Source organism: Cyanistes caeruleus, chromosome 25 (genome assembly GCF_971803275.1).
Source record: "Cyanistes caeruleus chromosome 25, bCyaCae1.hap1.1, whole genome shotgun sequence".
Lineage (NCBI taxonomy): Eukaryota > Metazoa > Chordata > Aves > Passeriformes > Paridae > Cyanistes > Cyanistes caeruleus.
The window spans coordinates 2,687,595-2,809,490 of record NC_141725.1 but is presented as its reverse complement, the minus strand read 5'-3'; the positions used below and the strand labels follow the sequence as shown (position 1 = coordinate 2,809,490).

The following is a 121,896-nucleotide window of genomic DNA, read 5'->3' as shown; positions in this document are numbered from 1 at the left end:
AATAGTTCATGTCAGTAATCAAAGCCTCAAGGCTTAACACATCGCAGAGCAGGACCCAGGAAAACGCTCCCGGCCCTCCCTGCCCTCTGCTCCGACAGCCGAGGATGGAGGAGCCGAGTCCCGATCCCACCTCCAACACCATTCCAAGTCAGCAACTCGGGAAGCCCTCGGGCTGCCCAGCACCTGCCTGTGCCAGCAGCACCACCACCAAGGACACAGAAAACTAACAGAGTCCTGTCCATCTTCCTTGGAAAAACCATTATGGCTACAAGTCAATTTGGGATTCTTTTTTTTTTTTTTCTTCCTTTTTTTAACAACGCAAGCTACTACACATCCTCGAGGACCTGAAGCAATGCCCACAGCAGCACTGCCCCCTCCTTCCTAGAGTACAATAATCCATCCATGCTCTCAAGAGTGACACAAGAACAAACACTTTATCCACAAAAACCTGTACACGGCATGTTCAGAACAGCGTTCAGCCAGCCTAGAGGGAATCTACACAGGGAACTCCACGGGGACACAAGATGAGGCCCAAACGTGACCATTCTTTGTTTGCAGAGTCACCCCTCCTGTGCTCCCCGACGCTACCACATACCCCAAAAAACATCAACTCTGTAGAACAACTAAGTACTTGCAAAAACCTTTTAGTAACAAATCAGCATGTGCACACAATGGAGAGGAACTATTGCTGGGGAACAATCCTACCTCGGGTTTTCAAGGGGGGATTATAAACAGTCTAAAAAAATCCATGTGTAAAATACTTCTTATAAAAACCAAACAAAAGCCCTATCACTGCTCAGCAGACTTCACCAACAAAGTCACTTCCAGGACAGGACGATGCCATGGGCTCGGTGCTTCCAGCCAGGCTCAGGAAGAGCCTCCCAGGCGTGTTCAGGGACTGGCTGGGAGCTGTGAGCGCGGGGTGCTGGCAGGAGCAGGGCCAGGAGGGGCAGCTCAGGAGCTGGGACACTGCTGGGACTGGAGCTGGGGGAGGACAGACCTGGGCAGAGAGGGCACCAAAGCCTTGGGAGAGCTGGGACTCAGCCCAGCCAGCCCCGGGGATGGGACAGTGTCACCAAGCCCAGCCCAGGGTGCCCAGAGCTGCCTCCCCCTGGCACAGCCCCACAGAGACAGAGGAGCTCGCAGTACCTGCCCAGGCTCCACTGTGGGTGTCCTGCTGCCACCTCCTCCCCTGGGCCCTACCCTCCACCTTCTCTGGCCTTTCCACCCAGCCCTGGCATCGTCCAGCAAGAAAGAAAACAGCTGAGATCACTGGCGTGACAGGGCTTGCTCCTGGCATGAGCTTGAACTTCCATATATATATATATATATACACACACACATATATATATATATATATACACACACACACACACGACACATGAAAGGTGGTACAAGGACAAAATTAATGGGAATCGGGTCAACATGACCCAACTCAAACAAGCTTATCATCATATTGCCACTTCAGTTGATTAGTTGCAACATTTCCATGATAAAGAAAGGGGGAACCCAAAACAAGGGACAGCAAACCTGGAGCGGTGCAACCCTCCCTGAGCAGAGGGGCTCCCCAGCACCGCTGCTCCCACACTGCCTGTGCCCCATGGCCATTTGGGAAAAGCTTCCCACAGCCCTTGGAAAAACCAGCAATTCCTGGGACAATACTGAATTTGGGGACCAGGAGCGTAACACAGCTTTGAGGAAGGCGCTGGGATTTCCCCACGCCCACCTGGACAACACTTGGAGGTCAATACTAGTTTAACTAGAAATCTGGGGAAGGGGCTGCATTAGTGTTTCTGTTCCCTGCCTTTTCCTGCACAGGCAGAGGGGCGGGAGAGGGAGGAGGGAACAAACCCAACTCCGTGTTTTACATCAGCGTCTCCCAGGCATGTCTAAAGATTTAAGTTCTCCCTTGTTTTGGTTTTCCCAAAGTACAGCCACTACTATAGGGGCCACTGTAAGGAGATTCCTCTTTGAGAACACAGAACAAAACCAATCACATGTTTTGGCAAAGTTATCAAACACTGACAAATGGAAAGACGACGGGTGAGCCCCTTCTGGAGCATGGGATGCCTGGAGGTTGCTGTCCAGCTTCCTTACACTACAAATTGTCCACAAGAGGCATTGAACAAACGAGTCAAATCTTATTAAGCGCCTTCCCCTGCCAGAGCCATAAAAAAACAACAGAAAAACACACCCTTAAGATCGTAAGACCCAACTAGGCCCTTCTTATACATACAGTACATACATATATATAATATATATATATAAAATATACAGCTTACAGTTTTGGAGTCCTATTACAGTTAAAGCAGACTGAAAGGAGTGGGACTTTGTTTAGGAGCTCAGATCAACAAACAAGACACCTCCAAACCCCAGCAGGAGACAGCAGGTTCCAGAGGCCTCCTCACCGGGCAGAGTGTCCCTGCAGGGAGCTGAGGGCCCTGTCCCCACCGGGAGCCAGGTCACGGAACCGGTGGGTGATCCCAGCTGGAATGCAGCTGGAATCCGACCCCTCTCCTCTGCAGCAGACCAGCAGGACCCCGGGGAGCCTCCCGTGTCCCCAGTGGCCCGGCCAGCTCTGTCAAAGCCGATGTCACCCACACGGCGCGGGGCAGAGCAGGAGGGCTCTGCTTCCAGAGCTCTCCACAGGCTGGTCCCGAGCTCCAGGGGAAGGGAACAGCATCCACGCTTCTTCAGAGCTCAGAGATGCCCGGAAAATGTGCTCTTGATACACAGTTGCTCGAAGGGAAACCGAAAAGGTCGCGCTGTGCAGCCTAAGTGCAGCACGCCCGCCCTGCTCGGGGCCTGGCCCACGCAGCCGGGGCAGGACAGACTCAGCAAGGCGGGCGCTGGTTTGAAGCCTACAAGAAAAGTGCAGCTGGCTGAGCATTCCTAGAGCATGGCTGTTCTCTAAGGCAGTGCTTCTTCGGGTGAGGCAGGAGGATAAGAAGGCCTAGTTCCGTGGGGTGGTTTCCTGGTACCAATGGAGGGGATCTCTGGTTGAAGAGCAGAGCCAGCTTCCCAGGCCCAGCGTCATGTGGCCACGGCCTCCAGGTAGCTCTGCAGCTTGCGGACGGTCGTCTCATCCAGGGAGAAGAGGTCAAAGTCAAAGGTTGTGTTGGTGACATTGAAATGCCCGGTTTCCTCAATGAGATTCACAATCTGGAGATGGGGATGGATGTAAGTACAGCATAGAGGGCAGGGGGTACCCAGAGCCCATCCAGGCTTTCCCACACCTTGGAGGGGCTCGCAAGAGAAGGGGAATCCTCTCCCCAAAAAACCAAACTAGCTCCTCCTGCCTGCCTAGCTCTGTCTGGACAGCGATGTGGGCATGTTTCCTTTTAACTATAGAACATCCAGAGCTGGAAGGGACCCCCAGGGATGATCAGTGCAGCCCCTGGCCCTGCCCAGACCCCCCAACAAGCCCACCCTGAGCATCCCTGAGAGCGCTGTCCAAACGCTCCTGGAGCTCTGGCAGCCTTGGGGCCGGGCCCATTCCCTGGGGAGCCTGGGCAGTGCCAGCAGCCTCGGGGGAAGAACCTTGCCCTGAGATCCATCCCAAGCCCTGGCACAGCTCCAGCCCTTCCTGGGCTCCTGTCCCTGTCCCAGAGCAGAGCTCAGCCCCTGCCCCTCCACCTTCCCCCCAAGGAGGAAGCTGTCAGTCAGACCAAGCTGTCAGTCAGACCAAGCTGTCAGTCAGACCAAGCTGTCAGTCAGACCAAGCTGTCAGTCAGACCAAGCTGTCAGTCAGACCAGGAGATCCCAACTTTGGGATTGCTATGAGGATGGCAGAGGGAAGATGCCCACACCACACTCTGTACCACTTCCAACAAAAACATTACATGCACAGCTGATTCTACTTTTTTCTCCATATTTCTGCTTTCAAAGCAAAGCAGAGGCTCCGTGGAAGGGCCTGGCTGAGCCCCTGGACACACAGATCCCCAGGGACAGGCTCTGTACCTGCTGGAGCACGTTGCGCTCCCGTAGTGCCATGAGCCGCCTGTGGAGCTCCACCAGCTCATCCGTGTAGGCCTGGAACACAAACAGGGACACGTGGAGAGCCCGAAGGTATTGCCAAAGGACTTCCCCAGTGAGCATCAGAAGAACTTGAGGCCCTTCCAGACATCTTCCCTGCTTTTTTACTGCCTCCTGCCCCTTCTCAAGTACTGAGGACTTCCCTTAAATACAAGTGCTCTAAAGGCCATTTTTTTTTAATTTCATGACACCCACACCTGTAACCAGCTCCAAGGACTGGGCAGAACCTTTAAGGCCATCAGTGGGGTGAAGTTCACCTTGCTGACCCTCAGTGTGAGCTCCTCATCAATGGGTTCTCCCAGTTAACTCCAAATTACTTGAAAACATCACATGCACCAGTGAACAAAATCCCTGAGCAATAATCTGCATTTAGGCAAGGAAAAGTTCTTGGAGTGCACTGTATTCCCAGGTAGTTTTACCTATTCCACAACAGGAAATGAAGGATTGTTCACAGGCTCAATACGTTCATTCTCATATATATATGAGATATATATTCATATATATTCTTATATAATTCATATATTCTTAGGTAAGAGGGATTTGTTTTATTCTTAATACTAGGCTTTTTCTTAATTTTAGGTTTTTTTAGGCAGCCAACAACAGGTCTGTATCAGCAAAACTGATTCACAGAATCAGTGAATCACAGAATGGACACTGCTCTGCCCTCCTTGGAGGCAGGGAAGGAGGGAATTTCATTGAACAAAGGTTCCAGCTAAACCTGCAAAGCAGAGCATCAAATAATCTTTAATTTATAAGATCAAAGCCAGATGAAACTGCCTTTGAGTGAAGTGCCCCAGCACTGCAGCAGTGACCAGGCCATTGGTTCAGACAAAGGGCAAACAAATACAACAATTTCAACATTTTGCCTGTGAACACCACCTGGGGCTCCAGCTATTTAATGTATGCAATTTCTGCAGTGCCACTCTCCAGAGTCTGTCCTTTCAACATCTGGTTTTTGTTAAACTCAAGCTTCCACCCTGCTGAGACAGAACAATGAACAGGCTGGGCTGATTCAGGTGGTTTTGTGCACAGTGAGGCCCAACCACTCTGTGACGCTCTGCTCCTCAATCACAGAATCCTGGAATGGTTTGGCCTGGAAGGAGCTCAAAGCCCATCCAGTGCCACCCCTGCCATGGCAGGGACATCTTCCACTGTCCCAGGTTGCTCCAAGCCCCGTCCAGCCTGGCCTTGGACACTGCCAGGGATCCAGGGGCCTCCCCACCCTCCCAGAGAACAATTCCTTCCCAATATCCCATCTATCCCTGCTCTCTGGCAGTGGAAGCCATTCCCTGTGTCCTGGCACTCCAGGACATCATGAAAGATCCCTCTCCAGGACACACCTTGTCATACGTTCCCTTCTTCAGGATCTTCTCTGGCTTGTTACAAGACTCTGGGCTTTTCCTTCCAGATGCCTGAGAGGAAAAGAAACCAACAACAGGACCAAAATTAGCTCAGGAAACACAGGAGCATCACAGCAGAGCGCTGCAAAGGGAGGAATCACCTGTCTGCTGAGGACAGGAATGGGGAAAATTTGGTGGAAGTGAGAATTTCCAAGGCAGGCACCAGGGGAGGTGGGAAGCAGAGCTGTGGGAAGCTGGGATTTCATACCTTGTTGTTTGCTGGGGGCAGCTTCTGCCCAGGAGGCGGCTCCCGGCTGGGCGGGCACGAGTCGGCGCTGTTGTCACTGTCACTGTCACTGAGGCTCAGTCTGAAAAACCACCAGCACAGAATGAGCATCACCAGCAGCAGAAAACTCATCAGCTGCCAGCTGAGCCACCCAGAGCTGAGTGAAATTCTCTTCTTTATCACAGACTACTGCACTGGCTGGGAGAATGGGCTGCTGGAGATTCCAAGAATCCCTTTTTCCCTAGCTGATGTCACCTTGCATTCCCAGAGCAGGGAATTTTAGGTGACACATTACAGGGAGCAGTTCAGCTCTGGCATACACAAGTCCCCTAGAACAACTAAGCACCACTTCATTTCACAAACAGCAGCTGCTTCAGGAATTCCTCCCAGTATGACAAAGTACCTGCATGAGAGGCTCACTGACACCTCCACAGGCAAAAAATGCATTTAGTGTTGCTGCTGGTGTAACCTCTAACATTTCCTATTTATTCTCATTCTCCTTTGGCCCTACAGATATGGCAGGTGTCCTACCTCTGGTGAACTAAGCTGGTTGTCCCCTAAAGGTCTACAAAAATACCCATCAAAGTCTCTCTGTTATTGCTTCACTGATGATGACAAGTGCAATAATGGATATTTGTTAGTTTTGGTAACCACCAGCAGCATTTCCAATGTGCAGCTGCTCTCTGGGCCAAGCATTCAGGTTCAAGTATTCACTGTGACTCCAGGTTTGGGCTGTACAGCATTTCCTGAGGGAAGAAGGATGAAGTTCAACTCTTTCCAGGGAGCAGGAAACAGCTGTCACTGAGTCCAGAGGAGTGAAGCAGGGTGGGCAGAGTGACTCCTGAGCCCTGTCAGTCCCAGACAGCCAGAGCAGCACACTCTGCCTGTCCCAGGCATCCCTAATCTCTGCAGACTGTCCCATTCCAACAGCTCTGCAGAGATCTGAGGGTCACAATTAGGTGACTGTTTGAAGGGGCTCAGTCACCAACACCTGCCAGCTCAGCTCAGCTCTCCCACAGTGCCCTCCCTTCTTTGTGTTCTTCAGCCAACCCTGTTGTCACCAGCTCTGTGTCCCCATCCTGTGCTGAGTGACCCAACACATCTGCCCTCCCTCCCCTCCCACACAGAGCCCTGGCCCTTTGATTGCTCCCTCCAAATGGAGAGCACCCCAAAATCCCAAGTGCAGAGGCCAAAGAGCCACCCAAACACCCACACCAGTTCTGTTCTGGATTTGTTACCACCTGGAATCCCGGCTGACGGGGTTTGCTTTGACTGCTGCCTCCTCTCCTGAGGAGCTGTCGTCATCATCTGACTCCTCCGACTGCAGATCCTCCACCATGGAGCGCAGGGGCCCTGGGGCAGATGGGAGAAGGGAATTCAGCACCAGGACACAACCAGCACATCTCCACCCAACCCCAGCACCTGAGACACATCCTGACTCCCAGGGAGATGTGACTGGGAAAGGACAGCCTGTCCCAGGCTCAGAGCTAAAGCAGAGCTGAAACTCTGCTTTACAAACTTTACAACTCCCTCCCCCGCTCCCAAATCCTCCCCCTCCCTTCCCAAATGAGAACAAAAGGACACATTTTTCATGTGTGTGGGGCTGATTTAAATGTCACTGGAGACAGGAGCAGCACAGCATTTGCTGCATTTGGAACATTTACTGTTGTCAGTTTCCCTCTCTGTGTTATCTGTGGAGGGATCTGAGAAAGGAGCTGTTACACTCCAGCAAAGTGATGAATGGCACATTTATAATTTTTAATAAAACATATATGAGGTTGGAGGAGAACTGTTCTGGTGATTCTACAGATCAGGCAGCAGCAACACATTTATAAACTGAGGCAGAAACCAAAGCCAAAAGGAAAAGAACCAAATCCAGAGGGATTCCCTACTCATAAATTAGCTGCCAAGAGAAGAAAAATACTTGTTCATGACTTTATAACATTATTGCCTTTTCTTGCTGAGGCATCACAGCTCCAACACATGGCTGCATGCAAGAAACTGTATTATTATAGTGCTAGAAAAGCAAATTTAATTCTCCTGAGCCTTTTAAGGTTACACAAGGAAGGTTTTAACAAACTATTTCTTGCAACGCACCTTGACTGTGGTTCTGAGATGGCTCGAAATCAGAGTCAGAGCTGGAGTCGGAGCTGGAGCTGGAGTTGGAAGGGCTGGACTGGACAGACTTAACCCCCCATAAAAGGGAAACAAAAGAAAAAGAATCTTAATCTTTCTAATCCAGAAAACCAGAGCACAAAGTTTCTGTGAGGCAGGAGCATCTGAGCACTCTACAGCATCACCCATCATTGAATACAGTTCTTAGGGCTACGGGAAAAAACAAAATGTGAGGTGAATAAAACCAGATTTTATGGAAGTCTGGGAGGATATAGCTCAGCACTCCTAGGAGCAACATCAAGGACTCCCATCAAACCCCTTCACACCACAAGGTTCAAACCCCTCAAATGATGATACAGAGCATCTGAAAAACATTGAAATGACAGCACTTACTTTGAAGTGTGACAGATTAGCAGTGCAGAACCCACAACTACCCAAACCCTATTAAAAAGTGTATTTATTGTACCCACCAAGGTTCCCTTGAACCTCAGACTATGGAATCAGAGGCATGGAGTGGTTTGGGTTGGAAAGGACCATAAAGATTATTTAATCCAAACCAGTGTCCCAGACTGCTCCAAGCCCTGTCCAACCTGGCCTTGGACACTTCCAGGGATCCAAGGGCAGCCACAGCTGCTCTGGGAATTCCATCCCTCCCCACCTTGCCAGGGAACAATTCCTTCCCAATATCCCATCTTTCCCTGCCCTCTGGCAGTGGAAAGCCATTCCCTGTGTCCTGTCTCTCCATCCCTTAGAAACAGTTTATCTTTCCTGCAGGCTCCTTCAGGCACTGCAAGGCCACAGTGAGGTCACCCCAACTCTTCTCCAATGAGCAATCCCAGTTCTCTACTCCTTTCCTCACAGACATGGGGATGGCTATCCCAACTAGCTCACATGACTCCAAAATTAATTCTAAATTATTATTATATCCTAAACCCAGTTGTTTCTGCACCAGTTTGAGTGATCCACTGTACTGGCTCCACTTCACTGTGAAAACATAACAGAGACCAACTCAGCCCTTGTGACCCCAACTCCTGGGTCAGCACTTGGGAGAAATAGCAGGAGTATCCTGTGAGTGAGAGTGTAAGAGTGTAAGAGTGAGTGAGGAGTAAATGAACTACTGGTAACAGCAGCATTCAGGAAGGAAATTTGGGTGAGATTGGGAAGTTTTAATAGTAAATGCGATACTGATTGCAATCACCTGCAATAGCCTTGGGAACCGCCAGAGGGCAGAAGAGGCCACAGCAACCCCCTCTGTCCCCAAACAGCTCCTAAAATCCCCTTACAATGGGGTTTCCTCTGGTACTCAGGAGGATTCTAGTTTAAAGATTCTCAAAGTACTGTAATATCTTGCCTTTTTAAAAGTAATTGCCTGGGAATCAACATTTCAGTTTCACTGTTTCGTTCCAAGGAATCCACTTAGTACTACTGCTGCCAAATCCTGATGCTGGAAGAATTACACATACCCCATTGATGAATAATTCGACACAGGAAGGGTTAATACTATAAAAACCTTGAGACAGGCACAGAGAGGCACACTGGCAGCTTCAGCAACTGATAAGTGAAAGTGGTAGCAGAATTTTTCCTCCAAGATTGCCCTTCTTCGGAATTCCTCACAGAATCCCTCCTGCCTGTGCCTCATCCCCAACCTTGTCCCCAGCCCAGAGCACCGAGTGCCATGTCCAGGCCTTCCTCAGACACCTTCAGGGATGGGCACTCCAAACCTCCCTGGGCATCCCCTTTTGATTCCTGACCAACCTTTCCATGCAGCAATTCTTCCTGGTGTCCAACCTGAAGCTCCCCTGAGGCCATTCCCTCTCCTCCTGTCCCTGTTCCCTGGCAGCAGAGCCTGACCCCCCCGGCTGTCCCCTCCTGGCAGGGACTTGTGCAGAGCCACAAGGGCCCCCTGAGCCTCCTTTGCTCCAGGCTGAGCCCTTTTTCCAGCTTCCTCAGCCCCTCCTGGGACTCCAGACCCTTCCCTGGTCTGTTCCCTGCTCTGGATGTGCTCCAGCCCAAGGTCCTTCTTGTCCTGAGGGGTCCAGAACTGGACACAGCACTTGAGGTGTGGCCTCAGCAGTGCCCAGCACAGAGGGACAATCCCTGCCCTGGTCCTGCTGGCCACACCATCACCCAGGTATTGGCAAGAGTTTCATTATTTCACTGTAAGAAGGGGGAAAATGTGTCAAAAATGGTATTACAACCCTTGGGAAGGGTTCAGGAGCAAAGGAGAATAATTTAACAATTCCAGTATCAGGTCTATTGGCACACTGCAGCAGCCCTGGATGTTTAGGGAAATTCCAACATAGAAGTGGAGAGCAGAGAGAACAGATTGTCCAGAACAGCTGTGGCTGCCCCTGGATCCCTGGAAATGTCCAAGGCCAGGCTGGATGGGGCTTGGAGCAGCCTGGGATGGTGGGAGGTGTCCCTACCATGGCAGGGGTGGAACTGAATGATATTTAAGGTCCCTTCCCACCCAAACCATTGTTGGATTTTATGAATATTTTCAAGGTGATGGAGCACAGCTCCTGTATCTGACCCACAGCTCCAATGCTACATCCCTCATTCCTGGTCATCTGCAGGTGTTCCCTTAAGATGACTTAAGAGGAGCTAAGCAGCAGTTGTTGGGGATAACCCATCTCTCCTTTTGCCATTAACACCACCAGCTCTTTGAGCCAGAGGAGGATGCAGATGGACACGCTCCGTGTGCTCACTGACTGTCACTGGGATGAGACCAAAGCAACACTGACAATGGCAAAAAGCAACTCTGCCTCCCATCGCTGCCTCTCCCTTTTGTCAGCACCGAGGCAGCCAAGCATGAGGCCAGTTCAGGGAACTGGACTTGATGGGGGAAGGAAAGAAAAAAAAAGCCAAGTAATTTCCAGCAGGAGCTGAAATAGCAGGAGAAACTCCTTCATCCCTCTGCAGAATCCCCCTCTGAGCTCCCAGGCCAGGAGCACTAATGGGAACAGGGCTGCTCCTCCCCACAGCAGCCTGCAAAGATGTCAGCTGGGAGCCACCGTGGAGCTGCAGCCCCAGAGCTGTTGCACAATCCCCTGGCTGCAGCAGCAGAGCTGATTTAAGAGTTTCTGGGCCCTGGTCCACCTCCAGCTGCTCCCTCACTTTAGTGATGTGGCTCCCACACGGCTCCACACGGAGCTGTGCCAGGAGAAACCTGGAGCAGCAACCAGCAGTGCTGGGAGCAGGGAGATTCACCCCAGGGTGTACAAGGACTCCAGAGCCTGGGTGCTGCTGTGCCCTGGGGCTCAGGTTCCACAGGAACCTCAGCTGCTGTGAGGGGCAACTGCCACCGCTCCCTGTCTGTCACTGAGTGTCCCCAGATCCGCTGTCCAGCGCCCAACAGGAGCTGGGGGCAGTGAGGACCCTGGGCAGGACAGGCTGCAGCAGATGCTGAGCCCCACTGGCACAGGCTGTGGCTCCAGCACCATCAGCTCACACTGCTGGGACCGAGAGGGGCTGGGGACACCCCGGGATCAGCACAGTCACAGTCCCAGGGAGAGCTGTGTGCCTGGAACCGAAATGTGGGGCTTGCTGAGCTCTGCTGCACTTTGGGTAGAAGGCTAAAAGGGGAGAGGAACTGCCTCTTCTTAATGCCCAGTGTGCACATTTAATCCATCTGGGAAACAGTCATAAAATCCCAGCATGGTTTGGGTAGGAAGGGACCCTAAAGCTCATCTCGTGCCACCTCCTGCCATGGGCAGGGACACCTGCCACTACCCCAGGCTGCTCCAAGCCCCGTCCAGCCTGGTCTCAGACACTTCCAGGGATGTGACTTTTCTGCACAATGGAATTAACACGTGCCCAATAAACTCTTCTACTGGGAATCCTGCAGAAAGAAAAGAAACCCTTCCCAACAAACACATCAATATTTGTTGTATCACAGCGCTGATTAATTCATAATACAAACTGTCCCTAGAAAATTCATCTTAATAAAATAAAGGTCAGCAGGAACCACTTCCAGAATTCCCATGACATTATCCTGTGAACCCTATTACAAGATATATGGTTTCTCTATAACAAATACACAAGTGAAAAGTAGGAAGAGTTTGGATTTGTCTGTCCCTTCCTGCATTTTATTTTGCCTTCTTTTAGAAAACACTTTTTAGAAAACAGAGGATGAGGAATGTTCTCAGTTGTAAAACGGAAAAAATATTTAGACAGCTTTTAAAAATAGTAGTACAAGAACATAATTTGTTTTATGTTTCACAACACAACTTACTTAGATTTAGAGGCATGTGGTTGTATTTTGAGCTTCAGCCAATGGCACATTTCTTAGAGGCCATGGCAGGAAGAGGGGCTTTATTTACATTTTAAAATTTAATACTGGGTTTTTTCGTTACCAAAACTGAGATGATTTCCTTCTTTTCTGAAATAAGATCACCCTCTAAAACACTGCTATCATGAGCAGGCAGAAAGTGTCTCTGTATCTCTGGTAGTTCTGTAGATGTCACTGCAAGGGATGAATGAGGGAGCATAACCTTAAACTCTGACTTCTAGGTAACTGCCTGCAGATAAATCTCAATAAAAGCTTGTAGCTAGAACAGGAGCTAAACCACACAGGAGGAACATTTAATATTGACTGGAGTTTCAAATAATTTTATTGGAGATGCAACCCAGCCTAAACATTTACCAATCTGCTGCTCTATCTTCTCTGAGAGATTATTTTTAACATTTTTTTCAGGCAGGGATTTAACATCATCCTTCCAAATTCTGGTAAAGAATAAATCCCTACTCACCTCTGACTTGAAAGAAGTTTCATCCTCTGAGTTTGACTCCTCCATTTCCACGGGCTTTTTGATTTCCTTGGCCTCACTCTCAGATTTTACCTTTTCCACTTTGGCATTCATCTTCTCCTTGGTTTGTTTCTTCTCTGGATATGAGGAAGACGAGGTTCTGGGAGATGTCCCCAGGATATTCTTTACCCCTTTGGAGCTACTCTTTTTTTGTTTTTTGGCACTAGGCTTTGGTGACTCCACGTTGGAGGGCCTCTTGCTGGAAGACTTCAGCTCCGGCTGTGGCCCCCCCTTTGGAGATGTGTTCTCCAGTTTGGTCTCCTTCACGGCCAGTTTTGGTTCCTTGAAAGCAGCTTTTGGAGGTGCCTTCTCCTCCTTAGGCAGTTTGTTCTCAGTTGGTTTTCTGGAGGAGTCCTTCAAAGGCTTGTTCTGTTCTCTCTCAAGGTCTTTGGAGGAGTTTTTGCTCTCAGAGTCTTTCCTGGGCCTCTCCCTGTGCTCCTTGGTTACTTTATGTGGCTTGGATGCTTTGCTACTTTCCTTGTTTGCATCCTAAAATTCAGCAACAGAAACAAGTAAGCTGGGTATGAAACTGCAGCTCTGCACAGAATGATAAAACACATCCTCATAAATCACATGGCAGCGATTGTTCCGTGCAGAAATCCACCCCCACATGCCCAGGTAAACATCCACACCTCCCTCAAGCTGCTGCACACAAGCTAACAGTGCTCACTTCAACATTTAGGAAAGGATAAAACATGTCCTGCACCTTTTCAGGGCCTGTCAAAGGTCTAGAAGCATCTACAGATGTTTAATTCAGGTTTAACCTGAATGCAAACACAGATGCACCTCTCAGGGCACCCTGGAGGAAGGGAAGCAGGAGAATGCTGTCTCTTTAGCAACTGGCAATTTTCACCAGAGCTCATCTCAGAGCCATTTATTTCTCTGCTGTGTTTTCCAGTGCTTAATTCCTGACCAAAATTAAATCAGCCACTAACAGGTAAGTCATCTTCACTCTGTTTCATAACATCAGAAGGCATAACTGAAGTGCCAAAGTGTTTAGAGCCCTGAAAAACATGGCTATCAGAATTGAATTACACTGCAAAATGAATTGCTGTTAATACCTGTGACTGTTCAGGCTGATAAAGTGCATGTAATCTGCTCCAAAACACATTGCTTGGGGATTGTTTCTCCCATGTAGGATTATACAAAAATAGCTTCAGTACATAAGGGAAAAAAAGAAAAGACTTGGGGTTCTTTGGAAGTCTCAGGACCTGGCTACTGCTGGATGCAAACATCCAGTCTGGAAAGCACCCGTTGCATCAAGGGAAGCGTACTTGGTGTTCTCTCCAGCAGTGCCCTGAGGAGAGGAAGGGCTGACTTTCCACTCAGCCTTCCTGCCAAGAGGTGCAGGGACTCAGCATGCAGCTGGGCATGGCACACAGTGAGAGAGCCACAGAATCCATCCTCAGCATGGAGGACACAACCAGAACAATCAGAGAGGATTTCATCTGCCTTTAAGGAAGATACGATTCACCGAAAATTCCCAGTCTTGCACATTTAATTTTCTTTTCAAAACTTCCCTGGAGAGAAGTCTATCAGATCGTAAAAAAGCCTCCTAAAGGCTGGGAAGTTCCAGACCATTAACTACTGAACTGCAGAGTACAAGGAGGTTCAGAATTAGCAGCAGCCAGGAACAGCTGCTGAACAAGCTCTCAGCAGCCTGGCCTGAAAGACTCCCTCACCTCGGGCTGACCCAAACGTGTGCTGCACTGACCTTTGACCCATGGGAGGGTTTGGTCTTCTTGGGATCAGAGAAGGCAGAGAGAGGTATCGTGGGCAGCATCGGATAATCGGGACTTGGCCTTGAAACAGTCTCTGCTCCTTCTGGCATCACCATTACCTGGGAATAAAGAGGAGGGAAATTATGTCTGCACAAAGTCTCACGGACTATTAACTATTAACACATGATTATGTTAAGCCACTTGCTCAATTAACACACTATTATTCATCTTTTCAATGTTTTTTTCCTCGCCTGCTTTAAGGCCATAAAAAGATATCGTCTATGGAATGCTCAGTTTCAAGGCAACTCCTCAAATACAGAGTATTAAACCCACAAAAACTGAAAGGCAGCAATGCAATATCGAGTGTCTTTCCCAAAGGGAATGCCAATATTGTGAGCACAGGCAGGCAATAAAGCTCTGGACAAGAACTGTGTGTTCTGCTGCAAATGCTCTTCCCCTGAAAAAGGGTAGGGAGATAAATCTGGAAGGAATGAGCAAGACTTCCTTGGTTTAAGAGAAGCTGAATTCACTCTTTCAGGGAAAAAAAGAAAAAAAACAGGACTTGGGTTTTTCCCTTCACAAAATCTTAACACCAAGCACTGAGGTCCATGGAACAATTCCCTTCTTACCTTCCCTGCATTGCCAGGATAATTCTGTGGAAAACTGTCACCAGAGAAAGGGGATCAAAGTGATTAACAGCTGAAACACCTCAGTCCACAAGGACTAAAATACCATACTGTGAAAATCCTAGAGAGCAGACATATTCCAGCCATCCTAGGGCAGAAATGAGCACCTTCCTCTCTCTGCCCAGTACAGGAAAGTACTGTCACACCGAGGAACAGGAATCATGGAGTGATTTGGATTGGAAGGGGCATTAAAGCTCATCTTATTTCACACCCTCCCATGGACAGGGAACACCTCCCATTATCCCAGGTTGCTCCAAGCCCTGTCCAACCTGGCCTTGACATCCTGTGGCTCATTAAAAATTTCTTGCACTTTATGGCTTGGAGTGATTTGCCCAGATCCTGCCGTTATTTGAGGATTATCCTTTAGTTTATCACTATTCATTACCTTCCCAGATGGAAGGGCTCAGCTACTGAAGCAACCCATACTTCACTGGGTCTTCTCGAGAATATCACACACCTGTTTTCACTCTAGATTGTCCAAATTTCATTAATTTTTTTTATTATCTAAGCCACAAGTAGCTGATGCCAGGTTTAGAGGTCATTTATTGACCATAAAGCACTAACTATTAAGCCAAAAAAAAAAAAAAAGAAATGGTTTGAAAGCCTCTCTCTTTCCTTGAGCTTTTCTGTACTGACCCAGCTCCTGGCACCAGGAAGGTCACAGGTAACTGCAGCTGCCTGACTGACTGCAACATCCAGAGCAGATCTCACCTTCCAGAGGAGTTTTCTGCTTTGATATTAATGCTCACATTTAAACTGACAAATGAAGAGTCACCATCACACACCAACAATGAATTTGTTCTGCTGCAAATGCTACAGCCCTATAACCACGAGTCAAAACTGGCTGGGTCATCTTTTAACTGTAGGAATGTAGGAAACTGCTTGAAGCCTGCTGGGCTTAAAGAAACCTCAGAGCAAAAAGATCCCACTCCTTTCAGGATCCCAAGCTGGGCACTTACCCCTCCAGCCCTGATGAGTTTGCGCCTGAATTCCTTGGTGGGGTTGTTGAAAGTCAGTTTCTCACAACGAAGGTGGTTCACAGGTGGGTTCCCCTCCAGATTTAGGAATAGGTCATATGTGAAACAAACCTTTTTGGGCTCCTCCTAAAAACAAGAAAGGCTTTGGGAAACTGGAAGAAGCTTGGCAAGCACACTAAGTCTGGGGATCCAAACAGTCACTCCTGAAAATCCCAAATAAACCACCAAGTGTTGCATTCATGGAGTTTTTCACCATGAGATCAGAGAGCTGGAAATTAAACTATTTGTGCTTGAGGTTAACATTGTTCATGGGGAACTCAGGCATGAGGCTTCTCACTGCAAAAGAAATGCATGGACACAGATTTTGACTGAAATTTGTCTGTTTAAAGCTGTTCAAGTCTCCCCAGAAAAGCAGATTCACAAGCTTTATGCACTACAGTTTTCAGCAAAATTCAGATCCTATCTCCTTTGGGAAGCAACTCTAAGTATCAATATTAAGAAAAGCATAATCCTTTTTGAGAGGAGGAACAACTTCTGAACTCCCAGGATCTCTGCGGGCACCGAGAAAAGATTAAACGCAATGGGAAAAGGATGGCTTGGTTTGTAAAACCCTTTTCAATATGCATATTGCAGGGGCTGAATGGGAAGATATCCCAGGCTTTTGAACTTTCCAAGGGCACTTTCACCCAAGCAATCCGGAGTTTGTATGCGTGCTGGGGGGATCATCTGCGCCTCACTGCCTCTGTTCCACCTGCTGCGTTTGTAGCACAGAATGGAAGAAATCCCCCTCTTTTTTACCTCCCCCAAAACTGCAAATACTCTCCTTGTGTATTCAAATATCGACAGGACACTGCTTGGTGTTTCTTGCAGTTTGCATTTCCAGGCTGGAAATTCAAGAGAGACTCTGCTGGGAAGCCTGGTGAGGCCAGCAGTGCCCTGTGCATTTCCATGAATGCATCCCACGTGCCTCATTCCCTGAGCAGCACCGAGCAGCTGCACAGCAGTCTTTTCCAGAATTCCCATCCAGCAGCTCGATTTCCTGGTGCAGTGGCATTGTTGGATGGGAACAGGCGCTGCAGGCTCCCAGCCCCAGCCATTACATTTGCTGAAAATAGGTTGAAACGGCTTCAGACCACCCCAGCTCCTGCTGTTTGCTCCAGAGGCCTTTCCTTGGATAAACTACACCTCTAACAATACAAAGGGTGGTAGCTACACCTGGTTTACATCAAAATCAGTACCCTGAGCTCACCCAGGAGTCGAGGTCTTGGATCCTCACCCTCAAACAGGGGCAGGCATCAAGAGACACAGAGAAGTCTCAGATTAATGTGCTGCCAATGGCAAGTCTTCAAGACCCTCTTTTGGGGAAGTCCTGAAGAACCCACACGCTACTGGAAGGAGTTAACTAAAACAGATAGATGGGAGGAAAAAGAAAAATCCTTGCAAAATACACTGCCCTGTCATTTGCCTGTTTTCCATGCCCGTTCTCATTAACGGAATCATTAGCGAGCTCTGCGTGTGCGCTCACTGCAGTTCAAACAGCAGCTGCACAGGGTCCCTCAAAGCCTAATAAACTGAAATGAAGGATGAATAGAAATCCAAATGTGGCCTAATAATGGCTTCTAAAATGCTTTCCCTGGTTTACAACAGAGTAAATAATCTTGGCTCTATCAGCAAGCGCAGCCTTTGGTCAGGACATGTTTTGCCATCCCATTACCAGCTCTGCTTTGTCATTTGCCCATTTGCTTTCCGAGCAGGAGAGAGGCAGCAGATCCCTTTTCCTCTCACCTTGAGTATCCCATTTTTTGGTGCTCTTTTCACAAGCACCAAAGTATTTATCGTGTGTCTGTTGAATTTTTCTAGAATTAAGGCAGGTTTTTAATGGGATATTCCTCCAGCTCAGAGATCACAACTGCCCTGGGAATGAGCCCCAGCAGAGTGCCCTGATCATTAAAATCTCCTTTGTATCCCCCAGGCCATAAGGAGCCCCCCACCCCCCCTCAGTGAATAGTTGAGATTACAGCACTCCTAAAAGAACCACCACAAAAGTCTCAAAGCAAAAAGCTGCAAATAAACATTCTTTCCTTTACTGCCCTCACTACCCAGCTAATGATTACAGCTCAGGCCACTCCAAAGCTTAATCCATCCGGTCCTCCCTAAAAGGTTCTTCCCCCCCAGACAACCATCAAGGGGAAGAAAGGGGGGAGAAACCCGAGGAAAATCTCTCTCAATTGACCCAGACCTACCCATCCTCTAACTTTAAATGGAAAGCCAGGCTGAGTCCACAGTGCCACACTTCAAAGCCTTTCTCAATAACATGTTGGGATCCACACATCCTGCTGCTGGGAGCTGCAACCCACAGTAGGTTCTTTGTCACCCTACAAACTTTGGTCCAGACAATCCTACAAATCCTTCATGTACTCCTGCTTCAGCAGCAACTACACACACAAGCTAAGCTTTGCTCTTAGATAATTCCACCTTCTGATATTCCTTGAAGTCAATCAGAAAAACTGACAAGGGAAGACATTTTGCTGCTCCCAAGACTATAAGCTTTTCTAAACGGCCCTACATGCAAGAAAAGTTTTAAAAAGGGTGCATCATGTCCATTTCTAACTGATAGATATGAATTGTTCAGATTCAAATTCAGTGGTGCATTTGGACATGAAATGGTTAAGCTGGTGCAGGGATGTCTCAGCAAGGCACTTCAGAACCTCACTTTGCATCTGCCCCTTAAATCCCAGGATGCCAGAGAAGTAAACTACAAGTGAACACCACAAAGCCAGGGGTTTTATTTGCAGCTGCTGTAAACTTCCCTTCATCCAGTGAATCCCCCTATTCCACCTCCAATCTCCTGAGCTGGGTACATTAGGTTTTATTTTTACTGCTTCCTGTCTGCACTGCCTGCCACTGAGCTGTTACGAGCTCTGAAGCTGCTTTATTTTTCCTTTGAGTTCTGAAGTAATGGGTTAAAGTTCTTTTGGCACTTTTCATAAGAGGAGGAATTTTTTAAAGTCTTTTGTTAAAATTTCCTTGTCTTGTTTTTAAGGCAGGGTGTGCCCTTTGCCACTTAACACAAATCAAAAGAATTTCACTGGTAGCGTGCGCATAAAGCTCATAAATCACTTTTAGAAAGCCATAAAACAAAATTATCTACAAAAATCTAGCACACCAAGGAAGCAGGCTCATGGTTATTCAATAACTATAACATCTAACACCACTTCCCTTTTGCCATAGATCCAGCCTGACAGAGGCATTTATCCAGAACAGTCTGGAGAAATGAAACCCCTTCCCAGGCTGGTACAACCCGTCTGACTGGTCCTGGAGCAGCTTCCAGACAGGGCACTGGAAATTGGAATAGCCCAATATTCAGATTTTGAAATAATCAGCTCTATGTTCCACTCAGGAATCCACCCTTATCTTTTGGGAGATTCTCCAGGGTTAAGCATTTAGGAGTTTCCTCCTTCAGATGTTTATTACTTTGTTTGAAAATTAGATTTTCCTAATGTATTTTTATTATATATACAAAAATATATATATACATATATATATATAAATATAAAAAGAGTAAAATGAATATATTCATATAATGTAGATTAGTGTAAATACATCTCTTTATCTACTCACTACTCCAAGACAAGCACTTAATAATCTACCAGCTCTTACAAATACATGATATGAAGCTGGCATGGCTGATAAAGCTTCTGTCTTTGCAAACACAGCCTTGCCACAAATGCCATGCAAATATACATATATAAGTATTTTCATCACCTGGAGGTGCCTATGGATGTGCCACACTGAATGGCCACTCAAACACACACAGCCCAGGGGTTCTGGCCCTCCTCAGATTAAAAAAAAATGGATAAATTGATAATCCATCCTAATTTCTGACAGAAAAGTGTAAAAGCAAAGATTCCCTGGTCAGCAGTAGCAGGACAAAAAAGGAATTGCTGCAGGTTTGGGAAGGAACATTGCACAGAACAGACCTAAAATGTTTCCCTCGAAGGGCAGACAAAGGGACAAGTTTCACTCCTTCCTCAGCTTTCAGCAACCCTGAGTAAACTCCAACAGGTTAAAGCTCTCCTCAAACCTCTGCACATCCTGCCCCAAATGGCAATTTCAGTAAAATCAAATGTCTCATGCAAACACAGGCTCTTAACCCTCCTGAGGAATATTTCCCTGGCCAACACTTGCCCCAGCTTTCCCCAGGCCAATCCCTTCCTGATGGCACAGTCCTGACACCAGTTGTAGCTGATCCTGTTTCACCTCCCCTGCCATATGTGCAGCCCACCTACAATGTCTCCACTGAGTTCCTACTCTGATACACAAATAATTTTCCCCTTTTCCAATACTTCTCTATTTGTTTTTTATATCACCTCTACAAAGGTTGCAGAAGGGGTAAAATATGCATATTTTTCTTTTGAACCTCACTGGAAAAATCAAATGAATTTCTTTGCTTTCTTTGCTTATCTCCTTCTCACTAATAGGAAAAGCCCAAGTTCCATGTATCCATTATGTAAATCCTGGAAGGCTTTTATCTCTAGCACTAAAATTAGGAGGTAGCATCTTTAAAGAGACTTTAATACAACATCTTATCCATGTTGCATTAATATCATCTGCCTTATATCAGAATAACATGAAAATCTACTAGACCTTTAGCTTTGTGGGGAGGATTGATCTAATTTGATTAGGATGCAAAAAATGTCACAGGGAATGAATACCAAAGCCAGACCTGTATTACAGCCTCCAGATTACAACATGTACCACTAGAAGAGATTTATTTGGAGACAACAATGAAAAAAAGCCTCCAGACTGTTGAAATTGAGGGGGAGAGGGAAGGGGAAGAGCAGGAGAAAAACAGCAACGCATTTGTTGTACGCGGTTTGTATCGATTCAAGCACCAGAAGCCACTCACAGCAGCCCTCGTTACAGGAACACAAAGGATTTCAAAACAAAAATAGCACACTAACATTTCCAGTCCAAATGATCTGCTGTCATTAGCCAACTCGACTTTCAAAAGCTTTATCAATCAACCTGCTGAGCCCCTGCCATTTGTTTTTCAGGATCAGTTACAGCAGTAAAGGCTCTGCCAGTGTTAAAGGAGACCACGAGTCCTGTGGCTGCTCAGAGCCTCCAACTGCCCAGGCTCACTGCAATATTCACAATTTATATTCTGCAATTCAAATACCAGCCCTGAGAAAGCACCTGCTCATGGAGGAGCTGGATTGCAGCACAGGAAGGACAAACACAGGCCAGCAATGTTCACAGAGGATAAGAACAGGCTCTTACACCTTTTTCACACTCTGCTGACACTTCCCCATCTGACAAAAGGGCACCGAGAGCACTGAGTCTGCTGCTCCTAACACACAACAATGATAACAAAAAGGGAGTCCTCCAAAACAAAGAGTCAATGGGCAATTTTATGCCAAGTTGTTTAAAAAAAACCTTGATGAAGTTCATTAAAACAGCTCTTAGTAAAGCTGTTCTTTCCCAGAGCACAGGTTGGTATTTCTTTAGCAAAAGCAAAAAGCACACAGCTCTGACAGCCAGGATTTGTCATCCCAGTAACAAATCAGAACAGGGAAAGGAAATGGCTAAGAAAGAAGGCTTAAACTGTGGAAAGAAAACCCATTTCAGCCAACCATGGCAAAGATCAATCTCCAAAGACTGGGCTCACTCCCTCTTTAAATCCTTTCTTTTCTCACCTTCACAAAGCTAAACATGCACCGATAAACAAATCCCAAAGCCTCTGCAAGTCTGGTTTCAGATGAGGACACACATCAACAAAAATGTGTCAGAGTGTGAGGAACATATGCCACAAAACCACCCAGACCCTGCTCTGCTGCCCAGTCACCTTCAAAGAGCCTTTTCACCCCCATCCCAGGACCAATCCATAACATCTACTTGAAGACAATTACTCAAGGAAGAGTCCTAAATGCTGTAATCAATTCACAATATCTGCTGCACACACACCAGCTGATCCCCACCAGTGTCAACAGGTTTACACAGATCAGAGTGAGAACAAGATCTTAAAGTAATGAAGACTTTATTTGGTGTTTTAACACCATCTTCTTTAATTCAGGAGAACACAGCCTGTATCCTAAATCTTTGCCATTCCCCTCCTCCTCTTTCCCTATCTTTGTAATTTTTACTATCCCAGACTTTGCATTTCTGTCTTTGTAGATGTATTTACCTCTTACATTTCCTTCAACTGCACTTACTGAAAATGATCAAAGCTCTTAAAATTCCCAGATGGCATCATCACTGGGCAGCAGTGGACAGAGGAGCCCAACTCTTCACACAGAATCCTGCAATATCCTGAGTTGGAAATGATCCCTCAGGGATGATCAGTGCAGCCCCTGGCCCTGCCCAGACCCCCCAACAAGCCCACCCTGAGCATCCCTGAGAGCGCTGTCCAAACGCTCCTGGAGCTCTGGCAGCCTTGGGGCCGGGCCCATTCCCTGGGGAGCCTGGGCAGTGCCAGCAGCCTCGGGGGGAAGAACCTTGCCCTGAGATCCATCCCAAGCCCTGGCACAGCTCCAGCCCTTCCTGGGCTCCTGTCCCCGCTCACCCCCCCAGCAGCAGCTTCTGAGCTCCCTGCAATCCTAAATTCATGGCTGAATCTGAACACACATCTTTGTTCCAATGATATGCTGGAAGATGGAACCTTTTCCACCTTTTCTCTCAACCACCCCTTGCCCCAATTAAATAATGAGAGGTGCTGCCTGAAACTCCTTAATTAGCAATTTGTTAATCAGCTGAAAAACGGAAAAGAACTTCTCCAGAAAATATGCAGCTAAAAAACAGGGCAAAAATGAGTGTTTTGAAGATCTGTACCTTTGAAAACAAGTCTGCAACTCAACCTGTTCTCCTATTTATTTGTCATGTTTCTGAAGACCAAAACGTCAGAAACAAAGAGCCTTCTCCTAAATTAACAGCTCCTTCCATTGTTTCCAGGGAGAACAGAGCCCACCTATTTCCCTTATTTATAAAAGCCACCTCTCTGCTCAGTGCTGGGGAACAACTCTGCAGTCACGTGTGTGGAGGAACAATGAGGAGTGATGACCCCGGTGGGTGTGAAAGCAAGTTCTAGTCAGAAAAGCTGCCAGCTCCATATTCCATGAGGAACATGGGAATATGAGGGACAGAGGGAAAACATAGGAATGCAGATGGCAGTCACAGGAAACGTGAGCACCTACAAAAAGACACAGAAATGAAGGAGACCTGAGCATTTGTGAAAGAAATCATTGGAGAACTGCAGGGAAAAGGGAAGAGTGGGGAGCAGCTAGATGAAAAAAGGAAGGGAAAATAAAATGAAAATGTAGAACTAAAACACAGTTCACCCCTCCCAGGCATTAGAGGTTTCACTTTTAAGGAATCAGCCTGGAGAAGTTCACATTTTTTGGTCAAGAGTGTAAAGGATTTTGAACCTGACTTAAGCCAATATTTAGTGCAGATGGAGAATTTTCTAATTCCCATCTAAAACCTCAGGAAAGCCACCAGAAGTAGAACTACTTTCAAGCTTTTGAGGTGTTTTTGTTGCACTCAAGTCGTAGTTTTCAGTGTTTGCCAAAAAGCTGCTTGTATCAACAACGTTCACCCCTCAGTCCCTGCCTGCCATGCTTCTTCCCAGCCTTTTGGCTTACCCTACCCACTCAAAAAACAACTTGTGGGCAAAACATTCCCAGGCTTAGGAGGGCACTCTGTCTTCTGTGGCTCAGCCCCATTATCTGGCTTATTCCTCCAACCCATAAAGTGGGGTGAGAGCAATGCGGTAGGCCAAGAACCCAACCCAAAATGCTGATTATTCACAAAGTGACACTGCCAGGAGAGCATCCTGGGCTGGAGCAGCGACAGAAGAGAATAGCAGACAGATGTTTGTGGGAGGGACAGGGAAAGGAGGAAGAGAAGCTAAATAGAATGAGCCTGTTACATGTGGTCTGCTGTCAACACACCTGGGGTAAGGACTGCTGCTCGGAGAGCTGAGGGGGTGGGAGAGCACAGATTACAGGGATGTGGCCCAACATTTTTGCTTTAGTTTATCTCAGTTCCCTCTTAGGGATCATAAGCAAAACATTCATTTTTATTTTATTATTTAAGCAGTAATCAAACCCAGAAACATCCATTATTCATGTTTAACAAAACAATTTAACTGAAACTGAGGTAATATGAACACAAGTGCCCAATTCCCTGTTTTCATAACCTACAGCATGTGACCTCTGTGGTAGACTTAAAGCAAGCAGTAAATCCAAATTTTAACCTTCATATACCTGCTGGCAATGCATCTTAAGCCTTAAAATATTTAGTGTTTTCTTTCTAGAAGAGCACTGAGTTAGAACAAGGATATCTTTAACACAGCTCTAAATACTTCTGCTGTAAATACAAATGTTTGTTTTGGGCCTCTGCAGATTTCATACCTATACAGTTAAATTTAATAAGCTGCCAAATTCAAAAGCAGATTTTTTAATATATTGACAATCAACACAGTGTTTACAAATATTTATAGTATCCATGCTTTATGTTTATTTACTTTCACATGTACATAAAATAGTTTAAATATAATAATATTGCTTTAATATCCTAAATGCTAAAGAAGCTACAAGTGTACAATCTCTGCTCAGGATCTCCATGACCATCCACTGTCCTGGTATCACCTTTCTATGCAATTCCATTTCTGCCAAAAGCTTTCTTTTGAAGTCTGGCAGGAGCTTCCAACTCCCAGTTAAATTCTATTTATTAGACTAATAAAAAACACACACATAAAACAGTCACATAATTTAGAGTCTTTCTGTCAGGCAGTTTCAGGCTCTGGCACAGCTCAAAACAATTAGAAGACCAGAAATCAGATTCTACCTTGTTTTTGAAGTGCACTTCAATGGGCATAATGAAGCCAGCGTAGCCAGACTCCTCCACCTTGTAGGGGGGCTCCTTGCACACTGAAAGAGAACAAATAAATGTGAACTTGGAATTCAGCACAACTTTATCCGAGCCAAAAAGGAGAACTGGGCCTCTGACAACTCAGGGCATAGTTAAAACACTGACCTTTGTGGAAAAACCCACACAGAATAAGATGGTGGCCACAGGCTTAGTTAAGAATACAAAATCTGCTCTTAGCTCCTCCCATGGAACGGAAACATAAAACACTGCAGGGCCAGAGCCTCAGTGAGATCCTTCCCCTCCTGTGCACTGAGATACAATTACATTTCTGGGCAGTCCCACAACAATTCACACTGCCAGTTCCAAGTGCCTGGCAAGGAAAGGCCAAGACCCAAAAGGTTAAACAGCACAGAAAGGTAAACTTTAATTTGATGCCCATATTTCTGAATCAAAACACTACCACGCACAAGCAGGTGATTATTTTTTCCTTGAAACACTCCCCTGCACTCCTCAATGCTCATAGTTGGGTAACGGCCATGCTCCAGGCTGCTGCTTCCCCCACAGCTGAACAAACCTGAAGGGCAGGTGAGCACTGCTATTTATTTCACACACAAGGAAACACGAGGAGGAAGGTGAACCAGTTTTCTGCTAAGGTCAGAGCTGCTTACTGCAGAAACAGCAATTAGAAAAGTTAATTGCTTCTCAGAAATTAATCTGCATGTCCCTGCCTCAGTTCCCCCTGTCCCGCTATCTGGTATGAGCTCATGCTCCTGAATCTTTCCTATTATCCATTCCAGGATATCCAATTTGAAGGATTCCAGGATCATTTCTTTGGCCATGATGTAGCAGCACACAGCAGCTGCCAGGAGAAACATGAGACCCACACAGATATTCTCCCTCTCAGGAACCGGATGCACTTGCATATAATTTATGCACTACAATATATGTAAATAAAGTCAATTAGGTAATTAGAGGAATTCAGTGCAAATCTTTTGAGTTTCTCTTAAGAATTCCAAGTAATTAATATGATTAGGAAACAGTACATCAAACCTAAAAGCACACAAATTATTTTCCTTTAATGTAGCTGTATTATCCCCACCCAGCTCTAAGCACTTCTACCATCATTAAGATGCTGGAAAGCAGCACTCCAAATGCAACTGAGAAAAAAGGGCATCACTAAAAATAACAAAAACCTCTAGACTTGCTTTAACTTGAATTTCATATAAGAACCCTGTCATTTAGAGGGAAAAATCCCAAACCAAAGAGCAGTGCCAATATGGCAGCAGGAATCTTAAGCCTATCTGCCAAGCAGCCTTTGTTCCTCTGCCACTCTATTCTGACAAATTCCAAGGGCTCCAAGAGCAATCTGCCAGCAGCACAAGCCCACCTTCAGCACCAGGATCTGCTCCAAGAGGGCACCATCTGAAGAAACCCTTCAAATAAACTCAGGAATAGGAGAGGCATTTGCCACAGCATTTGCCACAGTACAACCCAGACACACCCTGGCCAAAAGCATGCTGGCATTAGGAGCAAGATCAAGGAAGCTTGGAAAACCCAGGGACTGGGAAAAAATACCCCGGTAAAGGCAGATGATACAGCTACTGACTGAGCAAAGGCCTTGGTTTTATACTGCCAGAGGGCAGAGATAGATGGGATATTGGGAAGGAACTGCTCCCTGGGAGGGTGGGCAGGCCCTGGCACAGGGTGCCCAGAGCAGCTGTGGCTGCCCCTGGATCCCTGCAAGTGTCCAGGGCCAGGCTGGATGGGGCTTGGAGCAGCCTGGGACAGTGGGTGGGGTCCCTGCCCATGGTAGAGGGTGGAACAGGATGGGCTTTAAGGGCCCTTCCAATCCAAACCATTCCAGGATTCTATGTACTATCCCAACACAGTTATTTGTAATAAATTAATTACACCAGAAGACAAGAACTGTAACCTACAGATTGCTTTCAGCTCAGTCCTGCACCTGCTTATCATACATCAGTTTTAGCAGATCAGTTTGAAGGAGGTATTACCAACATAGACCAGAGTCACGCCCTTGTTAATGCTGAGCTCCTCTCAGTTCCTTTCCACTGTGGACTCCCACAAATACCCAATGTCACAGGGTGTCCTAAGGCATCCTGAGTGTCCTGCTCCCAAAGCAGCATTCCCAAGAATGCACATTACAACAATTCTCACGGGCAGCTTGTATTTCCTAAAGCACTAATGCTGCAGCTTCAGTTACACAGTCCTACACAGATGTAACTGCACTGCCCCTGAGAAGGGCAATTCCTGCTCCTCCACCTCAACCTCATGAGCTCCTGCTACCCCATGCCAAGAATAAGGTTAATTTTGCTACAGAGTCAGAAAACAAAATCAGAAAATAACATTGCAACACAACCACAATGACTGCACTGGGCTTGCAGGGGGAATGTACAGCAAAGACACTTATCACCCCATGGCAGCTTTCATTTCTGCTGGGTTAAGGCTACATGAACAGGCACCTGAGACTAGAAATTGCAAGGATCTGCAAATCTCCATACCCATTACACATATGAGCCCAAGATTAGAGCATCTCTCATGTGCTTCTAGCTTTTGCTGGCAAATTCTAACAAATCAAACCCATCTTTCCCACTGTGTAACATGAATTATTTTCTGCTGTCACATGTGTCTTGAGAACCTGCACACACTAATGCTTAAATAAGAGGAGAAAGCAGCTCACCTCCTGCCCTTTCAGCAGAAGGAAGGTCCCATTCTCCCTGACCTTCCTCAAACACAGTGGGGAAAGGTTAAAGCTGGAGTGCACGCAATGGATGTTTCGCTCCTCTTTAAGGAGATATTTCACAGAAAAGTGACAGTTCAACCCAACCTTGACTTGCAAAATGCTCTTTCATAGAGATAAACCACATCCAACCCCTCTGACCTCGCTTGGGTTTTGGGAAGCTCTCGTGCAGCCGGAAGACGACGCGCTCCACGAAGTGCTGGATGTCGCACTGCTCCGGGCCCCGCACGAACACCATCCAGTCATGGGTGAACCCTTCCGTGGTCGGCTTCTTGCGCAGCTGGGCCCGGTGCCCCAGCTCCAGCTTCACCTGCACCGTGCACTGCGTGGGGACAGAGGCAGGACCGTGAACAGAGAGACACAAAACCGTGCTGGAAGGTGCTGGATCCACCCGGGAACACAACAGCCCCCATGTGGGGATCAGCCTCAGACTGCAAACCGCTGTTATCAACGGCAAAGCTGACACAAAAATAGCTCCCAGCACCATTTCATACCTATTTTCTTCCTAATATTAACATTGCAAAGAGAGCAGCTCTACCAGAGGGATCGGTTTCTCTGCCTCACTTATCAGTTAAATTGTCAGCAAAGTCCTAATTGAGGAATCTTTATTTCTAGAAAGTGTCAGAGACAGAACTTGATGTTCACAGCTTACAGAATTCACAGCACTGACAGAAAACTCATCTTGAAACAGGAAAAAATCAGATCATGAATTGGTGGTTTACGATATTCTCTAGAATATATCACTCATCAGAAGAAAATTATGTTTCCTGTATGGTTCTAAATATATTTTATTATCTTGCTTTCAAAGACCAAGTTAACATATCTGCCTGTATAATGTCCAACACTAAACTGACCTAATTCTGATCTGCACTCCTGAATCCTACTCTGATCTCTGAGTAACAGGGAAGGTGTATCCCACATCTGGCTCAAAGCACAAAAATCCCATTAAATGCCTTAAAAACCGAATGAAATTAATGGTGAAAATCCACATAGTATTGCAGGACTTCACAGCCAGAAGAAAGGAAATGAATTAAACAGATGTAACAGAAAAAAGGCAAATGGGAGTCAAACACAAGATAAATCAAGGAAATCTTAGAGCCACATTTGTAGACAGGGAATAACACTCAAGGTACCCAACTTTTGTGTACATTTGTTACACAAACCAGAGCAGCAGCAGTGATTCCAAACTAAACCTACCAAAATCCAGCTCCAGCACCAGAAGCCTCAGAGAAAAAGGGGCTGGTTTTAGTCCCTACCCCATTCTTCACTTCAGGCTTGAAAAAAAGTGTCTTGCTCCTCCTAGCAAGTTCCAATTACCATTGGGAGAGGCAGCATTATTTGTCATTACCTATATTACATGTTGACCTGGAGCCAAACCAAGGGCATGTTAGACAATGAGCAGGGAAAGAGAAAGCTTCCCGAGCTCCAGACAAATGTTTAGGGAAAGTATCACCCTTATTTTCCCCCTGAAAAACTGCAGCAAGGAATGTGATCACAATTAATGCTCTAAAAAAATTTTGCATCTCCAACCCAAGATTTTTTTCCAGAGTATGGTGAATACTTGCTGAAAATGCACAAGTGTCTCCATCTCAGCCTTCTTGTCTTTGTAAAAAGCTCTCACAGGAGGTCTGCAGAGCACCAGGCATCAAAGCCTGACCTCCCAAATTGCAGTCCAGTTCCAATTTCAACCATAAGCCTTAACACAGTTTTTCAGGCAGTTTAAATCTTTACAGCAAAATACCTTCAGCCACCCAACACATCAATCCGAAGGCTCGGGGACAAACTCATCTCATTAATTCCTTCACCATTATTGCTACAGCACTTCTTTGGGATACCTTCCTCTGCAAGTTCTCTTGGCAGGCCATTTTTTCCTGTTCTTAAGGCTTATCTACAGCAGCTCCACCTCGCTCCTGCGCTAAGAACCAAGGCCCAGGGCCGGCTGTTCTTTCATGTCGCATTAAGGGCTGAGAAGAAAGGCAAGGTGTGCTTCTCTCCGAGCACAGCAATCCCTCCAACGCTGCAAAAGCATTATGTGGAGCCAGCCTGCCGAAATCCTGAGCTCACACTGGAGTGTGCCTGCAGGCCTGCTTTATCTGGGATGCTTCCCACAGTGTTCACATCCCCTGAGCCAGGCTGTGCCGCAGCCTCACGTTATCGATTCCATAATTACCCTTTAAATCCTGCTACTGTTGCCAGTTACTACCCCTCTCCTGAGAAGTGCAAATGACTGTCAGGCTACAAAATCTGCCTTTCCGAGTTGAAACGGCTGAGAAATTGGAGCTGAGAACCAGATGGGGCTGTGTGGAAGAGACAGAAATTAAACATAAAAGAGAACTGTTTAACTGAGAGTGAAAGTTGTACTTGCTGCACTCCTCACACCCTGCTCCAATTAACAATCGCTGTGAATTAAGCCAAAAGTTGAAACACATTTGAAAATAAGATCTCCCAACATAACCAGCATCCAAAGTTGCTCCACCGAAAATGGAGGGTTTTTTCCTTTTTTTCCAAGCGTGTCTCTCAACAAAGGGAAATCAGGATCCTATTCAAACAATTTGTAATAATACAAAGGAGCCTGCTTTCAACTTCTCAATAAACATTCTGAAGGCTGCTCTGGTTTTTGTTTGATGTGCTAATTGCCTGAAAGCCATCAGCAGCTCCCATTCCCGCTCCTCCGGGTGATTATCCGGGATAGCGGGGCTCGTTCCCGAACCTCAGCCCGGGAGGTACCTGTTACCCGCTCCACGCACACAAAAGGTTCCCCATCCACATCACCTCAGGTAAACTTCCCGCACGCATCCTGGAACCCCCCCGGGCCGGCAGGGACTCTCCCGGTGGCATTAACCCTTCCCAGCGCGGCTCGGGGGGGGTCGCCCCGCCGGCACCTCCCTCCCCGGCAATAATCCCAGGCAGGAATTTGCGGGAAATGCTGCTCACACCCCCCGCCGCGGGCGAGGCTGCAGCGGCCGCCCACGGAGGGGAGAGGGCTGAAACCCCCCCAGAAGGGTGTGGGGAGGTGCCCCCTCTCAATGGGATTGGGGAGGGGGTGTGATTCCCAAATGCGGGGTGGGAAGGAGGAGTCCCCATTAAATGAGGGGTGTGATGTGCTCCCCAAAATGGGATTGGGGAGATGATGTAGCCCCCCCCTCAATGGGGTGTGTGGAGGAGGTGTGTCCCCCAAATGGGGGGTGGGGAGGAGATGCCCCCACAAATAGGATTGGGGAGATGTGTTCACGCAAAAGGTGCAGGAAGGAGGAGGTGTGCCTCTCAAATGGGATTAAGGAGATGTGTCCCCCAAAAGGGGAGTGAGGAAAAGGCGTGCACCCCCTCCAAATGGGGGGGTGGGAAGGAGGTGTAACTCCCCAAATTGGATTGAGGGAATCTGCCACCCCCAAAAGGGTGTGAGAAGGAGATGTGCTCCCTAAATGGGGGTTGTAGGGAGGAGGTGTGTCCCCACAAAGAGGTGTGAGGAGGACGTGTGCCGCCCAAAAGGGACAGGAGAGGAGATGTGCCTCCGCAACAGGGTGTGGGAAGGAGGAGGTGTGCCCCCCAAATGGGACTGACGAGGAGATGTGATCCCCAAAGGCGAGATATGCCCCCCCCAAGTGGGATGGGGAGGAGGTGTGCCCATTAAAGGGTGTAGAGAGAACATGTATCCCCCCCCCCAAATGAAGGGTATGGAGGAGGTGTGCCCCTCCCCAAAGAGCGTGTGACGAGGATATATACCCCCGCAAAGGGGGGCGATGCCCCCCAGCCCCCCCTTCCCGACAGGGGCGCCCCCCCATTCAGGGCCCCTTTCCCGGGGCTCCCTCCCCTACATGCCCCCCTCTCTGAGGGGGGGCGGCACCGCCCCACCCCTCCGGCAGCGCGGCGCGGCCGCTCCCCTCACCTGATTGTCCATGGCTGGGCACAGCAGCGCCGCGGGCCCCGCTCGTTCGCTCCCGCCGCCGCGGCGGTTTCGCTGCCCGGTCGGCGGGGCGGGGGGGAGAGAATCTCTTCCCCTGCTCTGTCCACGAGCGAAGCCGCTCTGTCCGTCCCCCCCACCCCCCTCCCCACCGCCTCGGCCGCCGCCTGCTCGGTCGCGGCCCCTCACGGCCCCGCCGCCCGCCTCATTGTGTGTCACTCACAGGCAGCGCCAGCCCCGCGCCCGCCCCGCGGAACCGGAAACCGCCTCAGCGCCACAGCGGCCCCCGCGCGCCGCCAATGCCCGCGCGCCGCACGCCGAGAGGCGGGGCCCCGCCCTCCTCACCGTGATGGACAGGCGTATTCACTAATGAGCGGCGGGCGGGCTTTAAAGTGGGCGGGGCTGTGGGCGGGACCAGCGCTGTGGGTCAGACGGGGGGCGGGAGCGGGGTCTGGCCGCCCCCCCCAGCCCCGTGTGGGGCGATGCGGCGGCCGCTCCGCTCCGGCTGCTGTCCCGGTGCTGTCCCCACTTTTGTCCTCGGTTCTGTCCTCCGTGCTGTTCCTCTTAGTGCACCACCAACACCGGGAGCAGGGGTGTGGGCCTCGCCGTACGCTCCCGGCCGCGCCATCCCGCCCCTTCTGCTCCCATCCCGCCCTCGTTCCACGTTTCCCCGACGGTGTGTTAATTCCCGACACAAATGAGGTGGGAACAAGGGCAAACGAGGGAAGCCGCAGGTCCCGATGCGGTGGGGTCGGTTGCCCGGGATGGCCGGGCAGGGCTCGCCTTGTTCTCCGCAGCCTCACTCTTTCCTGCGCCTTTTTTCTCTCTGTCCGTCTCTCCCTCACGTTCCTCCGTCTCATTTTCCTCCTCCTTGTCTTTCATTTTCCCTCAGTGCTCCCCTTTTCATTCTGCCTATCTCTCATTTCCACTCAGTTTCTCTCATTTGCTCTTGTTCTCCCCCTTTTTCCCTTACTCCTTTATTCTCCCTTGTTCTCCCTCATTTTTCCTTTGCTCTCTCGTTTCAATTGCCCACACTCTCATTTTCTTTCAATTTCTTTCCTTTTTCTCTCAGTCTCCCTAATTTCTTCCATCAATCTCCCATATTTTCTCTGAGTTTCCATTTTCCCCTTGGTGTCTCTCTTTTTATTTCTGTTTTTCTTCTTTCGCTCTTTCACTCTTTTCCCCTCGGTCTCCCTCATTTCACCCTCAGTATCCCAAGTTTTCTGTCATTTTCTCCCTCAATCTCATTTTCTTTCAGCTTCTCTCCGCCCACTCTCTCTCATTTTCCCCCTCAGTTTTTCTCGTTTCCCCCCTCATTTTCTTTCCTTTTCCCCCTCAATCTCCCACATTTCCTCTCAAATTTCCATTTTCCCCTTGTCTCACGCATTTATCTCCCAAGTCTCCCTCATTTCCCTCTGTTTATCTACTTTTCCCTTTGGTCTTCCTCTCTTTTTTCTCCTCTCAGTTTCCCTCATATTATGTTTTTCTCCTTTTCCCCTCAGTCTCCCACATTTCCCCCCTCAGTCTCCCACATTTCCCCCCTCAGTTTTCCTCATTTTTCCCCTCAGTCTTCCTCATTTCTCCCCTCAGTCTCACACATTTCCTCTCACTTTCCATTTTCCTCTCATTCCCCTCATTTTTTCCCTCAGTGCCCTTAATTTTGCCCCTCAGTTTCCTATTTTCCCCTCGCTCTCCCTCATTTTCCCCTCATTCTTCCCCTTAGTCTCCCACATTTCCTCTCGGCTCCCATTTCCCCTTCACTTCCCTCATTTCTCCCCTTTGTCCCTCATTCCCCTGCAGTTCCCTTCCCCTTCCCGCCTTCCTTCCCCCTCTCCTCCCTCTTTCCCCCTCCCGGGGAGAGTTTTACCCTTTTATTTTTTAGAGTTTTTAAGTGACAAGTTATAGCTCCCAATTTTGCCAGCCCTATAGGAACGCGGGACTGATCTTTACAAGTGCAATTGGTGACTGTTTCCGACCAAACTCGCTCAGAATTTTTCTCCGTGCAACTTTCTTGTTTGAAATAGTTTGTTGATCTCTGGGAGGCAGCAGAAAAACCCCGTGTTAGCCAATAACTCTGTGTGTTGCTGACTGATCGCCACAGGCGAGGATTAATCGGTTCCCAAATCGTTCTAAAGAGCCACTTTACCTCATCAACCTGATAGAGGACATTAGCGAAGCAAAATGCTTAATCGCTTCAGTTAACAACAACAACAACAAAAAAGAGCCTGATTCGGGTTCCTTTAAATGCTCCGGTTTTAATTTTCCATGTTTCTGTCTGATGCAGTCCCAAGAGACATCTCCTTGGACAGTCCCTTTTCTTCTCCATTGAGAAAGGGCCTCTTTCTCTGGGAGTTCTCATTGATATCTTTAATTGTGAACATTATTCCCATGCACGTGACTCTTGGGTCTAAATCTTTTTATTTTCTACCTCCCCATCTTGGCTATTCACTCACAGCCTCATCACAGTCCTTGGTGGTTACGTGCTCCCAGGGCAGAATATTTCCTGGGAATGTCTTCGTGTTTCCCAAGTTTTGTCTTGCTCTGCTGAATTTCCACCTTGTGCAAGAGACGTTGTTCAGACACACCAGACCCTGAGCTTTCTCTTGAAAAATTGCTTGTTACTTCCTCTGAAACATTGTTAGAATTTGCTTTTTGTTTTAATTTCCCTCAATGGCAATTTTTTCATTCCTTCATTTTTGCCCAGCCTGGTGTTAATGGTTGTTTTTGTGCTCTCCCAGTGCAGGACACAGCTGCCATCCCACTTCTGCTTGGGTCGCTCCTCCAGCTTTCAGGGGCAGGATCTGAGCAAGAATTTGGACACTTCCAAGATGGGAAACCCAGAGCCAGGTGCCTCAGCTTCCACATGCACTCTGGCAGCCCAATTTTTGGGCATTAAACCACATTTTTACTGAACAATTTGGGGTGTCCCATTTAGGGTAAGCACCACCTGGTGCTCCAAGCACTCTCTGCCGGGACAACAAGTTTGGAGCTGGACTTTGCTGATCCCTGTGGATCCCTTCCAACTCAGGATATTCGATGAAGTGGCGTGAATGGATTATTTTAAAATGTGCTGGGGTGGCTCTTTACATTCAACTGTGAAAACACTCAAGGAGAGAAATTCCTAGAACCAGCCTTTGCTCCGCTAGCAGTTCCCAGCCTGAACCGTTTCCAGCGCAACCGCTGATCAAACCTACCCCGATTTTCTTTTCAAGTTCCCCTCAAAAAGGGGAAAAAAAAAAAATAAAAAATCACAGCCAAGGGTAGAAAATTTGCCAGGCTCTTTAGGAGCGTGTTGGGAGTTTGGGGTGCTGGGGATGCCGGAGCCAGCAGCCGTCCAGGCTTCTCCAAACTCCTAATTTTGCAGGGAGATCTCAAGCTAACGAGCTGTCAGCCGAGTGCCTTCGCACCCGAGGCAGCCGTGGGCTGAGCTCCTGGTTCTTTATACCTATTCCAGCAACTTCTGGGCTTTGCAATAAGCGTCTGCAAATCCAATTAGCGTCTTTCTTTGTGGCACTGGATGCTGGCAGAGATCCGCTGTGCTGCTGCCATCTACAGTAGGGCCAGTGCCAATGGATAAGAAACAGCCCTTATTTGCATATTCAAATATGCAAATGAGACACGACAGCTCTCCTTCATTTTTGTTTGGGTTTTTTTTTATTTTTTATTTTTCTTTCCAGAGTCTTGCCTCAAAGATCCTTGTCTTGGACTGAAAGGTGTGTGTTTAATCTGGCTTGGCCCATGGTAGGGGACCATGCCAAGGGCTGGTTCTGTCCCGTGAGAGTTGGGGATGATGGAAAATAAAGTGGAAAAAAGACTTTGCACTGTGCTTATCCCTGCCTTGGCCAGGGATGGGAAAGATTTCGGGGGTGTTTTCCCAGGTTTCAACCCTGGGAAAGGACAACACGTTCTTTCTCTCTCCTGCCTGTGCACACCATGGATACTTGACAAGCCGAACGTGGCTGTTCCTGGGGAGTGTGAGCAGAGGAGGCAGCAGCAGAGATCAGATGAGTCCCGGTGCTCCAGCGGGGAAAGTCCTGACAGAGCAGCCCAGGTGACCCCGCAGTCACCAGACTGGCAGAGCCCACCCCAGCTCTTGGGATGATCTGAGGAACAGGCAACTGCAGACAAACTGCCCCTCAAGGCACCTCTTCCCTCCCCTGTCTCCCTTTCTCTGCAGGAACACAGCACTGACCCCCTCAAGCACACACCCTCCCAAGCAGCCCCTCCAGACCATCCTCACACAGCCCAGAATGCCTGAATTTTCAGCATTTTTCAGAAGTTCTTTCCTCTAGGTTTATCATCCCTCACTGCGAGGTGGGCTGTACCTCAGCTGTATACTGACTGCAGGTCCCTGTCATGGTTTTGTATGTCTGTGCTTGTGGCTTGCCCTTCCTGCCTCTGGAGAAACAAGTTTGTTTCACTGTTTTTCATCATTCATTATTATTTTCTCATTACTAATTTAGTTGTAGCCTTCCCTGCTTCCACTCTTGCACTGAAGACCACGACTTCTGTGGTCAGTCTGGGCCCTCTGTGGCTTGGACACCAGCCAGGGAACAAGCAAGGCTGATTCCAGCACAGAAAGAATCAGGCAGTGCAGAAAAATTATCGTCTTTTAATAGCTCTAAAGTGTTTAAAGATTTGGATAAAAACCTCACATTTGAGCAGGATTCCTCTGAGAAAATTCACTCTGCCGCTTTGTGTCCACATGCTTGAGTGGAAAGTTCTGATGTCAGTGATTTCACTGCCTTCTCTTCCATCTGCAAAAGGATTACAGTGGTCTTCACCCACTTCTGCAGAGCAGATCCCATGAGCCAAGTGCTCTGTGCTCCCAGGATGAGCAAATCTGCAGCTAAACCCCAGGATTTGTGATATTTAAGTAAGAAGGGGCAGAGATCTTTCTCCTGGTGTTGGCCATGGCTTTGCCAACCACAGCATCACGTCCTCGTGTGCAGCCTCTGAAAATGTCCTGAATCATGAGGCTGGGTTTCTCTGGGGGAGCCTGGGTGCTGCCCTGCTCTGTGCCTGGCACAGGCTCACCTCAGGGTGACAGGGAGAAGTTGGGAGTGAGGTGAGTGAGGGCTGCAGCCACGCCGGCTCCTGGTTTGTTAATCAACACTGGGATCCCTGCAGGGAATCCTGTGCTTGTTTCAATCAGCTGAGAACCCCAGCAGTGTTTATTCTTCTAAAAAATTATTTTCTTTTGCCTGTTGTCTGCCTTCCCCTTCTGCAGTTCACACTCCACACTGCAGCGTTCACAGAACATATTTAACACTGATGTAGTGTAGCAAAAGCCCAGATTGTTAATAACCAAAAACTCTGATTGCCAAAAAGATACTCCTAGCAACTACTAGCTGCATCTGGGAAAAATTACAGACAGCTTGGAAATTCTTTGGTTCCTTATTAATGAAGGACTTTGTAAAAAAACCCAACCCACACTGTAATACAGTTTAGCTTAACTAAGTTCTTTTGTGCCCGAGGAAAATCTAAATTATAGCATGCTATAGCTACTGAAAAACGCAGAAGGATTTAAATGTACAATAACCCTCTGAACCATAAGGAAGAGGGAAAATTTTCTTAGTAAGCGGGAACACAATGAGAATTTATTTTATTCTTTCTGGGTATTTAGTGCTGGTGAAAAGAGCCAGATGAATAGACCCAAGCACGTCACGTCCCTTGCAGATGCAACATGGGCAGCACAAACGTCTTCGAACTGCCCCGCCAACGTGACCCAGTTCTGAATGAGCAGCACCAGCTTGCTGGGGGAGAAAGGAGCCTGTCACTATTCAGCCCCTGACCCCTCTGCTCCAGGCTGTTAATGAAGGGGCCTCATTAACACCAAAGGTGAGCTTGGCATTATAATGGGCTGCTGAAGTGACACCCATCACTCCTCCATGCTGGCTATTGAGGTGATGGCACCTTCCCCTTGTGCTCTGCACACAGAGGTCAGCTCTGGCCAAGTGTTGGAACAGCCTGGTGCTGCCAGAGCTGGCCAGACCTGCCACAGGGAGAATTTCACCAGCTGGATTTGTCCCAGGCTAAATACAAACTGCTGGCACAAGGACAGCTGGAGAAGATGGGCCAAGGCACCTCATGTGGCCACTGGAGCAAACACAATCGTGGGACAATAGGAGGGAGGGAAATCCACTGCTGAAATCCGTGTGTGCTCTGCACAGGGCTGCTTTTGGCTGCTGCCAAAGTCTGAAAAGTGCCCATCTGCATGCTGAGAGGCCACCTTGTGACTGGGGGCTGTCACCCTCAGCAGGACAACCTTTAGGTCACTGAAAGATACCAGATGAGGGAAAAAATCGCCTGAAAAATAGAGCATGACAGAAAGAGATCAGTAGGGAAGTCTGACCAGCACCCAAGAACCTATTCTGAGCTGTGTTCTGGGTTGAAGAGCTCAAATAGTGAGTAGGAATTGCTATCCCACATTGCCTGGAGCAGCTGTGGCTGTCCCATCCCTGGAAGTGTCCAAATCCAGGTTGGATGGGGCTTGGATAGTGGAAGGTGTCCCTGCCCATGGCAGGAGTGGGTCTGGATGGGCTTTAAAATCCCCTCCAAACCAAACCATTTCATGATTCTACAGAGGCAGAACCTCTCCCAAGGCCCTCCCAGTGCTTGGAGTTTCCTGGGGCTCTAAGGTGGCAGTGCAGTGGCTGCATACTCATGTTTGCCCTGGTTCTGAGCATCCTGAGCTTTTCTCATGTTGTGTGGAGCCTTTTCCTCTTGGGACTGGTGTTTCTGCTGTTTCCAACCCCAGTAATTCATCCTGGTGGTTCTGAGAGCCACTGGCATTTTCCAAGGGCAGTGCACCCCCAGCCTGGTGGTGTGTGATGCTCTCTGCACTCAGAGCACACTGTGAGACAAAACCAGAGCTCCTGGAGGTGTTTCTCAGAGCCTGTAGTGTTCCAAGCCTCAGCCTGGAGAAAAGGAGGCTCAGGGAGGACTTCTGGTTCTCCACAACTCCCTGACAGGAGGGTGCACACATGTAGGGGTTGGGCTCTGCTCCCAGGGAAAAAGGGACAGGTCAAAAAACAGCCTCAAGTTGGTCCAGGGGAGGTTTAGGTTGGATATTGAGAAAATTTCCTCACAGGAAGGGTTGCAAAGCATTGGAATGGGGTGCCCAAGGCAGTGGTGGAATCACCACTGCTGGAAGTGTTCAAAAAACTTTTGGATGTGTTCCCTAGGGACATGGTTTAAGTGGTGGTTGGACTCAATGATCTGAACCATAGTGATTAATTCTGATTGTATGAAATTATTAAGAATTTCTGGCCTTTTTTGGTGGATTCTGAGTCAGCTGCTCCCATGGCAGATTCCATTAAAGTGTTTTTAAAAAAGAGCTTTCCCCTGTCTGCACAGCAACTGCAGGGAGATTTGCCAGATATGCAAATATATTCAAATGAGCTCTGCTCTACCTGGCTCAGGTACATCCCAGCTCAGATAGTGCCCCACGCTGCAGCGAGGGCAATGCCAAGGTGCAGTGACTCAGGGCATTTGGCTGGCCCTGCCATGCTGAAATTCAGCCCACTGAAACTTCAGCTTTATCAGTGCCATCGTTACCTGTGAGACAGGAGCGCCCCTGATTGCAGCAAAGCCGTTTTTTAGCAGCGTGGCACATCTCAAACACCCCGGAGCTGGATTTTGTTGCATAAAAGCACAGCCAGTGCAGTTTCAAGGGAGTCAGGCTGGGATATAAAGTGACAAACACATGTGACAAACACTGTTTCGACTAACACAGGGAGCATTCAGAGCTGTCACTGTGGAGGCAGAGCTGTAACAAATTCCTTCCCTTTGTTACTCAGCCATCAAATCAGCCAGGTAATACCCTCCCATGAGTGAAGCCACTGCACTCATAAAGTTATAAACCATCAATATTTGAGCTGGGTGAAGGATACAATCAATTTGGACACATTTTACTCAGTTTTGGAAGTGTGCTCTGCAAACTCCGCAGGTGCTTGGTTTGGGTGCCTGGGCATTTTTATTGGCCAGGAGATCTATTTTAAATACGTGTGAAATGTGTCACCAAACATCTGACATATGTGGGAAACATATTCCTGCACCGTCTGGGCAGTGTGTGAGGTCACTGGGGAACAGCTTGAAAACAGCAATCATTTGCATATGGATATAGAGTTATTTATTTGGTGACACCGTCCCAGGGGAGCAGGGGCATGGCCCAGGTCTCTGTAGGTCACAGGCGATGTCAGGGGTGTTGAACTTGTGAGGAGGAAAATTGTGAGGGCAAATATAAATGGCTGAAGTGTTTGTGCCTGGAAATTTTTATTTGATCCTTGTAAAAAAAGTTTTGTGGAGGCTAAGAGGCATAAAGAGGAAAATAATGTTATTTTGGACCCTTTGCTCTATGATATTTTAATCACTAAGAGTCACAGAATGTCCCAAATTGGAAGAGACCCACAAGGACCATGAGTCCAACTCCTGGTCCTGCACACACACCCCAAAAATCCCACCCTGTGCACCCCTGAGAGCATTTGGCTTGGAAGGGACCTTAAAGATCATCCCATTCCAAATCTTAATTGGAATTAATCTATATCTGTGTCTCCTGTAAGGATGGTAAATGTTATTTAATGTTACATGGGTAAATTATGAAGCCTGATAAGATGATTCATGATGAACAACACATGCAACTTGTTGCCATTTTTGCTCTGTTTCACAGATTTGGGGTTGATTTCACTTGTCAGTGCTCTGGTGGATGTTAATACTTGGCAATATTAGGATAGCAAACAGCAAAATCTCACATATATTAATTCCTGCATTTTCACACGACAGATCTTCATTGATTAATTTTTAAATTGGTCCCAGGAAGCACTTAGTGAGATACTGCAATTTGCACTTTATTGGCATTACATGGCACTATTCCTTGCTCCAGCTCAGCAAAATATATTCTTAAGTGTAAGTAAGTGCCATCGATATCAATGGAATTATTCATATTCTAAAAATTAAACATATGCTTAAACATTTCAGGGAGCTGAGACAGCTGGTCTCTTGTTGAAGGCCTATCTAAATAAATGCAGCATCTACAGCAGATTGTGAGATTTATAACCCCATGCACAATTTAATGACGGATATTTCAGCATTTCAGGTAAATCTTTGCCTTTTGTTAAATATTTGTGTCAAAGAAGCGAGGTGTGACATTTCAGTACAGTCCAGTTTTGTGTTTGAACACATCTGTGAAGAACCTCTGCAGAACTGAGCTCATGAATAGGGACAGAAGCGACTGAATGTTCATAGAAAGTGAACAAAAAAAAAAGAAAAAAAAGAAGTGGAGACCGATCCTAATTGAAACCACGTTTTGAGCTCTAATGGGAAGGCACAGAAAAATTAATCCTTCCATTTTAGGTATTTTGATAGCAGCCATTAGTGCAGAGTTGAAGTTATTCAAACCACTTTGCCAGACAGAAGGGAGCTGCTTGTTTTTCTTCTGCCAGCAGCAGTGAGAATGTCTTCCCAAGTGGAACCAAACCACGGGGGTTTACAGAAACAGCTGAAGAGATTATTTGATCTTTTGATTAAAACCTCATTTTTTGGTCAGCTGGTTTATTTGCCCAGGTAATGGCTGTGCTTCTCCTTCCCCACATCCCTGGCCAAACCCAGGCCTGGCTGTGGGTGCAGCTCAGACAGAAGGACACAGGCAGGGACCTCAACACCCTGCAAAAACAGTGACAGAAAATTCCCTGCATACAGTGACAATATTCCCTGTCAGCTAGTCAGGACCTGATAGCTTCCACCTGTCCAGAGCAGCCACCAATATCTATGAAATCCTGGAATTTATGGTTAGTTTTGTCTTCTAAGAAAAGTGGGCAGCAAGGATGTAGGGTAAACAGTGAGGAAAAGAAAAAACAGAGTATTTTTCTTAGCAGTTGTGAAGTGGGTGGGACAGGACTGCCAGACCCCAACTTGGAAATCCTGTGTCCAACCTCAAAAGTTCCACTGAGAGTTGAAAGGACAAGATTTTTAAAGTAATAATTCCTGGAGCTTATCTCTTTCCTTCCTGGGTTTCTCAGCCCTTTGTGTTCCTGGTTTCAAACTTTTGACTGCGGACATGGGAGATTAAAACTAAACATAAAATCAAAGCTGAATCAATGTTGGTTTCATATGACTCCAGCAGAAGGTTCTTTAAATCAATCCTGAAGATTGCCAGGGTGGCACTACAATCCCAGGACAGTGTGACATCCATTCCCTGTTTCAAAACTACCCTGTCCTTTCTCTCCAAGACACTTAACAAATAAAGATCTTTTCCAAAAGGCGTAAGCGACACTCCAGTGAAGCAATTTCTTTTCCTGGCATTGTTAAGAGCGGGGACTGAGTTATTATTAATTACTTTTGCATTATTTATGTGGGTCTGTGAATGTGCAATATCTTTTACAGATAAATCACCCTGCCTTGAAAAGTTTCCAGTGTGCCAGCCAAATCCTGGGAATCTGAAACAGCAGGAGGCAACTGGTGCAGCAGAACAGGTAGATGTTAATCCTTGATGCTGCAGGACTGGTGCCTTATCAACGTTTTTCTTTCATTTGTTTTGCAATTGCACCAAAGAGACTCAACTGATGCTGTTGTTTCCCAACCTCTTTAATCTGGCATCAGCTGACAGGAGCAGCCTCCATCCTCTTCTTTATTCCTGCTCCTTCTCATGCCTCTCCTTTCTGTGGTTTATGCGGCCACTTGGAGAACCAAAGCAGGGAAATGGTGTGGCAAAATTAAGGAGAGGTTTCTTTGTGGCCGGTCCCAGCCCTGAGCACGGGGATTTTGCGTTTCCTCCTGCCCTGCCCGCTGTCCTGTGCTGAGCTGGTGTCACACCCCTCACACCCACAGGGCCGGGGCACAGGGAACCCTCACAACTCCCCAGGGTGTGGAGAAGGGGCCACTGCAGCCTCTCACCCCTCGAGGAGTTCCCCGTTCACTGTTCTGGCCATCCCCTCGTCCCCCTGACAGTTTTTAGGGGTGTTTGTCAGTTCTGCCGCACAGACTGCAGCCATGGCTCCCCGGCAGGAAGGACAGAGCATCCCCAGCAGCTCAAGGACATTTTGGAGGTGCAAACCCAGCCTCACATAGCCCTGTTCAGCCCTGGGGATGCCCAGAGCACCGTCACAGGCTGCTTTTGGGGCTGCTTTGCTTTCTCAGGCTGCAGCCCTGCTCGATGCAGGAGGCCCAGCCTCGGGCACTGCCGCCCTTTTAAAGCTGCTTTGTGGGTTTCTTTTCTTTTCTCTCCTTTTTTTTTTCTTCTTTTCCCCAGGTTCCCAGGGCTGGGGATTCAGCTTCTGGCCTCATCCAGAAATCCCCGAGGGTTTCAGATCCCCACGAGGCCTCTCAATGTCTTGATCTGCTTGAATAGGCATTTTTAACGCGGCCCCGGCTGTCATCGGGGCCTGTTACAGTCACTCAACTGCAGCAACATTGTTCTCCCGGCAGCAGCGCCGGGGACACCTCCCTTATTTCCATACTGCACGGGGGGATTTGGCCACTGGGCCGAGCATCCCACCGGGGCTCGCTGGCCGGAGGTGGCCAATTAGCCCCGCTCGCCCCCAGCCCAGCCCTTCATCCCCCCGGCCTCTCCCAGCATCTCCAGCCCGCGGGGCTGCTGGCGCCTGTCCATCTCGGCGGGTCCTGCCGGAGGTGAAGGTGACCCCCTTTTCCTGTGCCAGGGGCTCCCTGGCAACGCCGCCTTTTCTTTGGAAGCGGCCTCCTCCACCCCCTGACGGGGCTCGGGGCTGTGAAAGCCCCGCTGCACTTTTGAACTTGCTGCCGGCGCGTTCAGTGGCTGCGCGGGGCAGCGGCGGCGGCGGGGCCGGGCCCAGCGGGGACCCGGTGCAATTGCCCAGAAGTTATTAATAGGCTGGGGAAGAATGTGATGGGCCGGGGGAAAGGGTGAGGAGGGGGGAGAGAGGCAGAGAGGGTCAGCGAAAGGGAGACGGGGTGATGAGGGGAGAGGTGGGAGCGGTGGCACGCAGGGGAGACAAAGAATGGGCACCAGCTCGGGCAGACAGGGCCATGCACAGGCTGGAGATGCGAGTTCCCGGTGCCCTGCACCTCGTGCAGGTGTCTGAGGAGTGGCCGTGCTGGAGGAGAGGTGTCTGACCCCAGTGCTGGGGCACGGAGAGAACAGAGAGACCAGGCCTGGGAGTCCAGTCCAAGGCAAGGCATCCCTCTCCCGGGATGAAATATTGCTCGGGGTTCATGAGCCAAATTTGCCATCTAGTGGCCCTGGGGACTATTGCAAAGGAAGCCACGAGGCAGCCGCGGCCGTGGGAGAAGGCACTGCCGGTCACCTTCTCCGCAGAGATAGAACCCAGCATGCTCCTGCTGTTGCTTTACTCATAAGGGCCCAAAAATGGTCAATGGAGTGACATTACCTTTGTGTGGCTGCCTTGCAGGGAGCCAGCCTGAGCCACCTGCCAGCCTTGGTGCTCACCGGTGACAGTCCCTGCAGGCTGGACCAGGACCCAGACCCACCACAAGGCTCAGCTTGTCACTGTGAGCAGCAAGGTTTAGGGAACAGGAGAGTGTCCTATGACTTCGAGAGAAACAGTGGGGACAACCTAGAAAGTACATCACTCTTTCTCTGAGACTCTACACCTCTTTGTTCCTGCAAAGGTAATGACATTCTTATCTAATGTCATAGAATCACAAAATCCCAGAATAACTTGAGCTGGATCCCTCAGGGATGATCAGTGCAGCCCCTGGCCCTGCCCAGACCCCCCACCAAGCCCACCCTGAGCATCCCTGAGAGCGCTGTCCAAACGCTCCTGGAGCTCTGGCAGCCTTGGGGCCGGGCCCATTCCCTGGGGAGCCTGGGCAGTGCCAGCAGCCTCGGGGGGAAGAACCTTGCCCTGAGATCCATCCCAAGCCCTGGCACAGCTCCAGCCCTTCCTGGGCTCCTGTCCCTGTCCCAGAGCAGAGCTCAGCCCCTGCCCCTCCGCCTCCCCTCGGGAGGAGCTGCAGCCCCCGAGGAGCCTCCCCTCAGTCTCCTCTGCTCCAGCTGAACGAGCCAAGTGCCCTCAGCTGCTCCTCAGAGCCTTCCCCAGCTCCGTGTCCCTCCTCTGGACACTCTCCAACAGCTTTGGATCCTCCTGATCTTGTGGTGCCCCAAGTGCCCCCAGCACTGGAGGTGAGGCTGCCCCAGTGCAGAGCAGAGCGGGACAATCCCCTCATTCAGCCAGCTTTGAGCATCCTGGCTCCTTACCTCATCCTGCCCTCAGACAACCCTTCCAGAAAGCTACCTGTGTGGCCTTTGGAGATTCAGAGCTGGGGAGGAACAAAGACCACTGGGGTTTGAGGAAGGGGAAGAGCCTGGGGTAGGGCACCTCAGGACCTGGGCCAGCAGAGCCTCTTTTGGGCTGTCACACAGGATTTCTCTTTATAAACAGCTTCTCCCTGGGTCAGAGAGCTTTGTCCACCCTGTCTATGGCAGTGACTGGCAGATGAGAGGATGTGGTGCAGTTAGAGAAAAAAAGACAGGCTTCAGTATAAGTCAGTGTCCACAGCTTTAATGCACAGCTCTCCTGAGTAAGACCACATAAATCAATAAATAGAGTTAATAATAATAATTAGAGCAGCCCCAACAAACCCAGCTGTCACCAGTTTGGCTTCAGTGTTCTCCGCAGTCCCCTTGTCAGCAAGGGGTGCTGGTGCTTGACTAACACAGAGGACACAGAAGCAGCACCGTGTCCCTCCCCTCCTCGTGGGGATCTGCAGGAGGAAATCTCCAGCTCCCTGAACACCAGCCTGGGCAGAGCCTTCCGAGGCACCTGTGGGCTCCCACCTTGCTTCATGCCCAGCATCATGAGGCCTCAGCTGCTCCCTGCCCCCTCTGCTACCACTCTGCCCCTTCCTGAGGAACAGGAGGAACACAACTGAGATGTTCCCCACGTGAGCATCACACACCCCATGCCCCAGGGAGGCCTGAGGGCACCCAGCTCTAGCACTGCTTGTGGGGTTCCTCCAGGGTGACGTAGGGCACCACAACAGGCCATGAGTCGCTGGGCCAATATTCCAGCTTTGGCTTGAACGAGGGCATCTCGTAGCTGACGTCGAAGTAGATGACCAGTGGGCAGCAGTACAGCAGGGACAGGGCTATCAGCACGTGCCTGCCAAATAAACCAAAATTGTGTGTTGGACAGAGGGATCTTTGCCTGCTGGCACGGTCACCCCGAGGCTGCAGCCCCCAAAGGTCCCACGAGAGCTGCAGGGAGTTTGGGTCCTGCACGGTTTGTGCCTACAGGGAAATCCTGGCAGAGCTCTGTGAGCTGGGCCAGGGACAATTCCTGGTGCAGAGGGGCTGGGGTGACACAGGGGACTCATTCCAACTATTCCCCATTTCCTGGCTGCATTGCCTGTCCCAGGCTGGTTAGATCTGAGTGTGCAGCACTTGCAGCCCTACCTGGGCAGACACTGAAGTGTCAGCTCCAAACAAAGCCTTGCCTTTCAGTTTGGCTGCTAAAATAACAACAGGGGTGTTGCACTTCACATGGCACCCCAGGAGCAGCCAGAGCCCTTTGAGAGCCAGCTGCCCACCCGAAAGGGCTTCTGGAACTATTTTACTTGCAAAACAGTGCTTGGCTGGTGTGGAGGAGAGGGACATGAAACAGTGGTTAGGGCTGAATGCTGGGGCTGAGTGAGGAGACAAGTGACAGGAAGGGGGAGAGGGTGGGGAAATAATGCAGCTGTTTCACCTTGGCCACTGTTTCTCTGCTGTGGACCTTTCAGCCCAGGAAATGTTTGGGCTGGGGTTCCTGGAGCCCTTACCAGAAGCTGTGGAAGTAGGGGAAGTTGATGGCCTGCCAGAGCCAGCAGAGCCACCGGTCACTGATCCAGCTGGTGATGGCCAGTGCCCACCACATGACCATGACCGCGGCCATCCGGTGAACCCGTTTGTCATTGCACCTGGAAGACACAGCGAGGGACAGGGAGCAGAGTAATGGTGTTGGAAGGAAAGGGAGTTTTAAAGAGGGCTGGCTCCTGCCTGCGCTAGCAGCAGTGCAAACCCCAGCAAGCTCCTTCTGGAGAGTGTTCCTCAGAATTCCACAGGAACTGGAGAAGTGTGGCTCTGGGGAGAGGATTTCTGACCTTCTGGGTGTGAGGATGATGCTGGGAGATGCCAAAGCACTCCTGTCTTTCTCTCCAGACACCCAGCCCCACACTAGCTCCCAAATGCCCCACAAAAGGGAAGGAGCTGCAGAGATGGCAGCCGAGGGGGAGAATCATGGGCTCATAGAACTGTAAAGGTTGGAAAAGATCATCATGTCCAACCGTTAACCCAGCACCACCAACCATGTCAGCACAAAACCCTGTCTCAAATGCCACATCCACAGGGTTTTTGAAAATTTCCAGGAATGATGACTCCACCACTGTCCCATGGGTTGTCCCCATTCTGGGCCAGGTGCCATTCTTGTGCCCCACTGCCCGCAGTCCTGCCTGGGCCTCTGCCTGCTCCCTCCCCAGTACACCTGGAGAAGATTTGGGCTCAGTTCACTGCTGAGGACACAGTCCCTGCCCAGCAGGAGCTGCAGGGAACCCCTGAGCCCCCTCCTTACTTCTTGAGCTCTCTCCAGGTGAGGTACAGCAGGTGGAAGGCGATGCAGTTGAGCGCGTAGGCATTGAGGGTCGGCTTGATGAAGGACATGAAGGTGCTGATCACGGTGGTGATACCAGTCAGCCAGAAGAAATGCCTCCTGAGGGGAATTGGGAGTGAGTGTCAGTGCCCCCAGGGCTCACAGGAGGGTAAGGATGGGAAAGGTCCTGTTCCTGTCCTGAGAGGGGAAATGCTTCTCCAGCACCTCCTGTCTGTCTGTCCGTGGCTGACCTCAGTGGCTGTGTGGCCCTGGCAGGAAAGCTGAGGGAGCAGCCCCTCGATGGGTCTGGGACAGCCCAGGAGGCAGAAGTCATGGTGCTGCAGGGATGAGGCAAAGGCAGGGAGCTCTGCACAGGGCTGCCAGGCAGGGCTGTGCAAACACCCATTTGGGCTCCCTGAGCAACAATAGGGCTCAGAGGGGTCTTTCACATGCAAATCCCCTCCCAAGTCCCTTCCCTCTCCCCCAGCCGCGTCTCCACGGTGAACTCCTGGTGACCTCCTGTTCGGCATGGGAAGAGCAGACTTGGAACAGGTCTTTGCAAGGAACTGGGCTGGCTCAGAGGGCTCAGCCAGGAGGAGACATCCTCTGAGTAAAACCCTGCTGGGTTCCCATTTCTGCTGGTTCATGCCCTCCCAGTGGCCCCATCCTTTCCGCTGGGCTCCTCCAGCCCAGCCAGCCCTCCTCAAAATGAGGGCTGTAACCATCTGGTCCTATGGGAACCCCCCTTCAGCCTTGAGGGAAAGCTCTCTGTGGATGACAGAGGATGCTGGAATAGATTGACAGTGTGAGTAATTGAATGTTAATGTTCAGGAACGTTTCATTTCCTAACTAATTTTGAAATTCTCCATGCAAAGTTTCCTCTGCAGCAACACAAACACAAACAGCTCCAGCTGAGAGGAGCCCAGCACAGGAGGGTTTTGACTTTTCCTCTGTCAGTGCCAAAAGATGGAGGGCCTGGTCCTAAAGCCCTTCAGTGACCTCAGAGCTGACCCCTTGCAGGGGAACTGGGGGATCTATGGGTCACTACACCTCAGTGTCAGTGTCCCATCCCTCCCCTCAGAGCCTGCCCCGTGTCCCTCTGCGTCATACCTGGTCTTGATGCACTTGGGGAAGTAAGCCTGTGGGTACCAGAAGGAGTAAGCCACAGCCAGCGTCCAGAGGATGGAGAGCTCATCCAAGAGCTGTCCCACGTAGCTCAGGGTCATGTGGAAGTACATGGAGAAGACACCTGCAAGGAGCAAGGGCATCTTGAGATGACAAAGCTCCACCCTCCCACAAGCCCTGGGAGGTTCTTGGGGGCCGTTCCTGAAGATACACCATTCCTGAAGAGCAGGGCATGGATTTTGGTGTTCAAGGGGGCTGGACTGAGTCAGACCAGTCACACCAAGGGGAACTACAGGGCTGGAAGCTGCATATCCACAGCTGGCAGGAACCATGGGCTGCAGGCTTCAAACACACCTGGCTGCTTGCTTACACAGCCGAGTTTTCTGGCTACTGAGACCCTCCAAAAATCTCATGTTTGGCAGTCTGGCAACCTGTCTGGTCTTCCCACAACCCTGGCACCCACCTACGAGGATGAGCAGTCCTGAGACAAAGTAGAGGGGCACAGCCTTCTTCTGGCAGTACTGCCGGTTCAGGTACAGCAGCGCAGGAGACAGCATGAAGAAGCTGACATTGCTGATCTGAAAAACAAGAGGCACACTCAGCTCCTGGGCAAGCCCCATCCCACCACGTGCCTCAGTATCTCCGTGTGTGAGGAGGATCCTGACCTCCAGCAGAGAGCCTCGTGCAGAAGCAGGGGTTGCTCTTGGCACAGGGAGAGGGCAGAGGTATTTCTCCAGAAGCCAGGCTGGAACTGGAAGGGCAGCTCTTGCTGTGGCAGCAGTGGCTGCAGACACCTCTGCCCTCCCTCTGGGGCCAGCAAGCCCAGGGTGAGCTGCTGTGTCCCTTTTGGGTGACGCTGGTTTATCTTCAGCTGCCTGGTGTCTCCAAGCAACTCCTGTTTGCAGCCATCTCCCTCTCATGTCAAGCCAGACCCTCCAGGAGCTGCCTGGATTGCTCCTGACCCTTCCAACCAGCAGTGGTTCCCCTGTGAGGGCTTGGAAGGGTGTGAGGAGTTGGGCCAGCACAGCAAGCCACGGTCAGCAAAACGTCTGAGCTGGGAATGGGTGTGGTGGAGAGCAGCAGGATGAGCAGGACATCGGTAGGTGGGAACAGGCAGGACTGAGGTGACATCCTGTGGTGCCAGGTGTGAAGCCACCTGGCCTGGGGAGAAGAGGTGTTCTGGACACTGGTAATTACATGAGGTCATAAACCTCCTCTAAACACATCTGGCAGATGAACACAGAGGAATGATTCTGCTCTGGTTTCCAGCTCTGCAAAATTCCTTTGATGGACTTTGGTTAGTCTGGGGAGCAGGGGATGGTGCTGGGGAGCAGGGGATGGTGCTGGGGATGGTGCTGGGGAGCTGGGGATGGTACTGGGGAGCAGGGGAGGGAGCTGGGGAGCTGGGGATGGTGCTGGGGCTCAGCCTCTTGCTGGACTGGCTGAAGGTGCCAGTGCTTTGGAGAGAGGAGATGCTGATGGGCAAAATGTGGGAGCTGGGGAGGAGCAGCGAGTGCTCCAAGCCTGGCCCTGTCTGCTGGGCCAGGCCTGCTCCACCCTGCAGCACAGGGGAGGGAAATCTGAACTAATTTAATTACCCTCTCTGGGTTCCTACCCTGCCTTTTTCACCTGACTTTGCAAGCTCAGGGAAGGGATGTCACTGGGCAGCACGGCCTCCCCAGGGAAAATGGTTCTTGCTCATGAAAGGCTGGGATTGTGGTGCTGCATTTACCTGCCAGACAGCTCTTTGGGGCTCTGGAGCCATCTGCTGAAGTGCCATTTGGCAAAGCACCAGGGTGACTTTTATATCAGCCTGACAATCCTTCTCCTTTCATCTTCCAGCTCCACGCTGGCCCAAACCCCACGCCTGGAATTTGGCCTCCACAGCTGGAGTCTCCCCCACCTCAGCAGCACCAGGTAAACTGCAAAATCAGTGCTAGGCTTGTGGTGTCCCCTGGGATCCCAGTTTATGGTAACAGGGCTACAAATCACTGGGATGTTGTCATTTCTCTGGAACACACCCTCTTCTATTCCAGAGGGAAACATAATTCACACCTAATGTGATTTCTCTATTCCCTTAAACACCGGAGATTCATCTTGATTTTTTCACTAAGGCTTCCATGGGACAAGTTGATGCTTCCATTAGCAGCAGTTCTCAGGCCGAATGTATCAGTTTTCCATAGGTGCTTAGAACCAAATCCAGGCCAATTCCCATTTTTCCCATGAAAAGAGAAGTGCTGCTCCCACTTGAACCCTCGAAGTCAAATTGTTCAGAAACGACTGAGAAATCAAACCATGTGTTCAGGCAACAACCATGCTTCAGACATTTCTTTTCCCCTGAACGGTTAAGGAGGCCTTTGGAAGGCAAGCAGGGATAGCAAGGAGAGGGAAAACGCTTGGGGAAAAGGCAGGAGAGTGCAAGTGCCAGCACGCACATCAGTGAGGAAACGCGGCAGAGAAGAGCTCTGGATCCATGAGCACCGTGCATTGCAACAGTGCCATTAATTACATGATAGCTGTGTTATCACTTCATTAATTCGGGACGAGATGTGCAACATCAGATAGCAGAGGGGAGGGATAACCAGGGGAACCGTGCCAATAGGGTCAGGAAGATAAACGGGATTCCTTGCAGAGCAGCCAAGTTTAGGGAACAGCTCCCACCCCCGTGGGGGACACGGACTTTTCATCCCTTGTCGGTTTCAAGCCCTGATTTGTAAATGCTGACTTTCTGTCTTCCCTGTCTTCCCTCTAGGATGTGGCAAGCTCTGTGTCAGATGTGCTTAGGAGGGTTTTGCTCCCAGGACAACAATCAGAATTTTTTCTGGAGTTTCTGCTCAGGCTGGGACCCCCTAGCACAGCTTCTATTTCAGCCTCTCTGGTCACACAGGCCAGGAGGCACCAGCTCCCTCTGCCCTGTCGGGGAGATAAGCGAGTGGTGATAGAGCCAAGGTGTGATAGGACATGTGAGAGTGCCCCTGCCTGAGCTCCCAGCCTGTCCCACTCCCCAGGAAGTGTGAGTGTGAGGCTCCAGGTGCCTCAGCTGAGCCAAACTATTTGCTTCTTTTCCTAGGAGAGAAGTGAGGCTGGGATCAGCAGCATGGCTCTAATCCTGGCTCTAGGATCATTGGGAAGAGCCCAACTTCTGCAACCCCAGCCTGAGACAGAGGGACAGAACCTTCACCTGTGACAGGTGAGATCAGCCTCTGATCTGGATTGAGGCAGGAGGTGCTGGTTTAAGCACAGCAGCAGTGCAGTGGCAGCAGAGGCTGCTCCTCACTCCAGCCAGGCACTTTCTGCAGTGGAAGGAGATTCCTGCAGGGCTCGTGGCAGGGAGTTCATTCTCACTCACAGGGAACCAGTTTTAGCTGACAGAGGAGCCCACAGGGCCAGAGACAGGGGTGAACTCCTCTGAGGCTCTCCAGACCTGTGCAGCAAGTTCCTAAAGCCAGGCTTGTGTTGCAGGGGACGAGGCTGCAGGTGCTGACATCACAGTGCCGGTGCTTTGGGGCGGGAAGCAGCAGTTTGGGGAGTGTCTGCAGCATCCTGGGCCATGCTCCTGAGCACAGCTTTCTGGGCAGGCAAGAGAACCATGGGATTAGTGAGAATGTGGGGGCCAGGACACCCCACACAGCCTTGCCACTGCCACTGAGCCCTTCTCTGGTAGATCTGCACCCTTTATTTCACCACTCCATGGAGCATCCAGGAGCTCTGGGTGTGAGCAGCTGAGACACTGCTGAGGACGGGGGTTTCATTACCAGAATCCTGGATCATCATTTCAGCAAAGAAACGAGGGTAGAAAGACAAGTCCCTGACTGATGACCCTCCTGGAGCACAATTCTGCTCTCCCCCAAGCAGCCAGAAGACAATAAATTTCTGGGTCACTGAGTCACTATAAATAGAGCTTTGTTGCTGAACTGCATCCAGCCATGAGCCACCATGCATTATTAGGTACTTAAAGGTACTGTTTACATTCTCTTCTCATACCCCTGGTGCTTATTTCTAATAAAAAGCATCCAAGGCAAGCAGGCCTGAGAGAGTGTAGCTGGCACAGAGCAATCCCCAGCAGCACATTTGCTGCTGCTGCTGGCACAGAACGGCTCCGCTCCAGCCCCGGGCAGGGCTGGGAGGAAGGCACTGCAGAAGATGCTCTGTGAGGAAACCCTGCTGATTTAGTGATCCAGAAGGCTTGGGTAGGAGCTGGCTGGGTTCCCAGCTAGCCTAAAACTCCGGAAAATTGACACTGAGGTAAATATTGGTATAATTAATTCAGGGCAGTAATGCTTGCAGCAGAGAGGCGGCAACCCGAATTTAGGGAACAAATGAATGGGGAGAGGAAGAGAAGATGCAGGCTGTGAGGATCACACCTGGGACAGTGCCCTGAGCCCCAGCTGGATCTGTAGGATGCAGCCAGCAGGGATAGCTGCACATCTAAACCTGGTCAGATTTCTACAATCCCCTCTTTAGGAAACATCACAGGGAGCCCGATCCTGGGGGAGATCCCAGAGCAGGAAGAGGGGTCCCTGTGCTGCTGCAGGAGGTGAGAGCCAGGCAGAGCCAGCCAGGCTGTGCTGATTGAAGGAGGGACCCAGACAGTGCCAGCCAGGCTGTGCTGGTTGAAGGAGGGACCCAGACAGTGCCAGCCAGACTGTGCTGGTTGAAGGAGGGACCCAGGCAGTGCTGCTGAGGAAGGGGTGATGACTGTGTCAGTGATGTTCCTGCCCACTTTTGCGGACAAGGTCTGGCCCTGAGCATGGTACAGCCTTGGGGCTGTTGTCAGATGCTCAGATAATGGCAGATTTTAGGAGGGTTTGCTCCTCTGCCACCCCTTGTCTGGACAGGAGGTCACCAGCCAGCATAAGACAGGCAGCTGACACGGCAGGGTTAGATTCCTGCTGCTCAGGAATCACATCCTAAGACAGAATTGTTTCCCTCCCTTTCTGCACAGGCACTCTGCTGATCTCCTGAGCCTAGCAAAAAGGGCATCAATAAAGGAACCATAAAAAGCTCTTTCTCTGCTGAGGAAGAGGTGCCCAGAGTCATATAGAGGAGAACAAGGGCAAGTCCAACTGCTGGGGAAAAAAATCCTGCAGGATTTGCTTGTCCATACCCCTCTGTCCCTCAGTATCACGTTTGTTTTTATCTGCACTGAAACATGCATTGGAGGAGTTTTCCTCACTGTGCCTGAGTCCCACACAAAGACAATTCATTCCATTTGAATTGTGGTGTGGTATGGAAACCTGGGAGATGCCTGTGGCTAGCAGGGACCTCACTCCAGGACTGGGCACCTGGGTGAGATCTTCAGGAGTAGTCACATAGTTTAGAAACCTGTGCCACAAAACGACCCAGGCAGCTGAGAGTTAATGTTTCATGGGAATTAGAGGGCCTACAAGAATTAGTCATGCATCTGGCCATACCAGCTGGTGTCCAGCAGAGGAGTCAGACTCTGAAGTGCTTTTGAAGAGCTCCTGAGATAGTTGTTGGTGTGATAAGGATTCTGAGCCACTTTGTCAGTCTGGCTGTAAATGGAATCTCAGCTCCAAAGAAGTGTTTAAAACATGCTGCCTTATGTATCAAACCAGGACATGAGGCAAATTCATCTCCTGAAAGGAATCCAGACCAAAACCAAACCTTTCAGGCTTTGTGCTCTGGGTGGAAATCAGCCCCTCTCCAGTGTTAGCAGTGACTCTCCCAGACACAGAGGCTTTGGGCACTTCCAGCTGCATTTAGAATGGTTTGGATTGTAAGGGACCTTAAAGATCATCTCCTTCCATCCCTTGCCATGTGCTCCACTCAAGCAGGTTGCTCTTGCCCTGAGATCCGAGATGCTCATGTGAGTATTGAGTGATTTCTGTATCTCCTTGCTCGTTATGCCCTGCTCTGCACCTCTGAGCCCACGCAGCAGTAAACAGCAAACAGCACAAAACACCCAGCTGGGTGCCACAGGGAAGCAGGATTTGGTCTGGACTGGAAGAGCTTTCTTTGTTGAGTGCCTCAAAGAGCAGTGACTACACACAGCCCCCTCCTCTGAGACCCCGGCTGGGCGATTAGAGCCTGCAGGAGTCGGGGAATTATCATTATTACAGGTAATTTATTAAAAACAGGAAATGCTTTAAAAAAAGAGGAAGAGCCATTTCCATGAGAACAAGATCTTCTAGTGTTAGACAGTAATTGCCAAAAGTTGTAAACAAGGCCTGTGGAAGGCTGTAAATCCACATGCCTCACACCCCTGGGAGCCTTTAATTGCTCTGAGGGAGCAGGACATGCTCGGAGAGGCCGCTTATCTCCCAGCCCTCTGCAGGCAGATATGGATGCTCCAGCCATGCTGCAGCCAAGGCACTGGCACTGGATGGGAGATAAAGGATCACAGGAGGTGAAACTCCTGCAGCAGCTTCCCTCTGCTCTGAGTTCCGTATTCCCAACATGCCTGACACGGTTCATGGAAGTGCTGCCTCTCGTTTTGCCACTCCTGTACATTTAGCTGGAATATATGAGCCCTGTGTAGGACTTACCCCGGTTGGCAGCAGAGCTGCAGGACTGGTATAACAGGATCTCACAGATCTGGGCTGTGAAGGAGCTCTGCCAGAGTTCTCTCACTGGGAATCAACCCCACACACACACACCAGAAGCACCCCTGACCCCAGCATGTTTTGGGGAGCGACCGTCGCAAGCAACCAAAGTCCCGTGATTTACCTGAAGCTCAGAAAAGGCTCCCCATACCAGCACCCTCCAGCACCAGGAAGTTCAAAGGAGGAGAAGGAAAGAAAACAGGGATGTCCCGTCCTGTCTGGATCCCAAAAGCAGCTCCTGGGTGCCTGGAGCCGGCCCCAGCCTCCCTCAGCCACTCACGGTGTTGTAGTACTCAGCAATCACCGCCGAGCGCTCGAAGTTGCTCTCACACCAATCCACCTCGGCACTCTGGTAGGAAAATATGCTCGGCATCGTCAGGCACCTTGGGAAAAGGAGAGGAGCAGGTTAGTGGTGGGCACAGAGGAGGAGAGGGCTGCACACCCAAAGGGGACCCTGCTCCTCATGCCTGGGCACCCAGCACTGCGCCTTACCCGGCTACCAAGGACTCATCCTCTTCCCAACACACATCCTACTGCACAATAGTTCCTCTCTCCCTTCCATGCAGGACTTGCAAATTGCCCCAGAAAATGCTCTTGGACTCTGAGGATGGGCACCAATCCATGGCATTAACATCTCTCATCAGGTGCCACACGAAGATTCCCCATTTCAGCCCAGTCCTTGTCAACTCGTCTTCTCCCTTCTCACTTTCTTTATGACTCAGACCTTCCTGCCAGGAGGACTTCCCTGTGCTCTGTGAGCTACCTCTGGGGAGTGGACAACCCTACAGAGGCTGGTGCTCATTGGTTCTGTTCTCCACCGTCGTTCCTCAGCATCTTCCTGAGGGCTGGAACTCGGCTCCTGGGAGCTCAGCCCTGGAGCACCAGCACAGACCCTGGGCATTCCCAGAGTCCTGGGGCACTGGGAGCACTGGGAGGTGCCTCTTCCCTCTGAGCAGGATTTCACTTGGAGTGCACTCCCAGGCAATCTCCACCCTGGTTTGCCAGTGAAAGGGATCGGAGTTTGACACCTCCTGCAGGTTCTCCACTGCCAGACCCAACTTACAAATGGGACTCCAAATAAAAAGAATGTCTAATCTTCTGCCTACTTTTTTTCCCCATGTTAAAAACTTTCCTGTCCTCATTGTTTCTCAGCATTCTTTTAGATTAATTTGAAGAAGCAGTTCTGATCTTATTTTGATCAGAAGTTTTCTATTTGCCATATTTTTTTTCAGATCCTTGAGACTTTAGAGCTGCTTTTGAAGACAGGTGCCAACCTTAGAGGCATCTGGAAGCACCACCAAACCCATGGTAGCTGGATTTTTGGTACAAAACAGAGGCAGAAATTCCCTGGAGATGAGCAGTTCAGTCCCTGGATGAGGTGTGGGACTAACCCAGCCACTCGTGCTGCTCCAGCCCTGCAGAGTGAGCAGGTTTGGGGTGACACCAGGCAGGTACCGAGGTGACACTGCCTCAGTGGCATCTCTGAGCTCCCGAGGCACTGATGACAAACAGCTTTCTTTGCTTCTCTTTGAAAATCTTTTCAGATCTAATGCAGGGAAGGGAAGTTTGTCTTGAACCCACTCATCAGTTGATGATGTTCTGGAGGAGAAATTCCCTGTTTGCAGCAGGATGAGCTGAGCCACCGCCGTGTCCAGCAGTCCCCTGAGTGTGCAGCAGGGTGGGGCTCCCACAGCTTCCTCTGCCACCCTTCCCAAGCAGTTCAAAGGGAGAAAACACAGGAGTGTAACACAACACAAACGAGCTCTCCTGCAGCTCCTGCTCCGACCAGACAGACCGACTGGAGGGTGAACCTCTGCTGTTAATGATGGCCTCTCCTTAATCCAGGCTGGCTGCTTCCCAGAGCAGCGGGGAGCACAGCAAATAGGTGGTAGGCAGAAGGGTTTGAGGGCTGACTCTTCACACTCCTGGGTTTCCATGTGCTCCTTCACACCACAGAGACTCTCCCCTCATCCCTCATCTCTTGCAAGGTGAATAAAGTCAGACCCAGGATGGCAAATCCCACCTCATGGCTCAAGAGATGTCAGTTGAGAGATGGTGAAGAGAGACAGATGATGGAGAGACAGAAGAAGAAGAAGGAGCAGGAAAATGGAAGCAGTGATGGAGTGCCCAGCACTGGCTGTTGGTGTCTCCTCCCAGCCTGGCTTACCTGTGATGGCTGGATGGACCAGCACTGCTTCCACACGCTCTGGGAGCTCCAAGGTTTCCAGCAAAGCCGGAGCAGCAACTTGCCCTGCCGCTCTAGCTCCGAAGGAGTGCCCACGGTGTGAGCTCACCGCCAGCAGCAGCCAGAAAATCCCCTCTCTCCGTCCCTAGGGAAAGAGTTGGGATGGGACAGGAACCATGTGCACCCTCCAGGCAAAGCCAGGCCCCCACAGGAAACATATTGGCTGGAGGGGTTTATATCCGTGCCCCCAGATGGGCAGGGGCAAGGAGGCAGGGCAGGGAAGTGTGAGCTGGAAGGGTTGGAAGAGAGGGCTGGAAGTGCAGCCTGAAATCATCTGTGTGCCCCCGGGCAGGTTCCCTGCGCAGGCGCAGCCACCTGGTCCTGGCCCTGCTTCTCCCAGGGGAGGGAACATCCACACAAACTCCCCTGCACATGGAGAAAACCCAAGACAAGAATTTTCACCAAAAATGTCTGGAGCAAGGTGATGCTGCCTCTTTCAGGATTTAAATTCAAGCCACTTCTCAACTTTTTCCCCAAACGCTGTTTTATTATCAAAAAGAATCTTATCAAATCTCACTTCTCCTACCTGGTTTATTTTGTTATTTAGTTAAAGAACTATCTGAACAGGACACCTTTGGTTGACTGCTTTGCAAATATTTTCCTCCTGGACCTCATTCAGGCGTTCAAGAAATTTGGCAGCAATTAAACTATTCCCCCCAAAACAACATTTTTTTCCCTCCATGTAGAGTTGAGAGAAATATGTTGTTTTCTTAAACATGAAACTTATTATTTGGCCACTGCTTCCTGGTGGAGACAGCACAGGCAGGGTGAGACCAAGCTCTAAGGTCTTTGTGTCCCTGTCCCTGTTCCTGTCCCTGTCCCTGTCCCTGTTCCTGTCCCTGTCCCTGTTCCTGTCCCTGTCCTTCCTGAAGAGTAGGGATCAAGCCTTTGCTGTGGGGAGAAGCTCTTTGGGAAACTCAGCCATTTATTTTGCTGCTCTTATGAAAAGGAGCATCTCTGTGAGAGCTGGGCTGTGCCAGGGCTTACAAAAGCCTCACAAATCCGCCTGGATTTGGAGATGAGGGTAATTAACCACAGCAGCGGCGGCTGATGTTGCACCACGGTGGAGCCTCCGTTACCCCAGGCTTGGTGTCCTTCTAGGACAGACTTGGAGCAGAGGATCTGAGGGGATCCCAGAGAGCTGCTCCCAGCCCTGGATGCTGAGGGAGTGTGAGATGGATTTGCTTTTTATTCACTTGGAGCTCTCAGTGGACTCTGCAAGCAGGAGCTCCCAGGCTGGAAGGAGCTCCCCAGTTCCACAGTGAGAAACAAGTGGTGACTTGTCCATCCCACTGGGAAGAGAGGCAGGGAAGGTGCCAGAGATGGCTTTGAGAAGAAGAACCCACACAGGTGATGCCTGGTCTGTGTGAACAACTTTGAAAAGAATGAGTTTTTCCATCCCAAAACCTCCAGCATCCTTGAGGTGAGCGAAGTGTCCAAGCATCCCTGATACATCCTGTGCCATGCAGTGGGTAAATAACTGGGGAGGGTGTCATGGGTCTGCATCTCCCCTGATTCATCAATAACTAGGTCATAAAGAGAGCTTGGTTTCCTGCTGAGTCCTCACTCCAAACTCCTGCTAATGTTTACATCCTTCTGCCTGTGGTCAGCAGGGCCTGGGATGCTGGGGATGCTGACACGGGGCTGGGCTGGGGACAGGAGGGAGCCCAGGGAGCACAGGGTGAAACTTTTGGGCTTTGTGAGAGGAACACAGAGACCCCCCAGTGCTGGCACTGCTGAGGCCCCACCTTAAATCCTGGGGGCAGGTTTGGGCTCCTCATGACAAGGACCTTGAGGGGCTGGAGTGTATCCAGAGAAAGGAATGGAGCTGGGGAAGGGTCTGGAGAACCAGGAGGGGCTGAGGGAGCTGGGAAAGGGGCTCAGCCTGGAGAAAAGGAGGCTCAGGGGGCCCTTGTGGCTCTGCACAACTCCCTGCCAGGAAGGGACAGCCAGTGAGGGTTGGACTCTGCTCCTAATCAACAGGACAAGAGGAAAGACCCTCAAGTTTCTACAGGGGAGGTTTAGATTGGAAATTAGAGGCTTTTTTTTTTTTACAGGAAGATTATAAAGCATTGGAATGGGGTGCCCAGGGCAGTGGTGGAGTCACCATCCTTGGTGGTGCTCAAAAGCAGTGTGGATGTGGCACTTGGGGATATGGGTCACTGATGAGCTCAGTGGCAATGCTGGGCTGATGGTTGGACTTGATCGTCTTAAAGGTTTTTCCAGCCTTAAGGACTCTGTGATTCTGATCCTCCCTGTGTTTGAAACTTCTTTCTCTCAAAGCTTCCCTGGAGTCCTCACCTCTTTGCTGAGCCCTGCTGCCTCCTCCCCACCTGGTTCCTCACATGAGACACCTCTGCTCATCTCTGTGAAGGTCAGTGACATGTGGCATTGCTCAGGGACTGTCCTGTCCCCTCAGCTCATCCCTTCCTGCTCCCTGGCACTGATGCCCTCTTGCAAGGCCCAGGCTTTGTGACACAGGACTGGGTTTCACCTGGACAGCCTCATCCCAGCTCCTTTGTCTCTCTGTCATCCCTGGGGACCGAGGTTCTCACTGGGACAGCTGAGAGCAGGCAGGGGAACCACAGAATTCCAGATGGTTTTGGTTGGGAGGGACCTTAAAGCCCATCCAGTGCCACCCCCTGCCACAGGCAGGGACACCTTCCACTGTCCCAGGGTGTCCCAAGCCTGGTCCAAGTTGAGGGGTGGAGCAGGGGCTGAACCAGGGCCAGGCTGCCCAGGTTTTACAGCTATGTGCCCAAAAGCCATGCTGGGCAGGCAGTTCTGCTGCTGCTGCCACCAAAAACTGGGAAGAGGGGGCTCTGGCAGGTGAGTTTGTTGCTTAACTCGAGGCTGGTCCTGCCTGCTTTGTTGTGTGGCACCTTGGATGCAGATTTCCACCCAAAATGCTGCTGACAAGGGATTTTTTTAAGAGATACCAATTGCAGCCACTGTGGTTCAGGGCCACGTGTGTTTATTTATTGCTTTGGCTGCTGTGGGCAGAGGGGCAGCAACAGCAGGGCAGGGAGGATGAGGTGGGAGTGCTGGCATCCCACATTCCCACTGCTGTTGGCTCAGCACGAGTGAGTCAGAGCCCTGGGGTGGATGGAGACAAATGACTGCTCCATGCTCACAGTGAGGCAGAGGGCGAGTCAGGAAGGGAAACCAGGAATTTTGGTTCATTATTGTCCTGCTGCAGCACTCTGTCCATGTCCGGGAAGGTCCTGGAGCTGCCTGGACAGGCTCCATCCCACTGCCATCCTTAGCATTTGGAACTTCAGGGCTGCAATTTCCTGCTTCCAGGTATAAAAGCACAGGCAGGTGACCTGGGAGTCTTGTTAATGCTGAACAGTCAGATAATCCCTCTCCTTCCTGGCTCCACAGGGCAGGAATCTGTGCTCTGCCTGTCTGGGAAGCTGTTTAACAAATTGTGGTCAGGAAGAAATAACAAGAGCAGCGGGAGATGTGCTAATGCTGGATGTGCCTTGCTCAGCCAAATGGGAGCATTTGCCTCCACTGCTGCCTCAGAGCCCCTCAGAATCAATGTCCCCACTCCTTTCCCTTCTGAAGAGCTGGAAATATCTCTGTGTTTCCTCACCAGGCAGGGCAGGGGCTCCAGGCAACCAAAAACCACCATCAGCAGCAGCAGGAGCAGCAGCAAAGGCAGGAGCTCCCCACGCGAGGTGTGGCTTTGGAGCCTCCAGTGCCTGAAACACCTGCTCTGTGCAACACCTTGTGCAAGTCAGCTCCCACAGGGGCAGGCACAAGCCTTGTCAGGCCCCACAGGGTTGGTCTCGGGGTCCAGGAGAGATTCCCCAGCGATCCCTCAGTACTGAGCAATCTCCCAGGCAGCCCATGATCCCTGCTCCAGGCAGGATGCCATACCAGGCAGCCCAGGAGGCTTTGTCAATCTGGCCACCCCGGGCTTGTTTTGAAATCCTGACAGGTTTAGAGCAAATGCCATAATTGCTGATGGTGACAGCGAGAACAGGAGTAATTAAAGGACATTCTCCCAGCGCTGTCATCTGTCACATGTGCCTCCAGCACTGCGAGGTGTGAGCAGAGGCTTTGGCTTGTGTAACTCACCAGGAGCTGCTGAGGGCTGAACAGGGACCTGCCCCACTCTCCCCTTCTTGTAGATGAAAACATCTAAGTCAGGAGGGAGAAGAATCACCTTATTCTTGTACATAGCACAGCCAGGGCTTTCTCAGCCACAGAGCTGCCTGCAGTGCTGGAAGGTCTCGGATTTAGCAGCCCCAGAGCAGGGAGAGGCTCCTCTCACCAAACCAAACCCCTGCAGCCAGCAGCCTGTCACCCTTGTTTCATAAAATCCTGGAAGAGTTTGAGTTGGAGGGACTTTAAAACCCATCTCATTCCACTAGCCCAGGTTGTTCCTGGCCTTGAACCCTTCCAGGATGGGACATTTGCTGGAAAGTTATCTCTGAAGAGAAGTGAAAATGGAAGGGGATGCAGAGAAAGTTCCTTTTTGCTCGGGTTGAGCCTGCAGCTCCCCATCCCAGCTGGCAGGGCCTTGGCAGCAGCTCAGAGCAGGGAGCTGTGTTACCCCACACCGCAATCCTGCCCGTGGTGGCGCAAAGTTTTGGCAGGAGACCCCAGTGGTTTGTGCAAGTCCTGGGAGAGATTTGATAGCAGAGTCTGGGAACCAGAGAATTCTTCATGCAGAGCTGTCTCTGAGCTCTCAGGGAGACCTCTCTGTGCTCCCTGCTGGGCAGAGAGCAGGAGCTGCTGCCTCTGCTTTGGGAAGGGGAATTAGAGCCTTAGGAAGTTCCTAAGAAGGCAGACACAGGTTTGCCTCCTGCCCCATCTTCTGGTGGTCAGTGATTTAATACTTAGCTGGAGGTCCTGGGCCATCATATTTAACCACTCAGGACAGGCCAGTCTTGCCCATGTTTATCTGAGCCTTTTAAAAATTATTTTTGTGGTCAAATTCTACAGCAACGAGATTATTTTTAATTAGGTGCTGGCTGGAAAAGCTCCTCCTCTTAGAATCCCAGAATGGTTTGGGTTGGAAAGGACCCTAAAAAGCACCCAGATCCACCCCTGCCATGTGCAGGGACACCTCCCACCATCCCAGGCTGCTCCAAGCCCCGTCCAGCCTGGCCTTGGGCACTGCCAGGGATCCAGGGGCAGCCACAAGGTTGGCAACCTGTGCCAGGGCCTCCCCACCCTCACAGGGAAGGATTATTCCCCAATATCCCATCCAGCCCTGCCCTCTGGCAGTGTAAAACCACTGCCCCCTTGCCTGTGTGCTGCCTGCATTGGAGCCCTTCCCTTCTGGAATGGGAAATTCCAAGAAGATGTTCCCTGTTCCCAGCCTCCAGCCCCCTCTGGTGCATTCCCTGGGCCTCCCCATCCCACCCTGCTCATTCCCAGCCACATCCCTGCACCTTGTGGAGTTTCCCATCTCTGTTCAAAGAAGCTCATCACATCCCAGGTACTTTCAAGCTCTGTCTTTCTACATAAATAAAGGAAGGTGGATATTTGGGACAGTGTCCCTTTTGGAAACAGAAGTTTGGTGTGAGTGCCCCGAGGGCACAGAGGGGCTGCTGGAACAGGGACATGGTGACACTTTGAAGAGCCACTGGAAAAACCTCCTGGCAGAGTTTGTCACCTGAACTGGCAAAGCCTGAGAAGGGCAGGGGGGTGCAGGAGTGTCCCTGGACATTCCCCCTCTGAGCACATTCCATAGGAAGGTCCTGCTGCCATTTCCAGGGTTCTGCCAGCGCTGATCTGTTGGCAAACTTGTGTCAAATCTCTCAGGGCTGCCCCAGGGACACTGGGAATCACCAAACATGGAATCACAGAATCCCTGGGCTTGGGAAAGCCCTCTAAGGCCACCAAGTCCAACCATCAGCCCTGCCCTGGCGAGGCCACTGTTAAACCTTGTCCCCAGGTGCCACCTCCACAGGTTTTTTGAACACTTTCAGCCATGGTGACTCCACCACTTCCCAGGACAGCCTGTTCCAGTGCCTGAACGCCCTTTCCACAAAGGAATTTTTCTTAAAACCCAATTTGAACTTCCCTTGGTACAATTTGATGGGCAACCAGGTGTCTGATGGGCCAAACTCTGCGGAGATGTTTAGGAACACTCCTTTTATTGAACATCCACCCTGGCCCTCACCAGCCCTCGCCTGCAGAGATGTTTCCTTTCTTCATTTAATAACTTCCCAATTCTTCACTACCTTGTTATTCTTTTAATTCCTGCCTTTCCCTGCAGGAACTAAAACCCATCTCCAACTAATAAATCCAATTAATCCCAGGAGTTTGAGTCTTCAGGCAACTCTGAAGTGAAGCTGAAGGGCCCAAAATAAGCCCTGGCTGCTGCAACTCCCTTGATTTCCTGCTTGCATCAGGATGGAGTTTGGCATCAAAACAGCTCTGGGCTGTCAAATCAGCCCTGAGGATCTGACCACCCCATCCCAGCTCTGGAGGCAAGCAAGGGTTTGAGGGGTTGGGATGTGGGAGACTGGAGAGGGTGCAGGAGGGAGCCTGGGGGCTCTCCCGTGCTTCTGGAGCTGTTTCCCAAGCCCAGCTGGACCCTGAGCAGCTCCTGCCTGCCAGGAATTCTCCCACACCCTTGGAGGGAGGGCGAGAGGGTTGCACAAGGCTGGTGACAGAGGAGGAGGATGCTCTGGCCTCCAGGCTGAGCCTGTGCCTATCTCCCCTGTTGTTGAGACTGGGAAACTGGAATGGGAACTGGGAGAGGGAGCCATCCCACCCACAGTGTGCCTCTCCCTGTGGCACTCTTTCCCAAAGACAGATGTTTCCCAAATCTTATTTTCATGTCCTGAGATCTGACTGCAGGCAGGGAGCAGAGCACAGCAGCCCCCTCGTGCTCTGAGACCACGGAGGTGATGAGGAGGAGCTCCAGCTTGCCCAGGAATGCTCTCACTCCAGCGTTTCTCCTGCAAAAAACCAGGATATTAGCACAAGCTATGTGAATTAGGGGCAGGTGCAGCTCTGACTGAGCAGTGCTGTGGGAGCAAACAGGGAAATCCTGATTTTTTCCTACATGTTCACAGAAATTCTCCAGACAAGTGCAAGCCCAAGCCAGAGAAGGGGAAGGCCTCAGGGTTTAGCTGTCCATGGGCACACTGAGCAGAAATGCCATGAGCTGGCTGAGACCTGATGCAGCTGAAGCACAATCCAGGTGGCAGGAAAGAGGTGCAGGGACAGGACACTGTGATATTCCAAGGAGGATGTGAGTGCTGCTTCAAACCTCATTTGTGAGCTGGAAAGCTGAAAGTGGTGACATTTGAGGAACCTACACACAGAGACCTCCTGCCTGTTTGCTTGCATGTGTTGTAATCCTGGACTGAAGTGCTCTTTGGTGCTCCTGGGGTCCCTGGAAATGCCATCCCAGCAGATGCAGCATTCTTTCAGCCTGATCAGGGGTGCACCTTGGGGCCTGAGGCACTTGGAGTCCATTTCCCACCTGTGTGAGCTCCTTGGGACAGGTGGTTTCTCTGTGGCCTCTCTGGGTGTTGGTTCCTTTACAGGGGAACCCCTCAGCAGTGCCAAGCAGGAATTGCCATTGTGGCTGTTCCTGGTGTTACTGCTTGGTCTGTCTGAGCTGGGAGACACTGTAAAATTAATTTTTAAATTCATTATTTTTTACCAAGTCTTGCAGACAGCCTGAGAGGTGCTGGGGGGCAGCTGGAGGTGACAACTCCATGTGCAGGTGAGGTGAGGCCACCACCCTAATGCAATCCTGACTCCCCAAATCCCACCCCAGCCACATCCCTGCTGTCTCTCCCTGGGGCCATTCCCACCCTGTCTTCCCAGGGCAGTGGATGTGCTGCTGGATCCTCTGGGAGCAGCTGGCTCTGTGCAGGGTGGTGGAGCATCAACACCTGCCCTGCATGGCTCAGCTTCCCTATCGGGGAGATCAGGCAGGGATCTGCAAGGTGCCTCCAGATCTGCTCTGCGATAGGGGCTGCCTGTTGTTTCATGGTTACAGGCATGCCAGAATCCACAGCTAATTACTGCAGGGCAGAGCTAATTACTGCAGGGCAGAGCTAATTGCTGCAGGGCAGAGAGGCAGTGGCTGAACAGGAGCCAGTGTGTGCCCAGGGGAGCAGGAAGGCTGATGGCACCTGGCTTGGATCAGGAGTGTGACCAGCAGGCCCTGCCTGTCCCCTGCGCTGGCACTGCTGACACCCCTCAGGTCCTGGGGACAGCGTGGGACACTCACCCCAAGGAGGACACTGAGGGCTGGAGCGTGTCCAGGGAAGGGAACAGAGCAGGGAAGGGTCTGGAGCACCAGGAGGGGCTGAGGGAGCTGGGAAAGGGGCTCAGCCTGGAGCAAAGGAGGCTCAGGGGGCCCTTGTGGCTCTGCACGAGTCCCTGCCAGGAGGGGACAGCTGGGGGGGTCGGGCTCTGCTCCCAGGGAACAGGGACAGGAGGAGAGGGAACGGCCTCCGGCTGGGCCAGGGGAGGTTTAGATTGAATATTGGGAGAAATTCCTTCAGGGGAAGGGCGGGCAGGCACTGGCCCAGCTGCCAGGGCAGTGCTGGAGTCCCCATCCCCGGAGATGCTCAAAGGCAGCGTGGATGTGGCACTTGGGGACAGAGCTCGGTGGTGACCCTTGGTTAATGGTTGGACTCAACAGCTCCCGTTTCGGACCCTCCCGTGTGCCTGGAGGGACCCTGGTGCCACCCGGACCCTCGTCCCGAGTCACCAAAAGCCGCCTGGAGGTCGCACATCCCGGGATGGCGTTATCCCAGAGCAGGGCAGCGTGCCCGGGGTCACCTCAGACCCCTCCGGGGACCCCCGGAGCCTCCGGGGCACCCACGGCCCGGGACCCCCCCATGGCCGTGCCCCTGCTGCCCCCTGCGGGTAACGGGGCCGCGGCGCAGCCGGAGCGCCCCAAAGGGGATCGGGGTACAGGGAAAGGGATGGGGATACAGGGAGAGGGATGGGGATAGAGGGAAAGGGATGGGGATAGAGGGAAAGGGATGGGGATAGAGGGAAAGGGATCAAGAAATCGGGAAAGGGATCGGGATATCGGGAAAGGGATCAAGAAATCGGGAAAGGGATCGGGATATCGGCAAAGGGATCGGGATATCGGTAAAGGGGATCGGGGAAGGGGAAAGGGATCGGGATATCGGGAAAAGGATCGGGATACAGGGAGAGGGATGGGGATAGAGAGAAAGGGATGGGGATAGAGGGAAATCGGGAAAGGGGATCGAGGTACAGGGAAAGGGGATCGGAATATCGGAAAAGGGGACTGGGATATCGGGAAAAGGGGATTGGGGTACATGGGGAAAAGAGGATCTGGGTACAGGGGACAAGGTGGGATTGATGTGCAGGGGAAAGGGGGGATTGAGGTGCAGGAAGATGAGAAGGGATTTGGGGTACAGGGGGAGAGAAGGATCAGGGTATGGGGGGAGGAGGGATTGGGATGCAGTGAAAAGTGGGGGGATTGGGGTATATGGAAGAGGGGAATCCAGGGTTAAGGGGAGGAGAGAAGATCAGGGTACAGCAGGAGATGGAGGGGAAAGGGAGCACCCAGGGCAGGGGGAGAGCTCAGATCGGGATCAAGAGGCAGAAGGATGATTGGGGTATGGACGAAAGGAGGATCCCAGGATACCCTGAGAGTTTTAGATCCCCGATTTCCACCAGAGACACGAACAAACAAAACTCACAGGGGATGTAATTAAATCTTTAAGGTCCCTTCCACTCCTAACTGGTCCAGGATTCTACCAATTTCTTCTAACATCTACCAGGGCCTGCATGAACCTCATTTTCCTCCTCCTTGGGAGTGGCTGGGGTGCACGGGGGAACAGTTTTGGGGTTTTTTGGTATCCCAGCAGATTCCCTATTGGCTTGTAAATCTTCAGTGAGGTTGATGCCATCCTCCAGTTCTGCAAATCACTGCACACCCACTGCCCATTCCCAAACTGAGGGTCTGTGGAGCAAGCTGCCTTATCATGGAATCCCAGAATGGTTTGGGTTGGAAGGGTCCTTGAGGACATTCCCATTCCAGATTCCATGTAATGCTGTGGGCAGGGACACCTTCCACCATCCCAGGCTGCTCCAAGCCCCATCCAGCCTGGCCTTGGACACTGCCAGGGATCCAGGGGCAGCCACAGCTGCTCTGGGCACCCTGTGCCAGGGCCTGCCCACCCTCCCAGCCAACAATTCCTTCCCAGTACCCCATCCAGCCCTGCCCTCTGGCACTGGGAGCCATTCCCTGTGTCCTGTCCCTGCAGGCCTTGTCCCCAGTCCCTCTCCAGCTCTCCTGGAGCCCCTTTAGGCCCTGCAAGGGGCTCTGAGCTCTCCCTGGAGCCTTCTCCTCTCCAGGTGAGCACCCCCAGCTCTCCAGAGGATCTGCAGCCCCCAGGACATCCTGGGGGTTGTTTGTGGCTGTTTTGAGGACGGGCCAGCCGTGCTGAGCAGCTCCTTGTGGCACCGCCAGGCTCCCCAGGGACTCGGAGGAGGCACGGCCAGGAACGAAGCAGTTAAACACTGTAAAACACAGCCCGGTGATGCTGTGTTGTATAACACACAGATAATACGTTTTTCCTCGGCATCTGTGCTCCAGCTTGCCTGAAAAGCTCCAGACCTGAATTTCAGCCCCTGTCAGCAGTTCCACTGCAGCGCTGTCACCCCACACTGAATTACCGGCTTGGCGTTAATCTGCAGAGAGCCGAGATCCCTGCAAATGCATCTCCCAGACATCCCCTGCAAGCCGCAGCTTTAAAATCCATTCGGGCCAAGCAGAGCAGGGGTTTTATTGGAAGGCAAACATAAAGCTCAGCTCCCGAGGGAGCGCGGCCCAGGGGAGGGGAGATAAAGCCACCCCGGCCCGGGCTGGGGGGGACAGGCCATTGTTTGCTACAAAGGACAGGAAACGAGCCTCAAAGAGGACATGAAAGAACCTTAAAACAAATGCAGATCAGGAGCGGGGATGGCTCCGAGCATCTCCTGCCTGCGCTGCCCGGGGCTGCTGCGGCCGCGGGGACCCCTCGGGTGCTGGGACCTGCCTTTCCCCCCCGACAGTGGGGCTTGGTGGAGCTGAAAAGGGCCAGAGGAGCCTGGAATCACCCCGAACCACCCTGCTGTGGCCGGGATCTGTGCTTGTAGAATCATCAAATCAAGGAATGCTTTGGGATGGGAGGGACCGTGCAGTGCCACCCCTGCCGTGACCAGAGACACCTTCCACTGCCCCAGGATGCTCCAAACCCCGACCAGCCTGGCCTTGACATTATGGTCGATGATCTTAAAGGTCTTTTCCAACCTAAAAAATTCCATGATTCCAAACCCCTTCCCTGCATCACCCACGGGATGTGACTGAGCCGGGCAGGGCACTCAGAGGTTGTCTTTTCTCCAGCCTTGAGCTGCTCTCCCACTCCTTCAGTGCCCCCAAAATTCATCTGATCCTCCCTCCCCTCTGCCTGACTCCACACAGCCCCAGAACTGGGTGGTTTTGGGTGTCTCTTTAGGGCCACCCCAAGGAGGGGGAACCGGTGCCCCACTGGCCGGGAGCTCTCTGGCTGGAGAAAGTCACACAGGTGCCAAAAATGCATTAAAGCCAATTTTTCTGCACGGAGATACCCCTTATCTGCTCTGAAAAAAAGTGGGTTTGGTCCCTTTGGAGTTGAGCCCCTCTGCTGAATGCTCTGCTCCTCCAAGTGAGGGCAGGCTGGTGTTTGAGCCAAGTGGCAGAAATGACCCACAGTGGCCCACAAAGCCATTTCCTGCCATACAAGGCAGGCTGGTGGCCCTCTGCCAGAGGGGACAATGAGGGACCATGGGGCCTGGCCTGAGAGCCCTCATGTTCCTGTTTACTCGGAGCCTTGGTCGTGGATCAGAGAGATTTCTCTGGCTCCTTTTTCAGCAATTCTGAATGCGGTGGCAGGCAGCAGTGCCCAAATCCTGCAGGAATCCTCCTCTGTGTGGGGTCCCTGGCACTGGTGGCCCTGTGTCATGACAAGGGGACCTTCCCTAGCCCTGCAGGGGGTCCCACCAGCTCTGTCACCCCCTGGAAGGACAGCAGGGCCCGAGGCCACCTCCTGGGCCACAGCAGTGACCGCCCTGCTGGCCCTGGCCCCTGTGACGCCAGCAGCATTCCAGGCTCTGGAGCTCCTGGCTGGCCAGGATGAGCACGGGGCTCTGTGTGCTCCTGTCACACGAGGGAAGGGAAAAACATCACCCCAACCCCACAGTGACAGGGAGTTCCCGCTGTTATCTCGTCCTTCCTTCAGCCCAGAGCCCGACCAACACCCTGCCTTTATCAGCCTGGCCTGCGGGCAGGCACGGCCTGGGGCGGGCTGGGACAGGGGCCGGGCAGGGGGACAGGAATGTGGCATTGGGGACAGGGATGTGGCACTGGGGACAAGAACATGGCACTGGGGATGGGAAAGTGGCACTGGGGACAGGAACATGGCACTGGGGACAGGGATGTGGAACTGGGGATGGGAAAGTGGCACTGGGGACAGGGATGTGGCACTGGGGGCAGGGATGTGGCACTGGGGACAAGAACATGGCACTGGGGACAGGGATGTGGAACTGGGGATGGGAAAGTGGCACTGGGGACAGGAACATGGCACTGGGGGCAGGGATGTGGCACTGGGAATGGGAACATGGCACTGGGGATGGGAATGTGGCACTGGAGACAGCAAAGTGGCACTGAGGACAGGAACACAGCCCTGGGGACAGGAAAGTGGCACTGAGGACAGGAATGTGGCAGGGGGGACAGGAACATGGAATCAGAGAATTGTTGAGGTTGGCAAAGCCCTCTGGGATCATCGAGTCCAAACATTACCCAGCACTGCCAAAGCCACCGCTAATCCACGTCCCCAGGTGCCACATCCACATGTGGTTTGACCATTCCCAGGGCTGGTGACTCCAGCACTGCCCTGGGCAGCTGTACCAGTGCCTGACTGACTTTTCTAGAAGGAATTTCTCCTGATCTCCAATCTAAATCTCCCCTGGAGCAGCTTGAGGCTGTTTCCTCTTGTCCTGTGCCTTGGACTCAGGAGAAGAGCCTGACCCCCACCTGGCTGCACCCTCAGGAGTCAGGAAGCTGCCAGAGGCACTTGGGGGTGGGAGCACGGAGCTGGAAAAGGGACTGCGGTGCCTGGGGATGGGAACAGTCCTTGGGGACTGGGACACAATGCCTGGGATGAGAACACAGAGCTTGGGGATGGGAATGTGGCTCTGGAGATGGAACCATGGTATCTGGGAATGGGAATGTGGCTCTGGAGAAGGAATGATGGTGCTTGAGGATGGGAACACGATGCTGGAGACTGAAACATAGTGCTTGAGGACGGGAATGTGGCTCTGGACATGGGAACAGGCTGCTGGAGAAGAAACCGTGTTACCTGGGCATGGGAGTGTTGTTGTGGAGGAGGAACTGTGGTGGCTGAGGATGGAAACACTGTACTGGAGACTGGAACACAGTGCCTGGGAATGGGAACATGGTTCTTGAGGACAGGAATGTGGCACTGGACATGGAAATACGGTGCCTGGGGATGGGAACATGGCTGTGAAGATGGGAACAAGCTGCTGGAGAAGGAACCATGGTACCTGGGGATGGGAATGTGGCTCTGGAGGAGGAACTGTGGTGCTTGAGGCTGGGAACACAGCACTGGAGACTGGAACCCAATGCCTGATGGTTGGAACAAAGTGCTTGAGGACGGGAACATAGCTCTAGAAATGGAAAGGTGGCTCTGGAGGAGGAATCATGGCTCTTGAGGATGGGAGCGTGGTGCAGAGACTGGAACACAGCGCCTGGGGATGGGGATGTGGCTCTGGAGATTGGAACACGGCGCTGAAGACTGGAACACAGCATGTGAGGACGGGAATATGGCACTGCAGGTGGGAACGCGGTGCCTGGTGATGGGAATGTGCCTGTGGAACGCGGTGTCGCCGGTGGGGCTCGAACCCGCGGCCCCGGGGCGGAGCGGTGTTGGGGGCGGTGCCGCCAGGGGGCGCTGCCGCGCGGGCGGGGGGGGCGGCGCGCGCGCCTTTGTTGCCGTTGGCGCCTCTTCCTGCGCCGGGCGGCGGCGCGCGCGGGCGGGGGCGGGAGCGGCGGCGGCACCGGGAGCGGCACCGGGAGCGCAGCGCGGCTCGGGCTCGGCGGAGCGGAGCGGCGGGAGCATGGAGATGGAGAGGCGCTTGACGCTGGAGCTGCGCAACAAGAAGCCGAGCGAGGTGCGGCGGCGGGGAGCGGGCGGCACGTGCTGCGGGAGGACGGGGGGGGTTGGGGTGGGGTGGCGGTGGGAGAGCGGCCCGCGGGGGTCCCGCACGGCGGGCACCGGGCGGCTTTGGCGGGGATGGGATGGGGCGGTCGCGGCGGGCGCGGAGCGCGGCGGCGGCGGAGGGAGCGCTCCCGCCCGGCCCGCAGCCCCGCCATGGCGGCGCGCACGTGCGCGGCGGGGCCCGCCCGCAGCGGGGCCGCGCTGGAGGCGGCGGCGGGGCCCGGCCGGCCCGGCCCGCGGAGGGGAGCGGGGGGCAGCGGGGCGGCCGCCGGGCAGGACCGGGCCGGGCCGGGCCCCGCCGCAGCCAGCGGGCCCGGGCCGGGGCGGCCCCGCGCGGCCATGGCGGCTCGGCCATGTTAGCGGGGCCCGGCCGGGCCCGGAGCGGCTCCCGCGGTTCCTCCGCCCGGGGAAGGGCTCAGGGCCTGTGGGGGCGAACCTTTAGGTGCCGCCGGGGCCGCCCGTTCCCCTCCGCTGGCGGCCGCGGGGCCGGGCCCAGCGCTCCGGGGCCGCCTCATCTCCGTGTCCTCTTTTCCTGCGGCCGCCCCTTCCTGGATCTTCCCTTTCCCCAGATCTCCCGATCCCCGCTCCTCGGATCTCCCCGGATCTCCCCATGGCCGGGCCGCCCCGCTGGGCCCCGCTCCCTCCCCGGCCCCGGGGACGCTCGGTGTCGTGGCAGCTGCGGCCCCGGGCCCGGCGGGCGCTGAGCGGGGCTTGGGGTGGGGATTAAAGCGGCTTCGTGCATGGCGAGGGGATTTGCAGGAGCAGAGCGGGGCGGGAGGAGCTGCGAGCGCCTGGTGCCGGTGGAGAGACGCCAGGAATTGCAGAGCCAGCGGGGTCAGGGCCGGCCCTGCCTGTCCCGGGAGCTGCCGTAGCTGCAGCAGAAAGGGCCCGCTCGGGGGGAAAGCCGGGCTGGCCTGGGTTAGGCCCAGGTCACCCAGAGCAGCTGGGGCTGCCCCTGGATCCCTGGCAGTGCCCAAGGCCAGGTTGGATGGGGCTTGGAGCAGCCTGGGATGGTGGGAGGTGTCCCTGCCATGGCAGGGGTGGCACCGGATGTGTTCTAAGGTCTCTTCCGATCCAGAGCATTCCAGGATTCCATGATAACCTGGTGGAGTTCAGGCTCACCTCTGTGCCCACACAGCACAGCAGCCGCCCCGGCCTGGCCTTTGCCACCTTTACATCCACCACGGTGATCGCCTCACTTTGGCTGGAGCCTTTTCTGGTGTGTTGGGAGCAGAACACATTCGGCTCCAAAACTTCTGGCAGAGCCTCAATTCAAACCCTCAAGCAGCGATAACACTTGAGGAGTCTGAAGTGATAATTCGTTCTGAGCTTGTGCTGTGAAGGTGGCAAAGATGGCACAGCAGTCCTCAGACTCCCTCTGGGAAGGCAGAGTGGTTTTAAAATGATTCCCTAATAGTTGGCTGATGTGAGCAGGAGAGGTAAAATGGGAGCACTGCGAAGGAGGAGTTTGGAGAGCGCCACAAGCCTTCTGGCCAAGGCTCATTTTTGCATCTTGCTGTCAAGAATGTGTGGGGTAAAATCAGACTTTGGGAGTGGTTTGTGAGAGCTGGGGGGACAGGGATGTTTCCCCCCAGGTGTTTGGGGGCAGCAGTTCTGTGCTGGTGCTTGGTGCTCCTGGTGGCACAGGGGGGGTTGATTCCTTCATGTGCTGAATTCTGGGCTAGTCCTGAAGGTTCCTGGATGTGGAATCCATGCTGGGCATGATGTTTGATGTCTCGTGTCACCGGCCTGAGCTTGAGCTCACGTGCTGAGCTGTGCCCAGGCGCCTGTGTCACCTCACTGGACACCGTCACAGGGAGGTCAATCCTCTGGGGACAGGTTTTCTGGCACCCCAGTGGTGTGGGGGCCAAAGTGGGAGGGGACAAACCCAGCTGACCTCATTTGGCCCCTCGTTAGCAGAGCCTGAAGCGTGACTCTGAAAGCTTTATTGATGCCTTGTGTGCGCGGAGCGCTGGGATGTGACCTCACGGTTCCAAACCCTTGCCTGCTGCTTCCTGGAGGGTGGGGACCTTGGTGGGGACAGCAGGAGTGCGTTGCTGGCTTGTGCTGGGAGGGTGAAACCCCAACCACGGTGAGGGGCTGTCACCAGGAGTTATTTGGCAATAAGGTCTTAAATTTCAATGAGGAGGAGCTCGAGGCACAGCCGAGCTCTGGATGTGTTGATGTCACCTTGAGAGGCCCGGGGGGGCTGTGGCAGGTGTGGTGACAGCTGTGGGTGGTGTCCCCGTGCAGGTGAAGGAGCTGGTCCTGGATAACTGTCGCTCAGAGGATGGCAAGGTGGTCGGTCTCTCCTCAGACTTTGAGAACCTGGAGTTCCTCAGCATGATCAACATCAACCTGCTGTCCGTGTCCAACCTCCCCAAACTCAACAAGCTCCGGAAGGTGAGTCAGGGCTCAGGTCCCCTGTCCAGCAGCCCTTGGCCTTGTGCTGCCCCTGCTGGCAGTTGGTTTTCCTGTATTTGCCAGAAAAAAGCCGTTGAATTTTGCTCTTTGCTCGCTATCTGAGCAAGCAAGAGGGGTTGGTTTTAATGTGAAACGAAACCCTTCCGAGCTCTTCAGGTGTTTAGTGCCCTTCCTCTCTTGCTTTTTTGCTCTTGTGCTGCTGTCAGAAGCTTTGTGACACCGTGAATAGTTTGGGTTTTGGAGCAGTAACCAGCATGGGGGTGGCTGGCAGTGCTGTGTCCCTGCAGGAAAGGGATTTTAAGGGCAGATTTGACCTGCTGCTCTGTGAGCTGAAATTTGGGTGCTCATCGTAGCCCAGTTCTCAGGGCAATTTCCTTCCCTGTATCACGAGCTGAAACACTTGGTGACCATGTGATATTCCCTCCCTTCAGCTGGAGCTGAGTGATAATAGGATTTCTGGTGGCCTTGAAGTTCTAGCAGAGAAAACTCCCAACCTGACACACTTGAACCTAAGCGGCAACAAGATCAAAGACATCAATACCCTGGAGCCCTTGGTGAGTGGAGGCTGTGCTGGAATCCCAGGGATGACGTTTCCTTTGGGGAATGGGTCTGTGCAGCAGGAATCCAACGTCTTGGTAACTGTTCCAACAGCACTGCGTGGTTCTGATGGGAACAGATTTGATCCCAGTTTGAGGCTGGGCCAGTAGTTAATGGCTCCTCAGTCTGGAAAAGCAGCAGCCAGTCGCTAAAAGAAGCGTGAAATGGGGCTGGATGAGTAAAACTGTGGATGCTCAGTGCCCATCTGAGAAGGGACCGGGAAAGGGTCGGAGGCAGTTGGAGGTAGGTGGCACCTGGGGTGTCATGGAATGAGGTAACTGGACACCAGTGAGGGCATCTGTCCCATCAGCCTGAAGGCTCTGCTGTCACAGCACTGCAGGGCTCCCATTCCCACAGGGATCAGTGAGGCTGGAAAAGGCCTCAGAGGCTCCGTCTGAACTGGCCCAGGAAGGCTCTTGCTGTGAGGGATGCCTGAAAGGTCTGACACAGGGCATTTGTCCATCCATTGGGCTGTTTGGTGCATCCATTCCCTCCAGAAGGAATTTGGGATTGTTTTGCTCCTCCTTTCCTTGGCGTGGTGCCCGGTGTGTTGGCCTGAGCTGGGCTGTGCCTTGAGCTCTCCCTGAGCTCTGCCTTGGTGTTCTGCCTGATGTTTGAGCAGGATGAGTCCAGCTCAGCTACTCCTGAGCTTTCTGGGCCTGTTCAGAAGAAAGAAAGATTTGCAAATGCACAGAGAGTTTGTTCCAGAAAGGGAAGGCAGGACTGAGGAGCTGAACAGAAATTTTCTGTCCCCTCAATGAGCAGGAGCAGTGATTCCTCTCCATCTGAGGAGCATGTGGGGCAGAACCACTTCTGTGCTGGAGCTGGGCAGTGCCCCAGCCACCCTGCCTTGGCTGCCTGATCTTCAGACAGTGCTGTGAATAACCTTAACAAATTGATTTTTGCAGAAAAAGTTGCCAAACCTCCACAGTCTGGACCTGTTCAACTGCGAGGTGACGATGCTCATCAACTACCGGGAGAGCGTGTTTGCCCTCCTGCCCCAGCTCACCTACCTGGATGGCTTTGATGCTGATGAGCAGGAAGCCCCTGACTCAGACCCCGAAGCAGATGGGGATGCACTGGAAGATGACTATGAGAATGGGGAAGGTGAGGATTTCTTTCTCCTCCTGGTTTTCCTGCTGGGCAAGGGCCCCTTTTGTGCTTCTGGGTGGGCTCCACAGACGAGGATGGGCACTGGAGTAGGGGCTGTGTGGGTACCCCCAGCCCCTGCCCCACAGCGCTGGCTGCTGTCCCTCCTCATCCTCTGTGACCCTGCCTGCTGCTCACACAGCTCTGAGGGGTGGAGGGTGTCTGGATTTGGGAACTGGGGCACTTCCCTCCCTCCCCCTTTTGGTAGAAGGCGAGGAAGAGGAGGATGATGAGGAGGAGGACGATTTGGATGAAGAAGTCATTGATGACGAGGAAGATGAAGACGATGATCTGGAAGGTGAAGAGGAGGAGGATGGAGTAGATGATGAGGTGAGGCTGGCACTGGTTCAGCACCAGGTCACGCGTTTGTCCCTTGTGTGGTGACCCAGGTGTCACAGGAGCCTCTCTGGGGACAGATCTGAGGAGTTTGCCATCCACTCTGGCTTTTTCCCTGCACTCTGGACTCCTGAGAGTCAAAAACTCCAGAGAGTTTTCCAGTTCAGTCTTGGCCTGGCACCTCCCATGGCTCTGAGTGATGGGTCCATGCAGCCCCGTCTGTGGGGATGTGAGGAGCTCTTGGAGATCCACCAGCTTCTCCTGCCACCCTGAGGCTTCATTGGGCTGGGAGAGGGGCTGGGGTTACTGCTCATGGGATTGTGGTTCTTGCAACAAAGCCTCTTGTTTTCACCCCAGGAGGAAGATGAGGAGGAAGATGGTGAGGAGGATGAAGAAGATGAAGCTGAGGAGGGTGAGTTGAGTCCTAACAATCCAATTTATTGCAGAGCTCCCTCAACAGTCAAATACTTGGTGTTTTTGGAGCTTCCTCAGCCTCGGTGCAGGGCTGTTGTTGCTGCAGTTTTTCTGCCCAGGCTGGTACTGAGCAGTGTCATCATCAGGGGTCACACAGGGAGGGGAAGGGGTCTCAGGACCTCCAAATTCCAGCCATGCCAGGTAATTCTGGGAAATGTGAGAGGTCAATTGCTTAGAGAAGCAGTTCTGGGAACCGATGGGCCATGCAGGAGCAGGGTGAGTGAATCTCTCAGGGGGACATTCCACTCTCAGCTCAGACCTGAGCTCAGGGCCAGACTCCTCTGGTTGTAACAAACAACCACCCAGATGAGAGTTGGCAGAATATTGTGGCTGGTGTGGATTCAGACAGTTTTGGATGAATTGTGGAATTGTTAAGGTTGGGAAATCTCTGTAATGCTGAGTCCAACCACCACCGTGTTCACCACTGACCCCTGTCCCTGAGTGCCACATCCACACTGCCCTGGGCAGCCTGAGCCAGTGCCTGACCACCTTCTCCTTGAAGGGGTTTTTCCCAACATCCCATCTAAACTTCACCTGCTGCAACTTGAGGCCATTTCCTCTCACCTTGTCACTTGTTACCTGGGACAAGACTGACCCCCCCGGCTGTCCCCTCCTGGCAGGGACTTGTGCAGAGCCAGAAGGGCCCCCTGAGCCTCCTTTTCTCCAGGCTGAGCCCCTTTCCCAGCTCCCTCAGCCCCTCCTGGTGCTCCAGAACCTTCCCAGCTCTGTTCCCTTCCCTGGACACGCTCCAGCCCCTCACTGAGCCGCTCAATGTCCCCCTTGTCAGGAGGGGCCCAAACTGACCCAGGATTTGAGGCCTCAGCAGTGCCAGCGCTGGGGGCCATGAGCTTGGTCAGGAGTGCCTGAATTCTGCAGATGCTGTGTTTTTGAGGCTGGTCAACAACAACAACAAAATCCCCTTTTCAGCTGTTACACAGGATGCTTGGAGGGCAGAGAAAGTTGTTGGTGTCTCGTGTCAGCCCAGGCTTTTCCAGGAGGAGCAGGACAGGGTGGATCTGTTCCCAAATGGTGCCAGCCTGCCCCAGCTCCACAGCTCAGCTGCTGCTCCCTGGGCTGGGCTGGAAGAGTGAATCCCCCCTCTCTTTGCAGACCATCCGTGTGGGGAGAAGAGAAAACGAAGTCTAGAGGATGAAGGAGAGGAAGATGCAGAGGACGAAGAGGATGATGAGGATGACTGATCCCAGCGAGCCAATCAGTTTTACAGACTCTGACTGTGCTTGTCTTAACCTCCCCGTTGTGTCTGTGTGAGACTGTAAATCCCTGTCTCCCACTCCTCCTCCTCCCCCTTTGTATGGCTGCAGCGTCCACAATATATTTTTTTAAGATTTAGAATACTGTAGGCATTCAGGGGAATCTTCCATACAAGGCTCACTCTTTTCTCACAAGTATCTCATGACCAAAGGCTTTTCTCCGTTCGGTGGTTTGTGCAGCAGCTTGCAAAAAAAAAAAAAAAAAATCAACAAAAAAAAATCATGAGAGAAAAAAAAAAAAGAGAAAAAAAAAAAAATCTCCTCCTTAGGGTATCTGTGTGTCCAAAATCAGCTGTGCCACACTGGACCCAGAGCTCCAGCACAGAAGGCCTTTGCCACCCTCGTGCCCTCAGCCCAGGGCTCTGAAGATGCTTTTTGAGCCATCTCGGGTGCAAAATGTGGTTCATCTCCGTGGACTCGAGTGATCCCTGAGGGTGTCTCAGATCTGAAATCATGGTGATGTGATCTCTGGACATGCTTGAAGATGCTTTAGTGCTGGGGCTGGGGGGTGCCTGGGGTTTTGGGGGGTGGGAGGGAGGGGAGGGGCTGCTTGCATGACCTGGTACCTCTGCCGATGCACCTTGCAGTAGCCCTGCACTTGCTTTCCTATATTTTTTTATAAACTGGAATATTTTCCCCGTTGTCCACCTCAGACCCATCCCTTGGGCTGTCCCGAGCCAGAGGGGTTGTTGTGGCCGTGTCTGCTGCGGGGAGGCTCCGGGAGCCCTTTGGGAAGGGATAGGGAATGCAGGTGAGGGGATACTGCTCCTCCATCCGCCTCCATTTCACACTGTACAGCCCTGTGCAGCCACCATCACTGTGATTGATGCTCCTGCAGACCGTGTTAGCCTGTAAATTCTCAGGGTCCTTCTGCCAGCCAGTGCCACCTCTGCACAGGCCCCCGGTGCCAGCCTGGCCTGGGCATCCTCCTCCTCCTCCTCCTCCTCCTGTTCCCAGCACGGAGCAGAGCTCCAGCTCCCCGCTCGTGTCCCTGCGCCGGGGGTGCCACCCCGAGGTGTCTGGAGGGAGGATTTGGGGAACCCAGGCTGGTGCAGCATTCCCAACCCCATTCCCACCTTCCCTCTCATCCCAGAGGTGTCCAGCCAGCGCATCCCTTGGGAGAACAGCCCCGGGGACAGGGGGGGATGCTCGGGGCTGCTGCCCAGGGGTGCAGACAAGCACTGGCACTTTGTGGCATTCCCGCTGCGTGCTCCGGGTGCTCCGTGGGCTCCCGGGGCCGAGGCTCCAGCCCTCCCCTCCCGGGGGGGTGTGGGGTGTGTTTTTGCAGCACATCCCCGTTCCTGTCGCTTCCTTCTCGCTGGTGTCTCTTGCATTGTACAGTCGCTGTGACCATTCGGAGAAGAACTAATCCTGTAAAATGCAAACTGAGTAACTTATAAATGTTTAAGGAATTTAAAAAAAAAAAAAAAAAAAAAGTCAGAGCAGCAGTTACTTCTAATTTTTTTTTTCCCTGCATTTTTAGCAGATTGTATGGATTTTATATTAGCCTAGTAACTGTCAGGTTTTGATTGGTCAGACTAGTCCCAGAAATAAGGATCTCCAGCCCTTTTGTATCTTTTGTTACAAAATTTGGATAAAACTTTAATAAAAGACTTCAGTTTTTAAAAATCCATTGCAACGGAGCTTGTCTTGGCTGCCTCTGCCTTGGGAACAGCCAGGAATGCTCAGAGTGGGGGCTTTGGGGGGGCTTTGGGTTTCTCCTGGGAGCAGGGACTGTCCCCTGTCCCGGCAGCACTGGCTTTGGTGGGGGCTCTGCTGTGGGGTGGGGTCCCAGCACGGGGCGGCTGCAGGACCCCCATGGAGGGGGCCAGAGCCGGATCCAGGGTCAGGGACAGCTTGGGAAGGGTCTCCCTCCTGCCTTTGGGCTGGGCACCTGCCCCAGGGTGGGCTGGGGGCCAGGGCAGCTTCCCGGGCCTGGGGGCTGAGCTGTGCCCCTGCCCCCCTTTGGGGGCTCCGTGCTGGCTCTGATGAGCTGTCACTGCCGGTCTCAGCAGCTCAGGGACACCTCAGGTGTCACTCCCCCTGCTCAGGGGACTGGGGAAGGCACGGTCCCAGCTCGGGGGGGCTGCAGGAGGGAGCTGGGGCAGCCCGGGGTGCGACTCACCCTGTGCGGGGATGGCAGGAGATGGAAGGGATGGCAGGAGGAGGAGGAAGGGATGGCAGCGGGAGGAGGAGGAAGGGATGGCAGCGGGAGGAAGGGATGGCAGGAGGAGGAGGAGGAAGGGATGGCAGCGGGAGGAAGGGATGGCAGGAGGAGGAAGAGGAAGGGATGGCAGCGGGAGGAAGGGATGCCCCCCCAGCCCAGGTGACCCTTGGCCCTTTCTGAGCCCCGTGCCGGTGTTTGTGTCCCCTCCCGGTGCCGGCAGCAGCAGAGCAGGGGGTGCCGCCTCTTCCATCGCTCCCATCCCTCGCTCCCAGCCGGGGCTGGCGTGGGCACCAGCAGGTCCCAGCACGCCTCCCCTCAAACCAGTTCGCAGCAAACTTTTCACCCCGCTGGGCTGGGACCGGCAGAGCGGGACTGGGGGAGCCCCAGGGAGCTCCCACGGGGGGTGCAGGGGGTGCACCTGGGCCCCTGCCCCTCCCAGTGGCTCTTCCGTGCCATTCCGTGCCCTCCTCCTGGCACCTCTGGCACCGAGGCTGGCCGGGGCTGGGGTCCCACCCCGGGCTGGTTGCTGGGGTGCAGCTGGCAGAGCTCCAGCCCCGCTGCTCAGGAGCCCTGCGTGCTCTGGGGTGTGCTGGCAGGGGGAGCAGGGAGCGCCCCTTCCCCTTCCTCAGACCTTCCCCTTTCCCAGACACTTCCCTTTCCCCTTTCCCAGACACTTCCCTTTCCTCCTCCCCACGGCAGCCCCTGGCAGGGCCAGCCCCGGAGGGCAGGGTCACACCCCCCGTGTCCCCTCGTCCCCCTCCTTCGGTTCTGGGGGGGCTCCTCAGCGCCAGCCCCGCTCCCCCGGCCCCCTCGGGGACTGACAGAGCCTCTCCCGGCCGCTCCTGTACAATTCCCATTTATTATTCCGAGATCTCATTCCAGAGAAGTCCACTAACTCCTGAGAACCTACCGGGCTCCCCGCAGAGCCCCCGGGGCTGAAGCAACAAAACCTTTAGGGGAGGGAGATACACGGGCTCCGGGTGCTGGAGAGTTCCCGAAAACAAAAAAGGAGAAATTCCAGGGGAAACATCCGCCCCTCTGGCACCCCGGGCTGGGCTGGGGGTGCTCCTGTCCCCAGGGAGGGGTGCCTGTCCCAGCACGGTGGCAGGGGCTGCGCGGTGCCCCCTGCCCGGCTCTGGAGAGTCCCGTGGGAGCCGCGGGCATCAAAGCTGGGAGTACAGGGAATTCTCCATCTCCGGCGGCAGCTTGGCGTGGAACGGGGCGAGAGCCACCCCGAAATCTGCAGAGAGAGGGAAGAGAACTGTCAGCACCTCGCGGCGGGGGACACGGACCCCAGGGACATCGCAGGGGCTGGGGGGCACTGGGAGGGGACCTGAACCCCCCAAGGACATCGCAAGGGCTGGGGGCACAGGGAGGGCAAACACATGAACCTTTCCAGGGCACAGCAGGGGTTGGGGGCATGGAGAGGGCACTGGGAGGGCACACAGACCACAGGGACATCGCAGGGACCGGGGGCACAGGACACACAGACACCCCCCAGGCCATCGCAGGGGGTACAGGGAGGGGACCGGAACCCCCCCAAGGACATTGCGGGGGTTGGGGGCACACAAACGCCTCCAGGGCACTGCTGTAGGCTGGGGAAGCAGGGACTGGAACCCTGCCGGGCTGTGCCAGGCCAGAGGGAGCGGGATGTGCCTTATCCGTGCGGGGCATGGAGCTCATTCCCCTGGGCATCCCGGCAGCCGGGGGGGCTCTCCCGTACCCATCTCGGCCTCCAGGCGCCCGGGCGGGGGGTTCTTGCGGTGGTCCTCGATGTGCAGGGTCATCTCCTCGCGGGAGGCGGTGGAGAAGGGGCACTGCGTGCAGCTGTAGCGGCCCCGCGTGTGCTCCCAGACGATGCGGCTGTTGGAGGAGTGCCCTGCAAGGACGGGCGGGCAGGGAAGCACAGGGATCGCCCAGGGATCGCCCAGGGATCGCCCAGGGATCGCTCCGGGATCGCCCCCGGGATCGCCCGGAGCCGGCTGGTGCTGCGGGGCTATGGGGGCTGGAGCCCCCCCGCCCTGACCCCCACACGCTCAGGGGTTCCCTTCCCAAGGGAAGAGCCCCGAATCCGGGAGCAGGGAGCCAGGCTGTGCCCCCCGGCCCCGCAGCGAAGGGCACGGCGGGTTCCGGCCCGGGCTCGGCACGGGGGGCACTGGGGGCACTGGAGCCCAGGCAGCTGCTGCTGCTGCTCCTCCTGCTGCTGCTTCTGCCCTCGGGACCAGGCTGGGGGGTTTTGGGGGGGCGCAGCCGGCAACCCCCCCTGCCTCGGAGCCCACCTGGGCCGCATCCCCTCTCCGCGTGGCTCCCGAAAAGGAGGGATCCAGCCCCCCCGCTCTGCTCTCCGGGGAGCGCTGCGGTGCCCCTGGGGCCTCTCCCATCCCCTGTGGCCCCCCAAACCCCCCAAACCCCCCAGCGACAGAAAGCAGCCCCCACCCAGTAGGTGCCAAACTAACCTGGAGTCACTCCTGAGCCAAAGCATGGGAGGAGTGGGCTGACACTCACACCTGCGGAGGGAATCGAGGGGCAAGACAAGCATTAGGGCTTCCCCTCCCTGGGGGGGACACGTGGGGGGGCGGGCCTGGCCCGGCCCCCCCGCCTCGCACCCCCAGCACGCCGGGGAGCAGCAGGGCCGGGAGAATTTGGAGGAGTTTTTTTGGTGCTTTGCCCAATCGAACATCACAGAGGGGGTGGCACGGGTGGCACGGGGCTTGGGGGGGTGGCCGGGCCGGAGGGGCAGGAGGGGGCCGGATCCTCGGCTGGGCGGCGGCGGGTCCTCCTCGGGAGCTGCTGCTGGTCAAGGCGGGAGCAGAAGAAGGTTTGTCCCGAACGGCTCGGCGCTCTCACCTTGGCTTTTCTTCCAGACGGCGTTGGACACGCTGGGGGGGCCGTGGCCCGGCAGGAAGGGCCGCAGGCGGTGCTGAGCCGGGGGCTGCGCCAGCCCGTAGGGCGAGGGGGACACGTAGGACAGGAACGGCCCCGGCACCGAGGACGGGGGTGGCCCCGAGAACCGAGTCAAGGACGAGGGCCCGAACAGGCCGGGCTCCAGCAGCGGGAAGGGGTGCGGGGCCGGCGGCACCAGCGAGCCGGGCAGCTCGGGCAGCGCCGCCGGGCCGCTGTCCGTGCCCGCCGAGCCTTCCTTCTCCAGGGGCCGCAGAGCGCTCGGGAGCTTGGGCAGCCCCTCGGGTGGCTTGGCCGGGGGCTCCTTCTCCGGGGCGGAGGTAGCGGGCGGCAGGACGGGCTTGTCGGGCTTGGGGGGCGGCGCGGGGCCGCTGGAGCTGTCGGAGCAGACGTGCAGGTGCTTGAAGAGGGAGCGGTGCGTGCGGAAGCGCAGCAGGCAGTTCTCACACCTGAGCGGCCGGGAAAGCGCCGTCAGAGCCGAGCCGAGGCTCCCCTGGGTCTGCCCTGGCGGCTCAGGGATGCCGGGGAGCTGGAGCTGTCCCCAGGGGGAACGGGAGGGGACACGGAGCGGCGGGACTCACTTGAAGTAGCGGTTTGGTTTGTAGTGCACCTTCATGTGGGCCATGAGGTCCTGCATGCTGGGGAAGGTCTCGGTGCAGCCCAGGGTGGGGCAGTGGAAGGTTTTGCCTGGGCAGGGGAATTCAGAGAGAGATTCAGCGGGGACCCAGCCGGGACAGCCCCGCTGCCGGGTCTGCATCACCTCCCGCGCTCCCCCCACTCCCATCTCCCACCACCAGCGCTGCCGCAGCTCCGAGCCCTGCTCTGCCCCTTCCCAGCCAAAACAAGGGCACCTGGGGGTCCTGGCCTTACCCTCGAGGGACTGCGTGGGTCTGTAGTGGACCTTCAGGTGGTCCATCAGCTCCTGCATGCTGGGGAAGGCCAGTTTGCAGCCGTAGCTCGAGCACTGGTAGTGTTTCCCTGCAAGGACACAGATCCGTCGGCCTCGTCCCTGCCCCGGCTGCGCTGTCCCCTCCCCGGGGCGGGGCTAGGCTCACCTGGGACAGGTCTGCGCTTCAGCGGCCGCAGCTCCGGGGCCGGGGTCCCCCCGCTCCCCGCCCCCGCCATCGGGGCACCGGGCACGGCTGGGTCACTGCAGCCTGTGGGGAGAGCTTGTGAGGCTCGGCCCTGCCAAACCACCCCTCCCCATCCCTTCCAAACGGGGGGGGCTGGCTGGAGGGGGCCGGAGAGGCTGGAGCCCTCCAGGGTGTGAGAGCTGGGAGGGACACTTTGCTCTAGGAAAGGTGTGAAGGTGATGGTGGTGGTGTCTGGGACACAGTGGGTGATGCCAGCTGCGCACCCGGGCTCATCCCGGCACATCCCGGCACATCCCGGTACATCCCGGCACATCCCGGCACATCCCGGCACATCCCGGCACATCCCGGTACATCCCGGCACATCCCGGTACATCCCGGCACATCCCGGCACATCCCGGTACATCCCGGTACATCCCGGCACATCCCGGTACATCCCGGCTCATCCCGGCTCATCCCGGCACATCCCGGCACATCCCGGTACATCCCGGCACATCCCGGTACATCCCGGCTCATCCCGGCACATCCCGGCACATCCCGGTACATCCCGGCACATCCCGGTACATCCCGGCACATCCCGGCTCATCCCGGCTCATCCCGGCACATCCCGGCACATCCCGGTACATCCCGGCACATCCCGGCACATCCCGGTACATCCCGGTACATCCCGGTACATCCCGGCTCATCCCCACGGCGGGGGATGCGGCCAAAGGGACCTCCCCGCCTGGACCAAAGGTTTCCCCCTGCCCCGGCTGCTCCCAGCACGCCCCTAGGGCGCTCACCTGCCCCCTCTGCGCCGAATTTCCCCCGCAGGGAGAAGGTGGCCACAGCCTCGTCCTTCTCCGTCTTCATGGCCGGAGCTGGGCACGGGCAGAGGGACACGGCGGCTGCTCCCGGCGATGCTGCACCGGGAGCAGGGGAGGGAGGTCAGATCCCAGCCCGGGGCCAGAGTGGTTCCCTCATCCTCCTCCTGCTCCTCTTCCTCTTTTTCCTCTTTCTCCTCGGTGTCCCGCGGTCGTGGGACCGACGCTCCCACCCGGGCAGGAGATCACAGAACCCAGAGCTGCCACCGGCTCCTCCTGCCTCTCCCATCCCAGGGTGGTCCCCAAAGCCCCCAGACATCCCCCAGGCATCGCCAGGATCCTGCTCGTGTCCAGCCCACAGCAACTGCAGCCAAAAATTCCCCCCAAACTGCAGGATCCCCTCCAAGGCACAGCAGGGATTGCTGGAGCTGCTCCAGCCTCCTGCTCCCAGGGCTGGGGGGGCTCACTGGGGGCTCCCCTCGAAATTCCAGTGCCTTTTCCAGCCAGGAGGAGCAGCAGGTCCCACTGAGTGACTGGGAGCTGATGATGGGCACGTGGGGACAGCTCCTGCCCAAAATTCCATTGCCTTGGCTTCACCACGCCTTGGCAAGAGGCTCCCACATGGATAAGCCAAACTCTAATTCCCAGTGAAAATCATCTGGAAAACCCCCTCAGTTTGGGAAATTTCTCTGTAGTGTCTTAATGTTGGAGAGAGAAAATGATGATAATAATAGTAATAATAATGCTAATAAATTATAAGCAATTATGAAAATAAGGACAAAAGAATAAAATAAAAAGGATAAAAGGATAAAAATATTTATAATAATGCTGATAATGATGTTATTGATAATAATGACAGTAATAACAACAATATTATCAGTGCTGGGGCTGTGGGCACTGGGCAATGTTTCCCCAAGAGCTCAATAACTCCTTGGGAAATGTCCCTGGAGATCAGCTCTGCTGCCTGGGGCACCCCATCCTTCCCACTAACATCTGCTCCAGAGGCATTTTCCCAGCTTTTGGCTCCTGGGGGTCTCACCCAGAGGGGCCCAGCCTGGCCAAGCCGGGCTCAGCAGCTGCTCCTGCAGCACCCGGCACACTGGGATCGCAGCCCAGTGGGAAATAAATCAGGGAGGGGGGAAAAAAATCCATGTGGGATTATTCCCGTGGCTGCCTCCGGGCTCCTGGCTTTGTCTGGGGGTTGTGGGGCTTTTTGTTGTTGTTGTTTTCTCAGCTCAGCAGCGTCGGGATGGAATCAGCCAACCATGGAGGGGGGTTGGCCACAGAACAGGGAATTTGGGGCAGGGTTGGGGCTGGTCATAGCCCAGGAAGGGAAATTCAGCTCTGGGTGGAGGGGGTGCTCCATCTCTGCATCCCTGCAGGACATGGGGTAAACACTGAAAGTTTCCAGCAGCTGTGATGGAGCTTTGTTAATCAGGTAGAAATGAGGGGTTTGGTGGGAAAAAAGGTCTCGGGAAGTTTCCTTTTAGGGGAGACAATGCTGAAGGGTCGAGGCAGGGCTGTGTCTGCCTGCCCAGCCCTGGGCAGTGTCCCTGTGGTGCTGCCACGTTTTGGTGCCCAACCCTGAAGTGTCGGAGCTGCCGGAGCCTTTCCTGGAACCACCGGTCCTGGAGACTGCAGTGAACCAGAATTCCTGCTGCCCTGCTGGAAATGCCTCTCTGGATCAAAGCTGATCCAGAGCTGATCCAGATGAGCCCAAAGGGAGCAGGGCCACGGCACTGGGAGCTCAGGGGCAGAGCAGGGAAGTTTTTCCAAGAAATCAGGAAATTCTTCCCCAGCAGCGCTGCAGCAGGGGACAGGGAGCTCCTGGAGCTCCAGGGTCAAACCCAGCAGTGCCTTGGGATGTTGGAACCTCCCTCCCGTCCCTCTGGGATCACAGAGGCCGCTCTCCATTTCCCTGTTGCAGCGATGCCTCGTGAGCTGATTGTTTTTCTCTGGGAAATGGGAAAATGCCTCTTGAGCAGATCCCGTGGGGGCAGGCGGGATGGACACTTGGCAGAGGACACGGTGGCAGCACTGCAGCATCGGCCCGAGCCCAGCCCAGGGACTGGTTCTTGGAGAGCAGGTGGCACCTGGATCATCTTGCTGTCATTTGTCACCTCCCATGGGATGGTGGCCAACACTTCTCCTGCAGGACTGTTCTGCAGCCCTGAGCGTGACACCCTGGCCCAGCTGCTGCTGACCTGACACTGTCCCCATGCCCGGTGACCTCCGTGGCCACCAGAGGTGTGACTGCCCCAGGAATGTCACCCCTCTGGTGACACCATTCCCGTGGCCACCAGTGCAATCCTGCCCTGGAAACCCCAATCCCGGAGCCAGCACTGTCACTGTCACTATCCCCAGGGTTTTCCTGGGGAGGTTCAGCCTCCCCAAAAAGCTGCTGACACTAAACTCCCTCATCCCAACCCCTGTGGGGTAAACAGGGACCCCAAAAACCCTTCCAGGGGGCTGCCAGCCATGAGGGTGGGCAGGATGTTTGCAGCTGCTGCTCATCCCGAGCAGGCTCTGCTGCTGATTCAGTGAATAATTAACACAGCTCATCCCCCTCAAACCATCCGGGGGCTTTATCCATATCCCGAGACTTTTCTCAACCCACCCTGGGAGGATAAATGGGACAAATAATCCGATTTGAGCATCTCTGTGCGTGCTCTGAGGCCCGAGGATGAGGAGGCTCCCCCCAGACGCGGCTCCTCGGCGCAGGAGATGAGACAAAGGCTGGGAACAAGGGGCTCATGTGATCGCGCAGCCGGCGAGCAGCGGGGGAGGAAGCGGTGCCAGCGGCTCAGCTCCTGCCAGTGCCACCAGCCCCGCGTTCACATCCCCAGCCCGAACTAAAACACTCCCTGTGGATTGTCCTGGAGCCTTCAGATACGGCGGGGAGCCCCCCGAGAGCTGGGGGTGCTGGGGGAAGGATGCTCCAGGTGTCCAACGCAAGGTGGGTGCCCCGATCCAGGCACGGGCTGGAGCAAAGCTGCTGCCTCAGGTGCTACCCCTCCCTGGGTGGGTTCCCTCCTTCCAGCTCCGAATCTGCCTGGAGAGCCTGAGGAGCTCACCCCGAGCCCGGTGACAGGGTGGGCACCCAGCGCTGAGCCTCGTGCCCGGCCTCGGTGTCACATCCCTGGGTGGCCACGGGGCAGCTCAGCCCAGGCCCCTCTTCCCCCTGAGGGTCCCCACTGTCCCCCCGATTGCTCCGAGCCCTGCTGCCATTTCCCCACATTCCCACACCAGCCCGGTGCCCACCTTTACCTGCCTGCCCATCCACCCGCCTACATCAGCTCTGCAAAACCTCAGTTTCCCTTCAGGAGCCACCTGGGGATGTTGGAGCTTCCCTCCCGAGCCTGGGCAAAGCTGAGCCCGGGCAAGTTCAGGCCTCGGGCAAGGCCAGGAGCCCCCGGCTCTGACAGCAGCAAAGCGGCTCCCACAGAGCGGGGGGATGGAGGGAGCACGGGGAGATCCCGGCAGGTGCATCCCGGGGTATGAGGGGCTCCCGGTGTTCCCACAGGCCACACACACACCCCTGCCAAGACCCAGGGCTGGTGCCTCCCGGGGCTCTCTGACAGCCCCACAAGTGGTAACCCCGCGGGCAGCGCCCATGGCTACTGGCTCCTGGGGCTGGTAGCCCCCACGGGCCACACACCCACGGCTACAGCGGGTAATGACAGCCCCGAGAGCAGCCCCACGGCCACGCACCCCAGGGCTGCTGCAGGTCCCCGCAAAGCCCCGGTACCCCGGGCCCCGCTCCGGTACCGCTGCTGTCCCCAGTGCAGCTGTGCCGCTCCAGCCCCCGATACCGGTCCAGCCCCGGTGCCGGTTCACCCCTGGTACCGACCCAGCTCCGGTGCCAGTGCAACCCCGGCCCGGCACATCCCCGGTGCCAGCGCTCCCTTCCCTCTGCCGGGGTACCCCCGATACCGGCGCATCCCCGGTGCCGACACGGTCCCGGTGCCGGACACCCCCGCCGGTGCCGGTGCATCCCCGGTGCCGGTACAGCCCTCGCTGTGCGCGCACCGCCCTGCGCCTGTCCATCCCCGCTGCCGGTCCGTTCCCCGGTCCCGGTCCTCCCCGGTGCCCGCCCGTCCCTCCCGGTCCCTCCCGGCCGTACCGGGGCTGCGGCGGGGCCGGCGCCGCCCGGGTCGCGCATCAGCGGCGGGGCGGCCGCGGGGCCATTTTCTGTGCGGAGCTGTCGCGAGAGCGGGGGGAGGAGGAGGAGGAGGAGGAGGATGACGAGGGGGGAGGAAGGAACGTGCGGAAGGGCGGGCGGGGGCCTCGGGGGGGGACCCGGCTCCGCCCCGCCGCGTTCCCCCCGCCCGGCAGCTTTTCCCGGGGGATTCTCCGCACCCCGCATCCCAGCGTCTGCCGGCAGCTCGAGCATTCCGGGGTTTGGAGCATCCCGGGCTTTTGGAGCATTCCGGGGATTTTGGAGCATCCCAGGGCTTTGGAGGATCCTGGGGATTTTGGAGCATCCCGGGCTTTTGGAGCATCCCGGGGTTTTGGAGGATCCTGAGGGTTTTGGAGCATCCCGGAGTTTGGAGCATTCCAGGGATTTTGGAGCATTCCGGGGATTTCGGAGCATCCTGGGGTTTGGATCATCCCGGGGGTCTTGAAATATCTCGGAGAGGGAAAGGCATTAGCGCCTCCTGAAGCTTTTGGAGCATCCCAGGGCCCTTGGAGCATCCTGAGGTCTTGGATCATGTCAGGGGCTCAGAGCATCCTGAAGGCCTTGGAGCGTCCCAGGGCTTTTGGAGCATCCTGGGACTTTGGAGCATCCAGGGAGTCAGCCAAGTACCCCAGGGGCTTTGGGACATTCCAGGGACAGGGATCATGAGGCTTTTGGAGCTTTTGGGGGGCTTTGGAGCATCTTGGAATCCTCAGAGCACCCCGGGGCTTTGCAGTGTCCAGGGGGCTTCAGAGCAAACTGAGGTGCTCAGACCCTGAGCCCTGTGGGAAGTCCTGGACCCCTTGGAGCATCCCAGGGCCCCCTGAGCACCCCAAACTCCCGGGAACACCCCAAGCTCCTGGGAACACCCCTGCAGCTCATGTGTGTCCTGAGGAGCAGCCCAGGCCCCTTGGACCCCCCAGCAACAGAAGCTCCTGAGAGACCCCCAAACCTCTGGTAGCCCCTGGAGCTGTTTGGAGCATCCAGAGCCCTCTGGAGCACCCCAGGGAATGCCAGAGCTGGCTCAGCTCCCACCTCCCTGCAGAGCTGAGCAGGAGCACCCCACTGACAGCACCCACTGCTGGGGGGGTGCCCCATTCCCAGCCCCCAGGAAGGGCTGGAAGGTGCAGAAAGGAGTTCCCTAAATCCCCAGAGTTTCCAAAGCCACTGTCTTTCATTAAGATAAGATCAGACACCCCCCTCTTCCACTCTGCAGTGCAAGGACTCCTAAAAAGCTGTGATTTACAGGAAAAAAATCACTCCAAGGACTGCAGGGGCTGAAAAACCCCATCATGAGGGGAGGGAACCACAATTTCCAGCGTGGAGCTGTGAGAAACTTGCAATTCCATGGGGAACTTCCCATCCCAGTGGGGTTCTGCCCTCTGTTAATCCCGCCCTGGAGGACACACGGTCCCCAGAACACGGCTGGACCCCCAAATCTGGGGTGGGGAGGTCTGTGTGACATGGGAGCAGCTCCAGTGGGGCTTGGGAGGGAGGGAGAGGAGGGCTGGGATGTGAGGATCTCTGTGGGATCAGGGAGGAAGAAGAGGAAGAAGAAGAGGAAGAAGAGGAGGAAGAGGAAGAAGAGGAGGAAGAGGAGGGCTGGGATGTGAGGATCTCTGTGGGATCAGGGAGGAGGAAGAGGAGGGCTGGCTGTGAGGATCTCTGTGGGATCAGGGAGGAAGAAGAGGAAGAAGAAGAGGAGAAGAGGAGGAAGAGGAGGGCTGGCTGTGAGGATCTCTGTGGGATCAGGGAGGAGGGGGAGGAGGAAGAGGAGGAAGAGGAGGAAGAGGAGGAAGAGGAGGAAGAGGAGGAAGAGGAGGAAGAGGAGGAAGAGGAGGGCTGGCCGTGAGGATCTCTGTGGGATCAGGCTGTCGTCACTTCCTCTGGCATAGGGCCTGCGGGGGAAGGCCGCCGTGGGCCGGACATTTGGGCCCTGTGCATCCCTCTCCCGGCTGGAAACCTCCTGCAGCGGCCCCGGCCGGGTCTCAGCCCCAGCCAACACCCCCAGCCCCGGCTTTGGGATGTCCCTGGGGCCGAGGATCGCGGTTTCCACCCCAGGCATCGCTCCTGGCCCCTCACGGCCGAGCCCCCCTGCCCCCGGCAGCGGCGGCCGGGAAGAGCTGCGCCAGCTCCGAGGGCTTTGGCTGGGACATCCCTGCAGTTTCTCCTGGGAGAAACCGGGCCACGGGCACCGCTGCTGTTGTGCCGAAGCATCCAGAGCCACAGCGGAAGGTGGAGATGCCGGAGCTGGGTCCTGCGAGAGCCGGTTTGTGTATTATTGAGCATTTCCCGGAGGGTTCGCTGTGGGAGAACCTGTGGGGCTCCCTCTGGGCTGGGCCTGCCCACATCGCGGCTTTGCCACAGCCACTGTGGGAGCTGTGGGGGGAAATACAGCCCCTAAACTCAACAGCTGAGTCGGGTTTGCCGAGTCTGGTTATTTACTGTAATTATTAACAACGATTCTACTCATCCCGCGGAGCAGTTTCAGTCCCAGGGTACGAACAAGCAGCCCGTCCTTGCTGCAGGGTGTCCCCGGCTGAGGGGGCTGCGGGGCCCAGCGCCAGGCGCGGTCCGGGGGGCTCCTGAGGAATCGCTCACTCCGTGCCAGCATCGCCGCAAAAACTTCACGGAGCCACCACTGGCACCTTGGGCACAGCCTGTGCAGGTGGTGTGGGAGGATGGTGACCTCCTCCTCTCCTCCGGCTCAGATCTTCTGCACGTAATTCCCAGGAAAAAGCCCTTCCTTGCCGTGCAGCCGGCCCTTCCACCAGCCAGAGGCGTCTGGGAAGGGGAGGAAAAGTCAGGTGTGGTGTCAGCACGGCAGGGAGAGGAGCTGGGCAGGGCAGGAGCCTGGTACCTTCCATCAGGATGTCAAGGACATCCCCCACGTTGAAGCTGAGCTCGTCCACGTCCTGCCCGATGTACTGGTAGAGCGCCCGGCACCGCGGCCCCTCCGCCTTGGGCTGGGGCTTGGGGCGCCGGGCCGGGGGCGGCCGCTGGCTCACGCTGCGCCGGCGCTGCATCCTGAGGGACAGGAGGGATGGGGTCCACACCCGCAGGGCAGGAGAACCTGGCATGTGCTGCTCCCTCCTGCCCACCCTGAGGTGTTCTGTGCCTGCAGGTGGGTGAACTGGGGGAACTGGGGCAGGATGTGCTGCTCCCTCCTGCCCACCCTGAGGTGTTCTGTGCCTGCAGGTGGGTGAACTGTGGGAACTGGGGCAGGATGAGCTGCCCATCCTGTTGTCCCACACCCATGGGGTGCTCCGTGCCTGCAGGTGGGTGCTCCCAGTGCAGGGACTGGGGGAACTGGGATGCACAAGAGCCTGGGAGATGTGTCCTGCCAGCAAAGCCAGATTGCCCCACTCTGGTGCCCTCCTCAGAGGGGAAAGCATCTCCCAGCGCTGGTAGCAGTGGGAGAGGAGGATGGGGCAGGGAGAGGGACGTGGGACAGGACCTACCCAGCCACCCCCTGGTCAGGCACATTGAGGAAGTCCATGTTGTGCTCAGATGGGGGCCGTGCCTTGGGCTGGTGGCCGGCGGGGCGGGCAGGAAGAGCCGCGGCCGGGGGACCCCGCGTCTGCTTCTGGGGCATCTTGTAGGTGTCTCTCTGGGCCCAGGCATCGCCGCGGGGCATCTGGGGGCCCCCGTTCCTGCAGGCTCCTGGAACATCCCGTCCCAGGAGGGTGCATTACGGGGGGGCCATGCAGCCTGCACCCCCGGGTGTCCCCACCCTGGTACCCCCTCCTCACCTCTGGGTGCTGGTGGGGCACTTCGGGATGGTGCCGGACGCCTGTCGCCACCTCTGCCCTGTGCTGCCCCCTTCCTTGTGGGCTCTGGGGGGACACAAGCCCCCCGTTAGGTGACAGATCTCAGAGCCAGCTGGAGGAGCCATTTGTACCCTGTTCCCAAAGATCCCTGTGCTTCCCCATCACCAGAGCAGAAATGGGTCCTTCCCAAGGCAGACACAAACCCCATGGGATACACCCAGCTCTCCCCAATGCTCCCAGGCCTCCAGCTGTGCCCTGTGACCCCAGCGCTCCTGTGTCCGCCCTCTGCCACCCCCCAGTGCCCTGGCACTCACTGGCATTCCTGGGGAGCCCATCCCCGATGCTGACCGTAAGGGTTTTGCCTCCAGCTTTGAGGGCGGCCACGTCGCCCTGTCCCCTGATGAAGGTGACGCTGCGGGTGCCACCGCCACCCCAGCCCTCCTTCTTCACCCGAAACTGTAGTCTGGGGGCGAGAGAAGCCATGAGGCTGCGGTGACAGGACCCCGTCCTGCTCTGTCACCTCTCCTGGCCTCTATCCTTACGTGTCCTTGAAGGAGAGGGGCAGCTTGGAGCGAGTGAGCTCCTCGAAGCGTTTGCACAGGAGGCTGATCAGCTCCGTCTTGAAGATGGACTCCAAGAAATTGTCGGCATCATTCTCGTGGAGGATGAAGAAGTCATCCTGCCTGGTGCTGAGGGAACAACCAGGGGTGTCAACCCCACCAAGGCTGGTGCCAGCTGGGCTGGGGGGGATTTGGGGACCCCGCTGGGCTTGGGCCCACCCCAAGGAATCATGGAGGGCAATTTAGCTGGAAAAGCTGGAAGAAATTTGGTTTCTGCAAAGCACCCATGGGGAGCATCCTCCTCAGGGCTGGATGCCCCCATGGATGAGGGACTGGGGAGCACCAGGGCATGGAGAGGCTGCTGGGGGTGAGGGGGGAAGCCCAGCCATGGGGACCCCCAGTGCAGAGCCCCTGGTAAGGGACACACCTCAGCGAGACGCCGCTCACTGCCTGCAGCTCCACCTTCTTCTTGAGCACCTCCTTGATCTGCCCCTTCTCAGGCCCCTTCTTCACCTTCTCCCGCCCGATCAGGTAGAAGTACTTGGGGGTGAGGATGAAATCCCGCTTGATGGGCTGGGAAAGGGCAGGAGAAGGGGGTGAGGGGGTTTTGCTGGGGGGAACAAGCCCCACACACACACGTCCCACCCGAGGGAAGCCACCAGGAGCTGCAGCCTGGCCGGTCCCCAGCCCCAGGTGTGTCCTTGTACCTTGAACCTCCGGTCATATTTGGTGATGGAGTCGGCGAAGTCGACGCGCTCCCGCTTGGCCAGGAACTGGCGCAGCTCTGGCCGCTCCTCCATGCCCAGGTAATCGCCCACGAAATTCCTGTTGATGCTGTTCCTCCGCCGCTCTTTGAAGTTGTAGAGGATGCTGGCAGCTGGGAGGGGCCCCAGAGGTGCAGGTTGGACGTGGCTCTGTGGTGGTGGCTCAGAGCCCCCCAGACATGGCAGCAAAAGTGGGGATTGTTTCATGCCATGGGAGGGATCCCAGCTGCTTGACCCACTAATTGCCTTCAAAAAATCTCATGCTGTGGCAGGGAGGGATGGACCCAGCTGTTTTGGGGGTTTTCCTCTTTGATTTTTCCTGCGTGCTTGGGAGGGTTGGAAAACCCATGATGGGGTCAAGCAGGGACCAGTGGCTTGTCCCATCCTTTTGCCAACACTGACTCCCAGCTACTCCCCTCCACCCTTGTGCAGGTGGTGAAATGCAGAGTGAGACAGCACAAGGATCCCAGGGCTGGAAATAGGAGCAGGAAATCCTCTCAGAGTGAGAAAAGACTCCCAACAACTCATGGGCTGGTTCCTCCATCACCATTAGTGATTAGGAGCCAGGCTGCTGCTCTGACAGCCGGGCTGTCCCAGTGAAAGGCACCCTAAAAGGGCTGCTGGGGTGGCACTGCCAGCCTTACCCTCCTCTCTCATCTGCTCGTATTTGCGGATGGCGATGTGCCGGCGCCAGGCCTTCTGGATCACCCGGGCGAAGCTGTCAAATTTCCTCTCCCTCATCTCCTCCAGCAGGAAGAGCTGGGAGGGACAGGCAGAGCTGAGCCAGGACACCCCAAACGCTCCCCAGTGGTGCCCAGCCAGGGGCAGGGCTCCCCAGGGGTCAGGGTCACGCACCGACTCGGGGTTCTTGACGAACACCTTGCTCCGGCCCATCTGGTACTGCTCCGGGTCCATGTTGACCGAGCGCAGGAGGTGCTGCACCCCTTGGCGCTCGTCCCCGCGCCACGACGGCCACGTCTCGGGGGTGAGGATGGCGTAGCTGTGGGGAGAGATCAGGGTCACAGAATCCCACAAGAGATTGGCTTGGAAGGGACCTCAAAGCCCATCCCATTCCACCCCTGCCATGGCAGGGACACCTCCCACCATCCCAGGCTGCTCCAAGCCCCGTCCAGCCTGGCCTTGGGCACTGCCAGGGATCCAGGGGCAGCCCCAGCTGCTCTGGGCACCCTGTGCCAGGGCCTGCCCACCCTCCCAGCCAACAATTCCTTCCCAATATCCCATCCAGCCCTGCCCTCTGGCACTGGGAGCCATTCCCTGTGTCCTGTCCCTGCAGGCCTTGTCCCCAGTCCCTCTCCAGCTCTCCTGGAGCCCCTTTAGGCCCTGCAAGGGGCTCTGAGCTCTCCCTGGAGCCTTCTCTTCTCCAGGTGAGAAGAGAAGGTCTGAGGTCTTCTCCCCCACCTCTCTCCAGCTATGAAGCTGTGCCAGGGCCTCCCCACCCTGCCAGGGAGGAATCTCCTGGTGAGGTGCTGTGGCTCACTGTGCTGTGGGATCTGCCAGCCCCATGCTGTGGCTGCTCACCGTTGCAGGAACTTGTGGAAGAGGCGGCGATAGGCGAACCCTGCCCGGCGCACCCGGATGTTCTCCTTCAGCCCCAGGTACTCGACCTGGTGCTTCACCCTGTGCAGCAGGGAGGGACAGTGTGGGGTGACAGGTTGGGAGGAACCTAAAGGTGCACCTAAATAGGACAATGTGTCCCCACACACTCCCTGTGCTTCCCTGGCTTTGTGGACAGCTCAGAGGGACTGGCCCAGGGCTGCAGTTTTTGGAGAAAAGCCGGTCCTGGCCACATCTCCATGGCCAGGTCCTGTTCCCTGGGCTCTGTGGGCTCCCTGTTACCTGCTCTCTTCCCAGTCCCGGGGCTTCTTGGTCTCGTTGGGTTTGATGCAGCGGATGTAGTGTGGGGTGCACTTCATGAGCGTGTTCACCAGGTCGTTGGCCTGTTTCTGGTGCAAGGATCGACCTCTGTAGCATCAAAGGGGGTGGTGGGAGCACTGCCCCTGCCACCGCCCCACTGGCAGCTGCTGCTCTGCAGCCCATGGGACACACCTTGATTTTGGAGCCCGCGGTGGTCGGTCGTCCCTTTTTGTCAGAATCAAGTTTTTCTGGGAAAAGCATCCGGATGAAACCGCTGGAAGGGAGGTGACAGTCCCCAGGTGAGAGCTGCCAGGCTCCCCAGGCTCAGCACAGCCTGGGCTCCAGCTCTGCCTTCTGCTGCTGGGAAATCTCCTGTGGGGCTGAGTCCCTCCTCCCTGACCACCCCCAGGAGCAGGGACAGGGACAGGGACAGGGACAGGGACAAGGGCAGGGACAGGAGCAGGGACAGGGACAGGGACAGAGGCAGGAGCAGAGCTGGTGGATGATCCCTCTCTGCCCAGCCCTGCAACCCTGGGGTGCCCGCGGTGCCCACGGGGCCATGCAGGACTGAGCACCCCAAGCTGTGATGCCCACAAAAGCAGGACCAGCCTTTAAGATCTGGATGCTGAGGACTCTGCCCTTTTCCCCAGCCCTTTTGGGGTGCCCCAGGTGCCCAGCACCGCCAGACTCACTATTCACTGCTCTGCATGAGCTCGATCAGGTCAGTGAACAGCACGTCCCGGTTGCGCTCACAGAAGCCGTTCACGTCGTAGGACACCTGGCGACAGGAGGGGACCTCAGCTGTGGTGGGTGGGGCTGTGGGGTGCAGGGTGTGGGGTTTGGGGTGCCCTACCCACCTTGCCAGCGTAGTGGTGGATGACAAAGCCCGAGCTCCAGCTGTTGAAATGCTCGTGGGTGCCCACGGCTGCCTGCAGCTTCTGCAGCAGGGTCTGGTCAGCGCCCTCGCCCGTGGCGTGCATGGTGGCACACACGTCATCCAGGACACTCATGATCCCAGGGGGGTTCTGGGACAGGGAAAGGGAAGCCATGGGTGGGGCAGGGCCCAATCCTGCACCTGCTCACAGCTGCTCCATGCTGAGCCACAGCTCGGGGCTGGTGCCCTCCCACAGGTGCTGGCAGTGCCCAAGGCCAGGCTGGACAGGGCTTGGAGCACCCTGGGATAGTGGAAAATGTCCCTGTCCATGGCAGGAAGTGGGACAAGATGATCTTTAAGGCTCCTGCTAACCCAGTCTGGGATTCTCTGCTTCTCAGCAGGACCAGCTTTTGCCACCCCAACAACCCACCCAGCCCCTGTCCCTGGGTGCTTCTGCTCCCCAAAAAGCCTCCCCAGGAGAGGGGAGCCCACTCACCAGCTTGTTCTCTATCAGGTCACACACCACCTTGTTGTTGAAGTACTGGATCTGTGTCCACTTGATCCCCTCCTGCACATATTCCTCCTGGGGAAGCACAGGGAGAGCTGGGTGAGCCCCGAGCCCCCGAGATGTGCTGCAGACCCTCTGCTCCAGCTGTGGTGCTGGGGAGGAGGAGGGGGCTGCAGGAATTGGGGTGCTGGCACAGCCCCACAGCCCCCAGCCCAGCCCCCCGTACCTGCTCTGCCTTCAGGGTCAGCTCGATGAAGATCTGCTGCAGCTTCTCGTTCACAAAATTAATGCAGAATTGCTCAAAGCCATTTTTCTGCATGAAAGATGGAAAATGGTGCCGAGTTGTCTTCTGCTCCTCTGGCTCATGGGGGGGGACCCCAGCCAGCAGTGCTTGGGTGCTACTCCAGGGACCCTTCTCGGGGCCAGCTGATCCAGGTGCTGTCCTTGCTGTGGGAGCAGGGCAGGACATCCCCAGCTGGGTTCCTACAGCACAGCCACACACACCTGGAATATCTCGAAGCCATAGATGTCCAGCACCCCGACGCTGTACTCCTCGTACGGCTTCTGCATGGCCCGGTTGATGGACTGTGGGGACAGGGGGGACACGCTGGGTGCAGGGTGGTGGCATTGGCACCTGCAGCAGCGGGTGACCGTTCCCTCTCAGGCCCACACACCTCCACAAGGAAGTCGAAGACGCGGGCGTAGAGCCCCTTGGCCAGGGCGTCCCGGGTGTAGGCCGCCTGCTCCACGTTGAGGGTGACAGTGATGGACTCGGAGCGGCCGCCCCACTTGCTGTCCATTTTCCTGCTGGTGACCTTCTCCTTGAGGCGCTCCTGGTCGACCCCCAGCAGGTAGGCAGGGAAGGCCAGGGCTGGGCAGAGCGGGGTGGTCAGGGCCGTGCCCTCCCCACCCGGCTCCAGCCATGGTTGAAACCCTAAGCTCCATCCAAATGTGAAGGACAGTGGTGGGACAATGCCAGGGGACATGGGATGGGTCCTTCCTCTCCCAAAGTGACACCTGGCATCTGTTCCCTGGCTAATCAAGCTCTGGCTGAGCCGTTTGCTGCCTCAGTTTCCCCATGTCTAACCTGGAGAAGTTGCTGGTGCTTCCTCCCTCCCCTGCCAGGGGATTTGTGACGTGGCCAGTTTGCCACTCATTCCCGAGCGTCCCTGCAACCTCCCCCACCTGTCCCCTGGAGCCACTTGGCTACTCACAGTCAGCGTTCTCCACCTGGGCGTAGTTGCCCTGCTCCCGGAAGCTGATGTTGCCCAGGTGCAGGATCCCTGCCACGATCTGCAGCACCAGCTGCTGGTCCTCGCCGCAGATGCCGATGACCTGCATGGCGTTCTGGGGGTGCACGGCCCCCGTGAGCCCCCGCCCGGCCCCAGAGCTTGTGGGGACTCCCCTCCCTCCCAGGCACTCACCATGGTCTCATGGAAGTCGCTGCGGTCATCTGTGCCCTCCACCTGGTAGGTGTCTGTCTGGTTCAGGTAGAAGTAATAATCCGGGCTCATGATGCCCAAATTCTGCCGCTGCTCTTGGGATGCCCCTTGGATGAGCTGGGAGGGGACAGGGGGCTGTGGTCAGCCAGCTCCTGGTCCCCCCCTGCAGCCTGCTGGCTCCAGGCCACCCCCATACCTGGTAATAGATGTGGAAATTCCGCTCGCACTCGTTCTGGCTCACCACGCGTGACTTCTCCAGCAGGAAGTTGGAGATCTTGCCCCCATCGGGTTCTCCACCCCGGCTGAACTGGATCTCGAAGTATTTTCCCTGCTCCAGCACAGATCCTGCTCAGAGCCATGGCCCTGCCTCAGGGGGGTCCTTATTCCCCCCAACCCCTTCCCCACCGCACGAGGAGCTTTGCTGGGATGTGCTGAAGAGTTTGTGGCTCGTGTGGAGACCTCATCACCCCCTCAGCTGCCCAAAAGGAGGCTGGAGCCAGGTGGGGTTGGTCTCTTCTCCCAGATAACAGGCAACAGGATGAGAGGAAATGGCCTCACATTGCCCCAGGGGAGGTTTAGATCGGATATGAGGAAAAATTCCTCTGCTGAAAGGGTGGTAGGCACTGGAACAGGCTGTGGTGGAGTCACCATCCCTGGAGGAATTGAAAAGCTGTGTGGATGTGGCATTGGGGACACAGACCAGTGGTGGCCTTGGCAGTGCTGGGGGAATGGCTGGACTTGATCTTAAATGTCAATTAAATGTCAATTTGATTAAATTAAATGTCAGTTTTCCAACCCAGCTGGTTCAATGGTTCTGCTGCAGCTCTGACCCCCTGCCCTGGCACTTACGAAGCGGCTGGAATTGTTGTTCCGGACAGTTTTGGCGTTTCCAAAGGCCTCCAGCAGCGGGTTGGACTGCAGGATGATGTCCTTCACGTGCTGGGGACAGAGCTGGGGCTCAGCACAGCTGTGTCCCTCTCCAGGCCTGGGGTTCTGTGTGTCCCCAGGCCTGGAGTGGCTGCCCCATGTGTCACCATCAGCCAGGGGGGATTGGGGGCCAGGGCGGTGGGGATCGCTTGGGAGGTGAAATGATGAGTGGCAGGGGGAGCTGGCAGACAGGTCAGCACAACAGACCTACCTGGACTTTCTCCCCACCCCCAGACACTTTGGAGATGTAGCCCATGATGTATTTTGCTGCCACCGTTTTCCCAGCTCCGCTTTCTCCGCTGTGCAAATGGCAAAGCAGAGGAGATGTGAAATGGTCCCACCAGAGCCACCCATCCTGGGGGCTTTGGGGTGGGTCCTGGGGCAGGGTCAGAGGATGACAGCGAGTTTTGGGGCCCCTTGGATGGGGTATCAGTATGAGCAGAGCGTGGCTTGGTGAGGAGCTGCTCCACGAGATGCTGAATTTGCTGTCACCGGATTTAGAAGTGGAGGAGGGGGACTTGGAGAGGGAAGTCTCCAGCCTTGCCCCACATCCTGATCATTTCCCCTGCAACACTGCCCTGGAGAGCTGCATTGCACAAGGCTCTGTCCCTGGTCACAGCCTTGCCTGGTGCTTGTGGCCCAGAGGTCCCTCCAGACACCCCAGAGCCCAGGAGCCAACTCTCCAGGCACCTCTTAGCTGGGAATGCCCAGCTGGGGAGAAGGGGTGGTGGGGACAGATGTCCCAGGCGTGGTGGCAGCCCAGCTGTGTCCCCCGGTACCTGATGATGACGCACTGGTTCTCCCCATCGATCAGCATGTTCCGGTACATGTTGTCAGTCAGGGCGTAGATATGGGGGGGATTTTCATACTGGGCCTAAGCAGGGGACAGGGACAGCAGGGCTGAGCACAGGGCAGCCCCCAGCTCCCCTCCCCAAATCCCCTGAGCTGCCCACAGGGGAACCAGGGCAGTCACACTGACCCTAAGGACAGCAGTGCTGGGCACAGAGCGACCCCCAGCTCCCCAAATCCCCCTCACCCTGCCCTTGTGGGAATCAGCCTCTTCCCACAAACACAGCTCAGCAGCAGCAGTGTCTGGTGTTCTCCAGCTCTCCCCTCCTCCCTGGGAAGCTCGCTGGGGCAGAGCCACTCCGGCTGCATTTTACCATGTTTGGGTTTCTTTAGTGTGCATTTCTGAGCTGAATTCCCCAGGAATGGGAATTTGCTGCTGGGTCTCTTGTTGGGAGCGCTGACCCCGGCAGCAGCCAAGGGGCTGTGGAGGATGGGGACCCTCAGGGGTCAGAATGAACAGAATGAACAGAATTAACCCCAGCTTGCCCCCGGGGCAGCCTCACCGCGCCCTGGTACAGCTCGATCTCCCGCTCGGTGAAATACGGCATCTGCTTGAAGGGGTTCACGGAGATCAGCACGGGCCCAATGTAGGTCTGGGCAGCAGGTCAAGGGTCGTGTGTCCCTTCCCATGTCCCCCCTTCCCCCTGCACAATCCCACCCCGGAGGAAGGAAGGTGTTTATGGGGTCCCTGCCACGTCCTGGGAGCTGCACCAGGAACGCCACGAGGGTTTCCAGCCTGGCACAGCAGAGCTGCTCTGCTGCCCTCACTTGGGGCATTCCCAGAGCCTCCTCATCCCCAGTGTCCCCTGCAGTGTGATGGGAGCAGGAGCATCCCCTCAGCTCCCTGGTCTGCTTGAGGATCGGCTCCAAAAGCTTCTCCAGCATCCCTGGGATCCACCCTCTGCTCATGCATTAGTGGCTTTTCCTGCAGGAGCCCAACCTCATTTTACAGCCAGGGAAAATGAGGCACAAAAAGCAGAGGAACGGCAGCTCCTGCCTTTCCCTGCCCACCAGCCACTCTGCTGCTGCCTTTCTTGCAGCATCCCCGAGCCACTCAGGGCGGGCAGGGGCATGGAGAAGGGAATTGCACCTGGGAATGGTGCGGCAGCGGGATGGGGATGAGCCCCCAGCTGGGTGAGGTGCAGGTGTGGTTATCCCAACCTCTGATATCCTGTTTGTGTCCCACCTGCCAGTGGGGCAGAGCAGCCAAAGGGCAGGAAGAGCTTTTCTGGGAAATGCAGAAGCTTGGGATGTTGAGTCATGACTGGACAGAGCACTGTGTGCAGCAGCACAGAAAAAAAAGGAAGAGAGAGGCTGCGTGGGGTATTTTTCCCCTCCAAAAAAGAACAAAACAAAAAACCCAAAAAAACCAACCCCAAACCAAGCCCCGAACGCATGTGAAGCCCCAGGGCTGCGGGGGGAGGTGGCTGAGTCACAGCCGGGACAGCATCGCCTTGTAAGGACAGGGCTGCATCTCTGGGGGAAATGCAGCAGCCTCAGCTGGAGCAGCTCCGTGTCCCCCGCACGGGGATGGTGTCCCCTGACTCCTGGCACCCCCTCCCCGGGCCTGCAGGGATGCTCCTGCTCCATCCAGGCTTTGCCAGGATTTGTGGGGGGTTCAGAGCAGCCAGGACATGCTGTGGGCACCACTGGGGGTGGGTGACAGCAACAGGTGACGATGGGCACTGCTGCCACCCTGGGCACACGCAGGGGGTCCCTGGTGGGCAGGAACAGGGCGAGGTGAGGGTGAGGGGCTTTGCTTGGACCTTTGTGGCTACAGAGGAAGGACCAAAGCAGGTCCTGCAGCCTGGCAGGAGAGGAGCTTTTGTTGTTGTGTCTCTGCCAAGTGCAGCCCCGCTCGGGGATGGCGACATTCCTGATCCTGGCCCAGCAGGGCCCAGCACACGCTGCAAGCACTGCGGCAGCTCCAGTTTGTCCCATGCCCTGCCAAAGCCTTGAAGCCCATCCCTGCTGCTCCCTGTGCCTGCCCCCGCTGCCTGGGGAAGGATACAAAGATGAAATCATCCATGAAACGCTTCTTGAGGTTCTCCACGATGGCCTCCTCTGAGATCTTGGACAGCAGCACCATGTCATCCACGCCACTCTGCTTGACATTGTGGCTCTGCCAGTGGAAGCGCTCCTTGCTGCCCTGGGGGGACAGGGACACAGCAACTGTGCCAGGGCCACCTCCTGCCACCAGGGCTGGCTCTGACCCCTCGAGCTGCCGGCAGCTGGGACTGTCCCCAGCTCAGCTGTCACCCCAAACCAGGCACCTCATGGTGCAAAAGGAAGGGTTTGGCCAAGCTGGAAACTCTCAGAGCTCAAAATTCAGTGCTCTGGGTCTTGTCCTGATGGTCCCAACCCTCTGGATCTCTCCTCACCTCCTGCCACCCGCAGAGGAGGAGACAGGACCTGCCCCAGCCCCCCTGCTCCTCACCCAGGCTAATGAAGGACTAATGAAGCAGCTGATGCACAGCCTGATGATGAGCCAGAGCAACGCAGGGAGAGGGTGGTGGTGGCATCCTCTGCATCCCCACACCCTCCCTGCACACCTGTTCCCCTTCCTCCTGCCCGGGGAGATGCCAGCACCCTCTGCCCAGCTGTCTCCAGCTCTGTCCCCCAGGGGCTGTGGGGCAGCAGCAGAGCTGGGCTGTGATTTCAGCCCCTGTGGGGTAAACACAGCCCTGGGTTGGGATCGGGGATTTCATCGTGTAAAAATCATCCCAAGGCCTCCCCTTGCCCTCGATGTCCCCACAAACAAGCTGGGCACAGCTGTGGTGCCTGTGTGGCCCCAGCACGGTGCCCAGGAGGGGACGCCCCATCTGGACCGGTCTGCGGCCCCTCTTTCCCCATCACCACGGTTCCTCTTTCACCCCCATGCTCCTGTCACCGATTTCACTTCTCCCCCATCAACCCTGGCCTCTTACTCTTTGCATTTCCCTTTTCTTCTTCTCTTCCCCTTTTGCTTGATTTTCCTGCAGGCTCTCAGGATTTCAGGGCTCTGCATCCCGACACCTTTGCAGGCTCCTGGCAGCCTCTGATTTTCACTGGGTGTCCCCTGCCCCCCACAGCCACCCTGGGCTGTCACAACCCAGCTCCATCACATGCTGCTCCCTCCTCACTGGGCCCTGCAACCCCAAACATCCCTTGTGCCCCTTCTCCAAACCCCAAATGCAAGTCCAGCCCACGTAGGTGCTGAAGGGGTTTGTGGATGTGTTGTCCCACCACCTTCTTTTGGGGTGCACAGAGCTGGGTCAGCTCAGGGGGTCCAGGGCTGCTCACACAGCCTGAAATCACCCAGGGAGCTTCTCCTCTTCCTCCTGGGCCTTTCATTTGCCTTCATCCTAATATCCCCTAGGAAATGCAGCTGGAAGAACAGAGGCAGGCTCAGCCATCCTCGCCAGGTCACTAGTGTCACCCAGGGAGCTTCCAGGGACCCCAGGAGCTGCTCAGCTTCACCCCAACCTGCCCCAAACCCTGGGTTTAAGGAGGAGAAGGGTGGGAGGAGCCCGTGGGCAGCCAAACACCTCTGTGCCATCCCCATCACCCCAAACCTGCTGGCCCAGGCTCCCTGGGCTGCTGATCAAGGCCAAGTTGAGGCAAAAGGAACATTTCCTGCACCGGGAGCTCAAAGCTTCTGAGCTGGCACCCTGAGATTCTCCTTCAGCTGCACGCCTGCTCAGAGCTGTCAGTGGTGAGAGAACCTTCACCTCCTCTTCCTCTGGGCCAGCTCAGGGGCTTTCCTGGCTCTGCTGGGGCACCTGGTGCAGCCCAGCTGTGAGGAAAACACCGGCTCACAGGTGGGAAATGAAGATTTGTCCTGGCTGTTCCTGCCTGGCTTCCCTGAGCTTGTCATGGGGGGTTTGCATGGCCAGGGCTCACTAAAAAATCAGGTAAATTCAGAGTAAAATCAGGATGAAGAGGAATTGGGATCCCTTGAAGGCCTGGTATTGCCCCAGCTCAGTGCCCAAAGAGCTGCCATGGGATAGGGCTGCAGGTGACATCCCTGTGAGGAGTGGGTGCACAAGGTAATTTGCTTCCAGAGGTTTGGGGCAGCAATTTCTCCATCTCCCCCTCTGTCCAGTCCCCTCCTCTGCCCCAGGCCAAAGCTTCCCAGGGCAGGGCACCTGGACCAAGCCATTCCATCCTCATGCCAAGCAGGGAGAAGCTTTTGTGCCCCCTCCACCTTCCAGGTGCCCTTTTGTCCATGGGGTGCTGGGGCTGCTGACCCCACGACACCTTTGCAGCCCCTGTGCATGAGGGACTTTGCTCCAAAGGTGACAGGTGACACATGAGGAGCCCCTCATGTCCCCAGCTGTGGGACAGGCACCGTCCCCAGCGCCGTGCACGGGGCCAGGATGCTCCTGGCACTCAGATAGGATCTCTGGGCAGGGAGGGGAGCAGCTCTGTGGCAGCACTTACAAAACACCGTGTTTTCTTCAAAGCTGTGGTCTAAACCACAAAGAAACCCAGCAGCCCCGAGCAAGGAGCGGATGCAGCCCAAGGTGGCACCTTTTGAGTCAAGACTGAGGCCAAGCCCAGATGCATCAACACCTTAAAAACCACCGGAAGCCTCGAGAGGAGCAGCAGGATTGTCCCATCACTGTCCCAGCCAGGCACAGGCAGGGCTTGGGGATGGGGCTGGCCCTGGAGCTGGGCCTGGCAGGGGTCAGGGACATGGCTGCAGAGTCCTTCGGTCTCCAGGAAGCCACAGAGCAGCTTCAGGTGGCAAGGAGGGGGCAGTGTGTCTTTGGGGACAGCATCTGAGCAGCCTCTTGGAGGTGACAGCCACAAGTGTGGGTGTGAGCAGGTTCAGTTTCAGCCTGGCCACTGTCCCCTTCCTGTCTGGGTGGAAATAGCTGGGGACAGCATCACCCTTCTGCAGGAAGCAGAGCTGCGAGCTGCGGCAGCCCTTTACCCCATGTCTGAGCATCTTCCTAATTTTGAGAGCTTTCATCTTCCTCTTCTGCCTCCAGAACCACTTGCAGAGCTGGCTGCTGCCCTCCTGCAGCCCCATGTCCTCCCTGCAGCCCCTGGCCCCTGCAAGGTCTGACCATGGGGACCATGGGGTCCCTCCTGGTCTGGCCTGCCCCACACTCTGCCCCACCAGTGCTGAAAGCAGCAGTGGGAGCACAAATCCATCCCATGGGTACCACGGCAGCGACAGCAAAATCCAAAATCCAACGCTCTCTGTGTCAGCACAGCCCCATCCCCTGCTGTGCCCACCCTGTCCTGGGGACAGCAGCCCCAGCACCCCAGGGGCAGCCCGGTGCCTCCCCCAGCCGTGTCCCCAAGCTGGGGAGCAGTGTCCCCTCTCCAGCAGGGCCTGGGGCACGGCCCGGGCACCTCCCAAAGCAGCCGGGGACGGGCTGGGAGCAGGGGAGGGCAGGGTGGGGTGGCAGCAGCAGGAGGTGACAGCCAGGTGACACCGAGGGGAGCAGGGTGGGGGTCCCCAGGAGGGCCCTGCTGGCACTCACCATGATGTCCCTGTGTCCCGGGGCGCTCGGCTCCTGTCACCGACAGCCCAGGGCCATCCCAAGCACTCGGCTTTTGCCTTTCTGCTCTTACAACGATTGTGACGAATTTTCTTTCCCTCCCACCACTTCCTCATTTTGCACCCTTTGTGGGGGTGGGGAGGACAACGGCGGCTTTGCTGCCAGGGGAGCCGGGGTGGCCCTGCCCAGGGTGGCCCTGCCCAGGGTGGCCCTGCCCAGGGTGGCCCCACCTCGCTGCTGTCACCGAGCTGCGGAGGGAGCAGCTGCTGGACGGAGCCCAGGGATGCTCAGAGCCCCGGTGACCTTTCCCCTCACCCTGCAGGGACACTCAGATGTCACCTGTGCAGCAGTAGGGTCATCAGTGCCTGGAGGTGGTTTTGAGAACAAAATGCTTTTGGTTGCTGATTTTTTTTTATTTTTAATATTTTTAATATCAAAGAGGCCCCACTTGAGTGCAGAGCAAAGCGGGATTGCTGCAGGACACCGAGGCCTGAGAGAGTTCTTGGCCACTCTGTCCTCACTGTCCCCTGCAGAGTTTCAGGATGGCTTGGTTTGGGTCAAACCCCACCCAGACCCTGCCATGGCAGGGACACCTTCCACCATCCCAGGCTGCTCCAAGCCCCATCCAGCCTGGCCTTGGGCACTGCCAGGGATCCAGGGGCAGCCCCAGCTGCTCTGGGCACCCTGTGCCAGGGCCTGCCCACCCTCCCAGCCAACAATTCCTTCCCAATATCCCATCCAGCCCTGCCCTCTGGCACTGGGAGCCATTCCCTGTGTCCTGTCCCTGCAGGCCTTGTCCCCAGTCCCTCTCCAGCTCTCCTGGAGCCCCTTTAGGCCCTGCAAGGGGCTCTGAGCTCTCCCTGGAGCCTTCTCTTCTCCAGGTGAGCACCTCCAGCTCTCCCAGCCTGGCTCCAGAGCAGAGGGGCTCCAGCCCTTGGAGCAGCTCCGTGGCCTCCTCTGGACTGGCTCCAGCAGCTCCACGTCCTCCTGATGTTGTTCCCCAGGGCTGGGGCAGCTCTGCAGGTTGGGTCTCACCTGAGCGGGGCAGAATCCCCCCCTCCCCTGCTGGCCCAGCCCAGCATCACCAACACGGGGGATTCTCTTTGCCGTGCAGGGAAATTGTTCCTCCGCGTCCTAAAGCAGCTCTGGGTGAATCCCCACCTGTTCAACCCACTCTTGTCCCCACAGAAAACCCTCCCCTGCTTCCACGGTGGATTTTGGTGCTGTGGGTGCCCAAACCCAGCCCCGGGCTTGAAGAACACAAGTGGGAGCAGAAGCTGTGCCCGGGATCGTAGCTACTCCTTTATTATAATTCATGCCGTTACGTCGCTCCTCCTCAGAGTTAGTATGTTAAACATTGGTCAGTAGATATATATCGATATAAAAATGGTGAAAACACCCCCTCCCCTCACCCAAAAACGTCAGAACGGAGCGTGGCACCAGGAAGGAAGAGAAACGAGATTTGCTGAGCACCAGAGAAGCTGCGATCGGCTGAGGAGCAGGTGGACACAAAAACGGGAGAGGAACAGACGGGGGAAGGGGCTGTCCCCTCCCTGCACCCTAGGGATGGCCCCAAGGGAACAAAACACAGCTTTGGACAAAGGTTTCCCATCGCTGTGATGTGGGAAGGCCTGAAAATAATCATAATAAGAATTACAATGCTAACAAAAAGCACATGCTTTGGAGAGTTGAAGTCAGGTCTCCTCCACAGGCTGCCCGTGGAGAAACTGGCACAGGTTTGGCCACGAGGTGACCTGGAGGAATTTCAAGCCTGCTCTTTTCCCATCACTGGAGGCCTCCCGTGGGTGGCACTGGGACTGGCACCTCGAGGCCACAGCCCCACGTGGCCAGGCTGCCTTTGGAGGCAAAAGCACCTTTAGGGGGCAAAGCACCTTTGGAAATCAAGCACCTTTGGAAGCGAGGCTGCTGCTGAGGCTGAGGTGATCTCTGGGCCGTGCCAGGCCCTGGGGACGCTGTGACAGGACCCTTCGTGTCCTGAATCCTCCTCTGCTTTGCTCCCTGAGCCTGGCACAGCCCCGATGCCCATGGAGGGACTGCAACCCCCAGCACGCCTCTGCCCCCACCTCAGCTAAAAACTGCTCCTAGAAGTGACAAGGGCGGTGAGGACAAATAGGGGAATGCCCTAATCCAAGTAGGTTTGAAGAACCCCCCTCCCAGTTAAGCTGGTGTCACCCTCTGCTCACAGGGTGTCCTGTTCCCCGTGCCCAGCTGCCAGTGCCGAGGTGACCAAGGAGGCAAAATCCCTGCTCCAGCCCCACTCCCCACAGCGGCTCCTCTTCATCCATCGCCCACGAGCCATGCTGGAGGCACCTGCACCCTCCTCCCTGTCTCCCCTGGGATCCCGAGGGAAGGGCAGCAGCCCCAGGAGTGCTGAAGCCCCGTGATGATGCCCCAGGGACACGGAGCAGGATGAGGCAGGAGCGGGGCGAGCGGTGCCGCTTCCCTCAGTAGCGCCCGGGACCTGGCTCCGCTACTAATAAATAACAACATCAGAATTTCAAGTAAAGTCCCTGCTCTGCCCAGCTCCCCCCTCTCCCAGCGCTCATCCGACCAGGGCTGCAGTGGTTTAACTGGGAACCTGCCATTGTGAAGCTCGGGGGCCAAGGGGGTCTGTGGGGGACGGCTTTGGGTGACGTTGGCTCCCGCTGGAAGCGTGGCCAGAGTCTGTGTGGGAGCCAGGGGAGATTCCCGGGGCGGGCAGGGAGGGCACGGCTCGGCAGCCCTCGGGCGTAGCTTTGGCCTTCCAGTTTTGCCACGGGGGTCCCGCTGTGTCCCGCTGTGTCCTAGTGCCCCTGGCAGGTTTTACAGCACATCTGTCGGAAGTAGGTCCGGCTGCAGAACTTGAACTTGAGGACGAGCGGGCAGTAGGCCACCTTGTTCACATCCTTGCACTCTGCAGGGGACACAGGGGGGAGCGGGGTCAGGCTGAGGAGATCCTGGGGGGTTTTGCCAGGAAGCTGAAAGATGCAGCTGTGGTGAAGAAGCTGCTGAGGACCTCACTAATGAAAACCTCTCTTTGCCAAAGTGCAGTTCCTGCATTTCTCAAGGTGTGGTTCCTTCGTTTCTTGGGGTCAGGGTGCACCAGGTGGGTCTGGGACCAGAGCCATGGAATGGCCACATTTTCAACGGAGTGATTTGGGTTGGAAGAACCTTAAAGCCCATCCAGTGCCACCCCTGCCATGGGCAGGGACACCTCCCACTGTCCCAGTCTGCTCCCAGCCCCAGTGTCCAACCTGGCCTGGGATGGGCTCTCCCCACCCATCTGGTGCTGTGGTGGCTGTAGTGTCCCCAGGGGGACACGTGTCCCCTCCCCAGAGACCCCCTCACCTTCAGGGTTGTCCGTGGGCCCCGACTCGCACTTGGTCTCGCACTGCTGCATCCCGGGGGGCTGCAGGGCCTCCACACACTCCATGGACGGCTGCCCGGTGTGAGCCAGGCACTGGACGGATCTTCTCTGCTGGCCAAGGCCACACTGGGCAGAGCACTGTGGGGACAGCACAGAGAGAGCTGCAGTGGCCAGCACGGCTTCAGGAACGTGACAGGAGTGGGCACAGATGGGGGATAGGGGCTGTAAAGGGTGCTGGAGGGGGTTGTCCCTTCCCTCCCCAGCTGAGACTCCCTGGAATGACCGAGTGCTGCGGCCCCGCATCCCAAAAAAGCTTGGTTTGATTCTCCAGGGTTCAGGGAGGATCCCTCATCCAGCCCTAAATCACCGGCCTGTGCCAGGCCTCCTGCACCCGATGGCACCCTGCAGCTCCAGGGCTGTTGGAAGGCAGGGGGGACTGGCAGGGTCACCCCACCGGGCTCTGGGGGGATCAGCAGTGGCCCCGCTTGGCACGGGGCCAGCCCACCCCTGCAGCCTGCTGACCCCATGGGGACCCTTCAGTGCCATCTGTGGGGTCCTGCTAGGCCTGGGACACCCCCAGGATCACCCCTGCCCTTGGGTCACCATCACAAACGAGCCAAGAAAGGGGCACAGGACACCCCCACGGCATCCTGCTGTCCCCTGGATAGTCGTGGTGGCCACCCAGGGCTCTGCTGGCCGGTAAGATCCTCCCCCTGGGTTTGAAGGGCTGGGGGGGCTTCTGCAAGACCCCCGTGGGGAGGGCTGTCCCTACCTCTCCCCACTCGCCGGTGACCCAGCGGGGCGGGGGGCAGCGCCGCAGGTTGCACCTCATGCTGGTGGGGGGCTTGGCGGCCTCGTGGCACTGGGAGGTGGGCAGGGTCACGCTGTGGTCGCCGCTCTTGCACAGGACGATGCGGTGGCGGAAGCCGGGCCCGCAGCTCGGGGTGCACTGCAGGGACAGGGGACACGGTCAGTGAGGCAAGGAGGGGACAGGGACAGCTCTGGCTCCCCCTCCCTCCCTTCCTGGTTCCTGAGCTACAACATTCCCACACGGCTCACCATGGCCATCGCGGTGATTGGCACCTCTGGAGAGGTGAGAGACGATGTCAATCACAGAATCCTGGAATATCCAGAGCTGGATCCCTCAGGGATGATCAGTGCAGCCCCTGGCCCTGCCCAGACCCCCCAACAAGCCCACCCTGAGCATCCCTGAGAGCGCTGTCCAAACGCTCCTGGAGCTCTGGCAGCCTTGGGGCCGGGCCCATTCCCTGGGGAGCCTGGGCAGTGCCAGCAGCCTCGGGGGGAAGAACCTTGCCCTGAGATCCATCCCAAGCCCTGGCACAGCTCCAGCCCTTCCTGGGCTCCTGTCCCTGTCCCAGAGCAGAGCTCAGCCCCTGCCCCTCCGCCTCCCCTCGGGAGGAGCTGCAGCCCCCAAGGAGCCTCCCCTCAGTCTCCTCTGCTCCAGCTGAACGAGCCAAGTGCCCTCAGCTGCTCCTCAGAGCCTTCCCCAGCTCCGTGTCCCTCCTCTGGCACTCACCTCTGACCAGTCCAGGGCCACCCACTCTGGAGGACACGTTTGGTTGTTGCAGGGCTCCAGCATCTTTGGCCGTGGCTGGGTGCAGGAGGCATCATCCAGGGTTTTCTCCTCGCTGGCAGAGATCTTCCTCTTGCAGAAGACGCTGCGGGTCCGGACGCCCTCGTTGCAGCTCCGGCTGCACTCGGACCAGTTCCCAATGGCCCAGCTGGAGATGGGTCAACAGCAGAGCTTGGAGGGGCACGCTGGGCTGGGCCTGTCCCCACGCTCCTGCACACAACCCTCCAGCCACAGCCTCCCAGGCAGCCCTGGCTGAATCACAGAGCTCCTGCCCATCCGCCCTTCCCCTCCAGGAGAGGAGCCAGGGCTGGGCAATTCCCGAGGGACTCACTGGATATCTGGGACACAGAGGAGAAACCCCTGCCCCATTCCCCAGCAGAGCTGCTCCAGCCGGGCAGTGTCACCAGTGGGGGCTGTGACTCAGCAATGGCAGCCAGGGGGAATTTCACTCTTTTCCAGCCTGGTTCCCCCCTGGCTCCAGGGCCGTGCTCCAGGTACTCACGCCGGGGGACAGGGCTCGGTGTTGCAGCTCCTCTGCCGCTCGGGCACTTTGGTGTCAGCGCTGCAGAAGTGGTTGGGGACGGTTGAGCCATCGGAGAGTTTCCTGCACACCACAGACTGGATCTGGCTGCCTGCCCAGGGAAAAGAGGGAAGGGGAAAATGGAGGAGGAGGCTGAGGCTGGAGCAGAGCCAGGCTGGGGGTGCCATCCCCACAGCTCTGCTCCCACAGGGTGATGTGACACAGCGGCCACTTGTCCCTGCACATGGAACCTGAGCCCATTCCTCCATTGGGAACCAAGGGCTTCTCTGACATCTCCAGAGAACGTGGATGGTGTGGAATGATGGTGTCAATGTCTGGATGTGGCACTCTGGGTGACAAGGTGAGGATTGGGCACAGGTTGGACTCAGTGGCCCTGCAGGGTTTTCCAGCCTCGATGATTCTGGGATTCTAGAGCTCACTAGCCAGGGCAGGACACGCCGGAGGAAGGAGGATCACAGCATTCCAGGGATCTCATGCTCAAGTGAACCTGTTCTAACCCTGGCCTTTCCGGGCAGCACTTGGGGAATAACAGGAACAAGGAAGGACAACACTTAATCAATGTCTGGCACACCAGACCAGGGCAGGGCCCTGAGCTTTAAACAAGGAACATTACTGGGAATTCTCCTCTGAATACCAGCTCAGCCCCGCCCAGCCAGGCTCTCCAAAGTCCTGAGACAGCCCAAACCTGTGTGCCACCCCAGGGGAACCAGCCCAAGGACTGAGGGCAGCTCCAGGTGTGTTTCAGTTCACAGACTGATGTGACTGTCCTTGCTCCATCCCTGGCAGTGTCCGAGGCCAGGCTGGACAGGACTTGGAGCACCCTGGGACAGTGGAAGGTGTCCCTGCCATGGCAGGGGTAAAAAATTTTGATCTTTAAGGCCCTTCCACCCATTCCTGTGGCCCAGCTGAAGTTGGCACCCAGGTTCTTTGCTGTGGCACTGCCTGACACAACTCTCACATGGCTGAGCATGGGGTGGGGCCGTGTAGAGACCCCAGAGCCCCTCAGAGCCAACCAGAGCCCTGGACACAGCACAGGGGGGTCCCATCTATGGATGCTAACTATGAAGCACAGTGTCTGTGGAAAAGCAGGCCACGTAACTTCTCAGTCTCTGAGAAAGGGGCCTGGGAAATCATAAGGAGGAATTAAAACAATCCTCAGAGATAGAAGAAGACAGCCTTGCAGGTGCTGTTTGTCAGATTCTTGTTTTCTTGCAAGAGAAGGTCGGGGGGTGGTGTACCCCACTGACCAGCAATGGTGATGTGTTTGTTCACTGACCAAGAAGAGTTTTACCTTTCTGTGCTTTCGTGTATCGGTCTATAAAAGATCTGAGGTAACAAACCTTACACTCTCCTGTTCAACTCACAAGAGAGTCTGTGTCGTTCTTCTCGCCGTTCCCAACAGAGACACCCACGTGTCCCCCCAAACCAGCCCAGCAGCGGAGCTCACCCCCTGCACACAGCACGGAGCACTTGGTCCATGGGGTGTAGTGCCAGGAGAACAGGCTGGAGCCATCCCTGCCCACGGGAGCGTTGAACTTGTAGCGGATCCCCTGCAGCTCCGTCCGCACCAGCACCTGCGGGAAAGGCACCCCTGGGACATCAGTGCCCACCTGGCTGGCATCCCACAGCCTCTCCAACAGCCAGGGCAGCTGGAACCTTCCCCTGCCCCCTTCCCAGCCCCTCCCAGGGCAGCCACGTGTGGTGACAGCGGTGCTCGATCAGAGATGGAGCTCCCAAGCACTTAAGGGTGGAATCATCCCAAAATGTGACAGGTTAGTGTGGGAGACCTGGGAATTAGGGAGGGGGATCTGAGAGTGCCCAGTGGATGAAGCACTGGCCTCCTAAGGCCTGGCTGTGGGCTCCTGTCCCCTCTAGGGTGACTCTTTCAAGAGCTGGAGCCCTTGGTGCCATGGTCTGGCTGACAAGGCGGTGTCAGCTCACAGGCTGGACTCGATGGTCTCTAAGGGCTTTTTCAACCTAATTAATTCTGTGCTTGATTGTGTGAATTTAGCCCAATTTACCTGTGGCCTCTGTGTCCCTTTACTCCTGCCAGCCACACCAGGGGCTGATCAGCTCCAGTCCCCACCTAGGCACGGCAAGGACCACACCAGGATGAAGTTACCAACCATGACAAAGAGGGTGATGTTGGTGGGTCCCAAAGCCTCCAGGGACTCGGGCTCCTCAGGGGACCTCCTGTAGTGGAAGGTGGTGCCGGCGATGTCGAAGCGCCGGGGGGGATCGATGGAGAGCTTCCCGTTGATGAAATATTCACCACTCTCCCCTCGCAGTGCTGCCAGGACAGGGGAGGGGGCTCAGCACAAAGCCTCGAGCACCTGGGCCCACTTCAGCCAGGTTCTCCTCACCTGCCGGGCTCAGAGCACGGCCAGGACAGGGTAAATGTCCCTGTCCCACAGGAGGGCTCAGGGTCACACGGAGCCACCAGCAGGGTGGGACCAGGGTGCCCACGGTGCTCTCAGCCTGCCCAGCACCTCCCTGGGGCTGCGGGGAGCTGAGCTGGGCGGGGGCCGGGCTCAAAGCCGGGCTGGCCCGGGGCTCACAGCCGGCTGTGCGGGCTGGCCCGGGGCTGCCGGAGCTGCTGGGCCCGGAGCCGGGCTGTGGTTGCCCGGCAGAGTCGCTAGAGGGGGATCGGGCCGCTCGCTCCTTCCCTGCCGCGTTCCCTCGCTGGCCCCAGCTCGGCACCGGGACAGGCTGGAGGATGCTCCCTCCATCTGGGATGCCAGGGGAGATCCCAAAGGGGCAGAGCGGGATCCTCAGACTCGAGGAGCCCCCACGCAGCGGGCAGGGAGGGATGGCAGCACCCCGGATCCCAGCAATGGGAGCTGGACCGGAGGGATGCTGCCAGGAGAGTCCTGCTGGCTCCTGCACCCTGCCCTGCATTGCTCGGAGGACAGGGAGGAGAAAGGGGAAAGAAAATCCCTGCTGTGAAAGCGGGACTGAGGATGGAAAACCAAGCCTGAGGAAAATGTGAGCGTTTTTAATCCCCAGGGTGGCAGAGGGGAATGGCAGGGAGCCACAGGCAGTGCCAGGAACTGTGGGATGTGGGGTTTATGCAGGGTTGTGATGCCAGCACAGGGCAGAGGCACACAGCAACAGTGGGGACACGGGGACACGGCCCACGCTGCCCACAAATCCCAGCCTGGGACCCCCCAGCCCGTTCCCAGCTGCAGTGGGAAGTTCTCCTTGCCAGGCCTTTCCCAGAGCCCGGTAATCCCAGGGAGAAGCAGGGCCTGGCCGGGATTTCAGCATCCCTGTCTCACCCAGGTAGTTGATGGAGAGGTTCAGCTCCCGGATGTCGATGTGGACGGAACCCTTGGGGATCTGGATCACCTCCTCGTACCCTGTGGGACAGCCAGGTGAGTGGGACTTTCATCCTCCAGTCCCAGAGCCAGCCCTGCCCTGGGCTGGGAGTGTGAGCCAACCCCTTGTGCATGGGAAATGATGGAAAAAGCATTTTGGGCACCAGAGTGGAGTGGCTTTGCACTGTGGGACTGGCTGGGATCAGCCCTGGCTCAGGGGCAGCATGGGCTGGGGAGCAGGGAAGGAGCCTGGAGCTCTGTGTCAGAGATTTGGGGCTGGGGCATGGCTGGGCTGGTGGACAGGAGGGATTTGTTCCCCTCTAGCCTGCTCCTGCCTCTTGGGATGTCGCTCTGGGATTTGTCCCTGCCTGTCCCCAGGGCCGGGTGAGGTGGAGGAGGGATTTGAGGGTGACCAGGCCGGTTGTTCCCTACCTCCCTCGGGCAGGGAGTGGTTGAAGATGCCCTCGATGGTCTCGCAGGAGCTGCCGTCTCCCCCACACACCCGGCACTTGTCCTCCTTGGAGTCGGAGCCCAGCACCCGGTCACAGCCCACATGCTGCGGGGAGGAGTAGCAGGAATGAGCCTGGAGGGGCCCTTCCCTGGCCTGCAGCACCCCGGGGTCCCCTCGCTGCCCTGGGCACCCCAGCAGTGCCGCCCCTGCCGCCCCTCTCCTGGCAATCCGGGGATAGGCAGAGCTTGGGATGCCTGTGGAGCACAAACCCTGTCCCTGCTGTCCCCGTGTCCTTGTGGCCTCTGTCCCTCTGCCCGTGGGGTGGCACAAGGGCCACTGGCAGCTGTGGCTCCCTCGGGGATAATCCCCCTCTGTTCCACAGCGTGTTCAGCCCCGTGGGGACACAGATCCCGGAGATACAGGAAGGGAGACAGACACACGGCCTGTCTGTCTGTCTGTCTGTCTGCTGGGGGATGTTGGTCACTCCCACAGCGCTTTCTTATAATTAACTTTGCCAGCTCCCCCGAGATCCCAAGGGAAGCATCAAAGGGCCTGGAGCTGCACAGGCTGGGAGGGCAGAGATCCATCCATGAGACAGGGAATGCCTGCAGAGAGGATGGGCACAAGCCCCGGGTGGGAATGTTCCTGCTCCCAGTGGGTGTCCAGGAAGAGAAATCATGGAATCACAGCATGGTCTGGCTTGGAAGGGACCTCAAAGCCCATCCCATTCCTACCCCTGCCATGGCAGGGACACCTTCCACCATCCCAGGCTGCTCCAAGCCCCATCCAGCCTGGCCTTGGGTACTCTCAGGGATCCAGGGGCAGCCCCAGCTGCTCTGGGCACCCTGTGCCAGGGCCTGCCCACCCTCCCAGCCAACAATTCCTTCCCAATATCCCATCCAGCCCTGCCCTCTGGCACTGGGAGCCATTCCCTGTGTCCTGTCCCTGCAGGCCTTGTCCCCAGTCCCTCTCCAGCTCTCCTGGAGCCCCTTTAGGCCCTGCAAGGGGCTCTGAGCTCTCCCTGGAGCCTTCTCTTCTCCAGGTGAGCATCCCCCAACTCTCTTAACCCTCCACCCCTCCCACATCTGTGTGAGGAGTTTGAGTGCCTCACTCCCCTGCCCAGGGTCTGTCCCTGTCCCCCCTGTCCCTGTCCCACCTTGCACTCCCCGTTGACACAGATGTCGTTCGAGTCCTGCCTGCACGGGGTCCCGTCCACCACGGCCGCCGCCCGCTCCGTGTAGAAGTTGAAGCCCTCGGCCAGGCAGTTGAGGGAACAGGCCTTGACACCCCCTGGGGAAGGAGCACAGCTTCAAACGGGGCCACCAAGCAGGGAAAAGATGTGGAAAACCAGGAGGATGTCCCTGGAGGAGGGACCCCTGGGGGGACACTGCCAGCCTGGGGACGTGGGCTGGATGTGACAAACAAAGCGATTTCCTCTTATCTGGGAAGGAATATTTACAACTCCTGGCACTTCATGAGTTGTAAAACCCTTCTGCCCACTATACCAGCAGGGAAACTGAGGCAGCAGCTCCTGAGTTACCTTCCCAAGGTTTTTCCAGCTGCCAGAGCAGAACAACCAAGTTTGGGCCAGAGAAATCTCTCCTTTCTGTCCGAGGCTGGGGGTACCAAACCCCTCCCAACAAAAGTGACAGCAGCACGAGGATGAAGGAGAAGGATCTTTAAATTTAAATTTCTGTATTTCCTATATTCTCCAACAGCCTTTGCCAAAGCAGCACCGCAGGAATAGCACCTGGATATCTGGATAAAGCGCCTGGGGTCCAGCAGAGCATTCCCTGGCTCCTGCCACTGGATTTTATCCAATCCTGGTCTGGCCTGTGGCGTTTGCTGCCTTTACTGAGCATCCCAGGAGACCCTGAGCTGTGGCAGTTCCCTCCTGGAGGCAGCACCCACAGCCCTGATCCCTGTGCCAGGGCTGGGAAGCACCTTGGATGGGAGGAGTGGGAATGTGCAAAACCTGAACTCGATCCAGAACATCAAAGGGGCAGAGGGAGGGGAGGGGAGGGGGGCCCAGCTGTGCCTGGGAGCACCCGAGTGCAGCTGCGGGGAAGAGAGAGCAAAGCTGGGAGAGGGAGGAACAGGAGGAGGCATGAGAGGGGAATTCAGCAGCTTGGAGGCATTTTCTGGAGCAGGATGCCTGGGCAAGCTCCTGGAGAAGCTCTGGGAAGCAGCTGCTGAGCAGGGGGGGCTCAGCAGCCACCCCTGAGAGCAGAGGCTGCCCTTGGGGTCCAGGCAGGGGGCTGGGACTCGGGTCCCATGGTCACACTGCTCCATGGGGGATGATGCCTTTGGATTTTAGCTTTTATGTTTTTCACACATTTGTAATCCTGTGTATAGCTCTAAACTCCACACAGTGTCAGCTACTGTCTTCCCATTTTGGTCAGACACAATTCCTCTCCAGGCCTGGGAATCTGGGACACCTCACTGCCTCAGGCTCCACAAGTGCAAACAAAAATGAGCTGGGGGAGAAAACCTGGGGTAAATGACTTCATTACCTGAAGCTGGAATTGGAAGATGAACCCCCAATATGCAAATGGCCCAAACTTTAAAAAGTGTGAAAACCCCTGACATCCATTTTTGGGTGCAGCCCCTGGGGGATTTCCTCTGCCCTAAATGCACCTGAAGGCCCTTCAATAAATAGAATTGCTTTTTATTCTCTTCACTTTGCCTGGCCTCTGTTTTTGGGTAGCCTGATAAGGCATCAGGGATGAATCCCTGCTGGCTCTCCCCACTGGACACTTGGGAAAGGCCTTCCCATGGGGACTCCTGCCCTTCAAAGTCCCATGGAAGAGGAGCAGGGAGAGGAAGAGTGGAGGAGGCAGAGAGGGGTGACCCTGCATTGGTACCCATGTCCTGACTGCCACTGCTGCACGAGCTGGCTGGGCCACCTGAGCTCTGCAACAGTCCCCACATCCTCCCTGGGCACCATTTCCAGGCAGGATTTGCCCTTGGCAGCCAAGTCACCATTTCCAGAGGAAAGGAGGCTGCAGTCGCTGCCCAGCTGGGAACTGGGGAGTCCTTGGCTGGCCAAGGGTGCCCTGGGCATCACCTTGTCCTTGTTCAGGTGGCTCCAGTGACAGCTGTGACCCCAGGACAGCAGCACTGAGCACAGCAAGAGCAAGTCTGGACCACAGAAAGATCCTCTGGAACAGCACAAAGAGCCTTGGAATTCCTGGAGATGGGAGCAACCCATGGAACATCCACAGAATGAGTGGGACATCTGAGCAGGCCCAGGGAATGTTGCTAAGTACAGTTTTGGAATCCCAGAATATCCTGAGCTGGGAGGGACCCTCAGGGATGATCAGTGCAGCCCCTGGCCCTGCCCAGAGCCCCCAACAAGCCCACCCTGAGCATCCCTGAGAGCGCTGTCCAAACGCTCCTGGAGCTCTGGCAGCCTTGGGGCCGGGCCCATTCCCTGGGGAGCCTGGGCAGTGCCAGCAGCCTCGGGGGGAAGAACCTTGCCCTGAGACCCATCCCAAGCCCTGGCACAGCTCCAGCCCTTCCTGGGCTCCTGTCCCTGTCCCAGAGGGGTGAAAGCCCCAGCCAGGCACCATCCTGCAGATTCTGACCCCCTCACTTGGGGTCTGCCCTCGTTTTTCCTTTGCCTGTTTAGCAGAGCTGTTAAAACAGAACATTTTCAGCTGGCTGCTGCCTCTCAGGATGTTTTGTTCCTCCCGCCTGCCCTCTCCCATGGAGGAATTAAGCCTTTTTACAATTTCTGACCAGCAATCTCCTGTTTTCCACAAGCTCCTGCTCCTCCCATCGCTCTCCCCGAGCTCCCTCATCGGCCAAGAGCGAAATGAAGAGCGCAGAGAGCAAAACAAAGCAAACAAACAAACAAAGCCACGTTCAGTGAGGTATCTGCAGGCTGCTGAGCTCAATGCCCCTCTCTGGGATCGCTGGGAATGAGCACCAGAACAGCCCCACACACAGCCCAGGGACCGGGGTCCAGCTCCAGAGGAATGATGGATTTGTCTTTCCAAAGGAGCTGCTGATAGATGAAAGCAGCACTGAGAGATAACAGAAACAATGGGATGGATTCCACGGATTGATGAATGGAAAAAGATGTTTGCCTTTACAAACAAACAAAAAAACCCAGGTTTGTTGGTAAATGAAATTGGATATACCATAACACCTTAAATTCCATAAAAATTAAAAATTAAGAGTTGGGGTTATACATTAGAGGGGGATCTCAGGTGTCAGGCATTCCAGGAAATCTGTGCCTCTCAAATACCTCAGCCAGTGGGGAAAGAGAGGGGAAATGTGGTTGGGAAATCAGGATAAAAAGGAGGCTGTGCCCTCCAAAAATCGAGAGACCCCAGGGGAATGCCCCATGGCCTCTCCCTTTATTAGAATAAACTAAAAGCACTCCTCTGTCTCCTTTTTGGACAGAAACTCCTGGTGTTTGTGGGTTCATTTTCCTGACAAGCTCTTCCCCAGTCCCCTCAGGACTGGTGGGGACCCCTTGTCTGCAGGGTGGGGGTGCTCCGTGCCCAGGAGATTTCCCAAAGAAAGGTGGGGAGAGGCTCCCCCGAGCCCAGCCACGTTTTTGGGAAGCTGGGGATGAGCTGGGCAGGGGAAGGGGCTCAGAGAGGGCCCAGGGTGGTGATGGGCTCCCAAAGTGCCGAGGAGCAGATTCCCTGCCAGCTGGAGGAGGAATGCCCAGGGAAGAGGCTGCCAGCAAAGGGGGATCCTGGGGGCTGCTGGTGCCAGGGGGAGGGAGGGACTGACACCCCCCATGCCCCAGGGCTCTGGCACTGCTGGAAGGGCTCAGGAGGACAGGAGCAGCCCCCAGTGCCACCCCAGTGCCCAGGGCAGGGCAGGAGGGGTCACTCCCTAGGGTGGGATCTGTGACATGGGGAAGGTGGAGGTGCAAGGGATGTCCCCAGTTCCCCCAGGATGTGCCTCTGACACCCAAAGGCCACTGAGGAGCACAAACCCCTCCAGGCATGTGAGGATGAAGGTCCTTGTGCTGCTGAAATCGTGGAGTCACAGAGGGGGTTGGGTGGGGAGGGACCTCAAAGCCCCTCAGTGCCACCCCTGCCATGGCAGGGACACCTCCCACCATCCCAGGCTGCTCCAAACCCTGTCCAGCCTGGCCTTGGGCACTGCCAGGGATCCAGGGGCAGCCCCAGCTGCTCTGGGCACCCTGTGCCAGGGCCTGCCCACCCTCCCAGCCAACAATTCCTTCCCAATATCCCATCCAGCCCTGCCCTCTGGCACTGGGAGCCATTCCCTGTGTCCTGTCCCTCCAGGCCTTGCTAAAATTCTCTGTTTTTCTTTTCAGCCCCCTTTAGGTGCTGCACACAAAGCAGGTCTCCCCAGTCCTGACAGAGAGCCCAGACTTGTGCAAAGCAGTCCCTTGTCTTTCCCTGCTCCATGGTCCCTCCCCAGGGGACAGCAGTGACTCCCTCTGACCCTGAATAAACAAAATAAAAGTGCTCCTCATGACCACTGCCCACAGCCAAGGTGGGAAGGGGAGATGAAGCTCCCAGATCCCTTCACAACACGGCACTGTCAGCACTGCCAGCCCTGAGGGGAGAGCTTTCATCACTTGTTTTATGGCAGAGGAAGCTGAGGCACAGGGAGAGGAAGGGGCTCTTTATGAAAGCTAAAAACCCATATCAGGGTGAGGTGACACCTCAAGGGTGGTGTTGAGCTGGCCAGCCAAGCCCTGGGCCATGCCTGGGGAGGAGAGAGGTCTGAGCCAGGCCAGCTCCAGCCTGCAGGGTTGTCTTCCACCTTGGCACCCACAGGGGCCTTGGGGTGACTTTCCAGCCTCACCATTTGATTATGTTTTTATTGATGCATCCCCTGCAGCCTCAGCACAGCTGCTCCAGCTGCAGGAGCCCTGCTGGGAGCTGGGCTTGTTTACACAGCTGGAAAAGGTTTCCCAGCCCAGTTCATCAACTCCACCAAGGAGACGAGCTGTTCCTCCTCACTTTGAGGAGATTTCTGCCACCTCCTCCTCCTCCTGCCCCTCTGCAGGAGCCAGGGCTGACCTCAGAAAGGGGAAGTGCTGCTCTTTGAAGGATCCACCGGATCCCATCCCTTCTCCTGCTCAGGAGGCTTTCCCTGCCTGCTCTGCCTCCTCCCCACCAGACTCTCCCTTCTCCTCTCCACCTTCCTCTGCTCCCTCAGCAGCTCGGGATCCAGCCTGGAGGGAAGAACTGCCCCAGAGCTGCTGGGACAGGGGGAGGTGACCCGGGATGGGGGCACAGCAGCTTCATGGAGGGGTGCACTGGCACCAGAGGGGAGGCAGCACAAATCAGGAGCTCAGAGAGGCCAACCTGCAGCACCAGAGCTGCAGAAATCCTGACCAAACGTCCCCAGAGCCCTTGGGCCAGCAGCCCCCAGCAGCCCCTGCCCCAGACTCACCTCCCCGGTAGGTTTTCCAGGTGTAGTACTTCCCTCGGAAGGGCACGTTGTCAAACTCGGCGCACTGCAGCTCTCGGAAATCCTGCGAGCCCGGGGGACAGTCCTGTGGTCACACAGCCACTGGTCAGTGGGGCCAGGAGGACAGGGGCTGCTCCAGGCACGGCCACCAGCCCCTGGGACAGGGCCACCAGCCTTGACACTGGGACAGGGCCACCAGCTCTGACACTGGGACAGGGCCACCAGCCCCTCTGGGACAGGGCTACCATCCCTGACACTGGGACAGGGCCACCAGCCCCTGGGACCCGGCCACCAGCCCCCTGGGACAGGGCCACCAGCCCCCTGGGACACAGCCACCAGCCCTGACACTGGGACACTGCCACCAGCCCTGACACTGGGACACTGCCACCAGCCCTGACACTGCTACAAGGTGTCAGGACAGTCCCTCCTGCAAAGCCAGACACGATTTAAAGACCAAGAGCACGAGGAGGGGCCCCAGGAGCTCTGACCCCTCCTGATTTTGGGAGCAATCCCTCAAAACCCAGTGCAAAGCC

At 55.2% G+C, this 121,896-nt stretch overlaps 6 protein-coding genes and 3 long non-coding RNA genes across 18 annotated transcripts in view; 4 read left to right on the top strand and 5 right to left on the bottom strand.

The window, feature by feature from the left end:
• Nucleotides 1–415: 415 nt before the first annotated feature.
• On the bottom strand, nt 416–31,625 carry MLLT1 (MLLT1 super elongation complex subunit). Its single transcript, XM_086862682.1, has 12 exons — nt 31,484–31,625; nt 27,739–27,919; nt 24,816–24,898; nt 15,951–16,094; nt 14,299–14,424; nt 12,528–13,073; nt 7,759–7,846; nt 6,903–7,014; nt 5,644–5,743; nt 5,376–5,447; nt 3,961–4,032; nt 416–3,162 (listed from the first exon to the last, which is right to left on the bottom strand). Exons 1-12 carry the CDS (start codon nt 31,493–31,495, stop codon nt 3,034–3,036), a joined length of 1,665 nt encoding a protein of 554 aa, XP_086718808.1. The 5' UTR covers nt 31,496–31,625; the 3' UTR covers nt 416–3,033.
• Nucleotides 31,626–31,903: 278 nt separating this feature from the next.
• On the top strand, nt 31,904–66,706 carry LOC147649333 (uncharacterized). 3 transcript variants are annotated; one of them, XR_015279175.1, is made up of 13 exons: nt 31,928–32,200; nt 37,125–37,339; nt 40,478–40,595; nt 41,882–41,970; nt 43,885–44,104; nt 50,029–50,103; nt 51,257–51,376; nt 55,985–58,420; nt 59,281–59,371; nt 63,236–63,449; nt 64,041–64,219; nt 64,641–64,699; nt 65,630–66,706. It is a non-coding gene; the product is annotated as an uncharacterized LOC147649333 (long non-coding RNA). The 3 variants fall into 3 exon arrangements; XR_015279176.1 differs by lacking the exons at nt 63,236–63,449; nt 64,041–64,219; nt 64,641–64,699; nt 65,630–66,706 and adding an exon at nt 60,599–62,520; XR_015279174.1 differs by lacking the exons at nt 59,281–59,371; nt 63,236–63,449; nt 64,041–64,219; nt 64,641–64,699; nt 65,630–66,706 and having other exon boundaries at nt 31,904–32,200; nt 37,178–37,339; nt 55,985–57,566.
• On the bottom strand, nt 44,982–57,004 carry ACER1 (alkaline ceramidase 1). 2 transcript variants are annotated; one of them, XM_023943122.2, is made up of 7 exons: nt 56,920–57,004; nt 55,033–55,135; nt 48,650–48,764; nt 48,172–48,310; nt 47,044–47,181; nt 46,256–46,393; nt 44,982–45,597 (listed from the first exon to the last, which is right to left on the bottom strand). In XM_023943122.2, the coding sequence occupies exons 2-7, from the start codon at nt 55,123–55,125 to the stop codon at nt 45,429–45,431; spliced, it is 792 nt and encodes a 263-aa protein (XP_023798890.1). In that variant the 5' UTR covers nt 55,126–55,135; nt 56,920–57,004; the 3' UTR covers nt 44,982–45,428. The 2 variants fall into 2 exon arrangements, with proteins under 2 accessions (XP_023798890.1, XP_023798891.1); XM_023943123.2 differs by lacking the exon at nt 56,920–57,004 and adding an exon at nt 55,245–55,332.
• Nucleotides 66,707–71,001: 4,295 nt separating the features above from the next.
• LOC111940434 (acidic leucine-rich nuclear phosphoprotein 32 family member B) lies at nt 71,002–79,105 on the top strand. 4 transcript variants are annotated; one of them, XM_086862667.1, is made up of 7 exons: nt 71,002–71,178; nt 73,479–73,628; nt 74,081–74,203; nt 75,155–75,353; nt 75,607–75,725; nt 76,089–76,143; nt 77,316–79,105. In XM_086862667.1, exons 1-7 carry the CDS (start codon nt 71,125–71,127, stop codon nt 77,402–77,404), a joined length of 789 nt encoding a protein of 262 aa, XP_086718793.1. In that variant the 5' UTR covers nt 71,002–71,124; the 3' UTR covers nt 77,405–79,105. The 4 variants fall into 4 exon arrangements, with proteins under 4 accessions (XP_086718793.1, XP_086718792.1, XP_086718794.1 ...); XM_086862666.1 differs by having other exon boundaries at nt 71,025–71,178; nt 75,604–75,725; XM_086862668.1 differs by lacking the exon at nt 71,002–71,178 and adding an exon at nt 72,262–72,759.
• Nucleotides 79,106–80,483: 1,378 nt separating this feature from the next.
• ZNF414 (zinc finger protein 414) lies at nt 80,484–88,669 on the bottom strand. Of its 2 annotated transcripts, XM_086862663.1 has the most exons (9): nt 88,562–88,669; nt 84,418–84,537; nt 83,600–83,701; nt 83,415–83,522; nt 83,126–83,231; nt 82,491–82,993; nt 82,100–82,150; nt 81,367–81,522; nt 80,484–80,883 (listed from the first exon to the last, which is right to left on the bottom strand). In XM_086862663.1, exons 2-9 carry the CDS (start codon nt 84,485–84,487, stop codon nt 80,807–80,809), a joined length of 1,173 nt encoding a protein of 390 aa, XP_086718789.1. In that variant the 5' UTR covers nt 84,488–84,537; nt 88,562–88,669; the 3' UTR covers nt 80,484–80,806. The 2 variants fall into 2 exon arrangements, with proteins under 2 accessions (XP_086718789.1, XP_086718788.1); XM_086862662.1 differs by lacking the exon at nt 82,100–82,150 and having other exon boundaries at nt 88,562–88,648.
• A 1,834-nt stretch (nt 88,670–90,503) lies between these two features.
• On the top strand, nt 90,504–99,206 carry LOC147649331 (uncharacterized). 2 transcript variants are annotated; one of them, XR_015279107.1, is made up of 10 exons: nt 90,504–93,751; nt 94,142–94,211; nt 95,004–95,094; nt 95,257–95,325; nt 95,763–95,883; nt 96,235–96,390; nt 96,973–97,065; nt 97,208–97,817; nt 98,011–98,435; nt 98,668–99,206. It is a non-coding gene; the product is annotated as an uncharacterized LOC147649331 (long non-coding RNA). The 2 variants fall into 2 exon arrangements; XR_015279108.1 differs by lacking the exon at nt 95,004–95,094 and having other exon boundaries at nt 94,142–94,694; nt 96,235–96,305; nt 98,239–98,435; nt 98,578–99,206.
• Nucleotides 91,039–105,783, bottom strand: MYO1F (myosin IF). Its single transcript, XM_086862357.1, has 28 exons — nt 105,662–105,783; nt 102,196–102,333; nt 100,688–100,777; nt 100,115–100,209; nt 99,547–99,634; nt 99,258–99,347; nt 98,605–98,736; nt 98,391–98,525; nt 98,181–98,313; nt 97,641–97,837; nt 97,471–97,551; nt 97,193–97,279; nt 96,955–97,041; nt 96,442–96,609; nt 96,277–96,362; nt 95,777–95,858; nt 95,567–95,673; nt 95,249–95,347; nt 94,565–94,709; nt 94,354–94,468; nt 93,653–93,822; nt 93,373–93,518; nt 92,928–93,074; nt 92,700–92,848; nt 92,368–92,451; nt 92,077–92,278; nt 91,476–91,642; nt 91,039–91,399 (listed from the first exon to the last, which is right to left on the bottom strand). Exons 1-28 carry the CDS (start codon nt 105,662–105,664, stop codon nt 91,323–91,325), a joined length of 3,300 nt encoding a protein of 1,099 aa, XP_086718483.1. The 5' UTR covers nt 105,665–105,783; the 3' UTR covers nt 91,039–91,322.
• A 1,174-nt stretch (nt 105,784–106,957) lies between these two features.
• Nucleotides 106,958–121,896, bottom strand: part of ADAMTS10 (ADAM metallopeptidase with thrombospondin type 1 motif 10) — a 64,803-nt gene continuing 49,864 nt past the window's right edge. For both annotated transcript variants that reach the window (XM_086862355.1, XM_086862356.1), the window contains exons 15-25: nt 121,346–121,448; nt 116,106–116,239; nt 114,931–115,054; nt 114,460–114,540; nt 113,308–113,471; nt 112,629–112,755; nt 111,143–111,272; nt 110,584–110,788; nt 109,819–109,995; nt 109,028–109,184; nt 106,958–108,593 (exon numbers count right to left, since the gene is read on the bottom strand). In XM_086862355.1, the coding sequence (XP_086718481.1) occupies nt 108,484–108,593; nt 109,028–109,184; nt 109,819–109,995; nt 110,584–110,788; nt 111,143–111,272; nt 112,629–112,755; nt 113,308–113,471; nt 114,460–114,540; nt 114,931–115,054; nt 116,106–116,239; nt 121,346–121,448 (1,512 nt within the window). In that variant the 3' untranslated portion in view covers nt 106,958–108,483. The remainder of the gene's footprint in view (nt 108,594–109,027; nt 109,185–109,818; nt 109,996–110,583; nt 110,789–111,142; nt 111,273–112,628; nt 112,756–113,307; nt 113,472–114,459; nt 114,541–114,930; nt 115,055–116,105; nt 116,240–121,345; nt 121,449–121,896) is intronic.
• LOC147649330 (uncharacterized) lies at nt 114,464–117,629 on the top strand. The gene is made up of 2 exons (XR_015279109.1): nt 114,464–114,555; nt 116,668–117,629. It is a non-coding gene; the product is annotated as an uncharacterized LOC147649330 (long non-coding RNA).

What these genes read in the sequence shown, in the direction of transcription:
- MLLT1 (XM_086862682.1), bottom strand. An exon ending in AAGTGCACTTCAAAAACAAG is followed by an intron (nt 16,095 to 24,815) that starts GTAGAATCTGAT and finishes TCTTGTTTTTAG; the next exon opens with GAGGAGCCCAAAAAGGTTTG. An exon ending in ATCTCAGAACCACAGTCAAG is followed by an intron (nt 7,015 to 7,758) that starts GTGCGTTGCAAG and finishes CATCTGCCCCAG; the next exon opens with GGCCCCTGCGCTCCATGGTG.
- ZNF414 (XM_086862663.1), bottom strand. Translation starts at nt 84,487, where the DNA reads ATGAAGACGGAGAAGGACGAGGCTGTGGCCACCTTCTCCCTGCGGGGG. An exon ending in AAACCAAACCGCTACTTCAA is followed by an intron (nt 82,994 to 83,125) that starts GTGAGTCCCGCC and finishes CCGGCCGCTCAG; the next exon opens with GTGTGAGAACTGCCTGCTGC. An exon ending in GCGCCTGGAGGCCGAGATGG is followed by an intron (nt 80,884 to 81,366) that starts GTACGGGAGAGC and finishes CTCTCTCTGCAG; the next exon opens with ATTTCGGGGTGGCTCTCGCC.
- ACER1 (XM_023943122.2), bottom strand. Translation starts at nt 55,125, where the DNA reads ATGCCGAGCATATTTTCCTACCAGAGTGCCGAGGTGGATTGGTGTGAG. An exon ending in TTGCTGAGTACTACAACACC is followed by an intron (nt 48,765 to 55,032) that starts GTGAGTGGCTGA and finishes CTTGTTTTTCAG; the next exon opens with ATCAGCAATGTCAGCTTCTT. An exon ending in AGGACTGCTCATCCTCGTAG is followed by an intron (nt 48,311 to 48,649) that starts GTGGGTGCCAGG and finishes TGCTCCTTGCAG; the next exon opens with GTGTCTTCTCCATGTACTTC.
- LOC111940434 (XM_086862665.1), top strand. Translation starts at nt 72,670, where the DNA reads ATGGGAGCACTGCGAAGGAGGAGTTTGGAGAGCGCCACAAGCCTTCTG. An exon ending in TCAATACCCTGGAGCCCTTG is followed by an intron (nt 74,204 to 75,154) that starts GTGAGTGGAGGC and finishes TGATTTTTGCAG; the next exon opens with AAAAAGTTGCCAAACCTCCA. An exon ending in AGAAGATGAAGCTGAGGAGG is followed by an intron (nt 76,144 to 77,315) that starts GTGAGTTGAGTC and finishes CTCTCTTTGCAG; the next exon opens with ACCATCCGTGTGGGGAGAAG.
- MYO1F (XM_086862357.1), bottom strand. An exon ending in GGGGTGGGGAGAAAGTCCAG is followed by an intron (nt 99,348 to 99,546) that starts GTAGGTCTGTTG and finishes CTCTGTCCCCAG; the next exon opens with CACGTGAAGGACATCATCCT. An exon ending in CCCCTCTCCTTCAAGGACAC is followed by an intron (nt 92,849 to 92,927) that starts GTAAGGATAGAG and finishes TCTCGCCCCCAG; the next exon opens with ACTACAGTTTCGGGTGAAGA.